Source organism: Delphinapterus leucas, chromosome 16 (assembly GCF_059928025.1).
Source record: "Delphinapterus leucas isolate spDelLeu-1000000601 "Yukka" chromosome 16, BTC_Dleu_Yukka2, whole genome shotgun sequence".
NCBI lineage: Eukaryota > Metazoa > Chordata > Mammalia > Artiodactyla > Monodontidae > Delphinapterus > Delphinapterus leucas.
The window spans coordinates 86,577,188-86,718,223 of record NC_143144.1 but is presented as its reverse complement, the minus strand read 5'-3'; the positions used below and the strand labels follow the sequence as shown (position 1 = coordinate 86,718,223).

Genomic DNA, 141,036 nt, shown 5'->3' with positions numbered 1-141,036 from the left:
TCGGGGGTGATCCATACTCAGTGTGGACGGTGCGGAAGAGGATCCTTTACACCACACGAAAAAGGAAACACTTAAGACTCAAAACAGCGTCACCTCTCATCTCATCTCAATCTGTAAAAAGGAAACACTTCAGACGCAAAACAGCGTCGCCTCTCATCTCATCTCAATGTGTAAAAACAGCGTCGCCTCTCATCTCAATCTGTAAAAAGGTATTTTTTCATTTGTGCAGAAAGTGCGTCTTGCTGGGGCAGCCCCGGTTGTCACTGAGCTGACGTCAGAGTGAAGCTCCAGCCTCGTAGCTCAATAAAGCTGCCCTGAACAGAAAGGCACAGAGATGCCGCTACAGACTTTACAAAAACAAAACGATATTATTTCAGGGTAGAAAAATCCCTTCATTAAAAAAACCCCACCTTGTATAAAACCATCATATTAACTCAGATAGGCAGTCTGGGTTTCAGTGGGGAAGAATGTTCAGCGGGCCAAGAACTCCTTTTTTCCCCAAACAGGAGCCCACGGGGAGAGCCCTGGGGACACGGCCTGGCATCCCCGCACAGGGCCACCTCCCTGCTTACCCACTTGGTCTGCCCTCTGGTCCTGGCAGCTGGAGGAACAGACTCCAGGTGAGCTGCCCTGAGGTTTCAGCTGAGAAATTTCAACTTGCAGGGTCAGTGCTGGGAGCAGACGACTCCTGGGGACGGTGTACATGGGGGTGTGCTCGTGTGTGCACGAGGGAGCATGAATTCGTGTAGGTGTGCGCGCACGTGCACGTGGGCACCAGTGTGTTTGCATGTGTGTATGGGTGTGCGCATATGTGGATGATGTGTGTTGTGTACATGGGTGTGTGTGTGCGTGTGTATGAATGTGTGTGTGCACACGCGTGTGCTTGTATTCCGTGCCCTGTGCATGTGCATCTGTCTTTGACATTTGGAGCAGACGGGTTCTCCCGTGGACTCTGGGTCTCACCCTGGCTGAGTCCATCATCCATGCGTGGGTGGCAGCTGAGCTGAGCTGCTGTGGGTGACATGGCACAGAGCTCCAGCCTCCTGAGGGGACCCAGGAGGGAGTTGCTGGCCCGGGGAGGGGGGACGCCCCAGGAGCTGAGGCAGCCGTGGTGGACGAGGGGTCCTGTGTGGTGACTCCTGCGTGTGGCGTTCAGTGCACGGGAGTGGCCGCCGTCGCCTGGAACAGCGCTGGGTGCCGGGACAGTATCAGCCGGAACACGCAGCTCTGTCCAGGGGCCCCGGGGAGCACCTCCTCTGCCTGGTGGCCGCACCATCTTCCCCCTCCCCCAGGGGTCCCGTGCAAGGCAGGTAGGACCCAGGTGGGGATGCAGTGCTGCTCTGGCCCTCAAGGTTGAGCGCTAGGCCTGTGACCAGAGAGCCGAGCAGGTTGGGGGCGGGTGCCGTCATTACCCGGCTGAAGGGACCCTCCCAAAGGACTGAACCTTCCCGGTGGCTGGGCCTGTGGGCTTGGGTGGCATCAGGGTCCGTCCTACAGAGCCAGGTTCACACACCGGGGAGGCTGCGCCCTTTCCTCAGGGTCTGTCCCTTCCAGCCCTCTCAGCGTCAGGAGGCATGCACCCCCTGCCAGGACACCTCACTTCCCAGCTGGGACCCCACGGGGAGACCCTAGGAGCCCCTCGGTACCCAGCCCGAGGCAAGGTTCCCACCTGGGATCGGGAACTTGCTTATGTAACCGGGCACAGCCCTGCTGGTAAGATGCACTGTTTTAATGAACCAGGAAGGTGTCCCGCTCCGCTTCGCAGCCTCTGGGCGAGGTGTCCTTCTTCTCTGGGAGCTTAAAGGCGCGTCGGGTATCTCGCGCGCTCTCTGTGGGGTGAGAGCCCGGCCGCAGAGCTATTTCATCTGGGCTGCGGGACGTTAGTGAAAACTGCAGCAGAGACGAGAAAACCGTCCAAGGGCCGGCTTGCGCCCGCGGGCAGACGCGGAGCGGACAGCCGGGCAGACGCGGAGCGGACGGCCTGGCCGCCCCTGCAGAAGCCCAGGTGGGGGGCCCAGCGGCGCCTGGGTGAGGGCCTTGGGACGACCCAAAGAGCAGGTGTGCGGGAGTGGCCAGCTCCACTCCGGTCCCGTCGCAGGTGCCCTCAGTCCACCCAGGCCTCTCGGTCGTCCACCAGCTCCGCCGCCCGCGCTGTGCTGCTGCCCGAGGCTCTGTGGAGCGTCCCTGGAGGTTCTGTCCTCCTGGCTCCCCACCACAGGGACCCCCGACTGTCCCGGCCACGTGGGTGCTGCACTGGGCTCCCGAGTCAGCCCTGCGCCCCTGCCTCCCTCGCCTCTTAGCCTCCCCTTCTTCATCCCTGAGGCTTCAGGCCCGGCAAAGGTAGGTTTGGGCCTGTGCCGACCACTCTCCTGACCTCGCCTCCGCCATGGACAGGCTGGCCCGGGAGTGGGGGCATCTGCTGACCTCAGGAAAGCAGAGTCACTACCCACAGCCCCAGCCCTCCTCCTGGGAGCCAGCAGACCTGAGGGCAGCGTTCTGCTGACGGCCAGGAGGGGTGACCAGGAGGGCCCGGCACCCCTCCAGAGCTGGGGTCTCGATCCCGTGGCCACCCGGCCACCCACGGCCCCTGGAGGTCCCTCACCCGCCCTCAGAGTCCGCAGTCCTCAGGGCTCAGCAGTGTCCCCTATTCTGACCTGAAATCTGCCATGAAGCCTCCGTGACGGTTCTGGCGTGAGTTCCAATTCCTGGGACCCAGGTCACCTCCGACTGCCAGGCCCCAGGGGATTCAGCATGGCTGGGCCTGTGGCTGACCCCACACGGCCCGGAGGACAAGCAGGCGAGGGCTGGCAGCTGCGCTAACCAGCTTCCCGGGAGGCTCAGGCCGGGTCGTGCAGCAGCTGGGCCGGCCCTCTCGTGGGTAGTTTCCGAAAATCCCTGACTTCCTGCGCCGGATGTCCCTCTGTGAGGAGGGTCATGGCTCTCCTAGGCATCTCTGGGGGGGTGCTGGGCGCCCTCGGCACAGCCGTCCACAGCCAGGGCCTTGCGGGTCCCCTCCCCCCTCTGCCGCCCACCTGGGGCCCTCGAGGGAGACGGTTGAGAACTGCCGGGCTTCACGGAGCACCCCCTCGTGAAGACCCCGCCCGCGAGACGAGACGCGCAGACTTCCCAGGAAGATGAGCTCTGAGTTCACAGTCTGTTTGCCGTCAAGACTGGACCTAAAAAGCAGACAGCATCCTAGCCCCCAAGGAGGCCCCGTGGTTGAAGCGTGCACGACCTGGCCCCGTGGGAGCCACGTCCAGCAGGATTCAGGAGGCGTCTTTGCATGGCAGGCCCAGCACGAGTCCATGTCTGTGCCCATCAGTTGGGACCCCTGCGTGGGTGCCCTGGAGTCTGGCGCTCGCCCCATTCCCGGGGCCTTAAATGGGGGACACGCGGGGGCCTGGGCTGCAGGGCTGGGAGGTGTGCGGGGCGGGGGCAGGTCACAGGAGCCCTGCCTGGTGCACGTGGAGCAGATACACAGGAGCGGGTGGGGGTCCTCGTGCCCTTGAGTGTGCCCGACAGGCTGGTCCTCACCTGTCGCCCCCTCCTGGACTTTCTTCTCTCTCGGCCAGGACAGGTGAGGGCGGGAAAGGCCCGGGTCGGGGCTCTCCGGCCTCTGCAGATGGGACCCCATGGGGCTTTGCGGAGTTCCTGACCTGGAGGGACCGCTGGGCAGAACCAGCCCGAGGGTAGCAGAGGCTGGCTCATCCAGCTTCCAGAGCTGGAGCTCTGAGTAAAGCCTGTGCCTCAGGCTGGAGAAACACCGCCTGATAAATTCCAAGGGAAACAGAGAAGCACCCAATAGACCACAGCTCATTGAACAGGAGACACAAGCAAGCATCCCAGGACGTGGGGACCTGCGGGGCCGCTGCCGTGGCCGGGTGGCCAGGAGTGGCCAGTGGAGCCGTGAGAAGCTCCTCCCCCACAAAGAAATGGCCGCCCAGGCGTGGAGGGTGTGGAACCCTCGGAACCTCGGACCACGGTCCAGAAGACGGAGGCGTCCACGGATGGGCACACGCCCTACCTCCCAGCCTTGAGACCTGGGTCGAGACAGTGACCACCGTCCGCGACAGGGCTAACCTCCCACCTTCGCTCACATGACCTCCTTGAGTGGCTTCGAAATGGTGATGGGGAAAGTTTCCCAGCAGGTGTTGGCTCTGAGAGTGGAACCTGCTTTAGAATCTGGGCTCTTTTCAGCTTGTTCTCTGGTTTTCTCTGGTGCACATAGAGCCTGCCTCTGGCTGCCGGATGGGGAGGGAACCACAGCCCTGACTCTGGGCCAGATTTCAGGCGGTCACACCGTGTCAGTTTGCGCTAGGTACGGAGGGCCGGGACCACGGACAGCAAAGGGAAGCAGCCCTTCTGCAGGGCCTGGGGTGGGATGGGCTCGGGATCCACAAGGAGCTTCGAGGCCTGTGTGTAACCCAGCAGGACGCTGCGTGGGGGCCTTCCCAGGACAGACACCACCCCCACCCTCCGCCTGACTCCTGTCTGTAGAAAAACTTTAGCCTTCTCCGAGTTCCAAAGAGTAAATTTAATCAAACAAGTGAGAAAATGCAGAAGCAAAGGAAAACAGTCAAACAAGACAAAATATTAATTGTTTAGCCGTTAAACAGATCAAGGGCCTTTAGCTCCTCCTCAAGGGCTGTAGGTACTGTTCTGAGCCACGTCCTTGAGCTGTTCTGCAGATACTGAAGCCCCCTCCAGGCGGAAGAAGTTAACTGCATGCTGCCCACAAGCACGCAGACCCCAGGCCAGCTGGAACCAGAAGGCTGATGACGTTGACTCCCGATGACCTCACCACCAGCCAATCAGAAGAGCATGCACGAGCTGATCACACCCCACAACCCACCCTCCCTCACCCTGTCTTTGAAAACCTTTTCCTGAGAGCCTTCGGGGAGTTCAGGCCTTTTGAGTACTAGCTGGCTGGACTCCTTGCTTGGCTCCTGCGATAAACACTGCACTTTCCTTCCCCACCAACCGGGGTCAGTAGATTGGCTTTACTGTGGGCAGGCGAGTGGACCCGACTTTGGTTCGGTGAAACGCAGGCAGCAGGCACAGGGTGGGCAGCACTGGGACAGCATGTCACCTGCAGAGCTGGTGAATAGAACCCCAAACACGCAGGACAGAGGCCCACATTTTCCAAATGAGACAAGAGCAGAAGACGGTCAGATGCTCCGGAGAACAGCCGTGACCAACGCCTGCTGAGATAGCCTTGGGCAGAGCTGCCACCTCCCACGTCAGGTGGGAGGGCCTCTCTCCTGTTTCCAGGGAGGACAGAGGGTCAAGAACCCTCCCCTCTCTTGCTCTGCCCACCTTTACAGCAGATGGTGCATTGGCACCCAGACCCCACCCCGGTGGGCTCCTCACAGTCTAATCCCAAATGTCCCAGGGTGGGAGGTGGGCACGGGCTGTTCCCAGAGCTCCTGGCTGACGCGGCTGGTGGGGGGCGCTCTCAGGAGCTGTGCGTCAGCTGTGGCCCCCGGATCAGCTCACACGGAAAGGTGATGCTTCCCCTTCATCCCGTGGAAGAAGGAATGATAAGTTTTCCATCCGGACCTCTGGGTCAGAGCTGATGGAGGACCCTCCACTCTGTGTGCTGGGCCCCCAGCCCCCAGCCCCGAGCTGTGACCATCCAGTGGCCTGAGCGTGGGCCCTGGGCTGCTGAGGGGCCGTGGGCCCTCAAACAGTGACGCAGCCTCTCCTTTCTGGTTTTGTATCTGTAAACACGGGGTAGCTGCCCCAGGTCTTACCTGCCTCTCTGCCTCACAGGACTGTTGCAAAGAGTTGCCAGATTTAGGAACAAAGCCGAGGATGCCCAGTTGAATTTGAATTTCAGATAAACATTATTTTGGTATAAGCATGTCCCAAATATTGCAAGGGACAAACTAAAAAAAGTTATTCACGTTCATCTGAAATTCCAATTTGATGGTTGCCCTCTTTCCTGGCCTCTCTGCCCACGTGTGGGGACGAGCCGGATCCCTGCCCAGATGCTGTCTCAGCAACACTCAAGATGTGGAGGAAGGGTTCTGGCCCCTTGGCCGCTCTTTAGGCCCTTTTTTGAAAAGACTCATCAAAGCAGAAGCTCACCTGCTGAGCTAATGAGTATGTGGACATGTGCTCCGGCTGTTTAAAAACCACATGGCCCAGGGTGTGGTCTCCTGGATGCTCAGTGGCCGGGCCTGTGGCCCAGCTACAGAGGGCCCAGCAGGGCACTTGCCCCTTCACTTCTCCCAAAGACAATCAGGGCCTAAGGAACAGCCTTGGCTAAGCTGGGAGACAGCAGCCTCTGGGCCTGAGGAGGTGCTAAGCCCGGGCCCATCCCAGGGACGAGAGCCTTCCTTGGGCCCGAGAAGCCAAGCTTGGCTTGCCTTTCACGGAGCCAGCTCTCCGGGACTAAGACGTGGCCACGTGCCTGCATCAGGTGGGCAGTCTCCTCGGGGCAGGACCACGTGGACAGTGGGCAGCTCAGGACGCAGCTGCCGCCTGGAATCTGTGTGCCCCTCAGGCAGCCCACGCTCTCTGGGGTCTGCAGGGACCAGAGGGTGGGGCGGCCGCCCAGTGTGGGCTGAGGACACCTTTCAGAGTCGCAGTCATTTATCTCCTCCAAGTGCCCGGCATGCTGGCCAGGTCCTCTAGGAAAAGACACACTGGGGAGGGCCCGCCCCGTCTGTGCTGTGTCCACATGACGCACAGGAAGGCACTCCCGGCTTCTGTCTTTGGAGGCGGTTTAGAGTGCGTTTCAGGGCGTTTCCGTGTGAAGCCCTCTGAGCGGGAGCTGGGGAAGATTTCCTGGAGATTTTCACGGTGACTCTTCATCCTGGTCCTGGACGTTCTCCCAGCTGCACGAGCCTGCTGGTCCTGACGTGGGCCGTCCGGGTGTCCAGGCCCAGAGGGAGATGCCAGAGGGCTCGTGGCCCCTTCCACACACCGCCAGGGCATCTGTGGGCCGCTGGACGTGGTAAGACGCCCCCTCAGACGGGCCCCGGCTTCATCAGACCAGCAGGTCCTGGGCTTGGCCGCTGCCTGGGGTAAACACACAGCGGAGGCTGGAGGCCAGGCCTGGTGGGGGGCCGGGCTCGCCTTGCAGCTGGGCCTGACTCGCCCAGAGCCCTGCAGTCTTTTCCACGCTCTGGCTTTCCCCCTCAGTTTCTGAACTTTGTCCTGGGTTAAAAACAATAGTGATGACAATACTAACATATCGTCTTGAAGGAGAAAAGTTCTTGGGAAATTCTCATCAGTGCTGAGGCCACGGGACGCTGGTGGTTCCGTGGGGGGCCCCCTTCTCCCTCCTTGGGTCAGGGGACACCTGCTGAGCACCCCTGCAGCCCCACACGACCACTTTACGGTCCCTGGAGGCTGCCTTGCGAGCACGCTCCCGGGGAGACCCCCCCCGCAATGGGGAAGCCTGCAGCCGGGGTCTGGGCGGGACTGGGGGAGGCCCCGTGCCGCCCTGGTGACCAGGACTTGGTTTCCCTCTGCGTCAAGGCCCGGAGCACCCAGCCCAGCGGGCACGAGGGGCAGTCGCATGCCCGCTGCTGTCTCCGGGCCGTTTCAGTCATGCTGGAGCTGATGGAAAGGCCGGGATCACGGAGCACCTTGGGCAAAGGGCAGTTAGGCTGGAGGGCAGGGGCTGGGGGCTGGGGGTAGCTGCACCACGTCCTCCGGGCTTCACCGCATGGTCCTTGAAAGAGGCGCTGGCCTCCTGGGTTTTCTTTTACATTTTGAGCCACGCGCAGGTCTAACTAAGAAAACATCATCAGGAAGGGCCAGTGGGGGCTGCGTTGGAGCACACGCTCTGTTCTGCTCGCTCCACACGCGGCCGGCATCCCTGCTCCCGACGGCGCGTGGGCGGTGCTCGGCTTCGGCAGCCGGGCCTCCAGAAACCCAGTGGCGCTGCGCTGACGGCGGGCCCTGACACCCCTGCTCGCCGTCACCGAGATCTGACCTCTGGGGGTGAACGCTGCCACATGTCGGGAGGCCACAGCCGTGGCACACGGGGCGTCGCCATCGACACTCGAAGGCTCCGGGGAAACCCCGACCCCAACATGCAATTAAAGGCGGTCGCTGGCCGGGGTGACCAGAGTCAACTAAGAATAGAAAACTGTGTCGCATTTTAGCAGCAGCTGCAAACCCATGACTGGATGATGCATTATCTTCATTAACTGTAGAAGCCCAGATTTTAAAAATTATTTGTGCTTCAGACATAAGGATGTTTTCTACATAATTTGGAAATGAACAATCTGATGGCACTAGAACTTCTCACAAAAACTTAAGTGTGGCTTTGGTTCCGAGCATGTGTCTCACAGGTACTTGTTTTAATCCTTGCCTTTCCCTCCTTCACCCTCATGCTTTACGTTTCTCTGAGTCCCCTCATTCCTCTGTGGCCGCTTCACGGGGTGGGGAGCTGGGGGCCTCCCAGTCTCTGCTCTCATCTCAGCCGTAGGGGGCACCCTGCACGTGGAAGGGGGGAGGAAGGGGAGGGGAGGTGCTCGCAGCCCACTCGGGGCCAGGGGCAGGCGCCAGGGGCAGTGTAGGGAGGTCCCATGGTGGGGGACATGGGAGGTCAGTCGCTCTGCATTTCACAGCTGTCACACACAGATCCAGAGGAAATCCCCACTTCCTGAAAGCTGTCAGATCTGTTTAACCAGCAGCAAAATGGTATCAACAGCATAATAACAACAATGCAGAACAATTAAAGCCTGGAGGCTGTGGGGTGGGCAGAGGTGCTGGGCCACGCTCCTGGGCTGCCGATGGCCCACCACGCCCCAAGGCTGTCCTGGCCCATGTGTGCTGGATGGAGCCTGGGCCCCTGAGTGACCGCTGAGGCAAGGCCGCTCGACTGGCCTGAATGGGACGTGAGTGAGAAGTAAAACTGCTGTGCTGACGCTCGGGGATGTTTGTTACGGCAGCCGGCGACGCTGACGAATACACACCGTGAGGACATCTGCAGCCCCAACACCGGTCTCTCGGCCGACCCGTCCTGTCATCATGGTCTCAGCCTTGAACTGCCGAACAAGATGGTCTGGAGGGAGCGGGGAACGGAGGGCAGATGTGGGGAGGAGGTGGCCTCTGCTCTGTCCAGGGCCAGCTGCCTATCCAGGCAAACAAAGACCTCGGCTGGTCCAGGGACGCAGGGCAGGCCTGGCCTGGGCCGCAGGACGCTCTTCCGGCGCCGACACCACTGAGGCCTTAGTGGAGCTCAGGCCCAGGTGGTCAGCACCTCCATCACCACGTGGGAGCTTCCCGTGGGCTCAGAGGGTGGGTTTTGTAGAAAACCTCAGGGGTCACCCCCAGGAGGGCATGAAACTCAGCACAGTAAGGAAAAATTACACTTTACTAAATAATTCATTTTCTTGAGTGAAAGCCTTGCAGGAAAGGTAAGGGAATTTCGCTGAGGTAATCATGGTGATGACCTCTTCAGAGGTGATGGGCGGAGGGCCGGCACAGGAGACCCCGCCCCCAACAAGGTTGCTGCTCCCACAGACCCGCTGAGACTGCCTGGGGTTTGCCAACCCTCAGCGCCAGGAGTCCCGGGACCAGTCGGAGGTTGGTGACCCCTGTGCTGGTGGGAGCCGCCCTGCCCCCACTCTGGGTGCCAAGGCCAAGGGTCGTAGGGGAAGGTGCCGCCGAACTCTGACTCTGCCCAGAAGGCACCCTTAACGGCACTCTGTCCTGCCCCTGGGGCCCCTGTGGGCAGGGCCGGCTCCTGGGGGTGTGACCGGGTGTGGGGCTTGGGTCAGGCTTCAGATGGACAGCCCCGACCCCCAGGTGAGGGTGAAGGGCAGGTGACTAGCACCCTGGGGCCTCTCACGGCACCTGGGGCTCAGGGCAGGGGCTCCCTGTCCTGGTGCCACGTGGTCAGGACCCTATCCATCTAGCCCCGGGCCGGGCCCAGACCCCCGCCCTGGCACACGGGGAGGGCACGTGTGCCCCAGAGGGGGGACGCATGCACATCAGCCCGGCCACCCCCTCGCCTGCACTGCCCACTCTGGGAAACGTCCGGATGATCATGGCAGCTTTTCACATATAAATAGTTTAGACCCATTTGCCAAAAATCTAGGCTCTTAAAATCCATTAGCCACAGAAAATCCTCAGTGTGCACCCAGACATCTATTTTGTTGGCACTTTTTAACAGGAGGTTTCTTTGTTTCTGCTCCAGGCAAAAATGATCCTTAAAAAAACCTCCCTTCAAAGTGCTTTGAAAGTAGAGTATACAAAATGTGAACCTAGAGAAAACCACAACAGTACAGAAACAAAGAAGGTGAAATCCAGGCAGCACCCTGCCTTTTCCGGAGGAGCCTGTGTTGTTGCTGCTTGGTGACACATCAAGCCCCAGGAAAGGTGGCAATGGGAACACAGTTACCAGCACAGTTCAGACAGAATTAATCCTCGCAGACGCTTTGGTTCTGAAAGTCCAAGCGAGGCCCCCGCTGACCGAGCTAATCCAGTTATTCTGTGATGTCTGGAGACAGGAGAAGGAGTGACGGTGATCCTTCTACGGGAGACACTCAAGCCCAGCCACAGGTCGCTGCGCTTGAGACCGTGGACATTAGACCACAGAAGGTACGGAAGCCTTGAAAATGGCGGAGAGCTGGGGACAAGTATCTTCATATGTATTTACTACTCTGAGGAAGTGATCTTCCATAAGCTAGCCTGGACACACCCGTCAAGCCAGGCTGGACCCGGATGCTGGGCTTTCGTGTAGGAGACACAGGCCGGGGGCAGACGTGCCTTTGCCGGGGCCGCGCCCACGTGCTTCCCCAAGTGGCCCTGGATGCTGGGGCCGGAGCCCACGTCCCTCTACTCCCTCGGCCGGGGCGTCAAGCTGCTCCGGTATCGGCCCCGGGTTCTACACGGGGCTGTGGCTCCTCTCCCGAGACCCACACCTGGGCCAGTTTGGCGGCACTAAGGGCTGTGGGAGCTTCCACACTGTATGTTGGTTTGAGGCTGTTTACAGAGAAAATTAAAATCCACCTGTTACGCTCAGCTCTTTGGTGAGGAGACCCCAGGGGTGCCCCTCAGCCGCCCCCTTGGGCCTTATCTAGATGCCCCGATTAGACTGTCTGGAACCTTCAGCTCCCCAAGTGCCCTCGCTGGAGGATGTGAGACGCCGTGAACCAAGCCCGAGGACACAGGCCAGATCCCGGCCCGGTGACCAGCGGAAGCCCCTTTTCCTGAAGTCGCTCCACCACCGCGGGGCTAGCACTGCATCAGTGCAGCTGTGGACCCGCAGACCCCGAGATGGGGCTCAGGGTGGGCATCAGCGAGAGAGCTCGGAGGAAGGTTCTGACACCGCCAGCAAGAAACAGCATCTGTGGAAGCTGACAAACCAATCCTGCTTTGTGGAAATAAAAGGCCTCAGGGAGGACAAACAATCCTGAAAAAGAACGAAATGAGTTTAAAAAACGTACTGCAAAGCTACAGTCATCAAGACTGGTTCTGGCACAAGGACAGAGCGTACATCAGTGGGACAGAATCCAGAGTCCAGAAATAAACCCTCACACTCACCATCAGCTGATTTCCAGCAAAGGCGCAAAAGTAATTCACTGGGGAAAGGTCAGTCTTCTCAACACGTGACTGGCACAGTGAGCATCCACGGGCAGGAGGAAGGATTTATATAAAAAGATGAATTTGATCAAAATGCATCGAAGAACTAAATGAAAGAACTAAAATTATAAAACTCTTAAAAGAAAACATAGGAGTAATACCTTGGGACCTCGTGACCTTGGGTTAGGCAAAGATTTCTTAGATACAGAAAGCACAACAAGTTCAAAAGACATAAAAATGAAAAGGGAAGCTGTCGACTGAAGGAAAGAATTGAAATCATATATCTGAGGAAGAACTTGTATCCAGAATACATAAAGAGCTGTTACAACTCAATAATAATAAGATAAATAACCCAAATAGAAAGTAGGCAAAATGTTTGAATAGTTATCTCATCAAAGAAGATACAGAAATGGCTATTCCATGCACTAAAGATGCACAGCACTGTTGGTCAGTAGGGAAACGTGAGTTAAAACCAGCTGTAGGGGCTTCCCTGGTGGCGCAGTGGTTGAGAGTCCGCCTGCCGATGCAGGGGACACGGGTTCGTGCCCCGGTCCGGGAGGATCCCACATGCCGGGGAGCGGCTGGGCCCGTGAGCCATGGCCGCTGAGCCTGCGCGTCTGGAGCCTGTGCTCCGCAACGGGAGAGGCCGCAGCGGTGAGAGGCCCGCATACCGCGAAAAAACAAAACAAACAAAAAAAACCCAGCTGTAACGTCAAACGCACTGGGATGTGGAAATGTGGAAGGATGGGCGCTAACAGGTATTGGTGAGGCTGGCACCCCCCTCCTCACCCCCCATGATGGATCCTGGGAGATGGAGCTGTGGGCCTGGCGTCCACACAGGTGGTTCCCATAGGTGCAGGTTTGGAGATGCTCCTTCCGCCTGGAACCTCGCCCTGTGCCCCACGAGAAGGGACCCACTGCCCAGACCGAGGGCCATGGACACGTACAGCCCAGGGTCCCGGGCAGGCATAGGCAGAGCTGGGGTCTGAGGAGAAGCTCTGCTCAGTGGGGCAGAGCGTCCACCCCGTGGTCAGAAAGCATCCCTGGGACGCAGTTCAGGCCCGTTTAGTGCCCACCCGGCAAGGAGCCCCGTCAGGTCCAGAGTGTCGGCCCCGCCGGGCTCAGGGGTCCAGGGTCGTCGCGTCTCCCCTGGGGGCCTGGCCGGAGAGGAGCCGCCAGCACTGGCCCATCGAGGGGCTCAGGCCGGCTACGTCCAGACCAGCTGTGTCCAGACCAGGGCTGCTGCTCCAGGGCCCGGCTTTGGAGCCAAGGGGAGATTTCCCACTTGCTCCTCTGGAATCCTGGGGGTGTCCTGGCCTGAAGCCGAGCTGGCTGCTGTGCAATGGGGGCATCCTACTCATCCCCTGCAGTGGCTCCTGGAGACTCCCCTGCTGCAGCCACGGGGCCCCGCTTTCCTCCACGTCACTGTGGAGGGTTCTCTCTGCAGGGAAAAACATTCCCAGGTGGCAGCTGTCCTGTGCTCGGTCCAAATGCCTTGTAGACCGTGGCCCTCAGGACGGGGTCTGCATGGATGTGCTGTCCAGGCCGGGGTGGTCATCCAAGCAGGGTTGTGAGGACACAGCCTCACCAGCCTGCGGGTCCTTGACGTCTAAGGGTCAAAGCAGGGACTAGCGTAACCCTGTACGCATTGGAAGGTCTCAGGACGCGGAAGGAGGCTGAGGCCACGACACCCCCAAGGGAAGGGGCAAGTCCATGACGCGCTTCTCCACATGAGGCTCCTGCTACTTTTGCAGCCTGCTGGGTTTTTCCATCCCTTTCCTTTTCTGATGGCGAGTGCTAAGTTGCTCATCTCTCTCCACAAGTCCTTATTTTGGGAAACTTGTCCACAGCTGCGTGATTGCGAACAATCCTTCATCCTGATTACAGTCTGTCCGCTGTGTCCCCACGGCAGCTGTCCGTAGGCGGGGGTGGGCAGGGCGTGGGGAGGCCCTGGTGGTGTGAACGTCCAGTCTGGTTCCCTGTGCCGGACAGTCACCAGGAGAGGGAAGGAGGGTCCCACGTGCGTCCTCCTGGTTCCAGCACGTGTGTGTGGAAACCACCTGAGGGCGGGAAAGGGGCAGCGAGAGGCTGAAAGGAAACCTCCGTCCAGCCAGATTAGAAAACCTCGTGACTCCTGGGCCCTGGGTAGATTCACAGAAGCGTTCACTGGTGGAAAATAGAGTCCTGGAGCAAACACTGCCCTGGTCCCACCTCACAAATCTTACGAAGCGAGATTCACGAGGATCAGGTAATTTAACCGAATCCTCGAGCACAGAAGCACCCGGCACTTTGCCAACGTGAGATCCACAGTGTCTGGGTCTCTGCTCAAAGACTGCCGGCCTGCACCGAAGCGGGGAAAAACCACAGAGCTAGGCCATGGCCCAAGGAGGCGATGGGCCCACAGGCTGGGAGGCGGGGCCATCACAGGCCTCACCCGGGGCGGGGGTGGTGGGGGGCGGCCTTGGAAGCTGCCACAGAGGCGTCCGCGGGGCGCTCTTCTGTGCGAGGCGGTCTTGTGCGGTGCTGTGTCCCCTCAGGTCCAGGGGTGAACAGGCGGAGGCGGGAGGGGCCTGCAGACCCCCCCCACCACCACAGCACCTGCGAGCTCGGTCCGCACAGGCCTCCACCCGCCTGGGCCCCCGGCGGTGCTGGCCTCCTCCCCAGGGCTCTGCTCCCCCGCCACCCCGCCGTCAGGTTCCTCTCTCGTCCTCACCTCCGGTCCCCTCGTGGTCCCGGGTTTGGTGAGAAGGGGGGCCGACGGGGTGAGGGGCCGCGGCCGGGGGCGCCCATCCTCGGGCCTGGGGCACGGGTGCGGGAGGACGAGGGGGTAGCCCCGGGCTCCGGGAAGGCATTACGGAAGCAGGCGCAGGGAAGGTGGGCTCAGGACAGGCCTGGAGGAAGCAGGACCCGCTGAGATGAGGCCTGACTCCCGGGGTGGGGATTAGAAAGGTACAGCCAGAGCCAGGGGCCCTGAGGGGCTGCCGGGGACCCGGGCAGGAAATGGAGCCCAGCTCAGGGTGAGGACGGGGCTGGAGGGGGGGCGCCAGGCCGGGGAGGGTGCGCAGCCTCACTGAGCGGCTGGGGCCGGAGCTGACAGGCGGGTCTCGGGCTGGGCTGGGTGGGGGCGCGGGGCGGTGGTGCAGTGGGTGAGCTAAATGGAGGCACTGATGGGCAGGTCGCAGGGCAGGTGTGTGCTTTCCCGGCCCTCGGAAACCACTGCTGAGCTTTTGGCATAAATGCTTTGACACAGAATCAGATGCTCGCATGGGCTGGTCGGTGGGTGTTCACAGGCCGAGCGGCCAGAGGAGTGACGACAGTGCCCAGGCTCCCTGGGATCAAACTGCACCCCCATGGCGTGGCCCAGTTCATGTCTTTAAAGCGAATCTTAGCCGCTGTTTATAGTTCTGTAGAAAAGCGTTCTAAGTGCTTGTCCGGGGCCTCGGGGGGGAAGAAGCGCGAGCTCGTGGGAACACTGGTGCTTCTGAAAATACCCGCCAGAGTGAGCTCAGCAGAGAAAGGCAGGCTGGGGGCCGCTGCCCGGCGGCTCTGCACGCCCCGCACCCTGAACCTGGACGGCAGGTCGTCACGGGAACCTCAGCACGGGGTCGGCGCCCCACAGCAGCTCTTCCCAAGTGTTAGTGAAGCACCTTCCAAGAAGCAACCTCTTCATCTCAGCACAAAGGCCAAAGCGCTGGGGACCCCCAGGTGCCTCCCGAGGGGAGAGGGACCCTGAGGTTCCAAGGCACGTCTGAGAACACATGCCCCCTTTGCTGCAGGGCCCCTGGGACAGTCGCCGGGCTTGCAGTGACCTGTCCCAACGCAGCAGGGCCTCCTCCATCCCCTCCCGCAGCACACGAACTGGCCAGCCACACGGGGGACGGGCTGGCGGGGAACTCCAGGCCTCGAGGTCTGGACTCGACAAACTGTCCCTGGGCACAGAGGTCAGGGTGCGGAGCCCACCCCTGGGTCTCACTAGGGGTTCCTCCGTGCCTCCCCAAGTTCACAGGGTGGGGGGGACACACCTGGGGAGGACCCGTGAGCAGGAGCCTGTGGGCGTGCTGCCCTGCCCCTTATCTGGGGGAAGTTACTCTGTGAGCGAGGGTCCTGCTCCCAGCGGGTCCTGTCCTTCCCTCTAGTGGGATGGAAGCTGGGAGGGAGTCCCCTGGAGAAGAGAGACCCCGTCACCCCTCCCCTAACAGAGCCCATGGGAGGCTGAGTGGGCCAGGCTAGGCTCCTTCACAGGCTGGAAACCGCAGGGCTCAGCCGGCCTTTGTCACGAATCTGAGCTGAGATGGGGGCATCTGGAGAGACGCAGCCCCCAAGACAGCGGGGGCACAGCCAGCCCCTCCATCTGTTAGGCAGGGTGGGAGGCCAGGCCCAAGGGCCCCCCTGCACCAGGCCAACCCCCAGACATTCACCCGAGGGGAGGGGCTCACACGAGCCGGCGTACAGCAAGAGGCAGGGGTCATGGGGCGCCTGGAGCCTGCCCAGCACACTCCACACAACTGAGACCCCTAGAAATCGCTTGCAGGCTTTCCAAGACGATAGGAAGGGAGACACACACACACACACACCAGCTTTCATGTGCTCGGGCTAACCCACAGGCAGATGGACAAATCAGAAACCAAAGAAATACATGGCCGTGGGGGACAGAGGCGGTGGGGGGGAGCCCAGAGCTGGAGGCAGCTCCCCCTCCTGCCGGAGAGCTGGGCTGCGGGGCTCTGGGGGCCGCATGCTGACCCGCTGTCGGCAGCAACGCCATGGTCTTCATCGATGCAGCCCAGGTGGGCAGGGCACCCGCAGCATCCACTCTGCTCAGGCTGAGACGGATCTCGGGTTTGGTGATGACCTCTTAGATACAACACCAAAGGCACAGTCCATGAAAGAATAACTGATCAGCTGGACACCATTAAAATGAAAGACTCCCGCTCTGCTCAAGGTGATGGAAGAAAAAGAGAAAGGAAGCCACAGACTGGGGGAAAACATTTGCAAAACACACATCTGATAAAGGACTGCTGTCCAAATATTTAAAGAACTCTTAAAACTCAGCAGAAAGAAAACAACCCAATTACAGTGGGCGAAAGACCTTAACAGACACCTCACCAAATAAGCTATACACATGGCAAACAAGCATATGAAAAGATGCTCCACAGCATATGTCATCAGGAAAATGTAAAGCAACACACAATACCGCTACACACCTATTAGAATGGTCAAAATCCAAAACCACTGACAACACCAAGTGCTAGTGATGACCTTGACATTTTTTTATTGTGGTAAAGTACACATAACATAAAATTTACCATCTTAATTATTTTTCAGTGCACAGTTCAGTGATAGTAAATACATTTAGAATGTGTGCGACATCACAAACTCCACCTTTTCATCACCTTGTAAAACTGGATCTCTGTCCCCATTAAGCACCAAGCCCCCATTCCCTCCCAAGCCCCTGGCAACCCCCATTTTACTTTCTGTCTCTATGATTTTGACAGTTCTAAGTGCCTCCCATAAATGAAATCACACAGCGTATTTTTTGTGACTGACTTATTTCACTTTGCATAATGTACTCAGGTTTCATCCACGTTGTAGCCTGTGTCAGAATTTCCTTCCTTTTTATGATTAAATAATATTCCTTTGTACGGATGGATCCCATTTTGTTTATCCATTTGCTTCTACATTTTAGCTATGCTATGAACATGGGTGTACAAACATCCATTCAAGTACATGCCTTCAGCTATTTGGGGTGTATACCCAGGAGTGGAATCATTGTATCATGTGTTAGTTCTATTTTTAATTTTTTGAGGAACCTCCATATTGTTTGCCATGGCAGCTTCACAATTTACATTCCCACTACAGTGCACAAGGGTTCCAATTTCCCCACATCCTCACCAATGTTTGTTATTTTCTATTTTTTGATGGCAACCTTTCTAATGGGTGTGAAGTGGTATCTCACTATGGTTTTGATCTCTTCCTTGATGACCCGTGATGTGGAGCATCTTTTCATGTTTATTGGCCATTTGTATGTTGTCTTTCGAGAAATGTCTATTCAATCCTTTGCCCTCTTTTAAATCAAGTTGTTTGGTTTCTTTTTGCTGTTGTTGAATTTTAAGTGTTCTCTCTATATTGTGAGTATTAAATCCATTATCAGAAACATAATTTGCAAATATTTACTCCCATTTTATGGGTGATGCAAATGCCCCACCAGAGACAAAGCCAAATGACCAAACCTTAGTCCAAAAGGGAAAATCCCAACCAACACTCCACCATAGGTGAAGCCTATGAGATAGGAATACCTTGGTGTCGTCGCTTACCAGAGAGGCTCACAAACCAGACCAGACCGACCAGGACCAGAGCCTTGTTTCCTTCACCACAGAACTGAAAGCGCCGTGGACCAGCGACGCCTGGTCAGTGGCAAGCACTTGGGCCTGTCCCTGAGACAGAGGTGCTTAGGCAGCTGTTAGACAGGATCCAAGAGCTGCCACTGGCCAGGGGCCGATATGCCACGGGCAAGATGCCTGCTCCAGACTTATGTCCCACCAGGGGTGCCAAAATTATTACAGAACCAAACTTGGGTCCACTCGCCCTTGTGCAGTAAAGCCAATCTACTGACCCTGGGTTGTGGGGAAGGAAAGTGCAGTGTTTATTGCAGGTGCCAAGCAAGGAGTCCAGGTAGCTAGTGCTTAAGACTGAACTCCTTGAAGGCTCTCAGGGAAAGGTTTTTAAAGACAGGGTGAGGCAAGAGGTTGTGGGGTGTGGACGCTCTTCTGACTTGTTGGTGGTGAGGTATTTGGAAGTCAACGTCATCAACTAAAGCTCCTCGACTTTCTCTAATGGCTGAACTATTATTATTTTGTCTTGCTTGATTGCTTTCCTTTGTTTCTGCATTTTCTCACTTCTCTGATTAAATTTATTCTTTGGAACTCGGGGAAGCCTGGGAGACTAGAGTTTTCTACAGACAAGAGGCAGGTGGAGGACATGGGCGGAGGGGGTTCTGCCCCGGGAAGGCCCCCCAGGTCTTGCTTGGTTACACTTTTTTACTCGTGTGCAGGTTTTTGTGTGGACAAAAGCGTTTAAATCCATTGGGTAAATAGCTAGGAGAGTAAGTGCTAGATGATATAGTAACATTGCATTTAGATTTATAAAGAAGCTTCCAGACTGTCTTCCACAGCAGCTGTATCACTTGCATCCCCACCAGGAATGCTGATTCCTGTTGCCCTGACTCGAAATGAGCAGGACCCTAGGGTCCTTTCCCCCCACCATCCTCCACCTGCCTTTTGCTTGTGGAAAAATTCTAGCCAAAAATAAGTTTAATCAGAGAGGTGAGAAAACGCAGAAGCAAAGGAAAGCACTCAAAAAACACAAAGTAATGATAGTTTAGTCATTAAGCAAAGTCAAGGACCTTTAGTTCCTCCTCAAGGGCTATAGATCATATTCTGAGCCGTATCCCGTGAGCTGTCTTGTAGATACTGAAACCCCTGCCGGGTGGAAGAAGTTAACTCCATGATGACCAGGCTGTAGCCATGACATAAGCTGCCACAGTTCTGAGAACTGGCCTCAAGGAAATGGGAACAAACGACCCTGGAACTGAAGAGTCCCTGTACTTAAAACAATCAAGAGGACGCTGGTCAGACCACCAATGACCAATTTCAAGATGATTGTCAGAGCTGACTGTGCTGTTTCTGCATGGAGCCCCTTCCGTCCCCCTATAAAAGCTCTGCCCACTGATTGTCAGTAGGGGGAGTCGGCCTTTGGACAGGTGTCCACCCTTCCCCCTGGTTGCTGGCACCCAAAATAAAGCAGACTCTCCTTTCTACCAAATGGCCTGTTTATTGGCTTTTGAGCAGCGAACAGCTTGGACCCCCACTTTCGGTTACACTCTCAAGACATTGGTGTTGGCAGGTTTCGATTTGAGCCACTCTGATAGGTGTGCAGAGGTATCTTGTTTTAGTTTGCATTTCTCTAATATCACATGATGTGGAGCATCTTTTCATGTGCTTATCTACCATCCATATATCTTGTTTGGAGAGGTCCGTTCAGATCTTTATCCCAATTGTAAATTGTGCCGTTTGTTTCCTTATTTTTGAGTTTTAAAAGTTGTATGTATATTCTGGATCTGAATCCTTGATCAGATGTGGCTTTGAAGCATTTCCTCCCATTCAGTGGCTTGTATTTTCATTCTCTTAACAGTGTCTTTCACAGACGCAGGAATTTTGGGATCATGCTTTTGCTGTTGTATCTAAAACCTCATCACCAAACCCCAGGTCATATAGATTTTCCTTTATGTTGCCTTCTAGGAGTTTTACAGTTTTGCATTTCTGAGTGAGTTTTGAGTTTATTCTTTGCGTGTCCGGTAGTCCCAGCACCAGCTGTTGGAAAGCTTTTCCTTCCTTTACTGAATTGCCTTCTCAGGGACCCACACTGCTGGGCAGGGAGCAGGGGGTGTTGGCACCGGAGCTGCCCTCCCACCCTCCAGTTCCGGGCACGGGAACAAGGTGGCACTGATCAGGGGCTGCAGCCGGGTGCGACCAGAGCCGCCACCACCGGCTACCATCAGCTGGCAGCACCCTCAGCGGTGGGCCAGAACCCGGTCCTCCCAGAGGTGGAGGCCCCTTTGCAAAGGGAGCCAAGGCGAGGGGTCCCCCGTGTCAGAACTTCTGCTGGTCACCTGACCAGCCCTCCCTGCTCTTCCTGCCACCCAGAGGTGCCTGCACTGCCCCCCAGAACGACGGGCCTCTCCTGACCCCACATGGGCCTTTTGCTGCTCACCGGGGCCGCCCTGCTGGCCATGAGCTGCGGACCCTAGAGCAGTGGGGAGTTACCCAATGGAAGCCAGCACCAGCGGATGAATGCTCTCCTCCTGCATTTAGGGGGCTTAATGGGGGCCCTGGGATAGGCAGCCACCGCGCCCCCCCTCCAGCCCACTGTCCTGAGACCGAGGCGCACAGGGAACGACCCAGGCGTCCGTCTCGGCTCTGCTTTCTGGGGGAATTGGGCCCGCGAGACCGCATGCCGTTGGCCCAAAACCCAGCGCCCGGGTGCGGGAGGAAACTACACGTGTGTGCATACACGCTTACACATAAGACTCACACACGTACACTCACACGTGTGCACACATGATTGGTGCCCCCACACGTACACACTCATGCACACCCGTACACACGTGCACATATAGACGCGCACACACACATACAGGTGCGCACATGTACGCGCACACGTCCTGGTACTTGCATTTGACAGGCAGTGAGGGTCCTGCAGGTGTGGGATGAAGGATGCCCCCTTCGTGGTTGCCAGAGGCCCTCAGGGCTGGCGGGAGGGGTCCCTAGGAGACAAAGCAGCTGTCTCCAACCCCGGTCCGCTGGGAGTCCTCTCCAGGGTCTTCAGAATCAAAGCTACAGAAACACCCCAGGACAAGAGGCCAGCAGTGAGCTGCCCTCAGGGTGTCCCCTGCCACACCCCTGCCCCAGGATGGAGCCAGGCCTCATGGTGGTGGCACAGAATTAGGAGCCAAGCCCCGAGTTTGCACAGGCTCTGAGCCACGGCCACAGGACTCCCACACGCATGAAGGGCTCCCATTTCTCCCCTGGGCATGGGCCTAGAATATGTTTACGTGTAAAAGGTCCGAAAAGCATTTGTTTGTTCTTGTTATAAAATTACGGCATTTTCTTGTCTAAGGAATGCTAACTCGCTCTTTTCATTTCGATTTTGATAAAGCCACCAAAAAATCCCAATAGACTCCAAGGGGCGGCGCAGAAACCCCTCCTGTCCTTTCTTGGACCTCGACCTAGCCCTTGACCAGACCATGTCAGCCCCATGGGCAGCAGCACAGGCCCCTGGTTCCACGGGATTCTTTGTGATTCTGTCTCGTTCTCTATCACACACCAACTTTTCTTAATCCTTCCTCAAATATAATGCAATTCCCCACATGGTAACGATGGTGATTTATTATACCATTGGGAGGTTCAAGTGATTGATTTAAGTATTGATTTAAGTGATTTATTATAGTACTGAGGGGCAGGATCTTTTCTCAAGACTCCAAGCACAGCTACAATCCATGCATGCAGGCTTTGAAGGACGCTGCCTCTGAGGACTAGGCTATGCCCCCCGTGGGAGGGAGGGACGGAGCCGGCTACCCTGGGGGGCAGTCCCCCCACACCCAGCTCCGCTCCTGCTTCTGGGGCAGGAGCGTATCTCAGGGCTGGAGCTGTCTTTGTGACCAGCCCGTCCAGAGCCCCGGCCCTTGTCTGACGGTGCAGCACACGGGGCTGACCTCTTGACACGTTTAATCTGACAGGGCTCTAGGTCCTGGCTGTTTATGCTGAGATCTTAGCAGTGTCACCTGCTTCTGGAGTCTGCGTTCTCCTCCCTCTCTGCTCCCCACCCCCCTCCCTGCTCCCCTACCTGACCCCTCCCTGCACGCAATCAGTGATCATTCATTCCGTGCCATGTGTGCGGCGTGGCACTGGCACCAGAGGCCACGTTAAACGGGCACAGACCATCTCCCCAGTGTGCACGCAGGACACACTGCTTCCTGGTGTCCGGGTTGCGCCAAGCCTCTTTCCTCATTTAACCCTCAAATGGCCTTGTTTGTCTCCGCCTTTCCCAGCTGGGGGATCCGGCCTGGGAGGCTCACCAAGGAGCCACAAGTGCTGACTCCAAGCGGGGGAGCTGCTCACCAGCCCTGATCCCCGTCTGGCCGGTGAGCCCCAGAGCCTCGGGGGATTATTTGATGAAGCCGGAGCTGTGCGCAGCAGGGGCAGAGCGGGAGGTTCTGGTCCCCTCGCTGTCGGCCCGGGGCAAGCTGGGGGCTCAGCAGCCTCCAGACCAACAGCATCTCTCAGGAGAGCCTTGGGAGATGCTCAGACCACTGTGCCCTTGGAAGCCATTATCAGAGCCCACCCTCTTGGGAGGGACCTTGTCATTCTTCATCCTAATTCCTCAGCCTGAACCAGCCCATCCTGAAGCTGGCACTCCGCTTCCCTGCCACGGTCCAGCCTGGAGAAGCCGCTCTGAGTGCACTTACACGCACCCAGGGTTTCTCTGCCTGGACTGGCCATGTAGCTGGGCGGGTGGTGACAGACACACAGGACGCTCTGTTCTAACAGGCTCGGGAGATGTGACGGGAACCTGCCCTCACCCCGAACTTGACGTTTACCAGATCGCCCCCAGTCGGGTCTCCCTAGGACCAGAGGGATGCGCCTCGTGTTTACACATCCATCCCTGGACAAACCGCCCCGATTAGCCGGGAACAGTTCTTCCCTGTAGAAGCATGTGGCATTTCATCAGCACACGTGCTCTGATCCTTTCTGATTTTAGAAGGTGGCTCTGGAACACCAAAGGGCAAAGCTCCTCGGGACGCCTGGCCAAGAGCCGCCTTTTGTCTGCTAACCCTCCCTCCAAGGCTGGGCGCTGGCCCTTTATCTGTGTAATTAACCGTGGCCCCCAATGTTTAATCATAGCTGGTGCTCCTTGATCCAGAACCCCAACCCCTCAAAATCCGTCCCAAAGCAGATGCAGGCTGATCCAGTGATGGGCTCGGAAGCAGGACCAGTAGGGACGCAGGGGCCAACGCCGCCCCTCCGTAGGCCGGCTCGGAAACCCTGGAGGGGGAGCCCTCGCGTTCACGGGGTCTGACTCACCCAGGAACTTCACGAAAGCGGAAAACCCTGGGAAGGGGTTCACTGAAAAGAGGGGTTGGGAGCCCAAAGGCGGGTTCAGGTGGGGGTGGGAAGTCAGAATGGAGAGGTCGGTCTCTGGGGGGCCCTCTGAGCAGGCCTCACCCTCTCAGCTCTGCAGGCTTCCCTGATGCCCCAGCCCTGGGAAAGGCACACCTGCTGTCGGCACATATGGAAAAGGCCCAGGTGTCCCAGAAATGCCCCAGGAAGAGGGGCCGGACTGTTTGCAGAGAGACCAGCCCCGCATCCTCCGTCTGTCCTTCCAGAGGAGGAAGGAGGGCGGGTGGCCCGGTGGTTTCGGCGCCATCCCCGACAGCAGTGGCTTCAAAGATCGCAGCTTTTCCCTTCTGTCAGAGTGTGTTCGAGGGCCCCTCGGTCTGGAGGGCACACGGGCGGGTGGAGTCCCACTGGGCCCAGCGGGCCCCTCCATCCACCTCGCTCCAGGGCACTTCAGCTGAGCTTTGGAGAGAGGCAGTGAGGCCCCTCCCGGTCCTGTGCCCACTGACCCCCCACTTAGCCCGGCTGTCTGGGGCAGCCCCGTACAGACGGCACCCCAGCCGCCCTCCGCTCCCCAGAGCCAGGCTGAGAGGCAGCTCATCCCACCTCCCGTCGCCCGCAAATATTGACCCTGGGTGAAGCCGGGTCTTGTGGAGCGCAGTCAGGTCCCTGAAGCGTGTGGGCTGGGCTGTGGCTTCCTCTGGGCAGATGGCCTCTCAGGTGCGCAGGTCCTGGGGGCCATTGCCGTGTGTCTCTGCCCTCCTCCGGCATGTGCGGGGACGGTGACAGAACTGCTGACCTTCAGGGCATCAGGCTGACCTTCGGAGACATAGCCGCTGAACTTCGGGGCCTGCCATGAGCCCCAGTCCCCTGTGAGAGGCACTGCATGCTGGGGATTGCAGAGGCGCCCGTGGGAGGGGCCCGTCCACACCCACCCCTCCGCTCCCCTCCACGGGAAGGAGTCCAACAGGGTGGACAGCCCTGCCCCAAGGCCGCTGCTGGAAGACCCTTCCTAGGGCCCTCACCCCTCGGTCTGCAGACCCTTCCCTCCCAAACGAGGTCTTTGCGAGTCCGTGCAGCCCCCACTTACCCATCTCAGCACGGAGGTCTTCGCAACTGGAGGGCGGGGGCGGTTCTGTCTCCCTGCACCTACTCAGGCTTAATATGGAAACGTTCAGGAGGCTTTATTTCTCTTCTTCAGGCGAGAGTGGAAGATGGCCTGCCGCTGGGGGAGCCCATCTTCGCACGGCCTGTTCCCTGACCCTGGGTGCAGGGGTCTGTGTGCGACCACAGAGCCGGGGCAGCGCACCCCTGGGGCAGCAGGAGGCCCCAGGTGCCGGGAACCCGGCCAGGCGCCCCTGCCCAGCCCCTCCCCCAGGTGGTCTCGGGCCTCCTCAGCAGAGTTCGTGGGCATCACCTCCCCCAGGCCCAGACCTGCAGCGCAGCCCCTCTGGGCCCGGAGTGTGGGCGGGTGGCCGGCTGGACAGGGAGGGCGAAGGCACTGTCCAGGGGTCCAAAGGGGACGGGCTGTCTCCCTCCGGTTGCCCGGGCTCCGCAGGACAAGCAGGAATCCTGCAGGGTTTCACGGCATGAGCTCCCGGAAACACTGGCTTTTACTGCGAGGAGCTCGTGAAACAAGAAGTTTTGTTCTCAAATACCCGCCAGGCCCCAGACCAGGAGTTTTAACTAAGTGGCCGGGGGAGGGGGACGACTTGAGCCATGGGGGGGCCGACGGCAGGGGACTCGCTTAGTCCAGGGCCCCACACGGAGGCGAGTCAGGGCGCCCCTGCACCCCGAGACCCCGGGAACCCCCGGAACTGGTGGAACCGGGTCACATTTCTCGGGGCCCCTGTGACAGGGCTGCTGCCCTCGCCCACTGCGCGCTGGCCTTGGGGGCTCCACGCCCTCAGCCCTTGGGGCCTCACCCTCCGGTTCCGAGTCTGCGAGGAGGGTGTGGCATTTAGTCCTGTTTCCCTCTGCTCTGTCCACGGTGTTTTCCTTCTAGGCCCAAAGAGCAAAGCTCTCCCTGGGGAATGAAGCTGAGCAGAGCCTGAGCACCAGAGGGCTGCTGGTCCCCACACCTGCCTCGGGGGTCCCGGGGACAGGCTGCGTCGGGCAGGGGGCCTGAGCGCGAGGCAGCACAGACCCTGCACAGAGCCCACCGTCCCAGGCCCCTCCCCGGGGTCACAGTGAGCCTTGCTCCGGCCGCTGTAGAAGCAGGCTGGGGGCCCTTCCAGCCACGTGCTCCGGCCCTACACCTGCCCGCACGTCACCTCTGGGAAGACGAGGGGCTCCACTATCGTGTTTATGAATTAATCAAATGGCGAGTAAAATGACATTTATTATTTTATACCAATATTAATAAATCCATAAATAATATAACAAGATCTGTGAGTTCAGCCTACAGGCTTAAGGAAAGACATTTAAATTTGTAACTTGAATAAGCTGGGTATTGATTAAAACCCAAGGGCTGTTAAGTGTTTCCTCTGGAAACATGCTTGCATGGTTGGGGCCCGGGACTGGCTCCGCGCCTCAGTTGGTCTCTGATCTTCATTCTGGCCACAGAGATGCTCTGGCCCACCAGAGTCAGGCCTTGCCCACCTCCCAGCACATCCCAGGGGCGCTCACGGCTCAAGGACACTGCCTGGTTTTCTCTTGCTCACTTCTGGACGCATTCGCTTCATTTGTTTGTCTCCCGACTAGAGGTAAGTTCAGGGAGTAGGGCGCTCCCACCTTCACCGTGGGCGGAGTGGGGCGTGGTCAGGTCCCTGATCTGAGAACCCAGTCAGAGACCCACCTGGAAGCAGCGTTGTTGGCAGCCTCACCCCAACACCATTCCAGTGGCCCCAGGGTCTCCCCAGACGGTATACGAGCTGATCACAAGTGCTCTGTTCTTAAAGAGGATGCCCCCTCTCCCCTGCTCTCTCCTCCGAACACTCCCCACCTCTCGAGGCACCACCCAGTCCCCTCTTCCCCACTCATTGAGACCCCTTGGGCCAAGTCTCTTCCCGCAGAGAGGGGCCCCCAAGGTTACCCTCCCCTCTGGTGTGACCTTGCACTCCTGCTGGGTTTGGCGAGGTCTGGGGGAGGAGGATGCTCGGGGAGGACAGGACTCCAGACACAGGGTGCCCCAAACTGCAGGGTGCTTGGGTCACCTGGTGCTTTCGTTCTTTCAAGGAGGCTCTGGCCTCAGGCTCGTTTTCACTGTATATAAACGGCACTCTTTATTTACCTCCATGTGGGCTTTTAGAAATGGCTTGTGTTCACGGTTTCTAAAGAAGACGTTGGCAGCACACAGAGCAGCTTCACGTTCTGATGATCTGTGTTCACCTGAAGCAGCCTCTGTGTGACTGAAGCCCTGTCTTTTCAGGTCCAAGTTTTTGAATTAAAGAAAGTGTGGGCGAATCCTTCAACTGATGATGGATAAACAAAATATGTCATCTCTAATGATGGAATGTTATTCAGCCATTAAGAGGAATGAATTGCTGATTGATGCTAAAACAAGAGTAAACCCTGAGAACCTCAGGCTAAGTGAAGGGTGCCAGCTGCAAAAAGCCACATTTGTATTGCTCCATTTACAGGAGATGCTCAGCATAGACAAATCCATAGAGACACAAAGTAGATGAGTGGTTGTCTGGGGCTGGGGAACAGAAGGGATGAAGGGTTACTGCTCATGGGGTTTCCTTTTGGGGTGATGAAAATGTCTGGAATTAGATAGTGGTGATGTTACATAACTTTGTGAATTTACTAAAAACCACTGAGTTGTACATGTAAAAAGATGAATTTATGGTATGTGAATTATATCTTAATTTTAAAAATATAAATAGTCTAAATACACCAAATAGAAGATAGAGATTGGCAGAGTAGTTTAAAAAACATGATCCAACCATTTGTTGTCTACCAAAAGCTCACTTCAAATATACAGGCCGGGGCTTCCCTGGTGGCACAGTGGTTGGGAGTCCACCTGCCGATGCAGGGGACACGGGTTCGTGCCCCGGTCCGGGAAGATCCCACATGCCGCGGAGCGGCTGGGCCCGTGAGCCACGGCCGCTGAGCCTGCGCGTCCGGAGCCTGTGCTCCGCAACAGGAGAGGCCACAACAGTGAGAGGCCCGCGTACAGCCAAAAAAAAAAAAAAATATATATATATATATATATACAGGCCGGTTGAAGGTACAAGAATGAAGAAAACTATATCATGCATACATTAATCAAAAGAAGTAGAAGTGGCTATATTAGTATTGATAGTATAGACTTCAGGGCAAAGAAATTACAGACAGAGAGACAGGGAGGGATATTATATAATGATAAAAGGGTCCATTCACCAAGAATACATAGCAGTCTTAAATGTGTATGTACCAAACAGCAGAGCTTCAAAATGCTTGAACCAATACTGAGAGAATTTAAAGGAGAAATAGTCAAATCCGCAATTGCAGTTGGGGAGTTAAACATCCCATCTATCTCTCTGTACTGAAAGATAGAACATCAGCAAAGATATAGAAGAGCTCAACAATACCATTAACCAACAGGATTTAATTGACGTTTAAAGAACCTCCACCCAACAACAGCAGAATTCTTTCAAGTGGCCACGGAACATATACAAACGTAAACCATGTCCCAGGCCGTAAAGCAAACCTTAATGAATTTAAAAGAACTGAATCCATACAGGGGGTGTTCTCCAACCACAATGAAATCAATAACAAACAGATAACAGGTAAAACTATACATGCTTGGAAAATAAACAACACACTTCTAAGTGACCCATGAGTCAAAGAGGAAGTGTCAAGGGAAATTTTAAAAACACACAAAACTGAATTAAAATAAAAATACAACACATCAGATATTGTAGAATGCAGCTAGGGCAGGGCTGAGAGGTAAATTTATAGCACTAAAATGTATATATGAGAGAAGAGGAGATGTCTAATCAATAATCTAAGATCCCACGTCAAGAACCTAGGAAAGGAAGAGCAAAATAAATCTAGAGCAAACAGAGGAAGGAAATACTAAAAAGAGGGAATCAATGAAATTGAAAATAGTAAAATGGAGCAAATCAATGAAACAAAGAGATGATTCTTGGAAAATATAAGTAAAATTGACATATCTCTATAAAGAATGATTAAAAAGAGAGAAAATTCAAATAACTTATATTGGGAATGAAACAGGGGATATCAATTCAGAGCCTGCAGACATCAAAAGGGTAATAAAGGGAGAGCTACTACAAACAAAACTAAACACATAAATTTGAGAACTTAGATGAAATGGACTAATATTTTAGAAGACATAAACTACCACAACACACTCAGTATGAATAAATAATTTGAATAGCCCTACAACTATGAAGAAAGTTGAATTTATAATTAAAAGATTCTCCCAAAATTAATCTCCAGCCCCAGATGGTTTCCCTAGAGAATTCCATCAAGCATTTAAAGTTGAATTAACACCAATTCTATACAAACTCTTCCAGAAAATAAGAGGAGGGAAGACTTCGTAATTCATTCTATAAAGTTAGTAATTTCTCTGATACCAAAACCGTACAAAAAGAGAGAACCACAGCCCATCATCCCTCATAAATATAGACACAAAAATCCTTATAAAAAATCAGTGAATAGAATTCAGCAACACATAACAAGAATTATACAGCACGAAAGTGCAGTTTATTTCAGGGATGAAAGGCTGTGTTCAGTGTTTGAAAATCTATCAGTGTAACCTACCACCTGAACAGGTTAAAGAAGAAAAATCATGTGTTCGTATTGACTGATGCAGGAAAAGCATTTGAACAAGTCAATATACATTCATGATGGAAATTCTCAGAAATATAGGAATAGAGAAAAACTCTCAACTTGTTAAAGAACATCTAAAAAGAACCTGCACTAACTTTATACTTAATGGTGAAAGTCTAAATGTTTTCCCCCTAAAACAAGGCACAAGACAAGGATGTCCACTCCCATAACTCCTATTCAACATTGTGCTGGGAGTTCTAGTCAACATAATGAGGCAAGAAGAGGAATTAAAAGCCATACAGACCAGAAAGGATGAAATAAAACTGTCCGTGTTTGCAGATGACATGACTGTCTATGTAGAAAATCCCAACGACTATCAAAAAAATCCCAGAAAACAAAACAAAACAAAAAACTCACAGAAAAGAAAAACAAACAAAAAACTACGAGAACTAATAGCAAGTTCTCAGAATACAAGATCAACAAAAATCAATTATATTTCTATATACTATCAATAAACACATGGAAATCAAAATTAAAGATAAAATGACATTTAAATCACAAAAGGAAGGAAGAAAGGAAGAAAACTAAGGGTGAGAGGAAGAAAGATTTACTTGTAATAAATCTACCAAAACATGTACAGAACTTTTATGTAAGAACTATAAAATGATAATGAAAGAATCAATGAAAGATATCAACTCTCTCCAATCGATATACACAGGCTTACAACAACTCATTAAAATTCTAGTTAATTTTTTTCATACATACAGGCAAGGTTGTTCTAAAGTGTATATGGAAAAGTAAAAAAAAAAAGAAAGAAAAGAAAAAGTGGAGGTATCTGTCTATCCAATTGCAAGACGTATTCGGAAGACTGGATAGTGTCTATGGAGGGATGGACACACAGGTCAGTGGGACAGGACAGAGGAGCCAGACGCAGACCCACACGAATGTGCTCAACTGACTTGTTACAAAGACACAGAAACAATCCCACGGAGCAAATACAGCCTTTTCAACAAAAGGCACCAGAGTAAGTGGGCACCCAGGCAAGAAAGGACCTTGGCTGAAACCTCACACCTTACACGAAAATTAACTCAAAACAGGCCATGTACTTCAACGTGAAACTTAAAGCATAAAGCTTTTAGGAAAAGCACAGGAGAAAATGTCTGATATCTCCAAAATCTAGGGCTAAGCAGAGCTCTCAGACTTGACAACAAAGGCTCAGCTCATAAATGGACACATTGATGGGCTGGACTCCAACAAAGACAAAAACATTTGCTCCATGAAAGACCCCATTAAGAGGAGGAAAAGATAAGCTATGGCCTGGGAGAAAAAACTACAAACCGCATATCTGACAAGGGACTAGTATCTAGAACATATAAAGAACGCTCAAAACTCAACAGTTTTTTTTTTTTTTTTTTAAAAAGAAAGAACAAATAACCCAGTTATAAAATGAGCTAAAGTCACAAAGGGTTTTCCACCAAGAGGATCTACAGATGGCAAATTAGCACATGAAAAGATGTTCAACATCAGAGCCATTAGGAAAATGCAAATTAAAACCACAATGAGGTATCACTACACGTTTTTCAGAATGGCTAAAATAAAAAATCCCAAATTCTGGCAGGAGGCAGAGAAAATGGATCCCTCAGATAGAGCTGCTGAGAAGGTAAAATGGTAGGGCCCTCTGGAGAACAATTTGGCAGCTTTTAAAAAAAACAACTAAACATGCAATTACTATATGACCCAGCAATTGCACTCCTGGGCGTTTATCCCAGAGAAACGAACATTTTTTTCGCACAAAAAACCTGGGCACGAATGTTTATGACAGTTTTATTTATAACAGCCAAAGTGTAGGAACAGGCCAGATGCTCTTCAACAATAAGGCAGCTGAGACGTGCCCAGACCACGGACAACTACTCAGCCCTAGAAACGAGGGGATGGCCCGGTGAGCCTCCAGGCAGCCACACTCCTTGAAAAAAGCCAGTCCCCAGGGTTACGCACGGCGTGATTCCTTTTCTGTAACATTCTGGAAATGGAAAACCTGCAGAAACGGAGAAGAGATGAGGAGTTGGTGGAGCTGAGGGGGGTGGGGGGAGGGCACACGTCCGTGTGTGGCTGGGCGTGCAGGTGAGTGTGGTGTGTGTGTCTCGTGTGCACACATGTGCACACCTGTCCGTGCAGGGGTGCGTGAGTGCATGGGTGTGTGCACACCTGTGTGTAAGTGTGTGCGTGTAGGCGTGCCCAGGTGTGTGAGTGTGCATGCACTGTGCACGTACAGAGCGTGCACAGTTATTCACCTGGGTGCCTGCCTGTCCACTCCACCCCTGGTGCCTGGCCCGAGACAGATGACTTCACTATGTCCTGGGGCCAAAGTGCTTTCTGGAAAAGTCCATGTCTGCAGTGGCACTGGGAATGGGGCAACGGGACTCGGCTCGGAGAGTGTTTACTTTACACGGTTCCTTTGGACCAGCTCCACGTGCGAAAGGAAGCCGGCCTGTGGGAGGGGCTCCTTCAGACCCGGAGTGACAGGGTCTGTGTCAGTCACTTGTGGAAGCCTGTTCCTGGTTTTAAGGAAAATAAAGTAAGCTGGCGTCACCTGCATCAGCTCCTGCATCGAGGCTCAGCAAAGCTCCTTTTAAATAGAGAGCTCTTCCATGGGCTGTATTTAGAATATAACTCAATTAACTGAAAATAAAGTTTTGCACAACCCGTCAGAACGACATCATCAGGCGAGCAGAGCCCATGGTAAGCAGCTCGGGAGCCGCGGGCCAGGCCTCATGCCATCTATGAACTGCAAGTGTCCCCCACCATGTGCTGGACAAGCTGCCGCGTTTGTTCTGGAAATCAGCGTGGTAGGAAAAGACCATGTCCTCCGCCACATCAGAATAGGGTGTCTTAAGGCTCCCTTTCATACATTTTTTTAAAACCAGTGAAAACACGTCTTTCACGATTACAGAGCCGACTCATGCAAACCCAGATACAGACGATCCAGCAGGTCTTTGCACAGAGGGTCCCCAGGAGCGACCTCTGACAACAGCAGCATCCATCACCTCCCTGCCCATCGCCCCTGGTCAGCCCTGAGTGGGGCCACACCCAAGGCCAAGTCCACTCGGCATCCACACTGGCAGGGAGGCACACCCCGCACCACCGGCCCTCACCCACGGGGAAGCTAGGGATGGAGAGGCCGGTGGCGGGCCCTGGGCATGGGAGGGCGCCTCCTGGCTGGCGGGGTCCAGTCGGCACCAGCTCAGCCAGCAGCGAGCAGAACAGGAAGGACGAGGGCCAGGGTTTTCAAAGAAAAACGGAGGGGGCGGGGAATCGTGTTTAAACCAGAATGAAAACACAGAGTGGCAGAAGTTGCACGTCAGAGCGAGCTCCGCAAGTTTTGGTCACAGGCGGGGCCACACAGCAGCATCAAAGCGTTGGTGCGCAGAGGCCGGCAGCTGACTCCCGGGAGGCAGCGTCCTCACCGGGGGTGAGGGGCTTCCTGGGAAAAGCAGACGGTGGGCGTGGAGGGAATCAGAGACGCGGCCTGGCGCTGGCTTGCCAGAGGCAGGAAACCTGGCCTGCAGAGCGGGTCCCAGAGAAGTGGCTGCTCCGCGTGGGAGGGCAGGGCTGCTGGGCGCTCCCGCACAGACGGAAGGGCAGGACCAGGCCCCTGGGCTCGGAGGCGGAGGCAGCGGCTCCGGCACCGCCCGGGCTCGGGTCAGCTGCAGTCACTCCTCCCGCGGACAGAAGCCAGCTCGGGTGGGCTTCTCCCCTCCACTGCCCACTGACCCCTCACCTGCCGTCCAGCCCAGGTGGGCACCAGGCAGGGCTGGGGGTGAAGAGAACCCGGTGAGTGCAGTGGGCCAGGATGGCATCCATCCAACATTTTGGTAACAACAAACAACACGATCCTGGATTTCTAGTCCCCATGACGACAGCTAGTAGCATGGTGGTCGCTTGTTCTGGCTTTATCAACGTTGAAGCACAGATAACGTCTTCGGGCCGAGCAAAGCTCAGCCAGGAGGCCAGGCCGATGCCTCTGGACAACGTGTTCTGAATAGTGAGCTGTCATCATCGTCTGCATTTGCTCTGGTCTTTTGGCAGCAAGGACTTTACCCTGGGCTGATTTCCCACAGAGACAGGACAGACGAGGCTGGCGCAACGGGAGAGGAGGCCGCGTGAGTCACGGAGCTAGACGCTTCCCAGCAGAGATGGCCTCAGTCGGGCGAGCGGTGCCGAGCTTCTCGGGCGCAGGCTGGAGCCCAGCGTCTCCAGAGGAGGAATTTTGACAACTTTTCTGTACACACATTCAGAAAAATAGCTCTTTCTACAGAAAGTGAATGCCTAACCTAACCCTAACCCTAACCCTAACCCTAACGCATCCACCAGCACAGCCAGGCTCGCAGGCTCAGAGAGCCCTGTCTCAGGTCAAACACGCAGCCACCACCTCCTCCAGCGCTGTCACCACTGAGTGGGGGCCCAAGTAAGGAGGAGTCAGCCCCACCCCACCCTCACCCGTCCTCGCCCCAGATACCTGGTGACGGGCCACGCAGTCTGGATGCAGGTTCCTCTAACGGGTGACCAGAGCCCTGGCTTTCTACCCTGGCCCGAAGACCCCCTCCCCTGACACAAGCTCACGTTTGGGGCCCAGTCCCCAAAGGCCGCCAGCTCGCCCTGCAGAGACCCACGTGGGAGCTGAAGGCCTGCAGCCGTCTCGGGACAAACCGGCAGATACCAGGTGGGGGCCAACCCTGGGCCCGGCACAGGCTGGACGGACCCACACGCTCCTTTCTGGTCTCCTGGGTCAAAGGTGACCTGCTGCTGGGACTGTCACTCTTCTGCCTCGGCCACGTGTCCTTGGGCTCCATGTGGGCCCCGTGTGCTTCCCAGGACGGGGGTCTCCATCGTGGCAACTCCTGGGGACCCTCCCTCCGCCCACCCAGAGCCAAAACAGTCCTTTGAAACCCTTGAGCTCCACAGCTTCCCTCAGACGAATGAGGTGCCCCTGGTTGACAGGTGGGACACACAGGGACCTGGGGTGGCATCTAAAGGAGAGACGATTTGCGTAGGGACCCAAGACACCAGACAAATGGAAATACTGCCCACGGGGCAAATGTCCACGGCCACAATCAGGGAACGTGTTTTCGTGGGGTGTGAATCCTTTACTCCCCCGAACAATCCTTTGTTCTGAGATAAATACAGAAAAAGCCCGACCAGCTAAGGAAGAAACACAGTGTATAATCCCATTCTTCAAAACTGCTATTAATTAAGATCCTCCCCCGAGAGCCAAGTCCAGCTAGAAGCAACCGTGGACGGACCTGCTGCCTCGGTTGCACACGGCTTCCATTCCAGCAGCCCCTGGGGAATTTCTGCTGCAAAGATGACAAACTTCCCCCAAGAGGCGCTGGTTTATTTTTATACCCAAAGTGCTCTGAAAGAGGCCTTTTTATTATTTTGAGGATCTCACCTAATTGTGTTCATCTAAGTGATAACGTTTGTTAAGATTTTTAATTTAAAAAACCACACAAGTCATTTATTTTATAAATACAAAACCGCTCAAGCCCAAGATGTATTTAAATGAAAAAGAATCAGCTTCCCTGCTCTGCCTCATAATTCAGCGCAGCTAAGAGAGTTTCAAATCGTGTGAATTTTCACATCAGAATGACAGTTGATAAACAGATAACAGGGGCTGCTTGACGCTGAGCTCCGCTAATGCTTATTTTAAATATAAGGTAACACATGACTGAACCTATGTCAGCAGAATATTTATAAACTGTGTGCTTTGTATAGACACCCGAGTGCGTGCAGTCACTCTCCTGTACGGGAGAGATGAGATTTCCTCAGAAAGTTAAACCTAGAACTCCATAAGACCCAGCAATTCTACTCCTGAGTATACACCCAAAGAACTGAATACGAGAATTCAAACAAAAACTGTGCACAGATGTTCACTGCAGCACAATTCACCGTAGCGCAAAGGCGGGAAGAGCCCGAATGTCCATCAACAGGTGAGAGTGAATAGATGAAACGTGGTCCAGCCACTCCCGGAACGTGACTCGGCCGCGAGAAGGAGTTAAGCCCTGACACTCGCTGCAACGGGGATGAACGCTGAAAACACTGTGCTCCGTAGAAGAGGCCAGACCCAAGGCCACGTGTTATATGATTCCGCGTATACGAAGTGTCCAGAAAAGGTAACTCCAAAGAGACAGAAAGCAGATCCGTGTTGTCAGGGGCTGGCGGAGGGGCACGCGGACTGGCCGCTGGCGGGCGCCGGCGCTCGGGGATCAGAGGGTCCTGGAGGTGGATAGTGTGATGGCTGCACAACTGTGGACATACCCCGAATGCCCCAAACTGCCCTGGAACCTGCCGGCAAGGGGAGGGGGGAGAGCTGGGAGCGGAGATTGAGTCGGAGGAGGGAGGTCTCGCCCAAGGCCCCCCGAAGCAGGCCTCCAAACGGGCCAGGAAAGCAGGCGTGCGTGAGCGCGTGGACGTCCCAGCCGGGTTCCTCCCTGCCAGGGCTCCGGGGGCAAACTCGCTTCACGGCCGTCTGTCGGGGCGAGGCAGAGGCTGCGAGAGGCCGGTGGAGCCCGAGGCCGGTTCTTCCCGTAAAAGGCTCTGCCTGGGTCCTTCTGCATCACAACAAACATCACAGAGAGTTTTCTCATGTCTCATTTGCACAAAGGAAACGCCAGTCTTCTCTTCGGCCAAAGGTGACCTTGTAATTAATGTGTCACACTGAAGCTGAAACAGGAAAACTGGATACTTTCAAATCTTTTCAGCTGTCGAGTATCCAAAAATCCTTCTGCCCCTACTTTGGGAGCCCAGATATTTTATTGCAGAGGTTATGTTAAGGACTAAAAACAGATATAGCACCTGAATTCTGACAGTAAAGAATGCTAGACGTGGGTTTCCCTGGTGGCACAGGGGTTGAGAGTCCGCCTGCCGATGCAGGGGACACGGGTTAGTGCCCCGGTCCGGGAAGATCCCACATGCCGCAGAGCGACTGGGCCCGTGAGCCATGGCCGCTGAGCCTGCGCGTCCAGAGCCTGTGCTCTGCAGCGGGAGAGGCCGCAACAGTGAGAGGCCCTCGCACCCCCCCAAAAAAAACAATCTCAAGTCAACGACAGGTCCAAGGTCCCTGTGGCATCGGGGAGCTGGACCACCCACGGCAGGGGCAGGCCTGGCCACAGAGCAGAGGGTGAGGGACCCGTGGGCGCGGGCGATGCCGGGATCCAGAGGTGCCTCTGGGGCTGCAGAGCAGAGCCTGCAAGGGCCAGCCGCACCCACCTCCAATCCCCCGACCGCGTGCCCTCCACTGTCTCCACCCAGGACTGTTCTGGGGTGACCTGTGGTGTCCCGTCTGTGGGGGAGAGTCTCTGCTCTGCAATGTCATCCCCCATCACTGCCCAGCCGACAAGGAAGGAGCCCAGGAGCCGCCACCATCATACTCTCACAGGCTTGTCCACAGACTAGCTTCTCTGACCAATCCTGCCCCTGTCCTCACCACAGAAGCAGCAAAGGATCCCCTGGACAGCCTGGGAGCCCTCGGGGCCTTGCTCCAAGCCCATGGGATCCAGGAGGTTATCAGTCCAAGGAGCGCCCTCAGTGATGCTCAGCCCTGGGATCCCAGCAGTGCAGTCAGGAGCCTGGTGGAGAACCGGCAGGAGGGCCCACAGCTGCCATCAGAGCATCATCTCCCTCTGGTGGCCACTTTCTGAGGGCTCACACTCCTCAACTCCACCCGAGGCTGCATCCAAAGCCCAGGATGCCAGCGATCACCCTCCCCACCCCAGGGACACCGCCGTCACCTCCCCACCCCAGGGACACCACCATCACCTCCCCACTCCATGGACACTGCCGTCACCTCCCCACCCCAAGGACACTGCCGTCACCTCCCCTCTTGGCTGTGCCTCCCACAGCAGGGCTGCCCTGTCTCAAGGCAGTGGCTGGTCCTCATGTGCCCATGTGCGTGGGCTCCATGCTGCCCCTCTGGTCCCTCTAGCTAGGTGTGGACATGGGTCCAACCACCAGGGAAGCATCACCCAGGAATGAGCTCTCACACTCTACTCCCCAAGAATTAGCCCAATGTGGAAACATGGAGGTGGGGAACACAGAGACTCAAGGCCTTTGGCCAGGGTGACAGGCCTCAGTCCTGCTGTCCACTCCTCTTCCCAGCCGGCCAGCCCCCCACCTTGACCGTGGCAAGGGGAGAGCTCTGAACCTGGAGTGCCGAGGTCCACAGAAACAGCACCATTGAGGCTGACACTTGCCAAGGCCACGTGTCATTGTCACAAGGCTCAGTCTCTGTAACACACCAGGGCCACACAGGAGCCCAGAAGCTACCTAACTGTGGGTTAAAATGTCTCTGGAGCAAAACTGCAGACCCACCTCCAGTCAGCCTTTAAAGAGACACCCTGAATGTTGCCAACCAGATGAAAGAGTGGAATGCCACCAAGCCTGGTAACACAACAGGGCACAGAGGAGTTGTCTGTAAGTGTCAGAGGCCATTGTCTCCACTAGCACACTGCCATTACCACCATCACCATAATCACCATCACCACCATAAAAATCATCACCATCACCACCATCATCTCCATCACCATCATCACCATCACCATCACCATCATCACCACCATCACCACCACCATCACCATCACCATCACCATCACCACCACCATCTCCATCACCATCACCATCACCATCTCCATCACCATCTCCATCACCATCACCACCACCATCACCACCACCATCTCCATCACCATCACCATCTCCATCACCATCACCATCACCATCTCCATCACCATCACCATCACCACCTCCATCACCATCACCATCACCACCACCATCTCCACCACCATCTCCATCACCATCACCATCACCATCACCACCACCATCTCCATCACCATCTCCATCACCATCACCACCACCATCACCACCACCATCTCCATCACCATCACCATCTCCATCACCATCACCACGACCATCTCCATCACCATCACCATCTCCATCACCATCACCATCTCCATCACCATCACCACCACCATCTCCATCACCATCACCACGACCATCTCCATCACCATCACCATCTCCATCACCATCACCATCTCCATCACCATCACCATCACCATCTCCATCACCATCACCACGACCATCTCCATCACCATCACCATCTCCATCACCATCACCATCTCCATCACCATCACCACCACCATCTCCACCACCATCACCATCACCATCACCACCACCATCTCCATCACCATCTCCATCACCATCACCACCACCATCTCCATCACCACCACCATCTCCACCACCATCTCCATCACCATCTCCACCACCATCTCCATCACCATCACCATCACCATCTCCATCACCATCACCATCTCCATCACCGTCACCATCACCACCACCATCTCCACCACCACCACCATCACCATCACCACCACCATCTCCACCACCATCTCCATCACCATCACCACCACCATCTCCATCACCATCACCATCACCATCACCATCTCCACTCTCCCATCACCATCATCACCACTTTCACGACCACCACACTCACCATCATCCCTGCCGTCAGCACCACCACCATCATCAGAAGGTGGTAGCTTCCTAGATCGTACAAGCCGAAGGATACTTCTGTGACCTGGAAAATGCTGAGGTTAAGAATTCGATGGAACGCGATGGTTTATTTGGTGCGGGAGAACGGAAAGGCATTCTTCTAGCTCAGGCTTTGTCATCATGTCGTCATCATTAGCCTCTCCAGAGCTACTCCAACACGCCCGCCTTTGTGTTTAAAGGGAGATCAGCACAAGGGCACCGCCGGGAGTCTGGTTCCACCCTGATCTTCCTCCAGCCCAAGCAGCAAAGTGCACTTTGAGCCACTGGTCTCCACATTCTCTCTCTCTTTTTTCTTTTTAGCAGAAAAGCCTGATTTTCCTGAACTAAATCTCACCAGGAGCCCAGGATGCACAGTCTCACAGCAGAGCCACCCTGGTCGGCCGAGGCTCGAAGCTCAGAGGCTCCTGAGCATGCCGCCCGCCCCTGTCTGAGGCCCCTCTGTCCTCGCCCATGAGGGGACGAGTCTCTGGGCACTTCAGGGGCTTCAGGCCTGTCCGAGAGCCCACATCCTGCAGGGAAACAGCACGTCTGCTGCCCAAACTCCAAGACCCCAAAGTCAGCCCTTCCCCTGAAGTTTCTGAAGAGTTTATTGATCACGATGCACAGCCCAAGCTTATACCGCGGAATTCAACAGCGCCTACGCCGGCTCTCACCCTCCACAGTGGCCCCAGGCCACAGTGTCCTCCTGCCCACTGTCCAAGGAGCCACCACGTCCCAAACAGACGCCCAGGGACAAGGGACAATGGCACGTCCTGTGAGCACCAGCCGCTCTGAAGGGGGCGGGGGGCTCCGGGTGGATTGAAACCTGGTGGGGCTGCTTGTGGCCACGAAAGTGCAGTTTCACGCATCTGTGCTTCTCCTCAAACTTGCAAAAGGAAGACAAGTTTTGACAGTAAAAATTATATTTCTTCCTTTCATTTCCGCTGAGGTTTCAGCACCAGAAACACCAGTCTCTTTCCAGGAGGCACTTCCGCTGTTCACCGTCAGAAAGGAGAGGCTCCCTGAGCGGAGGCTGGGCCTCTGGCAGTGCCAGCCTCCATCGGGCAGCCTCATGCTCCGGAGACTGGATGGCGCTCCAGCCGCCCTGGACCCACTGCCGGCCCGCCAGTTCTGTCTCTGGTGCAGCTCATCCACAGGGTGAGGAATCCTTCGTGAGGCTCCTGGGGCGCTGAGGGGCAGCCAGGGTGGCAGCTATGACGAGGGTCCACCCCCAGCCCAGGACCCAGCCCTTTAAGTCTCAGTGTCCAGCCCGAAGCTTCTGGGCCACATGATGATGTCACTCACCAGAGACCAGCTCACATGAGCCGCCCCATCCATCCATGGTCTCCCTTCACTCCGCTGTGTTGTTCTCTGCTCGGCCCGCCCGTCTCTGTGCACATGGGTTTCCCACCCAGCACTTAGAAGCTGGGAAGATGGAGCCGTTAGGGGCACAGCAAATGCCTCATTAACAGGAGGGGCCGAGCTGCTGGTCTCCGAGCAGCACAAGGGGGATTTGTGGGAGGACTCCAGGTGCAGCTCCCTCCCCGCCGCCAAGTGGGCGAGCCTCCTCGAGGGTCCCAGCAGTGTCTGCAGGGCGCTAGGGATGCCCACGAGGCCAAGCCAGAGGGTCATTCTCATCCAGCCCAGGATGCCCCAGGAGCAGAGCCAGCACCCTGCTCAGGGCAGGCAGAGGAACCGCCCTTTGCCATCGACGGCTTAGCTGGGGCTGCCCCCACCAGGACCAGACACCTCATACAGCTCACGGACACGGGGCCCCTGATAGGGAGTGAATTAGCCAGCTGCTGCCCAGGCAGCACCCTGGGCTGAGTCCACGGCTGTGCTCAGAGCTCGGCCAGCTGTGGCCTCCGTGCCTTGGGCCAACCGGCCACCCCCAGGGATGCTGCCCTTCCAGGTGAGGAAAGCTGACTGTGGCTACACTGGCCATGTAGCGGTGGGTCCTCCCCGCGATCAGAGCCGCGCGGCTCACCTCTTGGGTCTAAGCTCCCTGCGACGGATCTCGATTTTGTTTCTTCCCGTGGTCATGGGCAACCTTCAGAAGGCTTCTTGGCATCAGTGTGAGTGTTGGCTGTGTTACTAACACAGAAATAAGAGGTGTCTCCAGGGTGTCAGCAAGCCAGACGTCGGGGCTCCGCCCTGCACTTCAGAAGCTGAGCTGTTACTGATCAGAAGATGGGCTCTAACGTGACCCCGGAGGAGAGCTGAGAAGCAGCTCAAGCCCACAAGTGGTGGCCACAGCAGGCCAGGGGCCCCCTAAATGCCCTCGGGAAGCCGTTCTCCTGGTAAACAGGACATGCTTCCCTGCATAGAAAACAGAGGAGCGCTAGACTCAGCCTGGCACATCAGAGGCCGATTCTGAGCTGGGAAGAAATCCCTTCCTTCGGTGAGGATGCTGGCCCCCTCGCTCCTGCCTCCAGCAACAGAGAGGCTCCCAGGTGACGAAGAAAGACACCTTCTCCCGTGCCCTCCCACCACCGTCAGGGCCTCGCCTGGGGACCCTCTCTGAGGGAGCCCCGCCCTGTGGCCGCCAGGTGCCAGGAATCCTTCACAAGCTGCCTCTGGACAAAGGAAATGCAGCCTGAGATTCTGGGTCACTGAAGGGAGTGCTCTGGGCTGCTTTGAACTAAAGGGGCTGCACTTTTCACAGAAGGACAGGGGCTGGCTCTACTCTTGCTCCATGGCTTCTGCTACTAAGGGTAAAATCCATCTTCAAAAATCTAAGAAAAAAGGTCCAGTAAAGCTCAGTAATAAGTTTGGTAAATTCCATATGTGTAGCTTTCCAGGTTGGAATCCTTTTCAGAAGCAGGCAGGCTGGGTTTGTTATGATCGACACAGTAGCCTTTACCGAGGCGTCTTCATCACAGGAAAAGGCCAGGCTCCCACACCGTCCTGGACGCAGGGTTCTCCCCCAGCAGGGTCACGGCCTGAGGGGCAGGAAGCGTCCCTGCCGTGGACACCGGGAATCCTGCCCCCACTTCTCACCGTCAGCCAGTTCACGCTGGGCTCCAGCACCTAGAGCTACAGGTGCTGCTTGTGAAGCGGGCAGAGGGGACCCAGCCAAAGCCCAGCGCCTGCATGGCTGCCCTGCGCCCCGAGGCCCTGCTCGGCTGTCCACCTGCACGGTCACCCGCTCCCAGTCACGGCCCATCGGTGACACCGCGGCCTAGAGGGACTACATCAAAGCAGCTCCACTCGGAGCCAGGAGCTGAGCCTGGACACTCGGACGCAAGGCCAGTGCCTTCCTCCCCTCTGTGCTGGGGGCAGAGGCCGCCAGCTGGCACAGTTCAGGGCCGCAGCCCCTGCCCTCTCCACACGGGCCTCCCACCGACCCACAGACCTCAGGCTGCAACAGCCAGGCTCCAGCTGCGGGTGGAGCGGGGTCCCCAGGAGGGCGGGGGGCCAGGGAGGTGCAGAAGCAGGGGAGGGACCAACAGGGACAGAGGAGGGTTCCCCCCCCACCCTAGGAAGTGCACACCACGCTGGTGTCAGCCCAGCCTCGACTGTCTCCGGGAAACGCAGGCTTCAGCACAGGCTCCGAGGGCCCTCAGCTCGGCTGCAGTGGGACCAAGGCCTGACCCCAAGAGCAGGGCCAATGGTCAACCACTAGCCCCAAGTACCTGGGCCTGGCCAGAATGGCAGGTGGGACTCAGCAGGGGTGCTTGTCTGGACATGGCTCGGAACAGGGCTAGGGGCCCCGCAGAAGGGAAGGGGCCCACGTGGGCTCACATGACCACACCCCAGCAGAAGCTACATCTCCAGAGGCGTAGCCCAGATGCCGGGTCAGGAGGTGGTGCTGGGAAGGGAGGGGTGACCCTACCTTGTCTAAGTCCTCGCAGACAAGGTCACCATCTCCTCCCCACCCGCCCAAGTGTCGAGTCCACGCCAGGCGGCACTGCAGGGGCAGGGTCCCCGGGGAAATCAGAGTGTGGCCGTCTGACCTGGGCGCCTGCGGCCTCGGAGCCGGGCTCAGAGCTGCCTCCAAATAAGAAAGAGCTGAAGGCCGAGGTGACCCCAGCAGAGCCACCCTTCTGCCCCGGGTGGCGGATCCCGAGCTGTCATGTGGCCCAGTGGTCAGCCAGGCGATGCTTCCTAGGCGGGTGGTCATTTATAAAGTGTGGACCGAGGGCAGCAGGGGCAGAACGAGGCCCAAGTCTGGGCTTTGCTGGGATGGGCTTCTGACAGCTCGATGCATCCAAGCGCCCCTCCTGGACCCGCTGTTTGCGTGGCTCCCGCTTTAATCACACGCTGTTACACAGACACTTCCTTCTGCCCAAGTCCAGCCCTGAGTGCACCTCCAGCGCCTGTGATCCAACCTCGAGGGCCCCCAGGAGGGGTCTGCAGGCCCTGAGGTCTGTGGGCAGATGCGCCGAGATGGGGTCTGGAGCGGCAACGGAGTGACTTGTTCAGGAGGCTGAGATGGTGCCTTAAAGCCCCAGCCACCCTCCCCGGGGTCCCCTGACGACCCTCAGGGCCTGGCAGCACCAGCAGGGCAGGCGACGGCAAGCAAATCCAGGGTCAGATGACCTCCACACTCACCCCCAGTCATCAGTGGACAAACGGACATGTGGGTGAAGGAATCGGTCAGGCCCCGTGTCCTCCTGGGGCCATAGGGCAGGTCAGGCCGGGGACACACTCACCCACTGGCCACAGGTGGTCCACGTGGTCCTGGGGGGGCGTGGTCCTTCTTCCCCATGCCCGGGGGGCAGCCTGAGCCCCCTTCCCACTAGGAAGCCTCCTACTGCCTGGCCTGCCAAACCCCAGTGACCTGGACCCCACTCCAGCGTGCCCTGGGCAACCAGCCTCTGCTGTGCCTACCCGGGGGTCTCCAGCGACGTCCACACCTGGGGGGCAGAGGAAGGAGGCGCCTGTGCCCCATGGCTACCAGGCCGAGGCTGCCTCTGCTCCACTGACCTGCGATGCGGGGAGGCCAGGCAGCCAGTCCCTCCTCACCGGCCACCCGGGTGGGAGCGGCCACCCTCGGGGGCACGAGTGGCCACATAGAGTCAGTGGTGCGAGCACAGTCGGCCAGAGAAACGTGTGGAGTGCCTGGTTGCTCCCCCCCCCGAGCCTGGGCTTGTCCCCCAGGCCTGGCGCCAGCCCCTTCCATCTGACAGATATCCTGGTGGCTTGGGGTCTGTGTGGCCTACATAGCCTGCTGGTTCCTATCTTGTCGGAGCTCTTTCTAAAAAAAGCCAAATGATAACAACAAACTCGCTAAACCAACTGATAATTGAATCAAGAAAATAAATCAGGGCTTCCCTGGTGGCGCAGAGAGTCCGCCTGCCGATGCAGGGGACGCGGGTTCGTGCCCCGGTCCGAGAAGATCCCACATGCCGCGGAGCGGCTGGGCCCGTAAGCCATGGCCGCTGAGCCTGCACGTCCGGAGCCTGTGCTCCGCGGCGGGAGAGGCCACAACATTGAGAGGCCCGCGTACCGCAAAAAAAAAAAAAAAAAAAATCAAAGGAAAAGTCAAGGTACAAAATTCGTTCTGGGAAGAAGAGACTAACTGCATAAGGCTCCGCAGACTGTTAGCACAATTCTGTACTAACGACCTGAAACCCTGGGTGCATTGGACGGTTCCCGAGGAGGCCAAAGTGACCAGGACAGACTTGGACAGACACTTCACAAAGTCAGACACAGGAAGGTCCGAAAGCACGTGAAAGTGCTCGACATCATGAGTCATTAAGGAAATGCAAATTCAAACCACGATGAAATGGCATCTCACGGCCGCGAGAATGGCTAAAATAACAGGCAGATTACACAGTGTTGCCGAATATCTGGGTCAACCGGGTTCTCCAGCCTTGTCGGTGGTAAAGTGGTGCAGCCCTTTGAAAACCAGTTTGCAGTTTTTGTGAAGCAAGCGTACACCCGCCCTGGACCTCAGCCTCCCACTGCTCAGCCTTTGCCCAAAAGAGATGAAAACGAACGTCCAAGGAACACTTGCACGTGGAGCTCATGGTAACCTTGTTCATAACACCCAGACCAACACCCGCAAAGTCCCACAACACGGGAACAGGTACACAATCACGTGTGCTCGTGTAGTAGAGCACCACATGGCCGTGTAAAGGAGCTGCCGCCGACACACGCAAAAACGTGGACGAGCCTCAGGAAGGTTATGCTGAGTGAGAAAAGAGCCGGACACAGAAGGGAACACTCGGTAAGATTTCATTTACAGGAAGTTCTAAACAGGCAAACCGTGGAGGTGGAAATAGGAGCAGTGTTGTCTCTGGGGGAGGGACACTGGGCCCTCCGTGGGTGACGGGATGACACATGTCCTGGTGGGAGTGTGGTCACGGGGTGTATGCCTTTGTCAAAACCCCTCCAAACATGGCACTTAGGACCTGTGCCTTTCACTGCGGGTCAAAAAATTACATCACAAAGATACACAAAACTGTGAGGGAGAGAAAAGCAAAGGAGGGCTGTGACCTTCACATCAGACAAGGTTGGACTCCAGGCAAAAGAAATGAACAATATGACAGAGGTGATAACCCACAGGGCAGGTGGAATGGCTGCCAACACCAATGTGACACGTGACACAGGACCAGAGGCCCTGAAAGCAGGGAAGCCTGCAGGTGAGCACGGAGACCCAGGCAGAAGCACACCAGTGATGCCGTGTTTTCAAAGGTGAGGATGCAGAGACCTGGACAGTAGAATCGGTGCCAGGTTCTAACTGACGTGTCATGATGTTTCCAGTGCCTGCGGGACCGTCCTGAGAACCGGTTGCGTATCTGGGCCCAAAGGTGCAGAGCAAAACAGGTGCAGCCGGGACAGTGGTCTCTCCTCACAATGCGACACCACGAGAAGTTGAAGTGGCAGGAAACAAAAAACTTTCAACTTGCATAAGAAACTCCTGAGCCAGAGAAGAAAGAACTCTCATTACAGACTATCTAGAAAGCAATCCTAGGGTAATCCCTGCTGCTCAAGAAAATGCATCCAGAATTTGGAAGTAAGGCAGCTAAGGGCTCTGATTTTCAGCATCAGGCCACGCCCTCGCCTGCCCCGTGCAGCAGGCAGAGCTCTGGGGGCTCCTGTCGTGACCCCAGGGCTGGCCGGCCAACCTGGGAAGCCAGAGGTCACCCTGTGGAGAGGGGATGGTGTGTGGGTACAGAAGTGACCCCAAGGCTATACACTCATCGTCCCGTGCGACGTGCACCAGGTGTGGATCTGAGGCAGGAAACTGATTCACTGTCCCTGGTCCACTGGCGGGACTCTATGTCCTGCAACCTCGGACCTCATGGCCATCCGCCAGTTTCCTCATCAATGGGCTAGCGGGTTCTCTGCCACACCCCCAGCTATTTGTATAAAAAACACATTTCAACAGTTTGAGAATCAGTCTTCTGCATTATATATCAGAAATCATGGATACAGCTAATAGAGCGCTCAGATGAAAAGTCACTCTTTTTTACTTATATTAATTACTAAGAAAAGGTGAAAATAATAAATCAAGCATCCAATTCAATAAGAACTAAAAATACAGCTAAGTTAAGCAGACAGAAGGATGAGATAAGAACTAAGGAAGAAATTAATGATTTAAAAAATAAAAAACGATAGGATCAATAAATGAATCCAAAAGCTGGTTCTTAAAAAAAAGGAAAACAATAACAGTTAAAACTAAGTTAGCTAGCCTAATCAAGAAAAAAAGAGAGATACAGAAAATAAGGAAATAAGAAGAAAAATCAGCCCCAGATACAGAGAAAATGGAAAACAACCATAAATGACTACTTTGTTCAACCCCATGCATATTACAATTTGGATGAAATGAATGCTTTTCTAGGAAAATATAAATTACCAAATTGAGTCAGGAGGGGCCAGTTACCACAGATGAGAGCGTTGCGAAAGAGTTCCAACAGTACACACGCGTGCAGCACACACACACACACACATCCATACACATGTACACATACACCAGACACACACACGAGCTTATATGCACACGTACATATCCACACAAAGACCCCCACACACATATACAAAAGCACATATACGCACATCACACACATGCACACACACACACACCTGCTCAAAACAAGAAGAGAAAATGTCCAGTTTCACAAGCTCTAGTGAACCTTTAAGAAACACATAATTACAATGTTATGAAAACCAGTTCAAGAGCACAGGAAAAAAAGGAAAAAAGGACAAGCTTCCCAATTATTTGTTTGAGAAGAAACCGCAGGACAACCTTACGTACTGAGGCGCATATTGTAAGCGCAATGCTCGCAGGAGCAGGACTTTTCCTCACAGCCCAGAGGGAAGCCCACGGGGCTGCGGGGCACAGGTGGGAAGCAGCCACGCGGAGGGCTCTGCTGGGCGGTCAGTGGGCCCCACCTGGGCAGACGCCCGGCCTTCTATCCAAGCTCCTCTGCACGCTCAGCTTTTGGAGGGAGCGGAGGAGGATTTCAGGGGGAAACGCGTGGCGCCCCACAAGTTCCAACTTGATTCTTGGGGAGATAAGGCAAAGAGTGGGCCTGACCTGAATTGTCTTTGCTAAATGAAATACCATCCGGCAAAAAATAACTTTTGTTTTCCACTCTTAATATTTAAGGCTGTTGTAAAACTGGAAACAGGAGTTTTAATATTTAATGCTCTAGGACTCTGAAAGTCTCTTACTACACAATGTCTGTGAGACACCTCGGTGGGAATAAATACTTTATAACTGCTATGCGTATGGTGCCGGATGTCTTTATGAATAAACAAAGACATGTTTGAGAACCATCTGTGAGGACTAATTGCTGGCTAATTTGACAGGGACTGGAGCCTTCTCCCTCCAAGGTGGTGCACGGCTCCGGACGCCGAGGAAGAAGGGTGTTTAGGTTTCAAAGTGATATCCAGGGAGAACTTCTTTTGTCATGTGTGTACATGTGTATCCATATTTCATCATGCGCTGGGCTCTAAACTTTATCTAAGAAAACTTAGACACTTGTCAGAAAATGTGCCAGACGCCTCCCCTCCCTCCTACTGCCCTGTGATCTGCATTTGCGTCCTAACCTTCACCAACGGGCACAGCTAAAGCCCTGGTGAGGATGTCGGTTGGGGGTGTCTCAGGAAACACAAAGCAGCCGTGAATTCAACAAGAGAGAGTACTTCTTTCTCATATGAGGCTACCCAGGACTGAGCAGCTGCCCACAGAAGGGGACCCGGGCTCCTTCACCCCAGCACAGAGGTTTCCTCTTCATGGCACACAATGGATGCTCAAGCTCCAGTCTTCATAGCCACTGTCCCACCAGCAGACAAAAGGACCAAAGAAGGGGCTGTTCTCCCTTTGAGCACACTCCCCTAAGGCTGCATTGCAGTGACCAGAGCTGGGTTACTTGGCCATACTGTTCATAAGGAAGGCAGGAACTGGGGACGTCTTGTGCCTGCTAAAAGCTGGGATCTATTCCCGAGCAAGAAGGGGAGAAGACAGAGTACGACAAGATCTCCCTGAAGCCTGGGAGGCCAGGTGAGGGAGATCTGCTCTACTGCCCCTCTGCTGCCGACTGTCAAATCATCCACGACACTTTCCTCTTTGCAGGCTGGCCTTCTGGGCTCTTGCAGCCACGTCACCAGAGCCCAGCTCCGCCCAGGGCACCAAGACCCACCCCACCCTGCCCGCCAGCTTTCCCTCCCCGTCACCTCCGCCCGATGCCCGCACCCACCTCCCCTGCTCCTTCAGCCTCCCACCCACAGGGGCCCCAGGGGACCTTCTCTCACCCTGGACTTGAGCAGCTGTGCCCTGCGGGAGCCTCTTGGGGATGCGGGTGCCACTGGGGGTTCACGGCCCCACAATGCAGGGCCCACAGGAGCCTCTTGTCACCCAGTCGCTCACCCTCCTCCATGCCCAGTCCTCCCCAGACCACCTGGCCTCTCTCAGCTTCCCAGGCAAAGCGCCCGCCGGCTGACCCCTGGTTCTGGTCCACCCGCCTGGCCCGCGGACCCCGGCTCTGAGTGGGCCCAGCTCATGGTTCATTCCAGCTTGGCTGTCATCACAGTGAAAGAAGATGCTCCTGCTTTAAATGTCGCTTCGCTGCATTTTGAAAAATGCATACGACCACGTGCCCAACTGTCCAGTCAAGACGTGGACCTTGTATGCCACCCCTCCCCAGTCAGGCCCCCACCCGATTTCTGTCACCTTAGTGTCCTTTGCCTGTCCTAGAATTTCGTGGAAACGGGATTGTGCAGATGGTTTTCACGCCTGGTGCTTTTGCCCCAATTCATCCACCTTGGGGTTGCGTGGCTGGTTCACTCTTGTTGCCGAGTTGTGGTCCACCGTGGCTGTGCCACAACTGTCTACCGTTGGGCGTTTGGGGTTGTCTCCACCTTGGGGCCGTTCAGATTAAAGCTGCTGTGTAAATTTCTCGTACACGTCCCTGTGCATACATGTGGTCATTCCTCTGGGTCAATGCCTGGGAGAAGGATTTCTGGGTCAGAGAGTAGGGGGATGTTCAACTTTATTAAAAACATTGTTTTCCAGTGATAGCACATTTCATATCCCCACAAGCAGTGCAGAAGAATCCCAACCTCCACCTTTGTCGGCTGTCTCCATTGTAGCCGTTCTAGTGGGTCTATGGTGACATCATCTCTTTTTGAAAATTTGTAATTTGTATTTCCCTGATTACCGACGATGTTGAGCACCTTTTCATGTGCTTATTGGATATTCAAATATCTTGTATTTTTGAGAGTCTATTCAAGTTTATGCCTGTCTTTCAAAATTTGTGTTGTCTTTTTATTATTGATCTATTGGCTTTCTTTCTATAACCTGGATACATGTCCTTTGTTAGATGTTCACTGTGATTATTTTCAACCACCCTGTAGTTTGCCTTTTCATCTTCTTAACAGTGCCTTTCGAAGAGCAGAGGCTTCACTTTGGATGAGGACATCTTTCTTTCTTTTCCTTTGATGCCATTTTTTATTTCCTACCTAAGAAACTGTTGTCTGCTCCAGGGTGGTGAAGTATTTTGTTTTACTCAAGAAGCTGTACGCACTTAAATTTTCCTTTTAAAGTCTACCTATGGTCCATCTCAGATTAGCTCTGTCCATGGCGTGATGCAGGTTCCAGGCAGTTCACTGCCCACTTGTTCTGGCAACACTTGTTGCGAAGACTTTCCTTTTCCCCCTTGAAGTGGCACATGTGGCAAAAGCAATGGACCGAATCCATGTGGGTCTGGTTCAGAACTATTTATTCTGTTCTATCGGTCTATTCATTTGTCTTTCACCAACACCACACTGTCTGAAACACCACGGCTTTATTTATTTTTTATTTTTTGCCGTATGTGGGCCTCTCACTGTTGTGGCCTCTCCCGTTGCAGAGCACAGGCTCCAGACGCGCAGGCTCAGCGGCCATGGCTCACGGGCCCAGCCGCTCCGCGGCATGTGGGATCTTCCCGGACCGGGGCACGAACCCGTGTCCCCGGCATCGGCAGGCAGACTCTCAACCACTGCGCCACCAGGGAAGCCCACACCACGACTTTAGAGTAGGTGTTGAAATCCAGGAGTTTGAGTCCCCCAACTTTGTTCTTCTTCCTCAAGGCTATCTTGGCCATTCTAGGCCTTTGTGTTTCCATATAAATTTTAGAATCAGCTTTCAATTTCCAGAAAAGCACTTCTGGGATTCTGACTGAGATTTCATTGAGTAGAAAGATCAGCCTGGGGAGAAGGACATGTCACAGATAAGCTCCAGTTCACGAGCTCAGCGATCCTCTCCGTTCACGGGGGTCTCCTGGAGTTTCGCACAGCAAGATGTTGTAGTTTTCAGTGGAACAGTACTAGCACATCTTTTGTTGAATTTATCCCAAGGTAGTTGGTTTTGATGCTATTTTAAATGGTACGTTTCTGCCCTTCTCTGTTGGTTGTCAGTATACACAGATACAATTGATATCCACGGATGGCACTGTATCCTGCTCCTTGCCAAGTTCACTTAGTAGTAGTTGTAGTAGTTTTGTAGATGCCACAGGATTTTTTACACCCATGATCACTTTGTTTACGAATAAAAGCCCATCAACTTGAAAAGTGCTTAATTGTCTTTTACCTTTAATAAGACACCTCCCCAGACACCAAAGGCCCTACATCATCTCCCCCAAGTCTGTTTCCTCCCCATTAAGAGCCAGATTTCTTAAAGAATTATGTACCCAAGTCTTTCCCTCTGCCTCCTCTCCCTCGCTCACTCTTCCACCCCCTCCAACACCCGCCCCTCCCCCCCTCCAATTAGAGATGTAGCTATTCCTGAGTCACCAGCCTCCTCCCCTGGGTGCTGTTAAACCCGACACTGACTTCCCAGGGCTCACCTCACCACTGTCTGGGCCACATTTGACCTGGTTGATCCCTCTCTCCCCCTTGCCTTGGCTTGTGGACTCAGCCCTGCACAGGCCTCCTGTCCACCTCTCCAGTCTCCCCTGCACCTCCTTCCTGCCCACGGCCCAGGGGTCTCAAGGGCTGCCTCCAGCACTCCTCGCCCCACCATGCTCCCCCTCTGCAATCTCACCCGCACGCCACCACCTCTGCACACCTGCTCACGGGCCTGAGCCTCCAGCCCCGGACCTCTCCTCCCAGCTCAGACACCTCCCACAAATGTGGGCTCTGAGCACCCGATCCACATGTCCCAGAGAGAAGGCCCGACGTCCTCCTGAGCCCCACACCACCTGCCCTTTCCCAGAGCTCCCCAGGCTGGCCCGTGCCCCCATCCACCCCCGGGTGTGTAGTCCCCTGGCCCTCCCTGGCGCCACGTCCGTCACCCAGTCTTCACCTGGCGCCCACGGAACATGCTCAGGCCCACGCACACCGCTTAAAGCAGTAGGAACGAGAACCCGCCCTGGCAGTCGCGCTCTCCTGCCCCCACCCCATGCGCACTGCTGTGCCCCCCACCCCCCGCGCCCCTCCCCAGGCCTTGGCAAGCCCTACTCCTTGGACATCCTCTCCCCTTCCTTCTCTGTCTAGCACCTGGCCCCTCTTTCAGACCTCAGCCCAACTGCCCTGAGCTTGGGGCACTCTCCCCAACACCTCCCTCGGGACGACACCCCTCTACAAGTGGCCTGGCTCCCGCGCTTGCCCTGGCGGCACCCGGGCGCACCGTTACTCTGTGTGGGTGTGATGTCCTCTCCCCACGGGGGCGGCCGTCCACCCGGCTGCCTTTTCAGGCCCAGCTCAGCCCCGGCCAGTGGCAGGGGGCAATTAACTATTTGCAGGATACATGAATGAATGAGCTAAGGAATGCAGGACCGCTTTGTGGGAGACTGCGAGGGGGTTTCAGCAGAGGGTCAGGGCCCGAACCCTGGGCATCCTGGACTGGCAGGGACCCAGATCGGAACCCAGGGCAGCTGCACTGGGCAGCCCCGCTACGGGGGTGGGCAGGGGCGGGAGGAGGGGCACAGCCTGCGGACCCGCCTGCGAGGACGCGACCCCGGTCAGGCGGGCGCCTCGCCCTCACGTCCTCTCCGAGGGGCTGGAGGCGCGCTCACCGGGTGGGCGCCGGAGCGGTTCGCCTCCGGACAAGTCTGGCCCCGCCGCCGACCCGTAGGTCCGGCGCCTTTCTCTGTCGCTAGGCAACCCCTGGGCCGCGGAGAGAAAGCCAGCGGACGTTGGGCAGCGGGCGCCTCAGACGCCGGCGCCATGGATCCGGTCATAATGCAGGAGCTGGCCCGCGCCGAGAGCCAGCAGGGTGGGTGGGTGGGGAGACCCCGGGACCCGCCGGTCACCGCCCCCCCACCGGGAGGCTGTCCCCACCCTGTTGACCCCCGCCCTGCCTGATCCAGTGACCCCTTGAAGCCAGCACTTCGAGGATTTGTCTGACTTGGGCAAACTAAGGCGCCTTTTTAAAAGGAAGCCTTTCGTCCTTCCTAACCGTTCCTCAAGGATTATTCACCTCACGCTGCTCCTGAAGCAGGAGCCGCAGAGCTGCTGCGGGGCCCGGAGGGCTGAGCCCGGGGCATCTCGCTGCTGGGCTCCTTCCCCCAGAGAGGACCGGGCCAGCGCGGGGGCCAGCACGGGGTTGCCTGCCCGACCCCAGCCCTGTCCCGGGTCCTCCTGACCGTCCCCACTGCTGCTTGGTGGTGCAATGGCTGCGTGATGACCAAATCTGCCTCAACTCCTGTCCTGATAGATGCTGCGTCCCTGAAGAGGGCTTATCAGTTGATCAAGTCCGCCAACCTGGGGAAATCAGAGTTTGACCCCACAGAAAGCTTCAGCCCCGACCTGTTTGTTTTGTGTGCAGAACAGGCCCTGAAGGTGATTAATCCCAGGGGTCCTAGGGAGGCGCCTTCAGGGGACCCCGATTTCTTGGTTTGTACTAGAATCGGGAAGCGGCAGCCCCTGGTGGGTGGTCCACTGGGCCGCCCCCTCTGCGAACCTCCTGGGGGGGGGGTCTGTGTTCTTGCGCAGATGGGGCAGCCCGAGGTGAGCGAGGACTGCATACGGATGTACTTCAAGGTGAAGGGGCCGGTCACCCAGTTTCTGGGCCGAGCGCACCTGTGCAGGGCCCAGCTGTGTGCGCCCAAGTCCACCGAAAACATGGTGAGAGGCGATTCCGGGCCCTGTCCCAGCGTCCCCGCCAGCCCTGCGTGCTGCTTCCTCCGGATTTTCTTTATTGTCCTTTGGATCATGAAGCCTTGGTGTGCACAACCTTGAGTGTCTTGGCGAGGTGAAGCGCACCCTTAGCGAGTGTGCCATCCTGAAATGAATATATAATTGTCCTACTGTATTTTTCCCCTGAGAGGTTGCTTTCATTCTCCTCAAAGTTCCACAGCTTGTACCGCCGCAGTTAAAATTCCCCCACCTCCAGACGGCGTCAGGCTAGACTCACCTTAAAAGGGCTTTGTTGGGAGTTGGGTGACCAGATTCTTCTTCAGTGAAGTGAGATGCCGCATTTCCCATCTGTGCTTTTCCCTGAGGGGTCTGGCTTGTGTCCTTTTGACCTCTGCCCTTTGTGTCCCCGTGCCTGGTGATGCCTGCAGCACAGGTGGGGCGCAGGGTGGGGTGGGAGGTGGACTTCCAGGCTTCCAGGGAGGGGGCGGAGCTCCTGAGAGCTTCTGTGGGCGTCCACTCCCCCTGTTCACACCCTGGGGGCCGGGCCGTCTTCAGAGAGGCTTAATGTTCAGGGGAGTGACGGTGAACAGTGATTGATGTTCTAGTAGCAAATTTGATCTAATTGTGCATTCTTTATGTTGTTTAGGAGGAATTTGAAAATTGCGTGACTCAGTATATGAAGGCAATCAACTTTGCAAAAGGAGAACCAAGGTGAGCATGACGGAACGGCCGTTTCTAACTGAGTGTGTACAAGGTTTAGAACCAGAACTTGCCAGGTGATTCTGTCTGTTTGGACGCCGGGGTTTTTGTCTTGTTTTGTTCGTGTTTTACTGCATCTATGGCTGTGGGCTCACGTCTCTAGCGTTGGAGCTGGGCCACGTGCACACTGGACCCTTTAGCTGCATCCTCTTCCCTGTGCAAAGGTCTCTATGACCTGCAGATGCCTTTTGCCTGCTTTCTCTGTGGGAACCTCGCCTTTGACCAGTCCCCAAGCACCTCCCTTTCTTGTCCTCTCTGGGGGGTTGGCATCTGGGCTCCCTCCCTGCCCTGCCCCCACCGGCCTGTGCTCCCCCTGGCAGATCGCCTGGCCCACGGCTTCGTGTCTGGAGGGGTGATTCCCCTGAAACTCCAGCACAGTTTTCTACTTAATTACTGCTTAAATATTATTGAAATTGTTAAGTTTGCATACAAACTGGTATTGATACAGCCTATTTAAACAGGACACAATGTTTAAAGCACATTTAAGTATAAACCCTAGATTCATTCATTCCTTCTCCCAGTGTCGCTGTGGATGGCCTCCGCTGGCCAGCCCCTGTCATAGGTGCTGGGGATACAGGGCCCAGCTCTGCAGACCCTTCCTCAGCGGGGACATCTGGACGGCAAGGCCCGGCCTTGAGCCAGAGGTTCTAAGGACAGTGGGTATTTCAGGGGGACCATGCCCTGGAGCCCTGGAGCCCAAGCTGTGGGCACCCTTGGGGAGGGGCCTGGTCAATGCTGCACTGCAGGGGTCTTGAGGGGACGTGCAGACTGCCTGGGGGGGACCAGGAGCCTCGGGGGCTGGTGGATGAGGGGTCTGAGTAGACCCCACGAAGGAGCAGGCAGCCTTGTCTTCCTGCCGGGCCTGGCCCGCCCTCCTCTGGGGCGCAGCGGTCATTGGCAGCACCGTCCATCAGACAGCCAGCACCGCCAGGTACCTGGGTCCTGCAAGGCAGAGGTGGCCCCTCCAGAGAGGCGCCTGGGTTCCCTCACTCGGGTTCTCCTGGGGGCTCCTGCAGCCCTCAGGGAAAGGCCCAGCTTCTCGGGGCGCCCTGCTCCCGCCCCAGCATTCCTCCTCACCCACCGTGCACTTCATCCACTCGCACGGGGACCCCACCCAAGCCGCTTCCCCTGTACTGCTCTCCTGGCTGATTCCTCCAGGCAGCCTTCCTCGATGCCCCCTGCACTTGCCCATTCTTGTCTATCCCTTGAAAGCCGAAGGAGGCCTTCCTCATTGGGTACTTTTATGGGGAGCTGATCGCTTTTCAGAATGGCCAAAAGAGTGATGGGATCTCTGGTCTGGACCCAGGAGCCTGAGGCGGGGTCTGAACTGGAGCCACCTACTCGGCTGAGCAGGGCACGTGGCTGCCTCTGGGAGGATGCTGCATCCACCCGACATGTGTATCTGGCAGCCAGGCCAGGGCGGCTCGGGCAGGGCTGTTGCACCTGCCAGAGACAGAGGCCCTGGTTTCCCTCAGGAAGGGGCTCAGGACGGACTGGCTCTGGGTGAGCCTCACCCACCCTCTTCTTGTGCCCCAGGTATTACTTCCTGGTGTATAATGCATCGGTCCTCTACTGGCAAATGGTGAGGCCATTTCTCAAGCCTGGGTATCATCACCACCTGATCCCCAGCCTCTCCCAAATCGTGAGCGTGTTGAATCAGACTGAGGAGGATGACAAAGGCTGGCGGGCCGAGCTGATGCTGTGAGTCCCCAGACGCCTGGCAGACGCTGGTCTTCCCCTCCCCCCTCCCGTGACCACATCTCACACCGCAGCCCTGGCAATGCTCTCTAGCCCGAAGTTAGAATCAGGTTTTGTGTGTCTTGTCTGCACATGTTTCTAAACTCTGCAGATGGCCTCACGGTGTCCTGATCAGACAGGTGTTACCACAGGACACGTGCTTCTACTCAGAACCCAGGAAGTGGGAGCCTGTGTCATAGTCCTGGCTTGTGGTTTTGAAAATAAATAAGTTGTGAATCTAGTAGACATTCTAGCAACATACAGCTTGGCCAGAGTGCTCACGCATCCAGGTGGCCCCACTTAGGGAAGCTTGCCCTGAGCGCGTAACCCCAGGGACAGACAGCCCTGCGTGGATGTCAGCAAGTGGTCCCCAGGAGGGCTGAAAGGTGCTCGGTGACACTTTCCTGTATTTGGGTGGCATTGTTTGCGGCCAGTGACTTTGTGGATGCTACTGGCGGGGCCCAGAGGGTCGGCCCTGAAGTTGGAATCCAGAGTGTGCAGGCATTCCTCACCTGCTTTACAGCTCTTTGGGGAGGCTTTAACCGAAAATAAGTAAAACTATGCTCTTTCTGTAAAACACCGTTGTTTGAGTCCTTGGTAATCACAGCCAAACAGTCCCCTTTCCCTTTGCAGGCAGTGGCCGAGCTTTCCAGCCCCGGCCTCAGCTCAGTGAGCCCCATACTGGGCGTGGGGTAAGGAGCTGGCCAATCCCTGCATCTTTCTGAAATTTGTAAAACGTGAAAATATAATAACTGGGTTATTAGGCGTTTGCAGCAGAAAATGACTTCATCCAGGTTCAATATGGACTATTTCTGTATTATCCAGGGAGCTTCTGGAGTGTTATCTACAAGCTGGAAGAAAGGAGGAGGCCGCGAAGTTTTGTGCCACTGCAGCCCCGTTCATCAAGGCTAATGCGCCGCTGAAGTATCGACAAATATTTGCTCTTATGGTAAAGTTGGAATATTCCAAACTGTAGAAAGAAGTCATTTTCTTAAGCCATTGTTCAGGAAACTATGTATAAAAAACAGACAAGACCATCCACTGAGAGATACAAAAACATACATACATATGTACCAGCACGAACAGAACAAAACAAAATCTTTTCCTTCGTTGTGACTGAATATTTCCTTTTCAACAGCACTGAATTTTTTAAAAAGTTAGCAGAAAATTAGTAATTTAAGTAATTACGGCAACAGTGTGTAAAGAGCATTCATCACCTATTAATTTTATATATAGGAATCAAATTGTATAAGAAAAACTAAACATAAAGCATAATAAATGAGAAAATAATTGTTAATTACGAAATTTTACTTTTAAGGGAGGAATGTTTGTAAAATAATAGCTAAATAAAATATCTGGTCTTTCCCTAATTATTTGCTTAGACCTCTGTTAATATTCTGTTTTCATCTTATAACAGGTCCGACATGAATTAATGGATGAGCTTCAGTTAAAGGAAGAAAAGAGAAGTTCTATTAGCCTGTCTGTCACTTTCCAGATTAATGTGCTAAAAGCGTAAGTGCTTTGGGAAGGCGGATAGGCGCCGACTAGCCTCTGTGCCGGGGTGGGGGCACACGGGCAGGGACGGTGAGGCTGGATGGCGGGCTCGGCCTTGGCTCCCTTTACTGAGAAGCTCCAGGGAGGACGCCAGAGTGAGTGCAGCTCGTCAGCAGTGAGGAGGGTGGCTTTAGAAGAGAGGGACAGCAGCCACGTCAGATGCTTCAGTTGGCCCTGCCAGAGGAAGCTTGAGACCTGACCATGAGCTTGAACAAAAAGAGAGTAGTCGTGGGTGAGACCCTCATGGGACTGGGTGACAGTGCATGGGGGAGATTATACCCAGGTAGAGACCTGCTGTGGCGAGAGGGAAATAGATGGTAGAGAACCTGGTGTGTGTGGTGAGGAGATCCCAGTGTGGGTGCGTGAGGAGATTCCAGTGTGTGAGTGAGAAGATCCTGGTGTGAGTGGGGAGGACAGCTGTCCAGAGGGAGGCAGGTGCTGGTCTGGGTTGGATCTGGGCAGATGGGAAGGGCCAAGCCTCCCTTTCGGTGGGCTCTTGGTGTGGGACTCGTTCTGGGTACAGGGCCTGTGCACAGTGTCCTCGGGATCCGTCCTTAGTGATGGAGGGAGATAGAGCCTGGGCTGGCAGTGAGGGAGGAGGGCGTGAGAGGTCATCAGGAGAATGGAGAAGGAGAAGGTGTTACCTTAGGCCTTCTGTTCAGTGAGGACACAAGTTCATGGACTTCAGATTTTTTTAGGAGAATTTAAAGAAATCTGACAGGATCTTTTGGTTATTTAATATTTGATTAAATCAATCTATATTCTAGAAAACTGGATAAAAATGATTTATCTGAAGATACCAACAAAATTCTGAAGGATACCTATAAATGTTTAAGTTATTACAATCACCAGAACCTTCCTTCAATCAGAGAGGAAAAGTAAGTGTTTATGTTTTTCCAGTTTCACATCTATGTACAGCATTTCATAGCTATAGGAAAATGTGGAAAAAAACCAACACATAACCATCATTACCCAAGCAAGTATCAAGCATTGTGGAGGTTTTAGTGTATTTCTGTCTAGTCTTTTTATGTCCTGAGGTGTGTACTGTTTGGCAGCACTTGGGTTATGAAACTTCACATCATACTTTTTTAAAGTCAAATTCGACTTCTAATCACAAGTGCTTTTCAAGTTATGACACCATCTTACACCTTCTGGATAGACGCCTCACAGTTCAGCCGCAGGGGAGCGTGCCTCTCCCTGAGCAGCTCAGCTGTCAGCTCTCTGCTGCCTGAGTCCTGGGAGCTCAGAGCTCAGTCCTGGATCGGGTTCCTGGGCACTGGTAGTTGAGCCAGAGGCTGAAAGAAGGGTCTGGAATGTACCCCCAGTTCAGCTCTTTCATCAGGTTCTCTGAGTTGCTCTAACTCAGAGCAGGTCCTGCTCGTCCCGTGCCTGGGCACAGCCTCCCTGAGGGGCCCTGGGAGGTTCCAGAGGGGGGACCGTGGGGGCAGAGGGGACCACATGACACCAGGACACCTGCCCCGCCTCCTAGGACTGCACTGACTCCACTGCAGGTCCACTCCCTGCTGGCGAAGTGGAACTTTTTTTCATATATTTACGGACATTTTTTTTCTCTCGTTAATTTTCCAATGATTTCTTTTGCCCCGTTTTTAAAAAGTAGGTTGTAAATCATTTTACTAAGGACTTGCAAAAGCTTTTTCTGTTTCAAAATTCGAGCCCTCCAATTCCAGTATAATTATCAATTGTGTCAGTATGTTTGCTTTTTAGGTCTTTTAAAACAATTTTTGATGTACAGATGTGTTTTATTTTTATTTATTTATTTACTTTTGGCTGCATTGGGTCTTCGTTGCTGCGCATGGGCTTCTCATTGCAGTGGCTCCTCTTGTCGCGGAGCCTGGGCTCTAGGCGTGCGGGCTTCAGTAGCTGTGGTGCACGGGCTTAGTTGCTCCACGGCATGTGGGATCTTCCCGGGCCAGGGCTCGAACCCGTGTCCCCCGCATTGGCAGGCAGATTCCTAACCACTGCGCCACCAGGCAAGTCCCCAGCTGTGTTTTATTTAAGATAAGAATAATTTGAGCTGACGTTCATCCCCCACCATCCTGGACCAGGCTCCATTTAGACCCGTCAAGGAGTCCCCACGCTTCTGGCCCAGCAGCCCGGTCGGTGGGCGCTGACCTGGCTCCCCCAGGAGCCCCGGCATGTGGCCTGCACGGAGCCAGCTGCGCCCCTGCTCCTGGCCCCCCGCCCCCGCCACACGCCCCCCTCCCCCACCCCGCCTGTGGGCCTGTGGCTTCGCGGTTGCCAGGTTACTGCGTGGTGGCTTTTGATGTGGCTTCCCGAGTGCTCAGCCCAGCTGCTCCCCAGGCCTGGGAGGGGCGTGGCGCCTGCTGGCCTGGGTCACAGGTTCAGCCGCTTAGAGATGCTGTCTGTGGGGTCAGGTCCTCCCTCAGCCCCGAGGTTCCAGCCGCCTGTGAGGGGCCCGCTGACCCCTCCCCACCAGGGCTTCTGTATCTAGAATTCTGGGTAGAAATAAAAGTTCTGTGAGGTTAAGACCAAAAAAGCACTGAAAATCAGTGATGGCTCCCTTTGTGGGTTCTCCCTTCTTCCCTGCACAACAGGCCCAGGTGGCCGGAGCTCGGGGAGGTCAGAGGGGCTGTGGGTCTGGAGGCCCCACCAGGGTGCTTGGAGGTCCGGGCTGCACGGGTCGGGGCCGAGGGCAGGGACCCGCACCCACCCCAGTGAAGGGAGAAGGGAGGGTGCCTATTACAGCGGACAGGCTGCTTGCTTCCGGGCTGGGTGTTGGGAGATGGAGATGTTGGATAATATTCTCCTGGCTGAGAAGCATCTTTGAGACTGAAAAACAAAGCAGGCAGCTCTGTAAAGTGCAGTTAGGAAGTTCATTGTGGGGACTGACACACAGGCAGGACTGGTCTGCGGACGACAATCCAGAGGCATCCGCAGCTGTGCTCCGAGCCACCAAAAGGGGCCCAGGGGACTTAAAGGAGGACTTAAAGGGGCCAGAGCTAAAAATGGCACCTGACTACCAAGTGGGACTGAGGGTTTACCTCCCCTGGGGGTTCCGTGACCACTGTCAGCACAGGGCACTCTTCAGTTTTCATATCAGGTGAAGGCAAGGGTTAGCATTGCCGGGGCTCCTCTGGTTTGGACGCTTTCCTTGTGAGTGGGCGGAAGCTGGGTCACGGTCACTAGAAGGAGGCGGGGGTGAGACTGCGGGCCTGAGAGGAGCTGACCAAGTGCAGTCCGTGTGGTCCAGCCACAGTCAGGTTATGATGCCTGCCTCGGAAAGAGCAGGGAGGTGTTGGCTTATCCCCAAGGGAGGCTGGCATGTCTGGGGACGCTGCTGGTGGCCATTGTTGCTGGTGACCAGGGGTGCTGCTAAACACTCCACCGTGTGCAGGATGGGTCCCCACCCAGCAGAGAACTGCCTCATCAAGACGTGATGGTGTCAGGCTGAGAAGCCTGGCCCATCTCCCACCAGAACCATTGCCTTGATTCCTGCAGTTTTATATTAAGTCTTAAAATCAGGCAGTTTAGTCCTCTGACTTTGTTCTTTTTTGGAGTTGCTTAGGAGAGCCTAGGTCCTTTGCGTTTCCGTGCACATCTTAGCATCAACCTGCTGATTCCCACAAAGACCACGATTGGCACTTGGTGACTGTGAATGCTCTGGTCACAGGATAGGAAGAGCCGGCCCCGAGGAAATGTGTGTCTGTCTCTTGTCACCCCTGCCCCCCACCAAGGGCTCAAATAGTGATGCCCAGGGCTCACAGCCCCTCATCAGGCTGCACCTGCACCTGCCCTGAGTCAGTGGAAGTCCCTCCAAATCCCGTGTCAGGGACAGAGGGGGCTGGGCTTAGGGACCCTCACCATAGGATTTCTCTTCTCTTCCATTTTATTCCTGCCACCCCTAAATGACAGCTGAAGGCTTATTCTACCCACAGGTGGGTGTTTCTTGTTGTCTCCTATTGACCCAATGCTGTTTTGTTTCTGTTTCCAGAATTCTTTTGCTTTTTGAATTAGCTCATCTTTCTCTGATCTTGAAATGTGGGGAGATCACCTCTGACTGCCTCTCAGACTTGAAGAAGATGGACAGCAAAGTAGGTGGTCAGGGACTGGGTGCACCACCCCTACTCACTGTGATCTTGACATGAAAGGCAAAAAAAAAAAAAAAAAACAAAACGGGAAAGGAATTCAAAAGCCCCTCACCAGGAGGGCCTAAATTGTTGTATTGGTAAATTTCCTTTCAGTCTTTTTTAAGTGCAGTTCATACAGTTGAGATGATGTGATTTTTGCAGTTTTGCATCAATAGTATCATTAATGATAAATGGATCAATTTGTCAAGAGAATATAACAATTGTACATGTATATGCATCCAACATTGGAACACCTAAATATATTAAGCAAGTACTAACAAATCTGAAAGCAGAAATAGACAGCAATGCAACAATAGTAGGAATCTTTAATACCCCACTTTCAACATGGATAGATCATCCAGACAGAAGGTCAGTAAGTATGTATTGGGCTTGAACTACATTTTAGACAAAATGAGCCTAATAGACATCCGTAGAACATTCCATTCAATGGAGGAAAATACACATTCTTCTCAAGCACACATGGAACGTTCTCCAGGACAGATCATACATTAGATCAGCGGTACCCAACCTTTTGGGCACCAGGGACCAGTTTCAAGGAAGACAGTTCTTCCACGGATGGTGGGTGGGGGTTGTTCAGGTGGTAATGCGAGTGCTGGGGAGCGGCAGGTGACACTTCGCTCGCTCGCCTGCCGCTCACCTCCAGCTGTGCGGCCTGGTTCCTAACAGGCTGTGGACTGGTACTGGTCCACGGACCGAGGGTTGGGGACCCCTGTGTTAGATCATGAAACAAGTCTCAACAAATTTAAGATGATTTTCTGACCACAGTGGTGTGAAACCAGAAATCAGCAACAGGAGGAAAGCTAGAAATTCACAAAAGTATGGAAATTAAACAACATACTCCTGAACAAAGAAAAAATCAAAAGGGAAAAAAGGATTTTGAAACATAGGACAATGGAAATACAACATACCAAAACTTATAGAATATAGTAAAAGCAGTCCTAAGAGGGAAGTCCTAAGAGGGAAGCCAAAAACACCTACAATAAGAAAAAAGAAAGATTTCAAATAAATGACCTATATTTATACCTCAAGGAACTAAAAACAAAAAAACAGAACAAAGCCCAAAGTTAGCAGAAGGAAGGAAATAACAAAGATCAGAGCAAAAAACAAATGAAATAGAGACCAGAAAACAAATAGAAAAGATCATTGAAACTGACAGCTGGTGTTTTGAAAAGATAAACAAAATTGACAAGCAGCTAGACTAGGAAAAAAAGAGAAGAATCAGAAATGAAAGAGGAGACATTACAACTGATAACACAGAAATACAAAGGATCATAGAGACTACTGTGAACAATTATATGCCAGGAAGATGGGTAACCTATAAGAAATGGATAAATTCCCAGAAGCATACAACCTACCAAGACTGAATCATGGAGAAATAGAAAATCTGAATAGACCAGGGAGTAAGGAGATTGTATCAGTAATCAAAACATCTCCAAACAAGGACAAGATGACTTCACTGGCGAATTCTACCAAACATTTGAAGAAGAACTAATGCTAATCCTTCAAAAATTCTTCCAAAAAATTGAAGAGAAAGGAACACTCCCCAATTCAGTTTACAGGGTGAGCATTACCCTGATACCAAACCAGACAAAGACACTATAAGAAAAGAAAATTACAGGCCAATATCCCAGATGAGCACAGATGCAAAAATCCTCAACAAAATACTAGCAAACTGAATTCAGCAGAACATTGTAAAGATCAAACACCATGATCAGTGAGATTTATCCTGAGGTTGAAAGGATGGTTTAACGTAGGCAAATCGATAAATGTGATATATCGTATTAACAGAATGAAGGGTAAATATACGATCATCTTAATAGATGCAGGAAAAGCATTTGACAAAATTCAACATCCTGTCATGATAAAAACTAGAAGACATTGATGAAAGAAATTGAAGACACAAAGAATGGAAAAATATCCCATGTTCTTGGATTGCAAGAACGAAAATTGTTAAAATGTCTATACTACCCAAAATCACCTGCAGATTCAATGCAATCCTTATCGCAATTCCAATGGCATTTCTCAAGAAAGAAAAAAAAATTGTATGGAACCATGGAAGAGCCAAAGCACTCTTGAGAAAGAAGAACAAAACTGGAGGCATCACACTTCCTTATTTCCAACTATACCACAAAGCTATAGTAATCAAAACATATGGTACTGGTACGAAAATAGACACACAGACCAATGGAACAGAATTGAGAGCCCAGAAATAAGGCCACACACATAATGTCAACTAATCTTTGACAAGGGCAACAAGAAAACGCTGTGCGGAAAGGACAGCCTCTTAAATGGTGCTGGGAAAACTGAATGGCCACATGCAGATGAATGAAATTGGACCCGTACCTTACACTACTCACAAAAATTAAATGGATTACAGACTTTAAGACCTGAAATCGTAAAACTCCTATATGAATACACAGGGCAAAAACTTATTGACATTGGTCTGGGCAATGATTTTTTGAATATGACAACAAAAGCAAAAGTAAACAAGTAGGACTACATCAAACTAAAAAGTGTCTGCACAGCAAAGGAAACAACACAATGAAAAGGCAACCTATGGTATAGGAGAAAAATATTTGCAAACCATATATCTGATAAGGGTTTAATATCTAAAATGTATAGGGAACTCATACATCAGTAGGAAATCATCATCATCCATTGGGAAACGTGGGCTAAGGACCTGAATAGACATTTTTCCAAAGAAGATACTCAAATCGTACATGAAAAGGTGCTCAACATCATCAGGGAGATAAAATCAAAACCTCAGTGAGTATCACCCCACACCTGTTTGAATGGCTGTTATCAAAAAGATGAGATAACAAGTGTTGGTGAGGATGTGGAGAAAAGGGAACCCTTGTGTTCTGTTGTTGGGAATGTAAATTGATACAGCTATTATGGAAAACAGTAGGGAAGTTCTTTAAAAAATTAAAAATAGAACTACTATATGATCTAGCAATCCCACTTCTGTTTGTATGTCCAAAGGAAATGAAATCAGGATATCAAAGAGATACCTACACCGCCATGTTCACTGCAGCATTATTCACAAAAGCAAGATGTGGAAACAACCTAGGTGTCTGTTGATGGATGAATGGATAAAGAAAATTGTGTGTGTGTGTGTGTGTGTGTGTGTGTGTGTGTGTAATGCAGTGTTATTCAGTGATGAGAAAGGACATCCTGCCATTTGTGACAGTGTGGATTAATATGGAGAGTACTACGCTCAGTGAAAGAAACCAGACAGAGAAACAGAATAGCCTGGTGGTTGCCAGGGCCTGGGGGTGCAGGAAGTGGGGAGGTGCTGATCAAAGGAGAAAAACTTTTAGCTTTAAGATGAATACATTTTGAGGATCTAATGTACAGTTTGGTGACTATAGTTCAGAATTTTGTAGAGTATACTTGAAATTTGGTAAGAAAGGTCTTAAGCATTCTCACCAAAAAGGAAACAAAACAATAGCAATGTGAGGTGATGGATGTATTAATTCATTTGATTATGGGAATCATTCCACAATGTATATGCTTTTACACTTTACACATTTATTCTTTAAATATATACAATTTTATTTGTCAATTACACCTAAATTAAAATTTTTACATAAAAATAAAGCAGAGTAGACATTTCAGAAAAAAACACTAGCAGACTTTCGAAGGTATAGTAATGCAAACTATCTAAAATGAAACAGAAAGGAGAAACACTAAGGAGGATATAGGGAACATCAGTGAGCTTGGGACGACTTGAAGCAGACTCTAATGTATATGTAATCAGAGTCCCTGAAGAACAGAGAAAGGAGGGGACAGAAAAAAAATATTTTAAGAAATAACGGCTCAAAATTCTAAATTTAATTGTCTGTAAAGAGCAGGAAATTATGTACTGAGGAACAGAGAGAAGAATGACAGCAGACTTTTTGTAGGAAATAATACAAGCCAAAAGACATAAGATCAACATCCTTAAAATATTAAAATAAAATTTAAAAAAACTATCAACCGGGCTTCCCTGGTGGCACAGTGGTTGAGAGTCCGCCTGCCGATGCAGGGGACACGGGTTCATGCCCCAGTCTGGGAAGATCCCACATGCCACGGAGTGGCTGGGCCTGTGAGCCATGGCCACTGAGCCTGTGAGTCCGGAAGGGCTTCCACTGGTGGCGCAGTGGTTGGGAGTCCGCCTGCTGATGCAGGGGACACGGGTTCGTGCCCCGGTCCGGGAAGATCCCACATGCCGCGGAGTGGCTAGGCTCATGAGCCATGGCCACTGAGCCTGCGCGTCCGGAGCCTGTGCTCCGCAACGGGAGAGGCCACAACAGTGAGAGGCCCGCGTACCGAAAAAGAAAAAAAAAAACAAAACCAAAAAAACTATCAACCTAAAAAATCTACACTCAGAGAAAATATCTTTGAAAATCAGAGGCAAAATAAGTATTTATTAAAATATACAAAATCTGAAAGAGTCTGACTTACACTACAAGAAATTTTAAAGGACTTTTTCAGGCAGAAGGGAAATGATGCCAGGCGGAAATCTGGATCCACACAAATAGTGAAGAGGACCAGCAAGGGGAGCCACACGAGTCACACAGAGACGGGAAAATATGTAAATCTCTTGAAAAGATAATCGGCTATTTAAAGCGACGATAATAACATGGATCAAAAGACTCAATACTGTTAAGATGTCAGTTTTCTCCAGATTGAACTGTACATTCAATGCGATTCAATCAAAGTCCCGGCAGGAGTGTTTCAAAAATTGACAAACTGAGTATAAAATTTATGTGGAAATGCAAAAGATCTAGAATAGCTAAAAGCAGCTTTGAAAAAGCAGAACGATGCCAGAAGACGAGCACGACCTGATATAAAGGCACCATGGTTAAGACAGGGTGGCCTTGACATGGAGACTCACAGAGACTGAGGGACAGGACAGGGTCCAGAAAGAGACCCACAAACTCGGGGCCTCCAGCTTGCATGAGGTGCAGAGGCTTCCGGTGGGTGACAGAGCATCTCATCCACAAATGGTACCAGACAAGGAAACAACCACATGCGAGAAAGCGAGCATCGGCCTGCACTTCATACCGTGGACAGAAATTAACTCAAAATGCATCATAAACCAAAATGTGAGTTAAAATGATAAAACTTCTGGGGAAAACGTTAAGAGAAAACAATAAGAGGAAACTTTGTGAGCTGTTATCTCATAAGCACACACCTAGTAGACGGCTAAACTGGAGACTGACCATCCCAGATGGCCAGGAGTGGGATGGGAAACGGCAACCCCTTGGGAAAACAGTTGAGCAGTTTGTAAAAGTAAAGTGTGTGTCAGTCACCCACCCAGCAAATCCCAGGCCCCCGCTGCCCCGCCGCCTCCAGCAGGACGCCCCGTCCAAACCCGGCAGGGATTCAATGAAAGAAATCGGCCAAGTTTCATAACAGAGCGTTTGTCTGAAGTTGGTGTAGTTATTTAAAAGTTCTGTGTCCAGTGAAATTAACTATCAAAGGTGAAAAACAATTTTTTTCTAGCTTTCTCATTCAAATCTTTGCATCTTTTGGAAATATTTTAAGTTTTTCTTATATATATTTGTATCATCTAATTTTTATTTGTTGAATTTCTACCTAGTACACGAATTATATTTTTAAATGGTCTTTGAAGTTAATGAATGTGCATGATCGCTTTCGTTAAAACTCTCCATCTTACACAGCAACTCCTGTGCCCCGCAGGATCCCGGGAAGCTAATTGAAACCGAATGCCTGGAGTATGAATTGGAAGCTGTAAGACTTGCAGATAAAATTAAAAGCTACACGCGAGAGGCCGTGGAGGTGAGTCCTCGCCTGGGGCCGCAGCAGATGCTGAACTGCTGCGCAGGCTCCCTGCACCCTGCGATCTGACTGGTGCCAGCTCTGTGGGGAGACCTTACAGGCACGCGCCAGCCCGCTGTGCCCTGGTTTCCCACCCGTGATGTGGCCTCTCTGGCAGGAGCTCCAGGGGCCTGGGTGGCCCTCAGCTGCCGAGGCTGGCTGCCGTCCTCCTCTGCGGCACAGAGCTGGATCCCCCACGGCTCCCAGGACCACCTTGGCCTGGCGGACGTCTGGGTTCATGCAGCCCATTCTCTGGGCCAGGGGCTGGGGTGGGACCGTCCTCTGGCCAAGCCCTCCTGCGGCCTGTGTGGAGTGGCCCACCCCAGCACACTGATAACACTTGCCATCGGTGAACGCTGAGTCCCCATGAGAGCACTTTGCCATCCTGACTCAGGTCCAGGAAGGCACACGTTGCCCCGGCTCTAGTGCGGGGCTGTCGGCCCCGCTGGGCTTGGGAAACAGAGGGGCTCCAGTGAAGTGGTGAGGTCATCACGGGATGGGGGAGGGGGGACCGCGGGGAGGGTGGAGGGCAGGTCCAGAGGACCCGCACGAGCGTTCCTCCCTCGCTGCCCCCTTTGAAAACCCCTGACTTGTCTAGAATATTCCACTGGTATTTACTGAGGAGGCAGCTGCCTCTCTGAGGAGTTGGCGCACGGCAGCCTGGTGAACACGGTGGCAAAGTGACAGACCACGTGAGCTCAGCGTCCTATGTAATGCAGTCAGAGCTGGTCCAGCAGCCACCGCCCGAAAAGGAATCCAGCAATCGTTTATGTTCTTTAATAAGAATCCTGCAGTTGAAAAAAGGGAACCAAAATACACTGAAACAGAGTGATGGCGGCTGGCATTTCTTTGGGGCCCAGGTGTCCGCTCCCTGGCTCAGCTCCTGGGACCCTCTCTGGAGCCCTGGAGCCGGGCTGTGCTGCCCCTCTGGAGCAGGAGAGGCAGCGTCAGCGCTGTGAGCTCTGCCAGAGGACGATCAGCGGGGCCGGGGCTCTGCGAGTTTGAGGCCACCTGGGGGATGTGCGTGTTCCCTTTGGACTTGCCCAGGTGGCTGCCCCTGCCGGCGTTGATCTTCTCGAGGGAGGTCGTGGGCTACCTGTTGACCACGTGCTGGTGCTGGCAGGTGGTGGCGCAGGGACTGCAGGGCTGTGTCCCTCTGCCTTTGTCGGCCTCGGACCTCGGGCCAGGGGCCCTTCAGGGGCACCAGTTCAATGAGGCTTTGATGGACACATCTTGGCAGGCAGGAGTCACAGGGTCTGAACCCCAAGCCTGTGCTGGTCCCTGTGGCCTGGGAGCAGCATGAGGGGGGGCCCCCAGGTGCCAGAAGCCAGGGCCCATGGACATGGCTGAGCTTCGGCACCCAGGCAGCCCTGGTGGGCGCTGAGGGAGGCATGGAGCTGGTGAGGCCCCTTGCACAGGCTGAGGCCGGCCAGCGCCTGTCTGCTGGGCAGGGCATGTGGGGCACGGACTGGAGGAGCTGTTCACTGGGTAGTGGACATAACTGGGCGTGGGCCCCATAAATATACAGGGCCAGGAGACCAGCAGCCTCGCTCAGATGGGCTCACAGAGGAGAGACGCACCCAGAGGGCGCAGAGCCCGTTCTAAGGCAGGGTATCGACCAAACCAGGCCCTTCTAGAAAAAATCACGCAGGCCATTTCCACGGACAGACTCAGACTGTGGGCCTGGGCCCCACCTGCGGCCTCCTGGGCTCAGGGTCGGCCGGGGCTGCCCTGGCTCGCCCTGTGGTGCGCGTTTGCCCCCAGCCTCACACATGGGCCACTGTCCTTTGTGCAGACCCAGCTGAATATAGTACAGAGACTGGACACGGTGCTCCAGCGAGCTGTGCGCCTGGGCGACCCGCGGGTCATCCACGTGGTGTGCGCCACGCAGTGGAACACATGCCTCCCGCTGCTGCAGCACGACCTGCGGCACCGTCTGCGGAAGCCACTGGCCAGCATCGCGGAGGCCCTGGAGAAGGTGGACAGGTGGCGGTCCTGGGCTATCCCCTGGGGGGAGACAAGCGGGCGGGAGACCCTTGGGGTAAGGACGAAGTCCAACTCATTTTCCCAAAAAAGTGTCAGGAAGGGCAGCAGGACTCCACGGCTCCCCGCAGAAGGGCCAGCTTGAGAGGCCGGCAGGCTGTGGGGGAGGTGTGTCTGGAGTGCAGGGGGCAGGGCCTTGCAGGGGGGAGGCTGGGGGGCACCCGGGCGGTGCCCATCTGAGGTCGAGAGGGGCCGAGGAGATAGGGCTTTGTCAGGAGGGTCCTGGGCTGCATGGCAGGGGGACGGCAGGGCACAGGGCCTGGGGGCACAGGCGCAGGAGGGAAGGTGGGGTGGGCGGTGAGTCAGTGAGGCCCCCCGGCTGGGGGTCGCAGCCCATGGGGGTGCTGCAGATGGTCCCTGGCAGACAAGGGGTCTGGGAGACGGGGACTTGGTGTGTGGGCAGAGAGGAGGTGTGGAGGGTCACCCAGGAGGGGCTGCAGCCGCAGGGAGGGGCGGTGGGGAGAGCTGCCCTGCCCCCTCTGCTCCTGTGATTAATTAGGGTTGGGTTTCGTCGCCTACTTGAGCCCTCGGAGCGGGGTCTTGGCAGGGGAGCCAGGGGCCTGGTTGTCAGCCTGAGGGTGGGCAAGGGGGGTCCCCAGGGTCTCCAGTACGGTTCATTTCCTGCCGGCACCTGGGGGTCTTGGCTGTGAAGAGCTGCATCTCTCTTCAAATCTGGGATTTTTACCCATTTTAAAAATAGTTTCTCCTTCTGGAATCCCATGGGGATGTATGACAGGCTCCTAGCCCAGCTACCGACCCTCCCCCCCTCCCCCCGCCCCCAGAGAACCTTCCACACTCATGGCCCCACCCCCCATGTGTGACACGCTGAATTCTGACAGATTTCCTCCAGGCCATTAGTACTCTTTTATTTTACAAATTCTCTAATTTTCCTTCCTTTCTTTAGCCTATGTTTTTAAATTTTAATGACTATTTCTTCCAAAATATCCTTTTAGTTTATTTTCATATTTGCCTGATTTTTAAAAATAATGTCTTCTAGTTGTTCTCTTTTTCTCTGACAGTTCTTTTTCTGATTAACTTTATTGAGATATAATTGCACACAATAGAATACAAACATTGTTATTGTCCCTTCCTTGTGTTGTTTTTTAATCACGGGTGGGTGTTGAGTGCTGTCGAATGTTTCTTCTGCATCTATTAAAAGGTCTGTGACTTTTCTCTTTTGTTCTTTAATGTGGTGAATTATGCGGATTGAATTTTGAGTGGTGAACCAACCTCGCATTCTCTGCATGGTCCTGACATATGTCAGCGTGTTGTTAAGGATTTTTACGTGTAGGTTCATGAGGACGTTGGCCTGTGATTTTCTTCTTTTGTAATGTCTTTGTCAGGTTTTGACATCAAGGTCATGCTGAATTTATTAAATGTATTGGGAAGGTGGGAAGGATTCTTCCTCCTCTGCTGTCTGAAGGAGTTTGTGCAGTATTGGTGTTTTCTTCCTTAAATGTTTGATAGAATCCAGTGAAACCATCTGGGCCCGTCTGAAGCATTTCTTTTTCCATCCTTTCAAGTCTCATCCTCTGTGGATCTTTCAACTTAAAGTGTAGAACACAGCTTTTAAGAGCATGTAGTTTGGTCTGACTTCTTTCTGTCCAGTATGATAATCTCTGCCTTTTAACTGGTGTATTTAGTCTCTTTGCATTTAGTGTAGCTTTGAACTTGTCTACAATCTCATCATTTGTTTCCATTTGTCCCTTCTGTTCTGCTGCTGCTCTTTCCCCGCCTTCTTTGAGGTTAATTGAATTTTTTACCATTACATCTACTTCCTCTATCAGCTCTTTTGTCCACTGTACCCTTGGGGTGGGGGGGATTGCTGTAGGGCTAACAGTGCACATCCTCCTTAGCCAAGTCTGTGTGAGGTGGTGCTTCCCACCTGGCAAAGGGAAAACCTCATGCATTTCCCTTCATCTACCCCACTTTGTGTGGTTGTTGGCATGTCTTTTACTTCTCAATGTGTTATGAGCCTCATCTTACAGTGTCATTGTTTTGCTTTTAGCAGCCAGTGGTTTTTTAAAGAAAATTACAGAGAAAATCAATAGTCTCTTATATTTGCCCACTTCTTTGTCAATCCCACAGGCTCGCCCTTCTTTCTTACCCTCAGATCCAAGTTTCTTTCTGCTGTTATTTCAGCCTGAGGAACTTCCTTTATTTTTTTCTTGTAATGCATGACTGCTGGTGACGAATCCTTTTGGCTTTTGTTGATCTGAAAATGACTTCACCTCACCTTCATCTTTGAAGATTATTTTCACCAGTTGCTGGATTCTGGGTTTACAGATTTTTTCTTCTTTAAACCCTTTGAAGAGGTTGTTTTATTTTCTTCTGGCCTTCGTAGTTTCTGATAAAAACCCAGCATCTGGCCCCTCTTAACGTTCTGACTGTGGGTTACCTTTTCCTGTTTCCTTGCGTGTCCAGTAGTTTTTTATTGTGTACCGAATGTTGTGGTTGGTGCACTGTGGAGTCTGTGGATTCTGTGATCTTTTTTAAGAGAGTGTTGCTTTTTGTTCTCTTGAGTACTTCAGTTACTGGTTGAGAGCTGGCTTCTTGTTTTGTTGGCCATATCTCTGGAAGGTTACAGTGTCTTCCAGCCTGTCTCAGTGGGGCTCAACCTCTAGCCCGGTTGCACCCGCGATCTCCGTGGGCTCGGCTGACATCCGGGGTGTGAGTGAGGGATACCCAGCTCTCTCCTCTCTGGTGGGCAGGCCTGCAACAGCTGCTCTGGTACCCGGCTCCTCTTCTCCAGCCTGGAGCAGCCTTACCAGCCCAGAGCAGAGACCCTCCCTGTGGATGGCAGGTGCCCTGGTTCCGGGCCCAGTGCTCTGCCCGCGATGCCACGGGACACTGTCTCCAGTCAGGGCGCGGGCTCCTTCCTGAGTTCCCGCCTCCAGGGACCCGAGGCTTGTGCTGCCCAGACCCAGTGCTGTGTTTGGTCCAGCTTCACAGTGGCTACTCATGGCAGAGACTTGATCACAGTTGGAAGCAGAAGGAACTCAGAAAATTACTCATTTCTAAGTCCTTTTCATCTGGTCCCATTCATCCTGTTTTGGCAGGGACGGAGTCTCTCATTCGAATCTGCTGTGCTTACTCACCATCATCTCGGTGGCTTCCTTGAGCCAATGGTTTACCAGGTTGTTCCTGATGCTGGCTGTACCGCTGTGTAGACCTCTCCGCCTGCCAGGTTGTTCCTGACCAGGGCTGTTCCTCTGTGTAGACCTCTCCCCCTGGCAGGTTGTTTCTGATGCTGGCTGTTCCGCTGTGTAGACCTCTCCGCCTGCCAGGTTGTTCCTGACCAGGGCTGTGCCTCTGTGTAGACCTCTCTCTGTGGTGTCAGCTTGCCTCAGATGGCTCCTCGCGTGGTCCAGCCCTGGATGAGTCTCGCATTATGGATTCAGGGTCAGGCTGCCCAGAGCACAGTTCGGTGCTGGTCCGGCTCGCATTTTGTGGGCCTCCTCTTCCCCTGCCTCAAGATAGAAGAAAGTGGCCCATTAATGGCTGCTGTCCAGGCTTCCAGGCAGAGCCTGTGGAACCTGCTTCCCTGACGGGAGCGCAGACCTCACCCTTGGCATCAACCAGGTGTCCTCTCCTGCCCGCCACTCGGCCCCCGAGCAGCGGAGCGCCAGCCTCCAGGCGCCTTGGGCACTGCGTCCTCTTCCCTGAGGTCACAGGCCTAGCGTGTGACACTTATGCCTTGCCGTGGCTGAGGGTCAGCTCATGGGTCTCCTAGAACTTTAATTCGACCAAATTTGTTGGCTTTTCTGATGCTCGCGTCCAGGGTGGAGGCTGTGGCATGGGGCTCTGCGTGCTGTGGATGAAAGGCTTTGAGGAGACTGTGTTACCATCTTAGACACGGCCGTCTCCAGCCCCGCCCAGCCCAGGAGGCTCCAGCAGAGGCAGCAGCAGGAGCAAACGCCAGGCAGGGCCACGGGTCCACGGGAGGCGTTCTGAGCAGGGGTGTGTGTGCTTCGGCCGATGAGACGGAGAGAACTCAGAGCAGAGCCGAGAGGGCCCATCCGCTGAGGCAAAGCCTGGGCTTCGGTTGTACTAAATTTACCTGCTTGGCCACGCCAAGAGCCTCCCGGGGTGCTGGACAAGAGGCAGCGTCGGGCACCCCATGTTTGCTGAGCCCGCCGCCTGGCTTTCGTGCCGCAGCCGTTCTCTGTAGCACGGAGCCCGGCTGGGCCCAGCTACCACTCCTCGGCCCTGGTGCGCCAGTGGGCTCTGAGGTCTCCTGTGGTCTGCAGGGACCGCCTCTTGGTCCTCCGTGGGTCCTTGGGATAACGAAGGGTGGAAGGCGGGGCTGGAAAACCGGGCACCAGGGGGACCTCGCGACAGCCCCGCCGGGCTCTTGCAATGCTGTCTGTCCCCCCAGCCTCATGGTCCTGTTCCGTTGCCAAGTGCACATGGAGATGGCGTACATTGAGGAGGGTGCGGACCGGCTGGAGCCTGCCATGGAGCACCTGAGGAAGGCCGTGCTCCTGGACACCCTGGGCCTCTACCAGGACACGCTCAGGATGGCCCTCAACCGCCTGCACCTCTGCGCCACGCCGTGCCAGGTCCCCGAGCGCACCGAAGACAAGGCCACCTTGGCCATTGAGCAGGTGCGCCCCGCCCCCCCGGACCTGGGACCTGGGGCCTCTGCGCCTGGGGAGGGCAGGCGTCCTGGGCGGGGCCCCGTCAGGCCAGGAGCGCTCAGCAGAGACGGGCAGCGGTGCTGCTCTGGACGATGAGGGCGCTCATCACACCGTCTACCGTTCGCAGGCAAAGAAAACGATGCCCGAGGACAGTGTGCGCAAGAAGCGGGCGCTGCTGGTGACCGCGGGCCTGGCCCTGGCCCCTGACACCTTCCAGATCGTGCTCGACAGTGAGAACGAGGCCAAAGGTGTGTAGGCTCTCTCAGCAGCACACACACGCCTGAACCCACCCGCCCTCGACCTCCGCCCACACGGGCCTCAGGTGCTGGTGTGCAGCCTCCTGTCCCCACTCCGCGCGACAGAGCACCTCCCGTGGCGCAGGGGGAGGCTCACACAGCCTGGAGGCCCGAAGCCTGAGACCGAGGGGCTGGAGGAAGGGGCCGCCTGGGCCTGTCTCCGGGGCCCACACGGCTGGCTTGCCTCTGCACCTGTTTCTCTCTGTGTCCAATTTCCCCTTTTAAGGACACCCGTCATGATGGATTAGGGCCCACCCTAATGACCTCACTTTAACTTAATTTTTCCTGGTAAGACCCATCTCTAAACAAGGCCACATTCTGGAGTTCTGGGGGTCAGGGCTTCCTCATATACTTTAGGGGGCACTGCCCCCATACCACCGTCTCCCCCGAGGATGGGGGTCCTGGGCTTCTCTGCATTACCCCCAAGTATATCGAACCCTTGCAGATGGCAGATTAGCGCCCGGCTCTGGAGCACGCTGGCGCCCTTCCTCTCGGAGTCCCACCTGAGGTCGCCCAGGGCTCCCTTAGTGTTGGCTCCCCCGGCAGCCTTCAGCCGGGCAGCCCCCGCCGTCCGCAGACAGGAGCTGCGGAGGGAGCCCACGGTGGCCAGTGTGGTGGATCTGGGATGTGGACTGGGGGATGGCTCTAGGATGTGACCCTTGGCCTTGGTGGGCCACGGACCTTGTGCTGTCTCTGTGGCCGCCTCACGTCACCAGGTCCTGTTGTCACCCCGTCCGGGGCGTGGCAGTGCCACCCCGTGCTTCCTTCTTGTCCTGCTGAGTGTGAGGGGCACGGGCCCAGTGGGCAGCCGCCCCGGACGCGCTCGGGCTCTCTTGGTGCGTTTCACTCGGCGAGGGGCCGGGCAGGAGTACCTGGCCAGACGGGGGCCTTATGCGGGGTCCCCGCCAGTCGGCTCCTGAAGGTGGGGGATGGTGGGGACGGAGGCCACCACTGTGCTGGGCGCAGGTGGAGGCTCTTGGGGCCGGCCCGGCGGGTGCAGAGGGGGTCGTTCTGCGCACCAGCTGCCCCTGGTGCCCGGCGCCCCTCCCCCACAAAGGCACAGCTAGCGGGACCTAATCTTCATGAAAAGGTCAAAAGATGCCCGGCAGGCGCCACCACACCCGTCCAGAGTCCTGCACGCTGGGGTTGCGGGAACGTGCCCTGACCCGAGACCCGCCGCGTCACTGCCCCGTCCCACTGTTTACCCTCAGTTTCCACCGGGAAAAAGCGGGGCCGCTTCACCTACCTGTACGCAAAGGCGCGGCACCACTCCCTCAGCGTGGACAAGGCCGCGGGGCACGTGCGGTGCCTGCGGGGCCGGAACGCCAAGGAGAGGTGAGCGGGCGGTGGCCGGGGGGCGTGCGGGGTCTCCTGGGTCGTCGCGGCGGGGGCACCGGACCGCTGCCCGCCCCCTCGCCTGGCCCCGGGCAGCACCCCCGCGGGTCTGCCCGTCACCTCGCGTCCAGGCTGGGGCGTCCACTGGGCTCATGGCAGGAGCCCTGCACCGGTTCTCCCGAGCAGAGAGCTCATCGTGCACCTGTGCAGGGTACAGATCTGGGCCGAGCTGGCCAAGGTGGCCCGGAAGCAGGGCGTGTGGGATGTGTGCCGGACGGCCAGCCGCTTCTGCCTCGCGTATGACGTCGGCAAGGTGGAGCGGCAGGCGAGGCTCAAGCGAGGTAGGCCCCGGGGCCACGCCTGGGCGCCCACACTGGCGGGATCTCCCCAGGCGACCTGGGGTTGCTGCGGGGTCTGCGGGGCTCAGCGAGGGGACCCAGGGCTGCAGGCGGGGGGCCTGCGGGCAGAGCATGGGCCTGGGCCAGCTCCCCCCGTCAGCGCTGGGTCCGCACGAGTCCGGCCTGCAGGTCTCTGGAAGAGGTTGGTCTTGCGGACGGTGAGGATGCGGGGACCTGCAGGCAGTCCCAGGAGGCCCGGGGCCTCGGTGTTGGGGGCGGGGCCGGGGCCTCTCGAGGGGCAGAACAGCACAAACAGAACCAAGAGCCCAGCTGTCAGGGAATCGGCGGGAGACTGGCCATGGCCAAGCTGGCTTTGGGGACACCTCACCACCCCGTGGGGCCCCTGCGCTTGGGAGGTTTCTGCCAGCCCCTCCTGGGCACAGTGCCACCTCGCAGAGACCCCGCCACCGCACCCGGGGCTGCGCCGCGTTCCCTGAAAGGCTGTTCGGGCTCTGAGCATCCTGCCGCTCTGCTGTTTCCAGGGAAGAAGAAGAAGGGCGGGGACGGCGCGGAGCAGGACTCCTCGGGCCAGTCAGACGCCACCCTGCAGAGGCCGGTGTCCCCCAGCCTGCTGCGCGAGTTCGCGGAGGTGGGGTTCATCAACGCTGAGGTGCGTCCCTGCCCACGGCCCCTCGGCCCCCGTGTCACCTGCGTCTGCACGGACGTGGCCCTATACCCCAGCCCTGCTCCCGAAGGAGCCTGTCCTTTAGGGAAGTTTTCCTGGGTTCTTGGGAGATTTTCTGGGAGAAAGATATAAATCAGAATGTATCGTGAGGGGTGTAGATGTTCATTTTCCTTAGAAGTAATGTTTGAGCTGTGAATCCACGGTGACATAGGTACTGCAGGCTGCTGGTTACTGGATTTGGGAGTGCCCTCTGCATGGGGATAGCTTCAAAAGCACTTTGAACCCATTGTCGGGGAGGAGCGTGTGTTCTCATCTCAGCCCCTCAGAGGCCGCTGAAGGCTGCTGGCGACCATCCCCCTCAGCCCTGACCTGGGGTCGCTCCCGCCCCCAGCAGTGAGCATGCAGAGACCCCAGCGTCAGCCAGGTGGCTGAGCTGGGTCTAAGCTGGCACTGGCATCCCTGCACCTGCACGTGGTGGTGATTTTGGTGATACTTTGTAACTTCGGGATTCTTGGGGCCACTCGAGGTTGTTTATTTTGGGGGTCGATGGGGTAACCTGGCCAGAACTCCCCGGCTCGTTCAGCGAGGGTTTGCTGAGCGCCTCCTGAGGGCCAGGCCATGCTGAGAGCTGGGGGCAGGTGACTCCGGAGCCAGGAATGGAGCTGGCATCACCCCCGGGAGGCAGGCAAGGCCACCTGCCCCCGTCCTTGGTCCTGTCAGCCTGCAGGGCTTCCGTGCACAGCCGTGGAGGGACGGGAACTGGGTTGCCGTGGGCGCCTGTGGTGTGACAAGGGGATGTTTGTGTCCCTGGGGGCTCAGGCTGTGCTCTCGAAAGGAGCCGGTCTCTCTCTGAGATGCAGCGTGTATGGGTGAAGCAACGGCGTGGGGTGGGGGAAGTGTCGCTGCAGGCAGGGAGGACCCAGGGGCCGGGAAGGCCCTGGGGGCATCGCGCTGGGTCTGTGCTCCCGGGACCTCTCCTCCACTCCACTCACTTCCTCTGCAGGCCACCGTCCACCTGCTGCGATCAGAGGGCGTGCAGCTGAATGACTGTCCGATGCCCCCTGAGGACCTGAGTCAGCACCCGGTGGGCTACATACCTGAGTCCCCAGAGGACAACGCCGAGTGGATTACGTACCGGTAGGGGAGCCGCGGGGGGCGCGTCCTATGCACCTGGCACGGCTCATGTGTGGCCCGGGGGCACAGGCTGGGACGGGGGCCACGCCCAGACATGCGAGGGAAGTGGCCGGCTGTCCAGCGCGGCTCACTAGTTCATGTCGTTGTTCGCTGTGGTTAGTCTTCCTCGTTATTGGTGGAAACGAGATGTGAGGGAGTTGGTGTCTGCGGAGGGAAGCGGTAGTCGGGGCTGGCCATGGGAAACTGTCCCGGGAAGTATGTGAACGGAAAGAGGGTCCACAGGAAACCCACAGAGACTTGCCCACGTGAGATGCCAAATGCGGTTCAATCACGAAATCAAGGTGCTGTGGAAACAACCACAGTTTTTAGCCGTTGTTTCATCTAAAATTAAATATTTGAGAGGTGAACGCGGTGGTGAGTGAGTGTCCACGTTGCGGTGTCGCAGGAGCCGAGGCTGTTGGCTGCTTCCCGCTGAATGCGGACAGGGGCCACTTTCCTGTTTGTTGCACCCAGTGGACGGGCCCTCACACCCGCCTGCTGTGGAGGGAGTTGGGGATGCCGCCAGACTCCCTCTGCCCACGAGAGGCACAGGGAGGAGGGCCCTGATTTTGTGCAGATGGGGTTTGTCTTGGTGTTTTAAGTCGCCTGTGAGAGCGCAGCCCGCGGCCTTCCCCAGGGGCCACTGCCACTCCCGTCCGGCGCCGGGCTCCCCACGCCTGGGGGAGGGCCCAGGCCACACCTGACCACCGCTTTTGTACAGCCCACGAGCTAACGGTGGTTTTGATGGCTTTTAAGTTTGTGAAATTAAATAGCGAGAAACACACAACAGAGACTCCATGCAGCTGTTGAAGCCCAGGGTACTGTCTGGCCCTTTAGAGAAAGGGCTTGCCAGGTGCTGGTCTGAGGCCAGCAGGTCCCACGCGCCCATGTGGACGGAGGAGGGCAGCCTGCGTGTGATGGGCCGGGGAGACTGGGCACAGGCAGGTGCAGAGCTGGACTGGCGGCCTGCAAGCCTCGGCCAGGGGTCCGTCCTCGGCCAGGGAGGGGCAGGGCGAGGGGCATCCAGCAGGGAGATGGGAGAGCCAGGCGGATGGGGTGGAGGTGGGAGGAGATGGGCAGGCCGGGTCCTTCAGCGGGAGTGGCGGGCAGCCCCCAGCAGGCAGCTTTCTGGCCCCTGGGCTCTAGGGATGGCTTCACACTGGTGTCTTCCTGCCGCTTTGGGAAGGCTCTTAACCCGGGGAGAGCCTGACGCGCGCCTTCTGTAGGGCCTGGGTAGAGGGCCTGTCGCAGTGCACCATGAACAGCTGGCTGCGCTCGGCCGACATTGGGCAGAGCCTACAGGAGGCGTGGATCGTGCAGAACGCCGTGGTCTGCGTCCTGAATCACAACCAGCACCTCATCACGGCCGGGCGCCAGAGGGAGCTCGTGGACGCCTTGTACCACCTCCTGGGCATCATCAAGGCCATGGGCCACAGCGGGTGGGTGAGGCTGGCGGTCGCTGTGTGCATCCTGGCTTCCCAGGAGGGCCCCATCCTGCCCCTGCCAGAGACCCTGGGATCGGGCCGGGAGCTGTGGGGTGGGACGTGCGGGGCCACCCTCACCTAGTGCCTAGCAGTGACAGGGCCTCTGTGTACTGGCCGTGCACCCCGAGCAAGATACTCACCCTCCCTAAGCCGCAGGGCAACGTGTGGGGATCGATGAGGTGCTCAGACGCCCTCGGGCCCGTACACGGATTCCCAGCAGCACCACTGCCACGCAGCTTCCCAGCCTGTCACACTCTTGTTGCAAACAGTGCGATTCTGAGGGAGGTTGGCGAGGCCCAAGCCTCGTAGGAACAGGGGTGGAAACCGACCTTGGTCTGATTTGGGGCGGGTTGGAAATCAGTGTCCGGGAGTTTTCATATCCAGGTGGTGTGAACTCATGAGAGACCGGTGTCTTCACTAGCTGAAGTTGGAAGTGTGAAAGCGTCAAGTCAGGCCAGACCTTTACCTAATGAGGGCGACTGTGTGAAGCCCTCTTTGTGCTTTCTGCTGCTTGGGCACTTAGTCTAAACACGCGACTGTAAACTTTTTCGCCAGATCCCGAAGCAGAAAGGCTTCAGTGAGTCCGGACGCAGCTACATGTGCACATGGGGATTTTTACACTGCGAACAGGACGGGGCAGCCATGGAGGACGGGCCTGCCAGTGCCCTCACCTCTCCTCTGGGCGCGAGGCCCTGGCAGAGTCCCCAGGACCGTAGGGGTTGCGGGAGCACCTCTCTTTCTAGGCGGGTGTCCGTGTCTCTGTCGTAGACACAGGTCGGACCGCGTTTGATGGTTTTAAATGTTTTGGTGCTGAGACGTTTCAGGAAGAAGCAGGGAGGTTCTGGTCCAAGCCCGCTCCATCCGTCGCCCAGTGGAGGGCCTGCTGGACGGCCCGGCAGTGGTCACGGTGGCCAGGTGGGCCTTTCTGTCCAGGCCCCGCAGGACTCCCTGAGGAGTCCAGCCCACGCGGCACAGGTGTCTCCCAGGCGTGAAGGCCGCCTGGTGGAGGACGAGCCTCCACCGCAGGCAGTCCTGTCACCACGGCTTCCTCCCTGGAATGGCCTGGCCCGGACATGCTTCTCTTCCAGAGACTTGGCGCTGCTGGCGACACTCTGCAGCACCCTGGCACAAGGCCTGATCATCACCTGGATCCCAGCCCCGACGCCAGAGAAGTCTAGAAGACACACACGCTCAAACCCACTTTATACTCCGCTAGACCCTGAGGCCGCCTCTGAAGTCAGGACCGCAGTGGAGGTGCCGCGCCCGAGGGTGGGATCGGAGCCGGGGGGTGGCAGACCCCGGTCAGTGCAGGCGTCAGTGGGAGAGCAGTTGAGGAAGGAAGCTGCAGGCATTCTCAGGTGCCCGGAAATGGGGCGTGGGGTGGGGGGCACGCTTTCTCTAAGAGCGAGGAAACAAGACGAGGACACCTGGGTGTCAGTGGTGGGGACGTCCCTGCAAGTCCCAGAGCTCAGAAAAATGTGGACATAAGGCCAGAAAAATAGGACCAGTGCCAGTTCAGAACAGGAAAGCCGCAACACCAAATGAAAGATGCACAGGCCAGGGATACGGACGGTTCCACGGTGACCGAGTGGGGTTGTTTGTCCCCTGATTGCGTCTCCTGGTGACGTGGACTGTGTGGCGGTCTTCCCAGTCAAGGAGGAGGGATGTTGATGGGTGTTGACAAGCATCGGATGACCCCTCACCCATTCCTAGTAAACGTGAGAGAAAGTGAGTTCCGTAGTGAGTTTGAGGGATGCGCAGAGCCTGCGGCTGCCCCAGGTGTGGCCGGGAGCAGTGCCTCCTTCCTCCTGAGGCTGTGCCTCAGCCCCAGGACTAGTGCGTGTTTGGGCCACCGTCCCTTCTGGACCCAGAGCCGGGTCTGCTTGTTTTTGCAGCTTTGGGTCTTGGCTCGGGTTCCCTGTTTGGATTCAGGTGTCATGAGCAAGGACACCTCCGTTTCAGGTCTGCGAGTTCGCCCTGAACCTGACCAACGGGACAGTGCCCGTCAGCACCCGGCAGCAGCTCATCGCCACGTGGGCGAAGGCCAAGCAGCTTCTGCGGCAGCAGGTCGGGCCGCGCCTGGGCACGGACGGGGCGCCCCCGCTGAAGTCCTCCCCGCCCGAGGGCGAGCAGCCTGGGGGACGGGGCGGCGGGGCTGCGGAAGGGTGCTTCCCTTCAGGAGGGTCCGCCCTTGCCCAGGCCGACCCCCGAGAGATGGGGCGTGAGGCCTCCTCTGCCTGCCTGGCCGCTGGAACATCCCCTCGTTCCTCCAGCCGACTGGCCACGGTTCTAACTGTCCACCAAGAGCCGCTGGGTCTCTGGGGGCGCTGTGCACCCTCAGTGACACCTCGCTGTGGCTTTATCTGGAGGTGTGTCTAGGCCACAGGGGGACACCTCCCTGGCAGGGCCCCACGGGCCACCTGAGCTGTGAACGCAAGGCCGTCGGGGTGAGGATGCAGGGGAGCCACCAGGGACCCAGAGGGGAGGGGGCAGGGCCAGCCCCACGGCTTCTCCTCCTGAAGACGTGGGCCGTGGATGGAGACCAGTGGGAGGTTCCCTGGGGCCCCAGCTGGAGCCAGGACACGTGGCTCAGGTGGGAAGTGAGGCTGGCAAGGCGGGGACCATCAGGGAGGGGCATCTGAGCCTGCCAGGAGTGAGCACCGGGTTGGAGCAGGACCAAGGCAGGGGCCTCCAGACAGAGGGCCACCGCTGTGCCTGGCCACCTGCCCTCCACCTCTGGCCGGCTCAGCCAGCCGCCGGGCCACCTTGGGGGCTGCAGCGCCTACTCCTCTTTATTACGTGAAGAGGTAGCTCGGAGACAAACGCTTACACAAACAGCTCCCATCGTTGCCGCAGAGCTGATGTTTCCCAGGGTCACTTCCCGAGTAGTCCAGATTCTCCAGCCCCGGGGCTGACGGGCCCTCTGCACTTCCTTCCCACCAGAGCGCCAACGAGGACATCAACTCGGTGACCGGAGTCCTCGTTGCTCTGGAGATGCACTCCTGCAACGGGCTGGGCCTCATGGACTTCACGGTGCCCCCGTTGGCTCAGGTAGCTGTCGCTCCCTCACCCCACAGGTGTCACCTCCCCCCAGAAGTCACCTCGCTCCCCCTTGGCCCACGCAGCTGTCACTAGGCGCCTGGTAGGCATTGCAGGGGCTGTGCCCCGACAAGGCTCCCCAACTCGAGGTGCCATTCGAGTTGCGCTGTCGAGACAAGGAGCCCCAGGCGGCCAGCGGCCGTGCCGTGTCCTCTGCACAGCGCTCCCAGCAGAGCAGAGCGGCCCCTCCGGGCCCCTGAGTCTGGTCCCCTGGCTCGTCAGAGGGCAGGGCTGCCCATGTGGCAGGAACGCATTGTGGACACTGGGACATTTGTCCCCAACCCACCAGCCCCACCCAGGCTTGGCCACAGTTGGTTGAGGCAGCTGGAGCCTCAACCTTGCGGGTGACTCAGCCTAGGCCGGGTGACCACTGGACCCACCCATGTGATGTCAGCCGTGAGCTGGCAGCAGAGACGCCCCCCACCCACTCACAGACGCCCCTCTCCCCCGCCACCGGCAGCTGGTGAAGATGGCCTCGGAGTGCAGCTGGTCGGACCCCCTCGTGGAGCTGCAGACCCTGACGCGGCTGACCCACTTCACCTACGTGGCCCGGGACCACGAGGCCACCATGGCCTGCTCGCAGAAGGCCATCCAGACGGGCATCAAGCACCTGCAGGCCTTCAGTCCGTGAGTCGCCCCAGCGCCCGACCTGTGTCCCTGGGGCGCGGTGCCTCCTCCGAGCCTGCCGGGCGGGGCCCGCAGCCTCACCCGCTCGGCCCTGGAGCCGCCCCGCCAGCCCCGCGTCGGCCGGGGCAACGCCTCAGCTGCGGCCCCTGGAGAGCCGTGTTCAGCAGGATCCCGAGGCCCCACGAGCCCCGCCAGCTGCGGGCGTGACGGGGGCTCAGAGGCCGAAAGGGCCGCAAGGCTCGACCGGCGGCCGCTCCCACAGGCAGGCAGCTTTGTTGAGAGTTAGTTTTGAGCAGGCGACTTAGGAGGCCACGTAAATTCGGAAGTAACTGAAGGGTGATTTCAGTGAAATGAAAATAGCCCCCCTGCCACTGGCTCCTCTCCGCCCGAGCTCTGCTGGCGGCGGGCTCTCCAGGGCCCCCGGGATGGCCGCAGGCGCTCCAGGCCGCTTGCTCCTGTGCCCCGGGCCCCGTTCAGCTCGTCGGTAATCAGGGCTCCTGATCCTTCCGTCTTCCTGAACAGGAGGCTGTTTTAACGTTGTTTCTGTTGTGAGTATTTCTGCTGTAAAGATTGTTTCCCTTGAGGCTCTTCTCTTTGCCTTACTTCTGAGTCTATTTCCTGAAAGACGGGATCCTGGCCCCCAGGCCAGGAAGATACCCATCGTGGCTGCACAGCCAAGCTGACCGCTCGAGGCCGGATCCAAGGAGGCCTGGCCTCCTGCCTCTGGGTGATGGGAGTGGAGGCCTGAGCCTCTCTCGGTCAGGATCCCGGGGCCAGGTGCGGGAGCACGGCCACCACGTCCCAGCAGCTGCTCTGGGGCCTGCGTGGGACACCCCTGTGGGTGTTTGGGGGCTGACAAGTGACCATGACCCGAGCTGTGGTCACCCGCCTCGCACGCAGCCAAGGCCACAGGCTGCTCAGAGCTCCCGTGGAGGCCCCACCCGCACCTCATCTGTCCCTGCAGTGGCTCCTGGGCAGGGGCTGCCGTGCCTGTACTGGGAGCAAGGAAACCAAGGCAGGCAGAGGCTGAGGCCCTCGCCGAGGCCACCCAGCAGGTGGAGGCGGAGCGGGGACCGGAGCCCAGGCAGCTGCTTGCATGAAAACCAAGGCAGCTGAAGCAGAGGCTGGATGGAGCCCCCAGGCCAGCCCAGCATGTCTCACTGCGCCCACCCCCGCAAGGGGCTTTCCCTCGTGACTGCCTTTCCTCCAAAACAGAGGTGGCTTTTGCTCAACAATCCATCCTGAGAAGGACTTGGCTTCTGAAAGGCTTTCGAACGTCCTGCCCTGGCCTCACCGTGCAGCAGGTGGGGGCCGAGGGCTCCGTGACGGCCAGGGGGCCGCTGGCTCAGGTGCCCAGCCTACGGAGATGGAGAAGGCGCAGTGGTAGCGCACGGAACACCCGGCCCCCCGGCAGGACATCTGATAGCAGCCAGGGACTCGGGGTTCTTCCCGGAAGCCTCTGGTCCTTAGCACAGGGGTCCCCACCAGACACTGGTCTCCACCAACAACTGCAAAGCTGTGCCCGTCAGCAGACGAGCCATTCCGAGCTCCCCACAGCATCTTATACACACTCTCCAGTGTGAACCGAGGTTCCTCAGACTTTTGAGAGGCCCTCAGCTCTGAAGAGAAGACCAACGGGAAGAAATAGGGAGAATTACTCCGGAAGAAACTGTCAGCCTTTATAATGTAATATGTCCAGTTACCTCACCAGGGGAGGCGGCTTCATTCAGGAATAGCGGAGGAATTGCAATTAGGGAAATGCAAACTTCGGTGGACCACAGGAAATGTGGAAAACAAGGAGGGGGATCTTGCTTTGCTAGGAAAAAGGGGGAGTCGGGGGGGCTGTGATAGCCAGAGTCCACTGGGGGAGTTGGGGGTCCAAAGTACCGAGGCTTCCTGTTGGCTGTCTGTGCCGGACTCTGATCGGCCGGGCTGTCGGGGGTGGAGGGATGGTTCCTTCCTCCTGCTGCACAGTGAGTAGAGGCCCCTTCTTATCTGAGATGTAGGCGAGGCCCCTTCCTGTCTGAGATGTAGGCGAGGCCCCTTCTTGTTTGGGGTAATTGCGGTGTGTGGCGGACGTGGGACCTCCCTGACAGGCCTGGCCTGACTCTAGCTGTAGCTGAGGTTTCTGTAATTCATTCCACAGAACAGATTACATGATGATCAGAAGAAGTATTTAAAAAATAATAATAATAACGTCCAAGGTATTTGAGAAGATGCAGCATTTAGAAGTTAAAATGTGTTATGGAAAAGGAATGAGGAATAAAAGGAAAAGGACTAAAGATCTCTTCAAAATTAAAAAGGTAATTTCTGAAGTTGAAAATAAAGTCAGTGAAGGGCTAGAAGATAAAGTGTGAGGAAATCGTGCAGGAAATATATGAAGAAGGACAGACAGGAAATGTGACAGAAAAGCCAGAAGAAACAATAGGAGGTCCTAAACCCAGCTATTGGAATTCCAGAAAGAGGGGAGACAGCGTTCTTAAGAAAGGGGTGAAAAGCAGGAGCTTCCCTGAGCAGAGGACACCGTCTCATGACTGACCCTCCCACTAAATGACCGGCGAGAAGAATGAAGAGATACTCACATCCAGATACGTCATGGGGTCATCAGGTCATGGCAGATACGGAGACTATCCTACAGTGTTTAGAAGAAAAGAAAAAGAAGAAGGAAATAGAAACGCATCAGTCTTCTCAGAAACCATCACTAGCAGCTAGAAGAAAGTGGAACGTTCTAAGTGGAAGTAGTTTTCAACATGTAATTCTAACTCACCCAAACTTTCAAGTATCCCGGTAAAGAAAGCTACTTTTAAACAGATGAGGACCTAGAAAATGTATTTGTCACACACCTGTTTTTAGAAAGTTAATTGAGGATACACTCCAGAAAAACAAGGGAGTAACCCAGAAAAGAGAAAGATGTTGGATGCTGGAAATGGAGATGCAATCCAGAAAAGGTGCCCAGCTGCACTGCTTGCTGAGAGAGCCTCCTCGGCAAGGATGTAGGGGAGGGTCTTGGGGGTGTGGGCAGGGCCAAAGGAGGACCCAGTGTTGTGGAGAGTTTACAGGTATTGTGGTAAAGGAGGGAGGGAGAAAAGCCAGTTGGAAATGCCAGGAGATAACAAAGGTAATAGCTTGCCTCTTCAGTGAAAAACACAGACATTATCTTGATGTTTATTGATATTCCAGTGTTAGGATTAGCATTTTGACAAGGAAGACTTATTTGTGGTTACCCAATAAAATATCAATGTTACCAGTTTTGACAGTACGAAAGTAAAGTAAAAGCACAGATAACATACTTTAGCAGCGGGAAGGGGGAAGAGGACAGGTGGCGTGAGACCCTCATCTGAGAAGCTGAATAGCCGGGTGTCACTTGTTGAGGGTCCACAAGATATTCTGAGGTACAAAGATAATAAATAAGGGAATTAAAAGTAATGCTGGGACCAGCTATATTCATAAGTTGGGAAAAGGGACTTCTGTAGGTAATGTTTAGAATTCATAAATTGGGAAATCAAGATAGAAGCCAGTTTTTTGGAGGAAAGCATATACCTGCTAGAAGATAGAGCTGAAGACCTAGGAGTCATTCCCTCTTGAGAATAGGACTGGGGGCTGGGTAGGGGAGTAGTTCTCAACCATGTGGTAGGTACCACTTTGATAAAAATTAGAAGGTTAATTCTAAAAGAAAGAAAAAGACTACATTCATAAAGGAAGAGTCAGTGTTTGAGGGCTGCTGCCTCGTCTTCCTATAACGGAATTAAGGCTGATTTCACTACTTGTTGCGGGCACAGCAGAGCTTGTCAGGGGACTGGGTGGCAGGGTGCCTGCTGCGGTGACGGGTGTGTGCCCCAGCTTCGCCATTCTTTCCTCAGTGATCCTTAAATTAACTTTTATTTTAAAACAGCAATTCTTATAATAAAATAGGCTAAAAACATAAATGTTTACGTATGGTAATAGGGAAAGGGGAGGCCGTACAAGACTATGTAAAAGTTTGGTTTTCACCTCAAGACCTTGGAGAACTCATTTGTAGACTGTTGCTGCCCTCTAGTGGTTGTCGGTGTCACTACTCTCAGTGGGGTCACCCCTACCCGGGCTTGGCTGTGGACCTGACCCGTTTTTCACCACACTGAGGGCCAGCTGTCTAGGCCTGGAGCTGGGCGCTGGGAGGCTGGACAGGCAGAGATAGGCGGCCCTTGGCTCTCTAGGGGATGCCGACTGCACGGTGGTCTTGCTGGCCCCTCAGAGCCCTGGACCCGGTCCCCAGTCAGCAGGACCCGCGGTCAACTTCAGCACGTGGCGTGTACCGCAGGTGATTCACCTGTTTTCAAAACAATTATACGTATTTCAAATTTTTATGCTCATTTTTTCTATTTTGCAAGTTATGTAAAGAAACTCAGTGTGGAATTGGTCACAGAGTAATTTTTATGATGGCATTTCACAGTAATAGTGAAAAGAGTTTTCAGATCTTGGTGAAAAATAGTGCAGTTACTAATCAATTAGTATTCTCACCTCTGAGTGTGTAATTACCAGAATCAGGTTCATATTTATACTATTAATGTAAAGGAATATATATTAATAAGGAATTTCATGTAGATCTCTAAAACAGACCAACAGAGATTACCTTTCTACTTTGTTTAGCACTTTTATTTGACATAATCGTCATCACTGTTGGGTTTTTATGTGAACTTAAAAGTCACTTTTTCTACCAGTTCTGGCCATGACACACAGTGGATCTCATACTCTTGTGCTATTTAAAAAACTGTAAAACTTGACAAAATACATGAAACAACTGCTTCCAGACATTGGCCAACAGATGGCCCAAGGCCGCGCTTCTTGCAAGAGGCCATCAGAAGTGAGCCCCACGTGCACCCTCGCGCTCTGCCTGGGGGCGCGGGGCGCTGCCCAAACTGCAGCTCCGGGAGCTGGAGCCCAGACAGAAGAAATGCTCGCGGGAGACAGAGACCAAACCCTGGGGCTGCTGGGGCCTCTGGACTCCACAGGACGCAAGACGAGCGAGGAGGTTCCTGGACAGAGTAGGCCAGATCCCGCAGGCCTGGCAGGAAGCAGGCGACAGAGATGCCGGAGGCCCCGTGCTGACCCAGGAGAGTCAGGGAGCCCTCGCTGAACCGCCGGGGCATTCAGGAAGACCACGCCTTAGGGGCTGGTCTCTAAGGGCCACGTGAGACTTGCCCTAAGACGCCTAGTCCAGATCTCAGTAGGAAAAGGATGAGCCACTGGAAAAGAAATTCACTAGGAAATTCAGTAGGAAAAGGTGAATTCACTGCCTGCCAGAATGAAACCCCACCTTCCTTTAAAGGAAGGCAACATAATCCACGCCCTCAGCAAGACAGCCCTCCATCCTGCCCCCCGCCCCCCGCCCAGCATAACAGCAAACATCACCAGGCATCTGGAGAAACAAGAAACTGTGGCCCATCGCAGGAGAAAAAGCAGTCAGCCGACTCAGACATGACACAGATGTTGGAATTAGCGGACGATGGATTTAAAACAGTTATTGTAAATACAAGAAAGGAAAGAAAGGATTTTAACGGGCAAATTGCAGGTGGTGAATTCCAACAAAGAAATGGAAACTCTAATTAAAGAACTAAGTGGAAATTCTAGAAATGACAAGTATAATCTCTGACATGGAAATATCACTGGGAGAGCTTGACATTTGAACACTGGAGAAGTGATCAGTAACTCTGAACGCAGGTCAGCACACTATGGAGACTGAAGCACAGGGAGAAAGGCCTGAAAAATGGAGGAGCAGTGCCTTGGGGACCAGTGGGCTAGTGCCCATGGGCCAGCACAAGTGCAGGTGTGGTCTCAGAAGGACAGAGGCCAGAGGGTGAGGTGGGAATACGTATATTCAAAAATGTAATAGCTGAAATTGTTTCAAATTGAATTAACAGTATCAACCCAGAGATCCAGGATTTTCAATGAACTCCAAGCAGGATATACACGAGGGAAGCCACACCTATTTTTATTGTAGGCAAATCACTGGAGACCAAGGTGACAAGAAAACCCTGGAAGGAAGGTGGAAGGGGAAAAGGATGCATTGCACACAGGGAAACAGGGATGAGAGGCGAGTTCTCAACAGGAACAATGTAAACCATCTTAAGTGGTAAAAAAGAAAAAACCCTGTCGATCTAGAATTCTGTATACACCAAAAATAGCCTTTGAAAAATGAAGGCAAAATCAAGCCATTTTAGATTAATTAAAACTAAGAGAATCCATTCCCAGAAGACCCACAGAACAAGAAATGCTAAAGGAAGTTCTTCAGCCTGAAGGAAGATGGTACCAGATGGAAACTCAGTTCAGGAAGTAGTGAAGAACGCCCCAGGTGGTGACTGTGTGGCTGAACATAAAACGTTTTCCCCCCTTCGGTTCTTGAATTCTTTAAAAGACATACGCCTGTTTCAAACAAAAATACATTGCATTGTGGGATTATTAACAAATGTGGAGATAAAATGTATGACAGTGGTAACACAAGGGATGGGAGTGGGAGAGAGAGGGATATATCGAGAGTTCTTACACCGTCTGTGGAGTGGTATAATATTAATTCAGCATAGACTGTGATTAGTTAGGAACGCGTGTTGCAGCCTCTAGAGCAAGTACTACAGAAACAATAAAAGAATTATACCTAGACATCCAATGGAGAAGATAAAATTGAACGCTAAAAATATTCAATTAATCCAAAAGAGGGGAGGAAAGAAAGGACGAACGTATGGGACAGAAGGAAAGCGAATAGCAAAATCGAAGGTTTAACCCAAAACCACACCAACAGATCCATTAAATGTAAATGGACCAACACTCCAGTTAAAGTGCAGAGTTTATCCCACTGGACCCAAAAAGCAAGACCCAACTCGAAGCCATTTTCAAGGGACACTCTTCAAATACAAAGAAAGACACAGGTGAAAGGTAAAAGGAGGGGGACAGATGGCCTCTGCGGCACCAGCTGCAAGAACGCCATGGGGCTGGAGTAAAGCTCCCAGGATGTGGGATCAGAGGTAGAGAGGCATTTCACAAAGATAAAAGGGTTCAATCAGCAAGAACACATAAAAATCTTAAACGTGTGTACACTTAACAGCAGAGCTTCAAAATTCAAGAAGCAAAAAGTTAGATACAGCCACAATTACAGCTGTGGATCTCGACATTCCTCTCTCAGTGGCTGATAGAACAGAGTAAGCCATAAGCATATAGATGGTCACCACCAGCAGATCACCCAGTTGTCACTGACAGAGTCTCCCCAAGGACCACGTCCTAAAGATCCAGGTCTCCAGGACAGCAACGCCAGGGCCCAGCGGGGCCAGGCTCTCCTCCACCTCCTGCTGGGTTGGCACGCCCATCCTGGGGGATGGGGCCAGCCTCCGATTCACCCCCAGAGCATGAGCTTGGCCGTGCCCTGCAGATCCTTGCAGGCGGAGGGACAGCCTCTTTCTCCCCTAGACTCCTGACGGGCAGGGTGGCGGAGCAGCTGGCTCCTGCAGGCGGGTACCTGCCTTTGGGGCCTCCCAGGCCGTGGCGGGGAGGTCTACCCAGAAACCAGTGCTTTTCTCCTAGAGTAAGCCTGGTGCCCCCTGAGCCGAGTTGCAGGGACGTGCGTGTGGTTGTTACGAGCACAAGCCACGGCTTGGCTGGGAGAAGAGAGCTCACGGCACCCTTGACGTTGCTGAGTCTAAACTGTACGTTCTGAGCTCTCAACGCAGAGCCTAGGCTGCCTGAACAAGATGTGCTCTGGGGCACGGGGAACGGGGCTTTGTCGCTCCAGCAGGGCCCGACCTCGCTTGGGGTGGGCGCCTTGTTCTGCTGCTGCTGCCACACAAGACACCCTACGTATTAGTCATTCAAACATCAGCTTATGATTCTGTCTCATGGTTCTGCGGGTTGACTGGACTCAGCCAGTTAGTTCTGGCTTGGGGACCTTCATGACGTTACTCTGGACTCCCCAGGGCTCTCTCCAGGGGCCGGGGTGGGGTGTCCCCAGGGCTCTCCCCTCTCGGCGGCACCTCCCTCCCCTAGGAGCCTCCTGGGAGCTGTGGCGCTTGTCTGTCTGCAGGGTGGAGGCTGAGTTGGTGGCAGAGATGCTGAGCACCGCAGCCTGCATCCAGGGCAGGAGCATCATGGATAACCTCAAGGGCCGGAAGCAGCTGCGCCTGACGGCCGCCAAGGCCTTCGTAGAGAGTGCGAGGTGGGCTGCGGCCCCCGGTGGCCAGGGTCGTCGTGCGCGTGGCGCGTCTGGGGTGCGTGTTTTGGGTGGGGACGATGGTGACTGTGGCGCGTGGTGCTCGCTGGGGACTGTCCCCGAGGCCGGCCCCTCCCCCAGTGGCCCTGTGACCAGGGTCATCGCCTGCCCCGTGCGGTGACACCTACCTCACCCCCAGGGGTTCCCGGCAGCCCTGAGCGTCTGAGCCAGGACGGGCCCGAGGAACGGGGAGCCGGAGCTTGTGAGCGGGTCACGGCGGGGCTGCCCTGAGCGGAGCCCGTCCTGGTCCTGTAGAGACGTCTTGGGGCCCCACCCCTCCCCTCGGCGCCTACACCTGTCCAGGTCAGACCTTCCCTTCCAGGTTTGGGGGCATCGCGGGGAGCAGCGCCCTGGTGATGCAGGCCGCCCGACACTTCTGGAACACCTGGCTGCCGCTGCTGTCCTCTACGGTCAACAGGAAGAAGTGCAAGAGCGCCACTCAGGAGGTCATCAGCGTCATCAACAAGACGGAGGCCAGAAAGCAGGTGCGCCCTGGGCCGCCTCTCACGTCCTTCCTCCAGCACGGTGGGCGAGGCTCCCGAGGAAAGATGGGCCCCGTGGAAGCACTCAGGCAATGAACACGACGGCTGCATGGGGCACAGGGGACGCTGACACCCGTGAGATCGCAGCGGGCAGGCGGGGCGGCTCCTGGCTGCGCTCAGGGCTCAGCTCTGTCCTCCCCCATCCCCGAGGGAACCCTAACTCAGACCTAGAAAGCGCCAGTAGGAAAGGGGAGAGGAGGGAGGGTGGGGGCGCAGACCCACTCAGGGCCCAGGGAGGTTTTGCCTGACAGTGGACAGGCATCTGGTGGGCCTCAGGGAGTGAGGCCTCCTGCCCCCTCCGCCGTCGCCCAGGAGTGCGGTAGGTCGCGGCCCGAGGACCTCCCTTGATCTGAGAGAGAAAGCGTCAGTCTGTCACCTTTGAGTATCACGCTAGCTGTGAGTTTTTCATAACTTTACTGTGTTGAGGAATTTTCCCACCGCTCCTAGTTTTCTGAGAGATTTTGTGATGAAACGTTTTTGGATTTTGTCACATGCCTTTTCTCCATCAATTGAGCTGATCGTGCGGTTTTCTCCTCTGTCCTATTAAGGTGATGGGTTACACTCCTTAGGTTGGACCACCCTTGTGTTCCTGGGACAAATCTCCCTTGGTCGTGGTGAATAATATTTTTACTGTGTTGTTGGATTTGATCTGCAATTCAGCAACTTACTCTGTTGAGAATTTTTGCATCTATATTCATAAAGGGTATTCATCTATAACTTTCTTTTCTTGTGATGTCTTTATCTGGACCCCCTATCAAAGTAATGCTAGTCTCATAGAATGAGTTAGGAAATGTTCCTCCTTCTTCAATTTTTTGAAGAGTTGAGAAGGATAAGTGTTATTCTTTTTGTTAATGTTTGGTAGAATTCACCTGGGAAGCCAGCTGGTCCAGGAATTTTCTTAACTGGAAGGTTTCTGATTACTGATTCAGTCTTTACTGTTAGAAGTTTGTTGACATTTTTTATTTCTTCTTGAGTCAGCTTAGGCAATTTGAGTGTTTCAAGGGATTTTTCCGTTCCTGTAGGTCATCTAATTTGTTGGGAGACAGTTGCTGGTAGGAGTCTATTATAGTTCTTGTTATCATTGTAGGGTTGATAGTACCGTTTCCACTTTCATTTCTGATTTTAGTTATTTGATCTTCTTTCATCTTTTCTTTGCCAGTCTAGCTAAAGGTTTGTCTATTTTGTTGATCTTTGCAAAGAATCGATTTTTGGTTTCATTGATTTTTTTCCTATTATTTTCTGTGCTCTAATCCTTAACATTCCCTTCCTTCTGCTAACTTTGGATTTAGTTTGTTCTTTTTCAGGTTCCTTAAGGTGTAAACTTAGGTTGTTGGTTTGAGATCTTTCTTCCTTTTCAATGTCGGCATTTGCAGCTGTAAACTTCCCCCTGAGCCCTGCTTTTTCGTGTCCCATAAGTTTTCCTAATGTGCTTTTGATCCTATTGACTCAAAGCTATACAACTGACTTGTCTGCTTCGTGTCATTATAAGCCGCAGACTGTGCTGCAGGGCTAGTCTGTGCGTGTGTGTATGTGTTTTAAGGGAGTAAACCTTGAACTGGAGTGCCTTCTCTTACAGGGGAAATGTGATCCCACTTTTTGTGACTTAATATTTCAGAAATTTAGCCGCAGTTTCCGTAATCCGATGCTGAACCAAATGAAAAACAAACTGGTGAAAGAAGAAACTGCAACTTTCCAACGTCTGTATTGTTGATTTGTTTTTGCTTTAGGAAAAAGGGAAGACGCTGCTTCTGCACCAGTGGCCCACAGCCGACTTCCAAAGCGGAGGGACAACGGAAGGGTGTTTCCTCTCAGGTTTGTAGATGCAGGACAGACGGAGCCGCAGACATGAGGCCGGGCAGGGCCTGGTGTTGTTAGATCCCGAGGCTTGTGTAGAACAGGTGAAGTCGTGGCAGTGACCACGGGAAATGCCTGCCCAGCACTGAACTCGGGCAGGCACGATGAGGGTGAGGGCTCCTCGCGAGCAATCGGGGACCCCCACTGTAAGCATGAGGAACCCCCCAAGCCTAGGTGGCCCCCCAGTTCAGGGCCACCCTGCGCCCTCCCAGGCAGCCTTGAAATCTAGCCTCTGGGTTTTTCTGACAGGTAAATCACACTTTTCCATTTCCATAAAAATGTGGAGACATACTTCTGCGAAAAAAAGTAGTGACCTTAATAAAATAAAACATATTGTATAATTTATTTCTAAAATAAAAAATGAATATCTGCTAAAAACTAATCATCCCTGTTAGCGTAAGGGCCGCGGTGTGTACTGCAAAGTGTGAATGTGTAGATTAGAGCCGTGGCCCCTCCATCAGGTGCTTCAGAGTCTACGAGAGAGAAACTCGATTTAAAATAGCGAACAAAGGTGTGACGTGTGTAATTAAATACTGAGTTGAACTCTAGACCCCCGCAGGTAAGATTGTTTGCTGGTGCCGCAGAGGGAGATGCAGACAGCAGCCCAGACCCGCAGGACTGCAAGGCCCAGTGAGGAGCCGGCTGCTTGGCGTCCCGGCACCGCCCGGAGTGCGTGGAGCCCGTGTACGCTTTACTCCACGTGCTGAAACATACTCAGATAGCTAAATGGGTTAGCAGCTTTAACAATTCAAACCATAGGAAAAAATGAGAAAGTAGAATTGAGCAAAGCAATGTTTTGAGGAAAGATTACTGCCTAAAGTTTAGAGTGCTCAAAGAGGCACACTTTCAAAATACGTGAAAATTTAAATAATGAGAAATGAGAAAATTAAAAAGTAAACACTGGAAAAGTACTGGCATCAAGTTCAGCAGCTAAATGCTCCATTTCTGTAATGCACGAGCAGTTGCATTAGTCAGGCTATGAGATGCTGCACTGCAGTAACAAATGGCCCCGACGGCTCAGCAGGTGAACTCGCACGGGCAGTCTCTCCCTGCTCGTCCGAGGCACCGTCTGGAATTTCTGGCAAGCGGGGTTGCCACGTCCAGGGGCATGTGGCCTTGCTGCCAACCAGGGGGTGCAGAGCCCTGACTGTAAGAGCCCTCACCACCACGGCGTGTGGTTCCGAGTTGGCCTGGCCGAGATGAGAGGAGGAAAGCACGCTATGGAATCCACGTTCCCAAGTGTCAAGACGTTGACCAGTTTATCTGGTCACGCGCCTCAATCGCCCTGCTCCTGGGCACCTGTGTTCCGTCCCAGCGCTGGCAGTGGGGGCCACGGTGAGCCCTCAGGCCCAGAGTGGTGTGAGCTGGTGCTCTCCTTTTAGCCAGCAGCCGGACAACATGCCGGCAGGATCCATGGGCGTGTTCACCCCTTTGCTATAACGATTCAAAAACGGGAAAGAGAGCTACACAGCCAACGAGGTAAAAGAGGACAACCTGAGTGTCTGGCACCAGGGGCAGGGACTCTGCTTTGCTGGATGGCGGGGCTGAGGCGGCCCCTCGAGCGGCCTGGGCGAGGCTGGTGGGGAGAGGCTTCTTCTTTCCTGACGCTCCCATTGTTTATTTTTAAAATTACGGAAGAGTAACGGGAGTTTCCAAAAGGGAAAGGGCTTGGAGGACTGCGGGGCCCGAGAAAGCCTGGCGGGGTGGGGGTGAGGGGCAGCCGGGGGCACCTGGTGCAGGTGAGGCAGGTGGGGGAGGGAGGACAGCAGCTCAGATGTCGCCCGGGAGGAGCCCCTGAGCCTTCAGTCCCAAAAGGACTGATGTGTTTCCCACGATCAGGGGTCACTCCCGCTGCTCGAGGCCCAGCCCTGGAAGGGCAGCTCTGCGTGTGTCTAAGGGACGCAGATGACGAGGTCCTGTGGCTGGATCTCCACGCGGTCCCACCTGCTGTCCGGCTCTGCGGCATGAGGCCCGGGGTGTCCCAGACAGGCGGCCGTGTCCCGAGTGCTCCCTGGGGGCCTCCCGGTCCTGTGGACCCCCAGCTGCTAGCACCCCCATCCCCAGACCCCCTGACCAGCGCCCCTCCTGAGCCCCCTCTCCCACCGCAGGGGCCGAGGATGACCTGACGCTGAGGGCCGCGCTCTATGGCCTGCTGTTCCACAGCCACGCCGACCAGCATGACTGGGAGGGCTGCCTCAAGGTGCTGGACGAGGCCCTGCAGGTGCTGCCGCGGACGGCGCACCGCCTGTGAGTCCCTGAGGCCCCCCAGGGCGCCTCCCCTCCCCGCGCCGCCCCCCCGGGGTGCCTCCCCCTGCAGCCCCCCAACAGGGTGGCTCCCTCCTCAGCCCCCCACTCTCCTCTTTCCCCTGGTGACTTTATTTCCCTACCAAGAAGTCAACACACGAAGGGAGGGGATTTAAGCCCAACACACACAAATGATAAACGGAAAAAGCAAAACACAGCACGACACAAGACCCCCAAGGCACTCAGGTTTCCTTTGGTTTCTCTCTGTAAGTAGGAACGTGCACAGATATTCCAGTTTGTGTGCCTTCTATATAGTGACGACTTTTACCATTCAAGCGCTAATTTCTCTCTCTTACTTTTCTTCAGCTTGATTTTCAAACATATGGTCATGGTGAAGGCTAGACTCGGCCAGAACTTCGTGATGGAAATTCAGAGATTCAAAGACCAGAGTGAGGAGTATCTGGCGCACATGTGGCGGCGCCTGGCCCTCAACTCCACGAGTGTCCCCGGGGAGCTGACCTGCTACCTCCACGCCATCCAGGCCCTGCAGGTCTGGCTCTGACTCACTGTGTGTCTGCGGATGAAGCCCCCGGGGGCGGGAAGGCGCTGTGGGGGGGGGCGGGGGCGGTGCGGAGCGAAGCCCAGCCCCTCGGGAGGCCCGGAAGGAAGAGGGGGGCAGCGGGACACGAGCTGGGGCAGCAGACGGAGCCTGTCCTCCCACGTGAGGGATGCAGTCCTTGTGAGGCCGTGTGGGGAGGGCAGGGGGTGGGCCGCGGGGCTCTGAAACCTCTGGGGTTTCGGGGTCTTGGGGATGGCCCCCGCCCCCCGAGAAGCCAAGACACGTGTTCCTCTCGACGCGCTTGGAGATTTGGGAGAGGGCGGGCACTTTGATTTGATGCAGAGCTTGTGGGACTTGCCTTGGGACAAAGAAGGCCCCTTGATGGTGGGACTGAAGCTGCCCCAAAGACGTGCCCTGCGGCAGGCGCCTGACAGGCTTTTCTGTTGAGCAGAATGTTTCCCCTTCACGGAGCAGATCCCACCAAGGTTTTCAGAGCGCTCCAGGGTCGGGGGTGTCCCCGGGAAGGGGTCCGAACACAGGCTCCATCGATGGCCGTGCGGTCATGACCCATTGGTCAAGCAGAGGCCTGGGCCCACTACAAGCGGCCGTGGGTGCCCTTGCGTCTCGCGCCTGGAGCCCAGGCCAGGGTTCCTGGGGCCAGGCAGCTGTGCCGGGGGAGCAGGCGGTGCTATGGACGGGGCGGCTGCTGGCCGAGCCGAGCTGCCGGAACCCTCTGCACAGACTCCGTGGAAAGGCCCTCTGCCCCTTCCTTCCTTTGCTTCCTTTTTCTTAGGGGTACAAGGTGCTTTATAGTAAATTCACGGGGTTATGCAGCCATCATCACAATCAATTTTAGAACATTTCACCAGCCCCCCAAAACCCAGGTCCGTGGGCACTGTGTCCCTCCCCCCACCCCCGCCGGCCCCAGTGAGCCAGCGTTACACGGATGGAACCAGACGAGGTGGGTCCTCTGTGTCCGGCTGCCCTCCCTGGACGTCTCGTCCAAGCTCCATCTGTTGAAGCGCATGTCCGGGCTTCACTGCTGTTGGCTGAATAATCCTCCATCGTGTGGATGGATGTTGCGCCGATGGGCCTCGGTGTTGCTTCCACTTATGAGCTCTTGTGACTGGGCTGCTGTAGACATCCGTGCGCGAGTGTTTGCACGGACACGTTACAGCTGTTCCCTTGGGCACATAGCTGGGAGTGAACTCCCAGGTCACGTGATGACTGTTTTTAACTACCTGAGTCGTGGTTTGACTTGCGTGTCCCTGGTAACTAACGTAGTAACCGGCGGCATGTTTTTCCTGTGCTAATCGGCCGTTTGTGCATCTTCTCTGGAGAAATGTCTGTTCAAATCCTTTGCCCTTTTAAAAAAAATTTGGTTTCTTGTCTGTTTATTGCTGCGCTGTAGGAATTCTTTATGTGTTTTGGATACAAGTCCCTTATCGGATATAAGATTTGTACATATTTTCTCTCATTCTGTGGCTTGTCTTTTCAACCGCTTTCTCGTATTCTTGATGATGTCATTTGTAGCACAAAAGTTTATAATCTTGATGAAGTCCAACTTATCTATTTCTTCTGCTGCTTACGCGTATGGCATCGTAGCTGAGAAACCAGCGTGTAATCCAAGGTCATGAAGATTTCTACGTTTCCTTCCAGGGGTTTCATAGTTTCAGCTCTCACATTTGAGTCTTTGATCCGTCTTGAGCTCAGCCGTGTGTTTGGTGCAAATTAGGGGTCCTGCTCCTTTCCTCAGTGTGTGGCTGCCTGCTTTCCCAGCACCGTTGTTGAAACGATGACCATTCCCTCTTCCACCGCCCTTGTCCCCGTCGTCTCTCTCGCACAGCTCTTGTCAAAGCCACCCGTGACCACATGGTCACGGTCATTCTGAGGCCCCATCTGACCCCTCCTCGGCACTCGTGGTCATCTGTCACCTGGCTTCCAGGCCCCGCCGCTCAGGGCCACTCCTCCTTCCCTTCTGCCCACCTGCTAATGAGGGGGGAGGACCCCACTCAGGGCTGGGATGCCCCCGCTCCCTGGTGACGTCAGGCAGTGTCCTGGGGAGAGTCCACCCTGACCTTGCGTGTCCCACCGACCGGCCCCTTCCCTCACCTCCGGCCGCGCATCCTCCTGGCATGTGAGGTGTGGGGTGTGGGGCCTGGGGCCCGGCAAGCGGAAGGCAGGCTGGCTCCGCTCTCGGGGGGGCGGGGGGGCAGCTTCCTCCCTCCGTGCAGTGATGATTGATGAGCGACACTGGGTCTGACTCGGGCTGCACACTGCGCGGTGCGGCATCTTCAGTGCCCTCCGAGCCCCGTGAGCCACAGAAGCGTCCATACCTCCAAGTGCCGGAGGAGACCCGGGGCTGGTGGTGCAGCGCCCGCAGAGAGCCCCTCAGGCCGGCGTTGCGCCGGAGGCGGGAGGGACACGCAGGGCCCGCGAGGGGTCTGGCGGGCAGGCGGCGGGGCGTCCGCAGGGAGCAGAGGCCGGGGTCACTCGCCTGGCTCTGGTCTTGCTGCCTGCTGCACGTGGGAGGTCTTGCCGAGCCTGGTGGTCTCGTGACGGTAGAGACGGGTGAGAAGCAGCCCCTGTGTTTCTACGAGGTGGGGGAACACAACACCTGCCGTGTGGTCCTCGGGCTGCTGAGTGGCAGGTGTGTGTCTTTACCATCCTTTTCTGTTTAATCCCAAAGAAGCCAGAGAGTGAGTGGCAGAAGGTTGACTACATCATGGAATTCAGCGAGTGGCTGTACCACAACCAATTTCCTCTTGAAGACGTCGTCTTCCACCTGGAGTGGGCGATCGACATCCTGCTGAGGATGCAGCCCGACAGGGGCTCCCCGGAGCCGGCAGGCGCGGGGGCCGCAGGCGCGGGGGCCACAGGTGAGCGGCGCGGTGGCGGGGGGAGGGGCCGCCCGCCGTGAGGGGCTCCTGGGCTCTGCTGTCCCTGCGACGCCCCCGCAGGCCAGCGCCCTGTGGGCTTGGCGAGGTCAGGGCCCTGCCTCCCCGGCTGCTGGTCCCTCCCGCTCCAGCAGACCTCATCCACCAGGAAGGCCCAGCCCAGGCGTGATAGGGAGGTGGTGGGAGCCCAGCCAGATGGACGGAGGGAGGGGCGGCATCCCCTCACTGCCCCGACGGTGGCTGCAGCGTCCCTGCAGGTGGGCCTGTTGTCTCCACTGGGGGAGCCCTGGGAGGCCCGTCCCTGAGGGTGGCCCCTGTGAAGGTGGCACGCCCCTCTGGAAGAGTCTCAACTCCAGGCCGGGTGGCAGGGGCCCCTGGGGACCAGGCGGGCACAGGGGGCGGGCAGGGAGGACACCCAGTGGCCCCTGTCTTCCAGAAGAGCAGGTGTCCACTCCGGCGGCCCCGGAGGGCCCAGGGGTTGAGGGCTCGGGGCCCCCCTCCCTGGAGAAGCTTCGGAATGTACGGCAGCTTGAGACGCTGGCCCGCGCCTACACGCTGCTGGCCCTGGTGGTGACCCCGAGCGCCGCCAGCCACCAGGACTACTGCCTCATGGCCTACACCTTTCTCCGCCGCATCTGGCAGGTGAGGCCCCGGGAACCTGCACTTGCACAGGTCCTGTGTCTCTCCCGGGACAGCGTCCCTCTCCCCTCCTTCCCAGCAGCACCCTCCCTGCTTTGGGGACTCAGGGGAGGAGGGAGGGCCTCGCTGCTCCCTACGAAGTGGCCCCTCCTCCCCAAGACTCACCCCAGCGCCTTTGCCCAACCACCCGCAGAATCCTGTCTTTCCACCGCCCTGCCACTGGGCTTCCAGAACCTTCTCTATGCCCCCTCTGCACGGCCTCCGAGCTGCCCTCCTTCCCACCACCTCTTTACGGGGCCCCCGGGGCAGCTCCTGGTCGACTCTTGCTCTCAAGGACCTCCCGCCGTCGGTGCCCGCCCAGTGGGACAGTGTCGGCAGGACAGGCCTTTCTTCTGGGGGCAGGTTTGCACCCTGCCCTCGGCCATGTGCTGGGGACAACAGGGCCATCGCTCTTTGGCAGCAGGAAGGACTGGGAAGGCCGTCCTGGGTCTTAAAGGTGCCCCAGGCCACTACCACCCACCACCCACCACCCACCACGCAGCGACTCTGCGATTCTTTGAGAACCGCTAAAAGTCACTTGAGTGTGTTCTTCATTAGAGACGTTAATTCATTTTATGGGGCTGACAAGCTCTTCTTAAGGGTCAGCTGTGTGTCCTCGCAGGCCCAGAGTCCTGGAGGAAGCCCCCCGAGGGCAGAGGAGGGTGGCCGCGTGTCCACCCACCGAGGGGCACTGCCGCCACCTCTGCGCTGGGCGGCTCATGGCCTGGCCACTCCCTCCCAACCTGCCCTCATACCTGAGTGCGTGGGAGGAGGGGCACCCGCTTCTGTTATCAGTGTTGCAAATTCGGATTTTCTTTTGCCAGGTTTCTTTATTAACAGCAGGAAAATCAATTTCAGAAAGTAGAATTCCAGCAGCAGTGAGTTCACATTCGTTGTCGCTTCAAAAGGAGAAGGAGAAAAGCAAAGACAGAGAAAAAGACAAGGACAGAGACAAGGACAAGGGCAGGGCCTCGAAGCAGGTGACCGTGCCCTCCCGGTGGCCAGGCTCTGCCCCAGCCGCCCTTGAGGCTCCTCGTCCCAGAGGCTGGGCCGCAGAGGGCAGGGCTGTCCTGGCTGCTCTGTCCGGTTTCCCCCCCGGGAAGTGGAGCCAGTGGTTCTGGTCCCCCTGCCCCGGGTGTTAGGAGGTGACACGGGGAGGGTCTGGCTTCTCCCCTGTGGTTTGTCGTCTGCGTTCCCAGAGCGGGTCCCTCCCTCTGCCCAGGTGCATCTGGGCCCTGGCCATGCGGGGCGGGACAGCACCTTGTCTCCATCCACTGGGGGCCCGTGCTGCACGTCACCTTGTCACCGGAGGAATTGCCTGTCTCTGGGGCTGCGCTCGCGGCAGCGCCCCTCCCAGCTGTCCCGCCTCACTGTCCCCACTGCGGATGCCCCTGCCTCCCTCCCCCATCACTGCTCTCCAGGAAGTGGAGACACGTATGGGTCCGGCGCGGCTTGCCGTCGGGCTGGCAGCCCAGGGAGGGCACCATGCACGTCCCCAGAGGCGCTGCCGACCCATCCTTTCCCGCAGGGCCACCTGGGTGTCTGCTTTGAGCTCCACCTCCTAAAGCAGAGCCTGGCTTCCTGCTTTGCAGTTTCAAAGCCCCACTCCTGGCAAACGCCTTGAAGACGTACCAGCAAGCATAGAAGAGTGGGCTTCCTACGCTTGCCCCGAAGAAGCTATATCAGTATTTAAACAGGATCAGAGCAACTTTGCCGTCAACCGGTCAACTCTCCAGAAGCCGGTGAGTGGACCTGAAGATGCCGTCCCAGGCCTGTGTCCGTGTCCTGCCTCCTGGCTTGTTGTCACAGCTGACGCTTTCTGGTGTGAAGTGAGACCAGAGAGGGATGCACAGAAACAGGGCTCAGCTCAGGGAATTGTGAAGAAGGGCCTCCTGGGCATAAGCCCCCAGACCCTCCCACAGGCCCGTCCCCGGCCACCTCCCCCTCCCCGAGCACCCGGGGGACTTTTCCTCACGCATTCCCTGCACAGGTCACACTCCTGAACGTGAAATTCAGCCGTGCCTGGGAGTGCCCCACGGCTGCTGCGACAGGCCACCGCAAACCGGGTGCTTAAAGCAGCACAAAGGTTTTTCCTCACAGTTCTGGAGGCCACAGGTTCAAAGTCAGTATCACTGGGCTGAAGTCAAGATGTCGGCGGGGCCACATTCCCTCTGGAGGCCCTAGGGGAGGGTCCTTCCTGCCTCTTCCAGCTCCTGGGGGCTCCTGGGCTTGTGGCCGCGTCACCTCCCCCACCCCCCGCCTCCGTCGTCACGTGGCTTCTCCGCTGTGTCTGTGTCTCATCTCCCACGTACAGGGGCCCATACGATGACACGTGGGGCCCGCCTGTATCATCCAGGGCAACCTCCCCAGCTCGGCATCCTTACCTTGATCACACCTGCGCGCAGGTTCCAGGGGTAGCGCCGGGCTACTTCGGGGGCTGTTTTTCAGCCCCGCACCTGCCTGGTTTCTGTGCTTGTGGAAATAGAGACTCTCAGCCTCTAACCGCCCATGGCTGGCTTCTCTCTGGAGCGCGGCGTCCGCGGGAATCCTCCGCGCTGCTTCGTGTGTCTGGTTGTGTTCACATCGTCGGTGTCGAGTATTCCGTCTGGTGACTCGACCACGGCCTGTCTGTCCTTCAGCCACGGAAGGCACGGGGCTGTCTCCAGCGTGCCTGTTACAGATGTCTCAGGGCCCACGTGCCCACGTGCCTGGAGGGCACACCCAGCAGCGGCGTTTCTGGGTCACGGAGCACGTGTATCTCCAACTACAGCATGTTGACAAACTGCCTTCCGCAGTGGTCGTGCCGTGAGGCCCGCCTTCTCACCTGGCCGTCTGGGGGGCGTGGGCCTCTCACTGGGCTCAGCCGGACACTCCCTGACTACGGTGAGGCCGGACGCCTCTCAGCGCCTTTTGGCCACTTGAATGTCCTCTTTCGTGGCCTGCGTGTGCAATCGGTCGCCCATATTTTATTAAGCCTCTGTTTTTACCTTGTTGAATTGAAGGAGTTCCTTATCTGTCTTGGAGAAAACACTTTGACAGTTTATGACAGCAGGTCACCCTCCACTCTGGGCCTTGACTGTCTTGAGGTCTTCTTGTGAATATGGATTCCAAGTCTTAGTGTACGAAAAAGTATTAATCTTTCCCTTTATGACTAGTGCCTTGTTGTGTCCTGTTTAAAAAAATGTTTTCCTTCCCAAAGGTCATGAAAATGTCCTCTTATGATATTTTCCCAAAAGCTTTATACTTCTACATGTCAGATTTAGATCCACTTGAAGTTGGTTCATGTGTGTGCTGTGAGGTGAAGGATCCGGTTCTGAGCTCTCCGATCTGGATAATCTGAATGTTCTAACACTTATTGAAAAATCGCTGGCCTGGCTTCTTTGCCACGCTTGTCATGAATCAGGCGTCCACACCTGCACCAACACCTCACTGTCTGAGCTACTGAGGTTTGTCACCTTGACTGCTTGGGAGAGAACATTTCCTGACCTTGTTATTCAGGAAGGTCTTGGATGTCCTTTCCATTGTCCATGTGTTTCCATGTGTCTCTTAGAGTCAGCTTGTTGGCTTCCATTGGAAACCCTGGTGGAGTTTTGGCTGTGATTGCATTGAATCTCGTGATCAGTTTTTGGTTTGGGGGAGAACTGACGTCTTTGCCACATTGAATATTCCAATCGATGAGCATGTTCTAGTTCTCTATTGACGTAGGTCTTCTGTAACTTCTCTTGATAATGGATTTGAGTTTTATGTGTGGAGGTTACACACATTAGATTTATTTCTATGTACTTGATGTTTGTGCTGCTGTTATAAATATACCTCTTTTGTTTCATTTTTTAAAACTCCAGACGAAATCTAGAAATATAATTGTTTTCATCTTGACCCTGCAGCCATCAGTTTAGTTAACTTCTAGATAAGTTTGGTAATCGATCTGTAGATTCTTTGGATCTTATGTGTATACACAGAGTCTGCATTTCGTCCGCAAATGTTTTTCCTCATTTCCGATCATTACACTTTTTATCTCCTTATTCCACTGGCTGCCACCAGCACAGCGCTGAACAGAGATGGTGACGCCTCCTTATCCTGCTCCCCGGCTTAGCAAGGGGGCTTCAGCATTTCACTCAGTGTCGTCGATGTTTGTTGTAGGTGCTTACAGGTATTCTTCATTGATTAAGGAAGTTCCTTTGTTTCTATTTGCTAAGAGTTTTAATCACAAATGGCTACAGCTGTTTATCAAGTATTTTTCTCCATCTATCACATAATGGCTTTTTTCTCTTTCCTTATTTTAATTACATTGATTTTTTTCCCTAATGCTTATCAGAATATTGTCAACTTGGTTGAGACATACTATTCGTTTCATTTATCATCAGATTCAACTGGCTAGTATTTTGTTCGGGGTGTTTGCCTCTATGTTCATGAGGAAATTGGTGTTTAATTTTCCTTTCATACTACACGTTTGTCAGGAAGCGGTAAGAAGCTGCACTGACTCTGAACTGTTTTCTGCTCCCAGCGCTTCTGACCGCAGGTGTGCGGGTTTCTGCATAACAGCCAGTTCTCCGCTCCCCTTGGACACCAGCTGGGTGACTCCCCCCATTTAACTCAGTTCTGGCACTACGTGCCAGGGTCAGTGCAGGCCCCACAGGGTCAGGGCTCCGTCCCTCGAGGCCGCCCCCACCAGGCGCCGGTCACAAGTGTCGGGTCCCCAGGCCACTGCACTCCATGCAGTGTGGCCATGAATCGGGTCCCCACGACCCCCTCCTCAGGTTCGATGTTTGCCATGACAGCTCCCAGACTCAGGAAAACGCTTGACTCAACTAGATCGCTGGTCTGTCACAGAGGATGTCGTAAAGGATGCAGATGAGCCGCTCGCTGAGGGGGTCCATGGGGCAGGTGTGGAAGGGTCCCGAGCACGGGGGAGTCTGTCCCCGTGGAGCTGGGGTGTGCCGGGCACCACCCTCCTGGCAGGTGGACACGTTCACCAGCCCAGAAGCTCTCCAAACCCCTTCCCGCAGGGTTTCCCTGCAGGTTCCGGGACAGGGCGCGGCTGATCGGCTCTCGGGCCGTTGGGAATTAACTCAGCCTCCAGCCCCCGCCCCCCCCCCCCAGATGTCGGGACGGGGCTGAGGGTTTCACTCTCCCATCACGTGGTTGGTTCCTCCGGCCGCCAGCCCCCGTCCTGAAGCTCTGTAGGGATGGCCAGGAGTCACCTTGTGAGTGTAAACTCAGGTGTGGGTGAAAGGGGCTTGTGAACCACAAAATCCCAAGGGTTGTAGGAGCTCAGTGCCAGGAGCCAAGAACAAAGACCAGAGGTATGTGTCTTATTATATCACAATATCACACTGACCTTTTAGTCAATTAGAGAGTGTTCCCTTTTTTAACTCTTCTTGGGAAGAATTTGTATAAGATTAGCTGTTATTTCTTCCTTAAATGTTTGGAAGAATTCCCTGGTGAAGACTTCTGGGCCTAGATCTATTTGAGAAGATTTTAAAATATGGATCCAATTTACTTAATAGTTACAGAACGCTTCAGATTTTATAAATTTTTTGTAATGTTGGTGGGTTGTGTTTTTCTAGGATGTTTCCAGTTAATATAAAATTTTAAATTTATTGGCATAATGTGGTTCTTACTATCCTTTTTTTTTTTTTTTTTTTGTGGTACGCGGTTCTCTCACTGCTGTGGCCTCTCCCGCCACGGAGCACAGGCTCCGGACGCACAGGCTCAGCGGCCATGGCTCACGGGCGCAGCCGCTCCATGGCATGTGGGATCCCCCCGGACTGGGTCACGAACCCGTGTCCCCTGCATCGGCAGGTGGACTCTCAACCACTGTGCCACCAGGGAAGCCCCTTAATATCCTATTATCATCTTTTAGTGTCGGCCTCACCAGGAATGATCAATTATTAGTTGCTCAAAATAACACACGCTTTCCAGGCCACCCAAATGCCACTGGGCTGGGATGTAACCCCTGACAGGGCTGTTTTATTTCATTGCCCTTGAGCCTCAGGTGCGGACTTTGGGGACCCAGTCGGGGCACTAGCCTTCAGTGGGCCCTCAACTCCACCTGCAAAGGAAGAGTCACAGGTGCTGTTCAGGCTCTCAGCTGCCTCTTCTGTCAGCAGACATCCCAGGACACGTGTATCCCAAGGTGCCAGGTTCACATCTCTCGATTCACATCTTCTTCCATGTCTCGGCCCAGTCATTTTTGCCTGCGTTGTTCACTCTTTAGTGCTTTTAAGCAGATTTTTAAAATAGCTCATCCAACTTCTCTAATTTTCTACTGAGAATATCAAACCTAGTGTGACATTATAAGAAGTATTAGTTCGTCTCTGTCTGTATTGAATTTGAAAGCAATTGTACGTGTATATAAAGAAATGAAACAAAGACATTAATTTGAATGAAAGCAGATGGATTTTTCTTGTGAGCATCTTTATACTTGGGTGCTGAAGATTCCAGGAAATTGCACACGACAAGCTGAAAGCCATTAACTGAAGGACAGGAGGCAGAGAGCACATCACTCCTTCCCTCAACAGACACTAGTTCAGCACCCCTGTGCGCATGGCACTGTGTGGACAGAGTTTCTGGAGGGAAGACCCTGTGAGCTGGGGGCCCACCCTTCCCCTGTCTTTGACCTTACATGTTTGCTGTGTATTGATGTAGACGTACAGTTTATATTATCTGGACCACTTGGTCGAGGCCCTGCAGAAGGTGTTCCTTCATGAGCTCACCATCCCGGTCCTGCAGTTGGAGGTACTCATTGCAGCCTCCGTGGTCGACAGCAAGAGCCTCAAGGACCTCTACCACCTCCGGTTGGTACCACCTGCTTTACTTTGGGGGGAGCTGGGAGACATTTAAGTGGCTAAGGTGAATATTTCCCAAAGCAATATAAAACCAAATAAGATTTTAAAATATTAATTCTGTAGTTGACGATTTATATAAATAATAAAGTCCCTAAGATTTGTCAAGCCAAATAAATCAGAATGCTCAAACATAAAAATAGTATTTTTAGTTTTAAAATTTCTGCCTGGTTCTTAAGAGAATATGATTGTTCCAAGGAAACACACACTGAAGCAGAATAAGTGGAAGAAAGGAGCATTTTTGTGTCTCCAGCTCACTCTCAGATAGTTCAGGAAAACATTTGATATATATAAATTTTATATAAAATTTATGCGTAAATAAGTTTTAATTATTTCCTGAACTATATATGAAAGTTTATATATAGTTCAGGAAATAATTTTTATATATACTATTTTTATATAAAGTTTTATATAAAATTTTAATAGATCTTTACATATATAAAATTGAGAGAGAGAGAGAGAACCTGGGTGGTGAAGGATGTAGTAATTCTTTGTATCGTTTGTGTAACTTTTCTGGAAACTTGAAATCATTTCACAATACAACTGTTTTACACAAGAATCAAAGCAGAGCTTGTTTGCTTAAAGTTGTAACGGGCCAGAGCCCCACCCACTGCACCTTGTCTTGACCTCGAAAGATGACCCTGAGACTATAAATGCGTATGGAGTAAAATTCATGAATGAGTGTAGAAATGTGCTCTACCTGAAATTTGATGGAGCCATCTGTTATTTTTCCCTAGTAATCTGGCTTAGCTTTACAAATTATAGAAAATAGCCTCAGATTATCCATTCCTTTTCCCGTTTACCAACTTGTATCAAGTTGGCTGAGCCCAGGGCAGCCCGACTCAGGGCTGACGCTCCTCTCGCCCCCCCCAGACTTGCCCTAGTTTGTTCTGATTTGAAGTTGAGGGAAGCAGCCACTTTCCACGAGGAGGTGGTTGGGCATGCCTACATCTGCGACGTGGAGCAGGTGAGGTAAGTCAGCCGAGCCGCGGAGCTCCGCCTGCTGCCGTGCCGCTCAGGCACCGGCCCTGCTGTCGGCCGCGTCTCCTCGAGCCCCAGGCCCCGTCTCCCACCACGGCTGGGCAGCAGGGGCAGTTCATTCCTCACTTGCCCTCCCGTGTGTGGGCGTCTCCCGGGCTGGGGCCGCGTGGCGGAGGGACACAGCACCAGGCGTGTGCAGGGGGATGGGGGAGCGGGATGGGTGAAGGAGGCGGCGTCCTGAGGGCACACGGGGAAGGAGGGGGCGTCCTGAGGGCACACGGGGAAGGAGGGTCCCACAAGAAGCAGGGGCCGGGCAGGGGCCTCTGCGGGCTGCCTTTCCAGATGGGGTGGAGTTCTGGCCTGGATGTAAGTTTGAGATGCATGTTAAACATCCAGGTCGGGATGTCAGACGAGTAGCTGGACGCATGAGCCTGGAGTCTGGAAGAGAGAATGGGCTAGGAGTGGAAATTTGGGAGTCATATATGCTGCTAAACCATGGGAATTAAAAAAAAATCTTTGTAAACACGTGAGTGGATAGCGGCTTCTTGTAGCTATTTTCATTTGTATTTCTTTGATTCCTACTGAAACTGAACATTTTCAGGTGTCTCTGGCCATTGTATTTCTTCTTTGGCATAATACCTGTTTTACTTATATTAGCTGCAGAAAAGAAATTGCCTTGAAAAAGGAGAAAAATAAGGAACCTCTATTAGAAGAAAGTCTGCCAACACTGAGGGAGCCCCCCACTCCAGCCCAGCAAGCAGAGATGAAGCCCCTCGTAGCAAAGGATAAGGTAGCCTCTCTCTGCAGAAGCACCTTGGTTCCTAGCCCAGCGGGGGTAGTGACAGGCCCCGCTCCAGCCAGTAAGCTCAGACTTGTCTTAACTGCCTGCTGCCTCCAAATCCTGGTGCGGGGTTTCCTGGGAAATCCAGGGACTGATGGGATGTGTCCCCTCCCTGCAGGCCCTGGAAGTCCCCAGAGAAGACGGGACTGCAGGGCCTGAGCTGCAGTTCAGAGAGGCCGGGCTGGGAGTAGCGGGTGCCCCCCCGGGAGAGCTACCGCACCAACCAGAAGGGGGAAAGGGCGAGGCCCTCGCAGCCAGAGCGGCCAGGAGGTCTGAGCGCCCACCGGCCTGCCCCCGACCCCGTCTGGTGGTGGGCTCGCCTCGTATGGGCTTGCCCGTAAAGGAAATAACCATCCCCACCACCATGCTCCGAGGTCATGAGCACTTGTTACCATGGGAGTGCCACACCTGGGACTCCCTTCGTGGTGGGGGATGGCTGGGGCCCGGAGTGCGCAGAGCCCTCCTGCAGGACAGGACAGGCGAGCCACCTGCACCCGGGACTGTTTGGTGGGCCTGGTGGGTGAGGAGAGACAGACTTCCCGGGGGACAGCCCGGCCACGGGCACCGGAGTGGGGGCTGGGCTTGGCGGGTGCGGGGCCGGTGGGGAACCTCGCTCGACAGCACGGGCCCTGCACCCACGCAGCACCAGCGGGCCTGCATGTCTTACAGACTTTGAAGATAAACGGAGAGACCGGCAGGGGCCTGGATGGAATGTCCTTCCCGCAGTTGTGGACCCTCAAGGCTGAAGTCCTGCTGGAGATGGACCTGTACCAGCCTGCCCGGCTGCTCCTGTCAGAGGCGTACCTGGCCTTCCAGGTGAGGCCACACCTGCCCGGCCCACTGCACCTGTGGGGCCTCTTCCCCCAAGAAGCAGCCCCCCAACTCTGTGCCCCCGCTGAGACCCTTCTCTCTGGGAGGCAGGGAACTGTCTGTGCTGAAGCCTGTTCTAGAGCACCCGTCCAACTCCCATGTGCAGATCCAGCTCTGCCGGAGGTCTGTCCTTCACGTCCTTTGTCTGTCGGCTCCTCTGGTTTCTCGAGCTCCTTCATCAGAATGTGTTAGAGCCTCTTTCTCCTCCTGGACTGGGGGGCCCCTTCTGTTTCTGAGCCGCCCTCTTGATGTGCGTGTGGACAGGCGCCCCTGGCGAGGCCGAGGGCTTCGGTTTTGTTCTAAGAGGCAGACAGATGGGGCCCCAGGGCCCCGACCCGCTTGGCTGTTTTGTTGCTGCTCCTCGGTGTGGGCCCTGCAGGTGTCTGTGACATCTCCGGGGTCTCACTGGAAGCCTGGGGTTCACCGGCCCCCTCAGAAAGGCTTGACTCCAGCCTGGATGCTCAGATCTCAGCTCAGCCCCTCAGGCCCCCGCTACTGTCTGCTGGGTTTCTTGAGCCTGCTCTGACCCTGAGCACAGGTCTTTGGACCCTCCCCCAGGCCCCGCCCCCTCCAGTGCCAATTTCTGGAAGCCCCAGGCTCCTGCCTCCTCCCCCAGCTCAGCTGTGGCTTTCTTCCTGGGCTCTGTCCCCCGTGAGGACGGACGCCCTCGGGAAAAACCCAGGACAGAGCGGAGCCACCCGTGTGTGCGTCCCTCCCTCCCCAGAGGTGGTAGCTCAGCTGCAGCGTCAGCGGCTCCCAGGGCCTCAGACTCCGGGCGGGTTCAGAATTGTTCCCTGGGAGGGTGGGGCAAAGCTACAGAACCAGACAGGCTGGCACTTCCTTTGTAGAAGAACTCCAGAAAGAGAAGCATCCCTAATAAAGGTACAAAAACTTCACAGCCTGGGGAGGTTCAGCTCTCTGTCTTAGGCAGGGGGACAGGTGTGTGCAGACCAGACTCAAGAGGGAGCGTGGCCTGGGAAGGGACGGAGAAGGCCGTGCGGCTGCTGAAGGGAAGTGGCCAGGGTGGGCCCTGGGGGGATGCAGAGGAGCACAGGCATGGAGGGGCTCCCAGGGGCCAGGAATGGGGACCAGAGGGTGGACAGGTGGCTGAAGGAGGTGGGGGGCTGTGAGCCGACACCCACATGCCACAGGCGCCGCAGTCCCGTCTCCTGGCCTGTGGCCGTGCATCCGTGACCCTCCCTGTCAGCCTCCCCCAGACCCACGAAAGAGTCATCCACACGCTGCCCTCACCTCCACCTGGCCACCACCCGACCCTCCTGCTGCCAGGAGCGGGCTTTCCAGGGCTGTCAGTGCTTTCCAGAGTCAGGGGAATAGGTTTTAACACATACACAGGCATCAAGCTCAGCCCCTGTGCCCTCACACTGCAGGCATGTCGCCAGACAAGAGCTCAGACAGTGTGTGCAGAGGCCTGGTGCCACGGCTGCCGTCTCTCAGTCTCTGTCTCTCTCTGTCTCAGTTTCTCTGTCTCTCTGCCTCTCTGTCTCTCTATCTCTTTGTCTCTGTCTCTCTCTCGCTCACTCCCCCCCTCCGCCACTCCCCGTCCTGTCTCAACACGCACCTCTTTTTTAGGAGCTCGACGATCCTTGTGCAGAATCGAAATGCCTGCACCTGTTGGCACGGTTGGCAAACAAGGAAAAGAAGTATGGGCAAGCTAGGAAGATGGCCGAGAGGGCCCAGCACCTGGGGGGCAGTGAGCAGTTCTGGTACGATTCCACCCTGACCCTGGCGGACACACTCCTGTCCACCGAGAACAAGAGGAGAGAGGCAGTGGTGAGGGGCCGGCCACGTGCCCACCCGGCGGTGCAGCCTGCGGGGGGGGGGAGGGGGCGGGACAGCGGGGGCCGCCATGACCCTGCTGGGCCTGCCTCAGGTCTGCCAGCTGTTCCAGAAGCTCATAGATACCTTCAACGTTCTTAAGAAGGAGAGACCGAACCGAATGCCCATACTGGAATTCATGACCACAGACCTAGAAGCCAGGTAATTTTTTGTAAGAAAAAATGTTAATCAACATGAAAATAGTGGTTTACTTTTTTCCATCTATTAATTTTTAAGCCTACGAAGTTCAGAGGCTCACAGGACAGGGCCCTGTGCCCACAGCCTCCGCCCACATCCCTTCCTGGCAGCAAGCATTTCTCTCAGGATGGGGCGAGTGGCCTTGTTTGTCCCGTGGATTCTCAGCTCCCCCGGAAGTGGCTCCGTCTCCGGGCAGCCTCTAAGGCTGGGGCAGGCCCGGCCTCTCCTCTCCCCACGTTGCCAGGTGGTCAGATGTCCTCCTGGGGTCTGTTGGTCTGTCTGCTCCTCTGCTCGCCAGTTTTCTGGGCCGCGTGTCAGGTCCACAGAGGCAGCACCAGGGTCTCTGCAGCTGCCTGGGAGGCGGGAGGCCACAGGAGACAGACCCCAAGTAGGATCGCTAGCTTTCAGATCAGCAGCTTATCTTCGAGCCATCCTCCTGGTCGTTTATCTTCTCCCAGAAAGTGGTTTCCTCGCGGTTTCAGCACGGACGTTCATGGGTGCCTTCCTCGTAACTTTGCAAAGCCTCGAGGTCTGTCTCCTAAGTTGGATTTGCAGATTCCAACTGAATCCACCTTCTCAGAGCAGCTTCTGCTTTACTGACCAAAGAATTGTGGATTTTGCCTGATTTTGGTTTTCTGTATTCTCTCTTGGTCTTTGCTGAGTTCTTCCTGTGCTGGGAGAGGGCTTGTTCTGTCATGGCTGTTCTGTCTCCCCCTCTGGGATGGGTTCCTTGGCCCCTGTGCTCTGTCTCTCCCCCTAGCAGAGGCACCTCTGACGCCCCCTGCAGCAGCCTGCAGGTGTGACCTGTGAACGGATTCCATTTCCAGTGGGTTTTCTTTTCTGCCCCTGAGTGTTTTAAGAGAGGGGCGGGGTGGGGAGTTGTTACTTTCTAATTTTATGGCATTGTGACCAAAGAACGTGCGTGTCTTGTAGGATTTCTGGTGTCAAGAAACGCTGGGGAAAGTGTTTCTCCCTGTGCCCAGATGGAAGCTAGAGGTGGGCGGTGGCCTTGACCACGAGTCTCAGGGAAGCGCCTCCCCACCCCGCACCCCCCCTCAGGTGTGTGAGCCTCCAGATCAAAGCCGCCCAGGAGCCGGAGGCCTCTGAGCCCTTCCAGAACTCGCTTCTGCTGATGGAAATGGATGATCGCTTGCTGGAAATTGAGGAGAAGTTTACCAACATTGGCCACAATGAGAAGTGTGTGGACATCAAGCTGGAGCGCGCCAAGATGAAGAGGTGGGTGGGCCCACACCCCCCTCCCGGCCTTCCGCTGCGCTTCCCTGCTTCCCCCACGCGCCCAGCTTTCCTCCCGGGCCACCCCCGCCCGGCCGCCAGCAGGGCCTCCCCACGGCTTGCCTTGGCTTGGCCGTGGGGTTCCACGACCCTCCCCCAGAGACACGTACTGGGGTCCGCAGCCTCTGGGGGGCGTCCGCCCACGTCGTCCCGGCCCAGCCCTGGCCCCAGGCGTGTGCGTCTTCCCACGACCATACGGGTGCGGACACGCGTGTGCACACGCGGCCACACGCACGTCACCTCGGGAGGCCCGGGCGCTGCCCCCGCTCCAGCGGGCCGACAACCCTTCCACGTGACCCTCCCCTGTCCCCGCACCCCGCCCAGGGCCCCCCCGCGGTCGGGGCCACGCAAGCGTCCAAGACACAACAAGCAAACCAAGAGCAGGGTATTACAAACAGCCTTTATGCGGGAAAAGAAACCTGACACCTGTGAAACCCAACCTAACACAGTATTATCATAGAAGCAGTATATGTAGAACTTTAAAAAATGCAAAAAAACACAGACAGGAAAATTAGGTGTTTAAACCAGCACAGCTAATATTGTGGCATTGCTTCACCTGATGTATCAGCACCAGCTTAGTTATGAACATAGTGTCACACTGTGCTGACTGCATCACTCCAGATCGCTCCTTTTTTTTTTTTTCTCTGAGATATATTGAGAATATCTTTCCAGGTAAAACATCTAATTATAAAATTTAAAGTACTAATAAAATATACATCATAATTACAAGAAAATTACACGCTACACATTTTGTTAGTACTGACGACGTAATGCTTTGACATTTTTGTTCTAAATTCCACTCTTCCGTCCAATAAAGGTTATCTGCCCAAAATGAGAAAGATGCAGAACAGAAAACTGCATGTTACTTGGAGGCATACGACCTGGTCCAGAGAGCTGCTGCCGAAGAGGAAGAGCTATTTCACCGTATTCAGGGCTTACTGTCCCTTCAGGGTGTAAGTGTGTTATGTGATTTCTACCTCAATTTTTAAAAACCTAGAAAGCTATGGAGGAAATGCCCAAATGTTTGGAAAGTAAGTAGCATACATCAAAATAGCTATGGGCCAAAGAAGAAATCAAAAGGGAAATTATTTTGAACTGTAGTGCTGCAGGGGGCACATATCAAAATGTTTAAGATATCTCTAATGCAATACTTAGGGGAAACTTTGTGGCACTAAACACCTGTATGAGAAGAGAAAAAGATCCCAAATCAATGATCTCACCACCCTCTGCAATGTGAAAGGAGAAAAAGAGCAAATCAAACTCAAAATAAGTAGAAGAAAGGAAATTGAAGATCACAGTACAAATCAATGAAATAGAAAACACAAAAATTAAAAAGAAAATCAATAAAGCCAAAAGCTGTCTCTTTAAGAAGATCTGTAAAGTGATAAACTTGTAGCCAGACTGATCAAAAAAAAAAAAGAGAGAGAGAGAGAGAGAGAGAGAGGACATAAATAAGCAATACCAGAAATAAGAGCTGTGACATCACCACAGACTCTACACACATTAAAAAGATAATAAGGGCGTATCATGAGCAACTCTATGCCCAAATATTTGACAGTTAGATGAAATGGATGGAAAATGGCTTGGAAGACACAAGCTACCAACGCTCCCTCGAAAAGAAACAGAAACTGAATAGCCCTCTGTCTACTAAATAAACTGAATTTGTAGTTCAAAGATTTTCCACAAAGAAAATGTCAGACTCATATGGCTTTACTGGTGAATCCCACCAAACATTTAAGGAAAGTTAATACCAATTCTGCACAAACTCTTTGAGAAAATTGAAAAGGAGGGAATACATCCCAACTCTTCTATGAGGCTGATACCAAAACAAGGTAAAGATATTAAAAAAAAAAAAAAAAACCTACAGGCCATTATTCTTCATGAATATAGATGGAAAAATTTTAAACAGAATTTAGAAAATTAAGTCCAACAATGTATAAAAAGGATTATATGCCAAGTTGAGGTTATCCCAGGACTTGTTTAACATTCAAAAATCAATCAATTTGGTTCACCGTATATTTTTTTAGAATTTTCTTTTTTTTTTTAATTAATTAATTTATTTTTGCTGTGTTGGGTCTTTGTTTCTGTGCGAGGGCTTTCTCTAGTTGCGGCAAGTGGGGGCCCCTCTGCATCGTGGTGCGCGGGCCTCTCACTGTCGCGGCCTCTCTTGTTGCAGAGCACAAGCTCCAGACGTGCAAGCTCAGTAGTTGTGGCTCACAGGCTCAGTAATTGTGGTGCACGGGCCTAGTTGCTCCGCGGCATGTGGGATCTTCCCAGACCAGGGCCCGAACCCATGTCCCCTGCATTGGCAGGCAGACTGTCAACCACTGCGCCACCAGGGAAACCCTCACCATATATTTTTAAAAATTAAAAATAAATGATCATCTTAATAGATGCAGGAAAAGCATTTGGCAAGATCCAACATCCATTTCTGATTAAAAAAAAAAACTCTTAGCAAACTATTAATAGAAGGGATCTTCCTCAATCTGATAAAGGGCATCTATGAAAAGAACTAGAGCTCACATGTTGAAAGATTGAATGCTTTCCCCTTAGGTGAGGAATAAGACAGCAAAGCATCCTACACCACTTTGATGCAGAATTTTATTAGAGTTCTAGCCAATTCAACAAAGCAAGAAAAAGAAATTAAAGGCGTCCAGACAGTAAAGCTGTCTTTGTTCACAGCTAACATGGCCGTCTGTATAGAAAATCCTGTGTAATCTACAAAATAATAAAGCTGTTAGTACTAAGGAATGAGCTTAGTAAGGTTGCAGGATACAAGAACAATATACAAATATTAATTGTATATTTCCATATACTAGGAATGATCAATTGGATATTAAAAATTTTAAAACAACACCATTTATGACAGCATAAATATGAAATTTGACAAAAAAGTGAAAACTCGTACCCCGAGAACTACAAAACATTGCTGAGAAAAATTAAACAATACCTAGATAAATGAAAAGATATATCAAGTGCATGGCTCAGAAAACTTGACGTTATTAAGATGTCAGTTCCCCCCTAAATTATCTGCAATCCTGATCAAGATACTGCAGGGTTTGTTTGTTTTTTAGAAATTGACAAAGTGATTTTTAAATTTATATGGAATTTCAAAAGACCTAACATAGCCAACACAACTTTGAAAAAGAAGAACAAAGTCGGAGGACTGACACCACCTGATTTTGACTCACTATAAAAGCTACAGGAACTGAGACAGTGTGGTTTTAGGGTTAAAAATACACAGAAATCATCGGAATGTAATAGAGAATCCAGAAATAGATACACGCACAGAGACAGAAAACTGACTTTCAGCAAAGGTGCAGAGAGTTCAGTGAACAAAGTCCCATCTTTAGAACAGTGGTGCTGGAGCAACTGGACGTCTGCATCCAAAAAATAAACTTCAATTCTTACCTCACACCATATGTAAAAATTAACTCAAAAATGGATCATAGGCCTAAATGTAAGAGCTAAAACTGTCAAACTTCTAGAAGAAAACAGGAAAATACCTTTGCGGCCTTAGGTTTAGCAAAGATTTCTTATGTGTGACACCAAAAGCATGATCCATCAAACAATAAATTTATAAATTGGACTCTGCTCTTCAAAAGACACTATTAAGAGAATGAATAGACAAGTCGATGACTGGGAGAAAATGTTTGCAAATCATTTATCTGACAAATGTCTTGTCTCCAGAGTATACAAAGGACTTTCAAAACTTAGTAAGACATAAACAACCCAATAAAAACAGACCAAACATTTGAACAGACATTTCTCCAAAGAAAATATGTGGATGGTAGATAATCAGGTTGAAAAGATGGCCAACGATATTAGTGAGTCAGGGAAACGCCGATTATAACCACAGTGAAAAACCACCGCACACCTGTTAACATGGTTACAACTTGAAGGACCGACCACACTGAATATTAGAACAACCTGAGGAACTGGGACTCTCCTGCGCTCCCCGTGGGGACACAACGTGTGCAGCCACCTTGGGAGGTGGTTTGGCAGCTTCCTGAAGAGTTAAGCACAGGCCCGCCGTATGCCCCAGCCATCCCGCTCCTAGCTGTTTACGCAAGAGACGTGAAAGCACGTGTTCACACACACACGTGTGCATGAATGCTCGCAGCAGTGGTATCTGTAAGAGCCCCAGACTGCGAGTGGGTGAACACACTGGCGCATCGACACGACAGAACACTGCTCAGCTGTACGAAGGGATTAACGTAGAGGCAACAACGTGGATGGACCCTAACGTAACCACGCTGAGTGAAGCACGCCAGGCAGAGTACATGCTATACGATTCCATTCATGTAAAATCCGAGAAAGTGCAAGCTAACTTGTAGACTCAGAAAGTAGCCACATGTTTGCCTAAGAAGGAGGAGGTTGAGGAGGAGGGGGCAGGGGGGTTGGGGGAGAGGGTGCAGCCATCATCTTCGTGGGTATCAGTACGTCAGAACGCGCACGCCCGTCGGGGCTGACTGGGTGGAGGCTGAGCCTTGGTGGGAGCGCCCGTGCCGTGACTGCCCGCGCGCGCGTCTCAGTTGCAGCACGTCAGCACCCCTCTGGTGAGGAGGCTGGCGCACCTCAAGCTCAGCCTCGTGGAGGTGTGTCTGGACATGCTCCAGCTCATGTGGGAGGAGACCCTGGAGCGGCAGCTGGAGCAGGGCTCCGTGGACAAGCTGCTGGCCGACTACCTGCAGAGCCCCAGTGACTACACTTCTGTCGGCCTGGTAACCGTCAACGGACACTCACCGGTCCCCCGGGGCCCCCACCAACGGGGGCTGTCATGCTGCAGTGGGGCCTCCACCTCCGTGTGCCTGAAGTGCAGACCAGCCAGTGGGAGTCCAGGAGGCCAGGTTTTACGGGCCTCCCCCTGAGGTCTCTGAACCCTCAGAGTGGGTTCCCTGCCCCCACAGCTCCCAGCAGGTCCCAGCAGCCCCCAGCAGCTCGGTGGGCCTCAGAAAGGCCCCGTCTAACTGGCTAATGAAAGCGGGGTCGTACTTAGGGGGAGACCCCCTGTGCACAGACGGCATCCCTTCCCAAGGCGCGAGTTTGCTCTGACGGTCATGTCGTCACAGTAAGGAGTCCATAAAGGTCAGCTGCAGTCTGTTAAGAAAATGAGTTACATTTGCAAAATATTTGTTTTAGGGAAACATGTCCTGGCATTTTAGACGTTGTCTTAGATTTCATGAAGTATGAATCAAATTAATTTGATGTAACTCTAAATGGATCAAATTAGTCCTGAAATGGAGCTGCATACAAACTCATGTCCTTGTCAGTCAGCCCCAAATTAAGGTTCCATCAGCAGACTTCAGACCCTCCCAACACCTGAGCCTTGGAGACCCTCGCCACAATGCGTGGGGTGTTAAGAGGGTGGGTCCCCCTGGGGAGCGGCAGCAGCGGTGGGCCTATTGCGTTTCCGCGGCGGGGGGCGGAGTAACTGAGGCGGTCTGTGTCCCTGAAGAAGTGGTTCACCCTGAAGCGGACCCTGGCGCACACCGTGCTGGCCCAGCTGGGGAGCCTGCAGCCACTGTGCACCGGCTGCGTGGAGCTCCGCGCCCAGCTCCTGGGCCTGGCCGGGAAGGCCCTGCACCTGTCGGCCGTGCACGCAGACCCCCTGCGCCCCGCCTTCTACTGGGAGGAGAGCCTCTTGGTACGTGCTTCTCCTTCTGGCTGGTTCACAAACCTACCACCTGTGCTTAAAAAACAGAAACAAGATATTTAGAGCTCACCTGACCTCAGTAAGAACTGAGGTAGCAAACAGGTCTCGAATCATCCCCGTCAAGAAGGGCGATGTGGGCTATGGAAGGAAGGAAAGGGCGGCAGCAGCAGGGAAGGACGGAGACAGGGACTTTGGGGACAGGCCCAAGGAGGGGCGGCCACCCTTTGCAAAGAACGGGTGGGAGGGGAAGGGCAGGCACACGGCTGGTCCTGGTCAGAGGGCAGGACGGACCCATCCTAAGTGGGGCATCCCACCCCACCCCAAATGTGGGTGTCCCTGATGTCTCCCTCACCCTGGCAGCTCTGCACCTGGGCGTCTGGCCTGCACCTGAGCACTGGGCCTGCATCCTATAGCACAGTGGGGGGGCCCCGCCCACCTCACTCCCTCCCCCGCCCCCTCACTCCCCTCCACCCCGCCCCCTCATTCCCCTCCAGCCCCGCCCCCTCATTCCCCTCCCCCACCCATACAGTCAGGTGAAGCCCTGACCCCAGCAGCTGCATCAGTGCACAGAAGCCCACACCCTTCTCTCCAGCACTCGCCACCCCCCACAAGGCTGCCCAGCAGGCCTGGCACCCCTCAGAAGGAGCTCTGGTGACAGCCACTGCCGCCGCTGGCCGTGGAAGCTCCAGGTCACCGTCCTAACCACCTCTGCAGATGCCACCTCCTCCAACTGGAAGGCACCTGCTTGGCAGTGCAGCCAGGCTCATCCCCGTAGACCCTGCTCTTTTAGGAGACCCCCCAGCCCCGAGCAGCCAGGCGCCGCACCCCTGTGTGATTTGGGGCTGGTGCCTCCACTTCCCTGACCCAGCTGGGTGTGCAGGCCCCGGGGTCAGCCCGTGACTGTGTGTCCTGGGTCTCCAGGCCGCAGGACGTGACTCACATTTGAGTGAATTGATGGCGTTTGGCCCCTTGTCCAACCAGTATTTACTGAGCACCAGAGCAGGAGGCTCTGAGTCAGGCAGACGTGGACCAGATACACAGCTCCTTTCTGAGCGGGCGTCCCGTCTATGAAGCGGCCCTCACCACACCCCAACTCGCAGGGGCCGCTGGGGAAACGTGCCCCCCAGGCCTCGCTTCGTGTCATGTCCCCTCAAACCCAGGGCTCCCCTTCAACCCGAGTCCTCCTGGGCCTGCTGCCCCCTAGGCAGTTTCCCTTGGCACCCTGAGGACCCCGTCAGGGGGGCTTTTCTTGCAGACAGGAGGGCCTTGTTTGTGCCTTTGCCCCCCGGGCCCCTGGGGCAGACTGGCAGCTGGCTCCCCGGGTCCTGGCCGTCCTGATTCCGGGGGAGGTGATTCTGAAGGACTGAAGGGGAGTGAGCACAGAAGGCCATTGACCTGAGCACGCCGAGGCCCCACCCTGGCTTCACCTGCCAAACACCAGGCTCTTGGGCCAGGGTCCTGCTGGTCACCTAAATCAGCGAGATGCCGGCCCAGCGCCCACAGCGCCCTCACCCAGGGGTCCTACAGAGACGCCTGGCCACGGCGGGCACTGCCGTCCGTGCTGACGTGCGGGCCGACTGGAGGTGTGTGTTCCGTAGGGGGGCGCTGAGCTGAGCAGCCGCGAATGTCTGGAGATCATCCAGGAGGACGAGGACCGCAAGGGGCCCTACGGCGGCCTGCTGGCCCTCAGGGCCACCCCTGAGGGGCACAGCAGGAAAGGCTGGGATCTGAAGGTACCCCAGCCCCAGCCCCCAGCCCCGCCCCGGGCGCGCCCTGCCTGCGGAGCTGGCCTGAGCCTGAGCCTCTCCCCGCAGAGAAGGATGGCGCTGGCCCAGCGGTACCTGGCCCAGGCGTCCGAGGTGCTGCTGCAGTGCCTGCAGGTAGCCCTGGGAAGCAACCTCCTGGACATCGCCGCAGCCGCCAGCCTGGAGATGGTGGAGTGTGTCGGCACCCTGGACCCCGCGGCCACCTGCCAGTTCCTGGCGCTGTCTCAGGTGCGCTTTGCTCTGGGCGCCTTCCACAAGGTCCCTCTTAGCCACTGGGGAGAAGGAGGGTCCCTGAGACCCCGGTGCTCCCTCCATTGGTGGCCCTGCCAGCCAGGCTGCAATTGGGCTCTGCCTCAAGGGTGGCGCTCATTGGAGGAAGCACTGTGGGCACCAGGAGACGGGGGCCGGCCCCCCGAGGTTGCCCGGAGGCTCACGGGTGCACGAGCAGTGGAAGCCCTCCAAGCTCGTGTTCCTGCGACGTAGGGCAAGAGCGTCGAGCCCTCCTCCCTGTGTCCTGAGCTGCAGGCCTGCGGGCACAGCGGTGAAGGTCCGGCCTGGCCTCGCCCTGCGGCTGTGCCGGCCGCCAGGAGGAGCACCTGGGTGCCCACCCGCGCTGGACGGCGCCCGGGCCCCTCGGCAGCCTCCGTGGTCTGTTTCAGAGCTGCTCAGCCTCGGAGGGCATGCGAGACGTCCTGCTCACGGCCACGGCCAACACCAGCAGCTCACAGCTGGCCGCGCTGCTGCAGCTGCAGCACAGGCTGAGGTGCCAGGAGAGGACGTCCACCAACCTGTTTGCCAGCGTGGAGCAGAGACTGGCCGCCATATCCAAGGTGACCAAGCTAGGGACGCCCCTGCCCCTGCCCCTGGTCCCGCGGCTCTGCAGACACACTCGGACCGAGTCCAAATCCTGGCTTGCTGTGTGGTTCTGGGAGGGCCACTCAACTTCTCTGAGCCGCAGCTTCCTCATGGGCCCGGTGGGGGGATAGCAGCCCACCTCCTCGGTGACAGCGAGAGTCACCGAGCTCGCAAGTACAAATGCCCAGGGGCTGCAGCAGCCCTTGCTGTGTTTGAAGGAAAGTTTTATACTCAGTCAAGTCTCAGAGTTTAATTTTGAAAGAAATTTGCAGAGCATGGTAGCTAATAGCACCTCTGCTTTTATTTGGACTAGCAAATGTGAATTGGAGATTTAAAGAAATTAAACTTGATGCAACTCAACAGAGAAAACAGGCCCGGATGCCCTCCTCCTTCATGGGGCTTCCACGGTTACTTGCATGGGCCGACCTCATATCCCTTTACCCAGGCTGCTTTCCTCCTTTTGACCTCTGAGGACAGGATGACCCTCTGTGGTGGGGCCGTCCTGTGCGCCGTGGGTGTTTAGCGGCAGCCTGGCCTCCAGCACCTCCCCAGGTGTGACAACCAAAAAAGTCACCAGGCCGAGAGCCAGTGCCATGACCCAGGGACGGGAATCCTCCCTCCTGCGGGGCGGAGGCAAGACGGGGTGCAGGCTGCTCTGGGCCAGGCCAGCCTGGAGGAGGTGAGAAGCAGTACATGAACCGTGAAAACACTCCCAGGTGAGAAGCAGTGAGCGTTCTGCTAAGATGCCTTACTGGAGGGAAACGGCCCAGGAGCCAGGCAGCGCGGACCACCGTCCTGAATCCGTGAGCACCAGTGATGCAGCTTCAAAAGAGAACTGCCAGAGACAGAGCAGCCGCAGACAGACAGACCCCCGGCTCTGCGGGGAGGCTGCGGCCGCCCTCTTGGCTGCTGGCACGATGAACAGATGAAGAGGCAGTGGCCTGCAGAAGCGTGTGGGGCGTCTGTGAGTGCCGGAGGTCTGGACAGACCCGGCCTGGAACGCTGCACCAGCGTGACCAGCCCTGGGCCACGAGAGGCCTCAACAAGTTCCAAAGCACTGAAGTCATTCAGTTTGTTTTCTAACCACAAGGAAATTAAAACAGGAATCAGTAACTAAGAGATAGCTGCAAAACACACACCTGCCTTGAAATTAACCGCGTCTATCATCAGCGGTCCGTCAAAGAAGAGTCACGATGGAGTTTAGAAAACAGTTGAAATTGACTTAGAGAATAAAATACTGCATATCGAAACCTAGGAGACTTGTCTGGAACAGGGCGTGGAGGAAAAATACCTTGAATGCAAAAGAGAGTCTTAAAAACAGTGATTTAAGCTGTGATTTCAAGAAGCTGGAGTAAAAACACCTAAGAAAAATGGAAAACAACGAGAACAGCAGAAGCCATGAAATTAAAACACACTTACGGCAGAGGAAATCTGTCGTGACAAGTGTTGGTTCCAAAGAGAAGACTAATAAAATTGATAAACACTTAGAAAGATCCGATAAAGAAAAAAGAGAAAGAAAACAAAAATTTCGGTATTGGTAATAAAAAGACATCACGAGATCCTTCAGACATCAAGAAGCTAATAAGAGACTACTTTTTATAACCTTACTCTAATAAATTTAACAATTTGGATGAAATGGACAAATTCCTCCAAAAATATTACCTACCAAAGGGGACAGAATGGAAAATCTGAATAATATCACTTCAAGAAATGGAACCTTTTATTAAAAACATTCCCACAAAGAAAATCCCAGACCCAACTGGCTTCGCCAATAAATTCTTCCAGACATTGAAGGAAGAAGTAATCCTTCAAAACACTTCCAGAGGATAGGAATAAAAGGAATACTTCCTAACTGTCTTTAAAGAGGCCCAGTGAGCCTCGATACTAGAAACCTAGCAAGGACGTTACATGGAAGGAAAATCTCTCTCATCAACGTGGACACAAAGTATTAGCAAGTAAAATCCAGCGATTATAAAAGGGATAATACATGAGGATCAAATGGCTGTGTTCCATGTGGTTTAACACTTTTAAATCATTCAACATAATTCACCGTATTAACAGAAGGAAAAAGAGAAAATCATAAGATCATCTTGATAGATGCAAAAAAAAATTTGTCAAAATTCAGCACCAGTCTGTGATTTCAAAAACTCAAGATAGAAGATAATTTTCTTAATTTGATAATGTCTTTAAAAGTCCATATCAAACATCATACTATAGGGCTTCCCTGGTGGCGCAGTGGTTGAGAGTCAGCCTGCCGATGCAGGGGATGCAGGTTCGTGCCCCGGTCCGGGAAGATCCCACATGCCGCGGAGCGGCTGGGCCCGTGAGCCATGGCTACTGAGCCTGCGTGTCCGGAGCCTGTGCTCTGCAACGGGAGAGGCCACAACAGTGAGAGGCCCGCGTACCACAAAAAAAACCCCACATCATACTATATACTAAAATTTTGAAAAATTTTCTCCTTGAGTCAGAATGACACAAGAAAGCTATCACTGCTTCTATTCAATGGAACAATTAGACTCGAAAAACGAATAAAGGGCAGAAGCGCTGAAAAGGAAGAAGTAAAACATTATTCACAACCAGCATGATTGTGGGCCTTGAAAGTCATAGTCTCTCGATAACAGATTTAACATGCAGATTTGGCAGGTCACTGCTGAAGGCTGTAAACATGACTTGTATCTCTACCTGCCAGTTACAAACAAGCAATGACAATGTCCGAATAATACCGTTTTCAGTAACATCAAAAACAATCAAATACCTAAGGAAAATCTAACAAAAGATACACATGACTTCTACCCTGAAAACTGCAAACCTTCCTAAGGAAAATTCAAGAAGAACTAGGTAAGCCCAGAGGCAGCTGTATTTGTGGGGAAAGGCTCCATACTAAGATGTTTGTAAGGAAATGCCAGCTTACTATACAAGATACCAAGACGTATTTAAAACTATAGAAGGGAAGACAGCGTGGCATTGGCACACAAATGGAGAAAATGACCGACGGGACAAGAAAACGCCCAGAAACAGACCCACCACCCACACCTGACAGATGAAAAGCGTGACACTTAGGGCAGAAGAGCAGATGGTGCAGCCCTGCACAAAGGGCAGCTCTACCTGAGAAGGTAACACAGCAGAGCTTTCAGAAGAAGCTTTAAGGGGACCTCTTCATGCCTTCGGAGTAGGGAAGACTTACTACGCAGGAGACAGAGGTGCTAACCATCAAAGGGGGAATGATCAGTTGTACTGCACTGACAGTAAGAACTTGTGTTCATCAAAACCATAGCCCAGGAGTCAAAAGGCAAGCCCCAGAGGAGATACAACACACGCGAGGGGCCAGGGGCTGGTGTCCTGTGTGTAGACAGGAGGTGTCCCCTCTCGGCAGGAGAAAGACTGACTGTCCCACAGAAAACAGTCACAAGACTGGAATTTCACAAAAGATACCCAAGTGGCCAGTAAACTTTGTAAATGACGCACAAGTTCACTGGTCATCAGGAAGATGGAAAAATTAAAACCCCATTCATGTACTGCTAGACCTCCACCAGAAGGGCTGAAGGGGAACAGGTGCAAAGCCCCAAGGGCAGGAGAGGAGGCGGGGCCCCGGCGGGGGTGGTGCCCGGTGGCCCCTTTGGAAGCGCCGTCCCCCAGCAACTCCCCTGCGGCCGGTGGTCCCCAAAGAACAGACGTCACAGCAGCATTTCTGGCCCCAAAAGGGAGCCCACCCAGGTGCCCAGGGTCCACAGAAGGGATGAGAAGTGGTGCCCTCACCGATGGGACACTCTGCAGGCAGCAAAGGTCAGCAGGGTCAGCCGCCACGTGCGCCAGCGCGGAGGGGCCCCGGGCCTCGCAGAGCGGGCCGCCCGAGCTGCGGAAGCCTGCCGGCGCCTCCCCTGGAGCGAGGCCGTGGCCCCTGTGAGCAGCCCGCAGCCTCCCGAGCGCCGTTCCCACGGCTTCCGTGTGTCCGCTCGCCGCCGGGGCAAGCGTCCCAGAAGCCCCTCCGCACCTCCGAGGGCTCGAGTGCCGACGCTGGCCGGCTTGGGCAAAGCTGAAGCTCATTTCATCCGAAAGTGGGGAATGGGCTTCTGAGCAACCGCTGCTCTTTGGGGAGGCGGCCCGCGGGGTGCTGTGTGGCCCCCGCTGCGGACCCTTCCCCGCAGAGAAGCGGGACCCGGGCCCGGGCAGGCTGAACCGCCGGCCGCCCCCGCACCCCGCGGCCTGCGGGCCGGGAGCGCGGGTCCTGCGCGTGCCCTGCCGGTGTCTGCGCGGGGGGCGCCGGGACCGCGGGGAGGGGAGAGGGCGGCGGCTGTGCTGCAGGACGTGCCGGGGCTTTTCCGTGCGCCTTTGGGCTCGGTGCCTTTGCGGGTGTGCGGCGGCGGGTCGGGCTCTGGCGGTACCGGCGGAGCCAGTGTCCAGGGCAGCGGGGAAGTCCGCGTGCGTCTGCTGCCCCCTTGTGGCGGCGCCCGGCCCCGCAGCCGCCGCCCGGCGCTGACTCCTGACTGCCCCCCGCAGGCTTGGCAGAATCTCTGGGTCACCGAACAGCACTTTAACTTCTTGAGTGAAATCCCTCCCACTTTTCGGATCCTCTTTCTGCATCACTCACGGGACAGGTGAGGCCTTCTCTCTCCTGTTCTCGGGCTTGCTACCCAGGCTTCTGCCCGCTAAGGTTCCTGTGGACACAGCACGGGGCTGCCAAGCCGAGGGACAGACAGGCCGGCGGGGGCTGCCCGCTGAGGGGAGCTGAGGGGCGACCGTCCCTCTGCCACGATGACCAGGCTGGCCCATACGACCCGGGGAGGGGAGAGGGCACGGTGCCACCTCCCGCCAGCACGTGGCCCTGGTCTGAAGTTCACTGCTCAAGTGGCGCAGAACCCACTGGTCTGGGGAGAAGCTGGTGTCCCAGCCTCTGGCAGCACCGCACACAGACCCCCCAGGGGCATGTTTTAACCCTGTGTCTGACTTGGCTGGGGCACCGCAGGGAGGAGGCTCCTGTTCCCAGCAGGGTGGGTATGTGGCACAGAGTCGGCCTCGTCAGGGCTCCTCTGGGACCCCCGGAGCTGGGCTTTGACCCCACCCTGCATCCTGCCAACAGGACCCATCTCTACGGCGCTGCCTACGAGAAACCCAAGTTCATCCCTGCAGCCAAAGGCAAACTGCTCCAGGTCGGGGGTGAGTTCTGCCGGCGCACCACCCTGGGGGTGCGTGCAGGGTGCGCCCACCGGCACCAAGGCCGAGCGTGCGCACCTGTTCCCACCCACAGTCCCCTCAGCCCCGGGGGGCGTTCTGCGAAGCCGCGTGTGGGGACAGCGACGGCGTCTGTCTCTGCAGGCTCCTGCAAGGTGGCTCGGATGGCCGTGAGCCCGGCCGCCTTCTCCTCCCTGTTGGCCAGTGCCCAGCAGTTCCGGGAGCACGCCCAGGCCGAGGCGCACAGTGAGGACATGGCCCTGAGCCCAGGCTTGGTGAGGCCCCGAGCCCGGTGCCAGGGCTGCTCCCACCCCGCAGGGCAGGGTGGGGAGGCCTGGGCGAGGACCACCCCCCAGGCGCTGCTGGACCCCGGGTCAGGCTCCCCGACCAGGCACGGGGCCAATCCTTGAGCCAAGTCTGTTGCAGACGCCTCCGTGATGCTGGCAGAGGAGTCGGGGGTGGGGGGCTGCTGGCTGCTGAGCTGGGCCTGTCCTGGGGGGTCGCCTGCAGGGTCTCACCCCTCCTCCCCTTTGACGCCTCTGACTGCGGCTGTCTTTGAGGCGAGAAGGAGTCAGAGGGCGCGCCCCTGAGAGGGGAAGAACACGCTGTGCAGAGGCTCGCGGAGGTCGTGAAGCCCATGGAGGAGTATCTGAGGCCACTGTTCTCGCTGCTCAGCTGCCCCCCGGAAGCCAGGTACCCATCGAGGGCTGCTTCCTGAGGGGCTCAGGGACTGAGAGTGCAGAGAGCGCGCGCCGTCTGGATGCCCGAGCCCTCGAGGTGCAGGGTCGTGTTGTCTCTCTGTCCCCACAGGTGCACCCAGGTGTGCACAGGTACAGGGACATCCAGGGCTGGGGTGGGCGGGCTGGGGGGTGCGGCCTGCAAGCACTCCCTGAGTCCCAGGGCCAGCTGAGCAACTGGCCGTGGGCATGTGAAAGTCAGAGCTGTTTCCTTTGTGGAAACATCTCTGAGGCCACAGCGCCGTAGGCTTGGTGGGCTTCTCTCTGCGCTGAATCGGACCGTTCGATTAAATGGGAGACGTGCACAGGCTCTTTGAGAACAGAAGCCCGGGCTCTGTCCACCTGCCATCGGGAGGAAGTCTGGCCCTCCTTGAAACCTTTTCTGGGGGCGTCCCCGCGGTACCGGCCCCTGCCGCCCTCTGAGCCGCTGGCCTGGGTGTGAGAAGGAGGGGAGAGCACGGTGAAGTGCCTGGCCCCTTGGGTCTGTGTTTGGTGGGAGGGAAGGTAGAGGGGTCGGGCAGGTGAACTTCCCTGATTGGCCAGCAGGTCAGAGCATCCTGAATCCTGTGTGTTCACATCCTGCCTGTTGTCCCTGCCCCCATCTCAGGAGACCGGTCCCCAACAGCAGGTCGGGAGAGTCTTGTGGCCCTCACTGCCCTGGTGGGAACAGCCTGAGGAGATGCTGTCCCTGTTCTCAGTGATTTTCATGGAGTTTTTAAAACCTGAATCTCTGCCTTTGCCTTTCAGAGCACCGATTCCCACAGTTGTTGCGGATTTGGGAAAATACAAGGGCAAAGACAAGGAGAGGGAAGAGTCCCTGCCGCAGGGTGAGTGGGGCCCCAGGTCCGCGTCTGTGGGTTGGAGGCCGGCAGAGCCGCGCTCACTGTGGCTGCAGCGGGGCCGCCGGGGGCAGCTTTTCCGGAAGGTTCGCGCCACCCCGCCACTGCCCACGCGACCGCAGATGCCCCAGCCCTGCCAGATGCCCGGGCACAAACCACGGTGACGTCGCCGTCACCCTCCTGAGCACGTCAGACGGCAGGAGGGCAGATGGGTCTCCCGGGTCAGCAGTCTGCTGCTTTCCTACGTGGAAGATGAAATGCTCTTGTTTTGCTCCCTGCCACCTGCCCCGTGGCTGAGCCACCCCGGTGCCCGAGGTCCCAGGCCGCGCCGAGTGTGCACAGCTGCCGGGAGCCCAGTGACCACTTGTGTGACCGGAGCTTCTGCCCTAAACGTTCCCAGATGAAAACCTGCTGGACTTTAAGTAACTTGACTTTGCAAACACATCAATTCCATTGGCATGTCTGGTGGCCTCAGCCTTTGCACCGGTTTCCCGACGGCTGGAGAAGCCATGGTGTCACGGGAGCACCACTACCCTTCCTCGAACGCAGCTGTCCCCAGAGGCCGTGGCCCCTGCCTGGACAGCCCTTGGGGAGGGGGGTTCGTGCAGATGTTCGTCCCTTGAAGGGGCTCCCTGGTGAGGCCGCGGAGCCTGGGCGGCCCTCAGAACCTCAGGGGACTCGACGTCCCCATGGCCTAGGCTCTGTCCAGGTCCTGGCTGTGACCCGGCCACACCGTCAAAACCAGCATGTACCCGCAAGACGGCGCTGGCGTGCCTGCGAGCTGTGCCCGGCTCAGACTCCTTTCCGCATCTCCCGCCGGGCGGGGGCTGTGCAGCGGCCAGACGGCCTCAGTGGCGAGGGGCAGAGCTTGGCCCTCAGGTGTCTGCCGCTGCCTTGGTAGCCGCTGGCGTTCCCGCCCACAGTGCAGCCCGAGGTCGCAGACAACGTCATCCTGATCGCTGACAGGCAGCTTCTGGAGCTGCCGTTAGAAGGTCTCTCTGTGTTCGATGAAGGGATGGTCTCCTCCGTGTCACGAGAGTTTTCTCTCCAGATGCTGTGGAACCGCCTGCATAGAAAGGAGACAGGTAAGAGCTACACTGATACTTGACTTTAAAATGCAAATATTTAAGTGACTTTCACGATAAGAGAATGTAACTCTTGTCAAAAAATAGTTACCAGATGTTACCATACTTCTCGAGGCCCTGGTTCATTCAGAGAACACCTACTATGTGCCGGTGCTCTGTTAGGTGCCAAACGTGCCCTGAACAGGAAATTTAACTTTGCTCTTGCCTCACATACTTCTGTTTCAAAGGAGGGGACTGGTGGTAACCAACCAACTACACAGTTAGCCGTCAATCAGGTGATGAGAGGCAATGAGGGAGAGGACAAGGGGGACCTGGCCTGGCCTGGGGGTGGCTGGGGACTCAGGCATGATCATGTTCTGTGACGTGGATGTGCCTGGGGTGTGAAAATTCTCCAGGATGTACACTGGTGCTGTGTGCAGTTTTCTGCATGTATGTTGCACTACGATAGATACCAAATTACATTAAAAGTAGATAGATTGGACTTTTGTTTTCATCCAAGATGAGGTGACAGGGACCAAATTTGCCCTTCCAGCTGGAACAACAAAAACTCAGACAAAAATACCTGAAACAGGGACTCTCTTGGCGGTCCAGTGGTTAAGGCTGCACCTTCCAATGCAGGGAGTGCAGGTTCGATCCCTGGTCGGGGAGCTAATATTGAATTGTAACAAATTCAATAAATACTTTTAAAATGGTCCACATCAAAAAATAAATAAATAATTTGAAAAATATATGAAACAGCGGTTTTCAGATATTGGAGAACAGGCAGTGGGGGACAGCAATCCCCAAGAGAGAGAAACAAGCAGGTGAGCCCCAGCTTTCTGCCTGGAGAGAGTCTACAGGCTGTAGCACATGGTGGCGGGGGGCAGGGGGACCAGGCAGAGCCTGGCGGTCTCCCCGAGGTGAGGAGACGAGGGACTGGGCACCCAAGGCGGTCCTGGGAGTAGAGACCTGCAGAGGGTCCCCATCAGTCTTCTGCTGAGAGCCGGTCAGTGCAAGCGTGTGTGGAGACTACAGCCAGAATGGAACATCTTATAATTCACAGCTATCAGGTACAGGAACCAGAGGGCATTGCCTGTCTGCACTAGGGAGACTGGCTTTAGTCCCACCAACAGAACTTAAAAACAGGCCTCAAGGGATGAAACTATTTCCAGGTAACTTAACTGCATCTTGAAATAAAGCTCAAGATGGATAGAGTTTTTTAAAAATCCAGGACCCAACAAGGAAAAATTCAAAAGGTCTGACGTCCAATCAAAAACCACCTGGCATGCAAAGACCCGTGGTTAAGAGAAAAGCCAATCGAAAGCAGACCCAGAGGTGACACAGGTGACAGTTCCTGTAACTATAATCCACGTGTTCCAGGAGGTGGTAAGCAAAGACACGGAAGATGTAAAACGGACCAGAACTGAACTTCTGCTGAGGAGGGACATGCCCTGGTCAGCATTAATGCAACTCGACATGACAGAAGAAACTAGTGAGGCTGAAGAAGTGTCAGCAGGAAAAAACTGAAAAAAAACAAAAACAGAAACAGAGCACCAGTGAGCTGTTGGACAAAGTGAAGTGGCTGAACCTGCCTGTAACTGGAGTCTTTGCAGGGGGAACATTTGAGTTAATAATGGCCAATGTTTCCCAATTTTGATGAAAACTGTAATCCTGCAGACCCAAGAAGTTCAATGAATCCCAAACAAGAAATAAAACCATACCAGGGACCATTGTAGTCAGGGTGATTAAAACCAGTGACAGAGTATTCTACAAGCAGCCAAAGAAAAAAGACACATTATATATCCAGAAACAAATACAAGAGAGTTAGCAGACTTCTCGGCTGAAACAATGCAAGCAGTGAAGAACGTCTTTAAATTATTAAAGAAAATGTCTATCAATGCAGATATTTTTGAAAATAACTCTCAAAAACAATGGTGAAATACTTTTTCAGAAATAGGGGAGCTGAAGGAATTCTTCCCCAGCAGGCCTGCCTACCCCACAAGAAATGCTGCAGAGCGTCCTCCAGGCAGGAGAAAAAAGGATGGGAACCTGCATCTGCACAGAGAAATAAACACCAGAAACTGGAATTAGGTGGGTCAATATTTAAAGCTTTTTTCTTAATTTAAAATCTCTTTAAAAGATTTTGACAGGGGCTTCCCTGGTGGCACAGTGGTTGAGAGTCCGCCTGCCGATCAGGGGACACGGGTTCGAGCCCCGGTCTGGGAGGATCCCACATGCTGTGGAGCAGCGGGGCCCGTGAGCCACAACTACTGAGCCTGTGCGTCTGGAGCCTGTGCTCCACAACGAGAGGCCGCGACAGTGAGAGGCCCGCGCACCGCAATGAAGAGTGGCCCCCGCTCGCCGCAACTGGAGAAAGCCCTCGCACAGAAATGAAGACCCGACACAGCCAAAAATAAATAAATTAATTTAAGAAAAAAGATTTTGACAGCTTGGAGTGAAAAATAATAGCAACGTTTCATGGGGTTCTACAGCATTATATAAATGTAACTTGTGGGGCAGCAAAGGCTGGTGGGGGGTGGAGAATGGAGGCTCGGGGTACTGGACCAGCACAGCCACTGAAAACAGAAACAGAGAGGTACAGCTAGTACACAACAAGGAAGTCGAAATGGAATCATAAAAAAATAAATGATTAATCAGAAAAAGGCAGAAAAAAGAAGGGACATGGAACAAAGAAGAGACAGGACAAATAGAAAACAAATAGCAAGATGGTGTGTTTCCATCCAACCACATCAGTAATCACAGTCTCCGTACAAGGTCAAAACATCCCAGTTAAAAGGTAAAGATCACCTTTGGGAATGGAAACGCAAGGTCCCAAACATGCTTCTTTAAGGAAATCAGGGTAAATAAAAGGACGCTAATGGGCCAGATACAAAGGACGGGAGAAAGAACAGGTCTTGCGCCCCCAAGAGGCCATGGTGCTGGGCTCACCGGGAGCTGCGGGTGGGGCCTCGGGCTCAAGCCCCGCCGATCTGCAGCCCCTGCTGCTGGCGAGCCCAGCCCTTCCACATTTATGGGCCGTTTGATGTCCTCACTTGTGAAAATCCGTTCTAGTTTTTGGCCAGTTTTTCTCTTGGGTTATCTGCCTTTTGTTCTTTAGGTTTGTATAAATTTTCTGATCATTTTATGAACTACAGATGTCCTCCCAGTCTGCAGCTGGTCTTTTCACTCCTTTACGTGGTACCTCTTGGTGAACAAAATATTTGAATATAGTCCAATGTATCCATCTTCTCTTAACAGCTGGTGCTTTTGGGGTCTTTTTATAAAGAATATTTTCTTACCTGAAGATCATGAAGGTTCTATGATGTCTTCTAAATGTGTCTCTCTTTTTGTCCTTCATGTCTTTACGTACCTTCCATCCGAAATCGGTTTTGCACACAGTGTGAGATAAGGGGCAGGTCTCTCTTTCCCACGTGAGTCCCCCGCTGTGCGCGCCGCATTTACTGAAAGGGCCTTCCTGTCCCCCCGCTCTGCGCCGTCAGCACTGTCTGGAAGAGCAGACCACCCCCTGGTGGGGTTAGCAGAATAGCGGCCCTAAAGGCGCCCACGCCCTGACCCCGGGCCCAAGAGGAGGTGCCCTGATGTGACAAAAGGGCCTTTGCAGATGTGATTCAGTGAAGGGTCCTGAGATGGGGAGACTGTCCTGATTGTATGGGTGGCCCAGTGTCATCACCAGCGTCCTGAAAAGAGGGAGGCAGGAGGGTGCGGAGGTAGCGGAAGGGGCTCGTGGCGCCTCTGGAGGCTGGAAAAGGCAAGGGAGCCGATTCTCCTCTGGAGCCTCCCAAGGGAAACAGCCTCCCTCACACCTGGATTTTAATCCAGCGGGACCCCTTTCGACTCCTGCCTCCAGAGCTGTAAGGTAGTAACTTGGTGTTGTTTTAAGCCCCAACATTTGTGGTGAAATTTGTTACAGCAGCAACTAGACCCTAATACAAGCTCTCACCGCAAAGAAACAAAAATACCGCGTAAATGTGAGTGGAGCCTTTTCAATGCCCTACGGAGTGGGGATAAAAAGGATTCTGCAGGTCCCAGAGTGAAGTGTTCTCAGAGCCTTGAACCCTTCAGGCTGGAGGAATGCCCTTTGAGTGTTAAATATTCACGGCAAACCTTTAAGGATAATCACGAAAGAGCATAACTGGTGTATAAATTCCAAACCAATAAAGAGAGAAAATGAATAAGAAAAACAAGTGAACCAACCCCTCAGTCGAGTTACAAAGAGCCAGTGGTGGAGACGCACACACGGAGCAGGGAGGACGGAGAACCCACGGGCAAAAAGGTGCTGTGGCCCATCCATTAGATCAGGAACCGAACAAGTGAGTGCACCACACCTGCCGACTAAAGACACAGTAAACAAGAGCGCGTAGATAGGATGCCGGCCACGTGAGACTCTCCTGAACAGAAAGGAGGCACAAAAGCCAGAAAGCAGAAGAGTGGAAAGAGGAGCCGGGCGGGCGAGCCCCCAAAAGGGCCTCCATCGCACTGTCCGCCGGAGCCGACTTTACAGCCGTGGGCGTCCGTAGTGCAGGGTCATCACACAGCGATAGCGATGAAGTTCGTGGGAGGATCAAAGAGCCTCCATACGGGAAGCAGCAAGTAACAAGCACCGGGGGCGAGGCTGGTGGCCACTCCCGCGATGGGAGATTCCCGCACGCCTCCACGACTGAAAGGTCAGACAAGCAGAAAGAGCGCAAACAGAGAGAATTGGGGCAACACACTTAACAGACTTGGCTTAATGGACACGTGCGCCCTGTGTCTAAAAATTAGAGACTCACGTTCTTTTCAGGTGCACGTGAAACAATCACAGAAACTGGCTGAGGTCACATTTGATTAGGTTAGAAACCAACGCCCAAAAGACGGGGTTTTAAATTCCCACACATCTGGAAAGTTTAAAACACTGACTTCTAAAAACTCGCGGGACTCAGAAGAAGCAATGATAGAAATGCCAAAGACTGGCTGGATGTTACCACAGCAGAATCTAGAAGGATCCTTTAGCTTTAAATGCTTAAAGGATCATGAACAGACCCCAAAACAAAATAGGAAGCAAAGACAAAAATTATTTATTTGGGAAAAAATAACCTCATAAAATAGACACATTTGGGTGAGAATGATCCAGAAATAAACAGACAAGGCACAAATAAACAATATGAGAAATACAAGAGACACCAACTCTAAAGCGCATCAGAGATTTAAGAGAATAAGAGAATATTAGGAACAACTTTTTGACAATATATTCAAAAATACTCGGAGACTCGGAAAGAAAACCCAGCGGCCTCATAGCGAAGAAAGGACAATCGATACATTTACATTTCCCCACAAAAAATATTGCTTTTACCATTTTTCTGTTGAATTCTACCAAAATTTCAAGAAACCGTTCATGTCAGTCTATACATGTCTCCCCAAGTAGAAGAAAAAAAAAGCCATCCTTCTGCTGGCCAGTCCAGACCCTGACACCCAAACTTCTCAAGAGTAGCAAAGAAAGAAAGAAACATGTAACATTTCATCACCCAGTCTGACCTTAAAAACTTAACAGGTATCACAGAGGAACAGATTAAAGGGAAATTGAACTTATAAACATCCAAGATGATGCAGGAAAAAAAGCATTTGATAAAATGCATGCATTCGGGTCTTCCCTGGTGGCGCAGTGGTTGAGAGTCCGCCTGCCGATGCAGGGGACAAGGGTTCGTGCCCCGGTCCGGGAAGATCCCACATGCCGCGGAGCGGCTGGGCCCGTGAGCCATGGCCGCTGAGCCTGCGCGTCCGGAGCCTGTGCTCCGCAACGGGAGAGGCCACAACAGTGAGAGGTCCGCATACCGCAAAAAAATAAATAAATAAAAAGCATGCATCCGTAATAGAAATTCTTAGCAAACCAGGAGTTCTTCTCATCCTGGTGGAGAAAGCCATCCAAATCTAGGGCAAGCTGCTTCCCAGCGGTGCCCCCGTAAGGCTGGGACACGGCAGAGAGGCCCACATCAGCGCTTACATCTCCGAGGCGGCCGGACGGGAATGAAGGAAACTGGCATTATTTTCGGTTACCTTCACCAGAACGGGAGCGCAGCGGGGGCAGGTGTAAACCCTCCGGCAAGAGGGAGAGGGGCCAGCAGGGCCCAGCCGTCTGCGACTGGCCCAGCTCAGCAGGGGCACCGGTAGGTGCCCAGCGTGGTGTGTGATTGGACAGCCGCGTGGGCCCGGGAACCTCTGGCGGCCGTTCCTTTCTTGAGGTCTCCTGGCCCGGGCCTTTCCCAACCCTGTGAGCCTTTACCTTTGAGAGATTACTGCCATTTCAACTTTACAAAAATGGAAATCAACTCTTCACACCACTTCTTGTGGTCTCACTGAGGTGAGATTCACGTGATACAAAATTAACCATTTTCAAGTGAACAATTCAGTGGCATTTAAAGCATTCGAACGCCGTGTACCACGGCCCCTGTCTGGTTCCAGGACATCACCACTTCTTGTTATTGTCTCAACAGAAGGCAATGCGAAAAAGGAGAGCAGAGGTAAAGATCACAGAAAGAGAGGCATAGCAAAGAAGGGAGCAAAGGTAGGTGGTCGAGGCCCCGCTGAGGCGGAGAGCCGGGCGGGGCCCGAGGTCCGGCCGTGCCCCCAGGACGCATCCCCAAGGGCCCCTGCCTGTCTTTGCAGCGCGTCGTGTCCCGGATCACCCCCCCACACTGCATCGCGGTCGACGCGGACAACTTCAGATGTATCCTTTGCTGCTGCTTCTGCCCCAGACAGCGAGCGTGTGGTCCTGTTTCTCCTTAACCAAGGCCCAGTCGTTGTGGACCCCTACGAGGAGGCCCGAGGCCCAGGTGAGCCCTCCCGCCCACGCACAAGCCATACACCGCCCACAGCACTCGGAGCATCGTGGACCGGGTGCCTCGGCCTCTGCTGCCACCCGGCCCTCCGTCACCTCCTGCTACACTGACGGTGGGCGGGAGGGGGACCCTGGTGTGCTCCGAGACCCCGCCCTCACCGTCTGCAGCCAGTCAGGGCGACAGCTGTGTGACCTGGGCCCGAGGCGGCGCTGTGCCCCACTCCGGGCCTGCGGCTGCGGCTGAGGGCTGCCTCTGCGGCTCCGGGACAGGATTCCTCAGCTCCTCTTTTGCTGAGCTGGTGTTTTCATCTCTCCACAAAGGAGGGAAGGAGTACTAAGATTTCCACTCCCCCGGGGCCCCCGTCTGTGAGGGCCCAAGGCCCAGGCCGCCCTGCCACGCCAAGGGCCGCCAAGGGCACCGGGACCGCCCGTGCCTACACGCGCGGTGCTCCTAAGTTTTCTCACCATCCGATTCTGGCTGCAGAAATGCTGACTCCTGTCTCCGTGACCCGGGAAATTTTGGAAAGATTCCGAGACATGTTCACTGCGAGATGGGCGGGGCATCTGGGGAAGAAGCAGTTTCCCAGGTTGGCATCTGGGTTCCTGGGACGCCGTCCTGCGGTGGCTGCGGTGCGCCAGCCCGAGGGGTGCTCCGCATGCGGCCCCTTCCCCCCTCCCCCCCCGCCGAGGTTCCCTCCTGCCCTGACCCCCACTTCTGTCCTGTCAGACCCTTCCCTCTGGTGCACGGAGGCGCCTAGATCCCCAGATCCTGGATGCGGACCTGGGCCCCCGCCGTGTGTGCGCCCCTGCACAAGGGCCGGGCCCCTCCAGGCGGGGCCTCGCGGAGGGGGCGGGGCGCGATGGAGGGGAGGGGCTCTGTCGGGGCGGGGCCCAGGAGGGGCGGGGCCATCTGGGGCAGGGACCTGGGCTCCTTGACCGGACGGAAGACCCTCTGCGGCTTCTCAGAGTAACCGCCCCGGGGGCAGGGTGTGGAGCGGAACGCGGGAACAGTCTGCTCCGGATCGCGCCCTTAGCCCGCGGCTCCAGCAGGCATCCACCCCGGGTCTCTCTCCTTCCCTTGGCAGCCAGGCCGAGTGGGAGCAGCTGCTGGGCAGCTGCGGAGGCTTTTTCTTCTACGGGATGGAGAGCTTCCTGTCCCACATATTGGTAGAAAGGTTGGCCGCCATGAACTTGGAAGGTGAGACCCCCCCAAAAGCCCGCCTCTCTGCCAGACCCGCCGGCACAAGTCGAATCCACCCGGGGACAGAGCAGGGCGCCCCTGTGTCTTATCAGGTGTCTCCCCTGTGCTCTGATGGAGGGCTGGGGGGGCGCTTTAGGAAGGCACAGCGGGGCCTGGGTTGGGGGACCCCTCCTCCGTTCCTCTGAGAGGCCTGGCCAGGGTCAGGCGTTGGAGGGGTCACCCCTCTAGGGCTGGGCCTGCAGAGTGCAGGAAGGCTGGGTGGGTGTTTCTGCAAAGTGCTGGTCACAGCCCCTTCCCACCAGTTGTTCTACTTGAGATGCAGGCACTCTGGCCCTGTTTTCCCTCCCACTGTCCACTGGCCCCTGCGTCACCCAGCCCACCCCCAGGGTGCCCGTGAGTGTCGTCTGGCCTGCCCTCAGGTGACCTTCTCCTGAGGGGATTGCTGGGGAGCTGGCCACTGTGCACGGTTGAGTGGGGGCCTTTTCAGGGACCCCTCAGAGAGGCCCCTACCCTTGGGGTGTGTGGCACAGGTGGACACTGTCCGTGGTCGGGATACCTGAACCCAGCCCGTCACCCTGTCTCCTCCCCAGGCCCTGCCGATATGGGTGGGGTCCGCACGTTCTTACCCCAGGAGAAGGTAGAAACAGGCTTCTCTGAAACTTGAATTCTAGACCTTCTCAGACGAGTAGTGAGTGACACTGAAGAAATCATAGGCTCCCAGGCGCCTGTAGGGGTGACAGCATCGCTGGGTGCCCCCGCCGTTCCCAGCCAGGCCTGTCCTCACACAGCGGGAGGCTCTGCCCGCTCTGGGGACGGCCCCTGACGCTTGGCCTCAGCATCTGTGGGGCTTTCCGCACACCCACATCCAAGAGCTGCATTTTGGACACTGGCCCCGTTTCAGTGGGCACACGGGGCCAGGGCCACCGACGCCCAGCCCCTGGCAAGCCGGAGTGCCTCATGGGTGGCCTCTGGGAGCCAAGACCCCTCTGCGAGGCAGGGAGAGCTGTGGCAGGCCCCGGGGTGGGCTTCCCTCCCTCGCCCGGCCCGGTCACCCAAGGAGGACGTGAAGGGTGAGGGTCGGCCAAGGCAAATAACGGCCGGCTTGCCCGTGCAGCCCACGCGACCCAGGACGGGGACGAGTGGTGTCGGAGCCTCGGTCGGGTCAGGCCGAGTTCCCGCTATCCTCCTCGCTCTGGGCAACACCCCCGCCTGCACGGCGCCCTCACCCTGGGTGCCCTGCCACTGAGCCGCCCCTCCTGTGACCACAGAGTGCCAGATGGTGGTGCTGCTGGACCTGGCGCGGTCCTGCGAGAGCATGCGGCGCCACGTGGAGTCCTCGCAGAACAAGAGGTGCCCGGGGTCCCCTCCGCTCGGGCTCAAGCCTGCAGCCTGGCCTCCGGCAGCTGACGAGGAACCTGGGGGGGCATCTGAGCCACGGCTGTCCGCCTGGGGCACTGTCCTTGCACCCCCTGGGCAGCTGGGATGCCGTGATCCGGCCCCCAGACCCTGCCTGGCAGAGTCCCAGGGCGGGGGGATGGATGGACGGTGACCCTGCCTGGCAGAGTCCCAGGGCGGGGGGATGGATGGACGGTGACCCTGCCTGGCAGAGTCCCAGGGCGGGGGGATGGATGGACGGTGACCCTGCCTGGCAGAGTCCCAGGGCGGGGGGATGGATGGACGGTGACCCTGCCTGGAACTTCAGGAAGCTGGGTTTGGGCCAGGAAGCAGACGGCTGGCAACTGGGAGGACACCCTGGCTTCAGGGCTCCCCGTGTCACCTGTCACCCCCCCAACCAGGGCCTCTGTGGGCTGCAGGCGGGCGGAGCAGAGGACACCTTCTGGCAGGGTTCCCCTCCTGGCCCCACACCCCATGACTGGGAGCGCCCAGAGGGACTTGGCAGGGCTCTGAAATGACTTTTCTTGTTAAATGGTATTTAATTGTGTGTGGGGCGGGGGCGGGGGCGGGGGAGGAATTCTCGGTTCTTTCGAGAACCCTAAGAGCTGTCAGTCCAAATACCCGGTCCAACACTTGGCGCTCTTCGGGCTGTGGGTGGAGGAGGGCTCGGACCGGGCCCTTTGGTGCTGGCCCAGCCCACGGGAGCTCGGTCCCCTGCAGTGCACCCCGACTGTCCTTGGAGGGGCCCGTCGAGACGGCCGTCCTCCTGAGTCTGGTGGGGGTCAGGAGCATCGTGGCGAACCAGTGGCCGACGGTCCTGCGGGACAACGCGACGCGGGCCAGCATCCTGTGGGAAAGTGAGTCGTGCCGGCAGCCGCCCGTCCTGCAGCCCCGCGGGGCTCCCGGAAGCCTGTGGGCTGTTAACGGTCCCTCTGAAGGGCTGCTTCTTCTCCAGATCTGTTGACAGCTGGCAAGCCGATCGGGAGAACGACCCGCCTCCTTCAGAAGAGGGGAACCGGTGAAACTGTCCACCACGGTAACTAGAAACGGCCCTACCTCCTTGCTCGTCCCTCAGGCTACAGGGTCAGGGGTCCCCCACTTCTCCCGTTTCTGCACAGCCTCCGAAGGTCAGCCTGCCTGACAAAGACCTTCAGCCTCCTACAGACCACTGCCTACAGTGAGATCTGGCATCGAATGTCTTTACGGAAACACACATGGGTCACTGGAACGTCTTCATCTTCAAAACAGCTCAAGTCCCATAAACTCCAAAAGCCCTGGTGTGTTCTCTGGGAGGCGGGGAGCCCACCCACTCCTCCTTCAAGGCAAATGGAACCCTGAAGTCCATGTGTAGCAGCGGCCTTACACACGGATTCTGGTGTAAAAACCTTAAATGCAGTGCGAGGGAGTCTGAGCTTTAGCAATACGTTGATTGGAGAATCTACCGTAACTAAGAAAGGTTTATCCCAGGGTCATTTAAATCATGAAATTTTCAAATATACAAGGCGAAAGGGGCTTCAAATTCAAAACTCACATGGTCCACGGGTGCCCGGGAGGTAGTTGCCGAACAACAAATGCTTGTGGAGCGAGCGAGCCGATGAGCGAGTGAAGGTGTGAGGGGTGGGCGAGCGCTGGCCTGTGGCTGCTGCCTCCGCACCCGGCGTCCCCGTCCGGGCTGCGACCAGCGGCAGAGCCAGCAGCACCCTCACCTCTGCTGTGCTCCCCGCATGCGCCGTGAGCCTTGGTTGGGCAGCAGGCATCCTGTCCCCGTGAGCCCCGCGTTTCACAAGCCCGCCTGCTCTCCCCACAGATGAGGCTCTGCAGACCTGGAAGGACAGGCTGGTGCTCTTCCGGCCGCAGCCGCCGGGCTCGGAGCGGCTCCCCGTCACCCTCAACCTGGTACTCTACGGGCTGCCGCACCAGGCCATCGTGTGATGGGGCCGCGCCTCCCCACAGCCCGTCCCCACCATCCGCCATCCCCCTCCCTGGTGTCCCCGGCCCCTCCGCCCATGACCTCCTCCCAGGCTGCGCTGTCAGAGCCCACCCCCACCCCGCCCGGCCCCCGTTCTGCACGGGGCAGCAGCCTGCTTCTCCCTCCACGGTGAAGCCAGGGCCCTGTCGGCGGGAGGAGAGCATCTCGGGGGGCTCGGCAGCACGGGTTGGGGGAGGAACGCGTCCAGGCCCACCCCACAGCGGCCTGGGCCCCCGGGCCCCTCGTGCCCCGGCTGCTAGACCAGAATCGCTGGGAGGCAGAGTCTGTTGAAGTGCTTTAGTAAACAGCTGCGTCACCTCCGAGCTGTGTTTCTGTGCCCCTGGAATCAGGGACCAGCTCTGGTTCTGCACCCCCGGCCGACGCAGACGCCAGCACTGCCCAGCACCTCAAAACTCAAAGAGAGGAAGTGGCTGTGTGAAATGAGTCCCCAGGCCTCCCCTCCCTGCCCAGAGCTTTCCACGGGGTGGGGACTCATGTCCCGGGCAGAGGGCAGGCGGGAAGAGCCAGTGGGCAGACTGGGTCCAGGACCTCATTTCCCCTGAATCACGGGACCAGAAATGGCCGTGTGAACACGCCAGGGATCCTCGGGGAGGCGGGGGCGAGCCTGCGACGCCCTGTTTGTCCTGTTCCTCGCTGACCACTCCTGGTGCGTCACAGTCTGTGGTCACCTCCAACCACCGGGCTGGGAATCCCTGGAGAGGGGCACTGTCCAGCGCCAGGCCGTGGCGGGGCCAGCAGGTGCTTGCAGAGCGAAGGGATGAACGGGCGTGCCTAGGAGGCTGAGCCCAGGAGGCTGAGGGCGTCACGGGCTGCAGGGTGACTGCAGCTTCCAGAGACGGGAGTAGGGAGGGGCCCCACCCCTGATCTCAGAGCCCCCACTACTATGGGACGTGCAGCAGAGCCTCCTCCAG

General features: G+C 55.2%; 1 protein-coding gene across 1 annotated transcript; it reads left to right on the top strand.

Moving 5' to 3' along the window:
* The first annotated feature begins 52,115 nt into the window (after nt 1-52,115).
* CFAP46 (cilia and flagella associated protein 46) lies at nt 52,116-140,421 on the top strand. Its single transcript, XM_089898378.1, has 59 exons — nt 52,116-52,164; nt 52,606-52,730; nt 52,884-53,015; nt 53,674-53,738; nt 55,323-55,487; nt 56,349-56,472; nt 56,941-57,035; nt 57,845-57,955; nt 61,051-61,150; nt 66,896-66,994; nt 68,829-69,019; nt 73,455-73,683; nt 73,844-73,964; nt 75,224-75,347; nt 75,558-75,688; nt 76,228-76,355; nt 77,374-77,507; nt 78,770-78,982; nt 80,116-80,281; nt 80,990-81,119; nt 81,966-82,078; nt 82,587-82,753; nt 90,798-90,929; nt 91,306-91,468; nt 93,253-93,337; nt 95,488-95,626; nt 95,990-96,173; nt 98,872-99,031; nt 99,516-99,721; nt 100,582-100,737; nt 101,350-101,499; nt 106,406-106,554; nt 107,476-107,574; nt 108,241-108,373; nt 109,094-109,240; nt 110,885-111,085; nt 111,186-111,292; nt 112,388-112,564; nt 113,439-113,574; nt 117,157-117,345; nt 118,080-118,268; nt 119,876-120,271; nt 120,703-120,873; nt 125,396-125,493; nt 125,976-126,052; nt 126,212-126,342; nt 126,681-126,760; nt 127,552-127,631; nt 128,567-128,728; nt 129,529-129,531; nt 135,196-135,266; nt 135,368-135,428; nt 135,499-135,534; nt 136,024-136,126; nt 136,625-136,737; nt 138,009-138,090; nt 138,856-138,992; nt 139,091-139,153; nt 139,943-140,421. The coding sequence occupies exons 1-59, from the start codon at nt 52,116-52,118 to the stop codon at nt 140,065-140,067; spliced, it is 7,803 nt and encodes a 2,600-aa protein (XP_089754504.1). The 3' UTR covers nt 140,068-140,421.
* Nucleotides 140,422-141,036: the final 615 nt, after the last annotated feature.

Excerpts from the sequence above, each read along its gene's own strand:
- CFAP46 (XM_089898378.1), top strand. The coding sequence starts at position 52,116 with ATGGATCCGGTCATAATGCAGGAGCTGGCCCGCGCCGAGAGCCAGCAG. Across the intron at positions 93,338-95,487 it reads GGAAGGGTGTTTCCTCTCAG|GGGCCGAGGATGACCTGACG; the intron begins GTTTGTAGATGC and ends CTCCCACCGCAG. Across the intron at positions 139,154-139,942 it reads CCTTCAGAAGAGGGGAACCG|ATGAGGCTCTGCAGACCTGG; the intron begins GTGAAACTGTCC and ends CTCTCCCCACAG.